The sequence below is a fragment of the Podarcis liolepis genome (genome assembly GCF_965112155.1).
Source record: "Podarcis liolepis genome assembly, chromosome: 15".
Taxonomy (NCBI): Eukaryota; Metazoa; Chordata; class Lepidosauria; order Squamata; family Lacertidae; genus Podarcis; species Podarcis liolepis.
The window spans coordinates 10,561,801-10,704,188 of record NC_139566.1 but is presented as its reverse complement, the minus strand read 5'-3'; the positions used below and the strand labels follow the sequence as shown (position 1 = coordinate 10,704,188).

General features: G+C 49.9%; 3 protein-coding genes and 1 long non-coding RNA gene across 7 annotated transcripts in view; all 4 read right to left on the bottom strand.

The window, feature by feature from the left end:
- SLC50A1 (solute carrier family 50 member 1) overlaps positions 1–7,475 on the bottom strand; it is a 10,290-nt gene extending 2,815 nt beyond the window's left edge. Inside the window, exons 1-4 of one of the 2 annotated variants that reach the window (XM_083477402.1) lie at positions 7,245–7,475; positions 6,289–6,366; positions 4,367–4,490; positions 1,911–2,072 (exon numbers count right to left, since the gene is read on the bottom strand). In XM_083477402.1, coding sequence (XP_083333528.1) covers positions 1,911–2,072; positions 4,367–4,490; positions 6,289–6,366; positions 7,245–7,318 — 438 coding nt within the window. In that variant the 5' untranslated portion in view covers positions 7,319–7,475. Of the gene's footprint in view, positions 1–1,910; positions 2,073–4,366; positions 4,491–6,288; positions 6,367–6,954; positions 7,111–7,244 lie in introns of those variants that run through there. The other variant, XM_083477403.1, reaches the window with a different exon arrangement.
- Positions 7,476–36,802: 29,327 nt separating this feature from the next.
- Positions 36,803–49,369, bottom strand: EFNA1 (ephrin A1). Of its 2 annotated transcripts, XM_083477405.1 has the most exons (5): positions 49,236–49,369; positions 40,998–41,293; positions 40,055–40,120; positions 39,219–39,269; positions 36,803–37,973 (listed from the first exon to the last, which is right to left on the bottom strand). In XM_083477405.1, the coding sequence occupies exons 1-5, from the start codon at positions 49,340–49,342 to the stop codon at positions 37,858–37,860; spliced, it is 636 nt and encodes a 211-aa protein (XP_083333531.1). In that variant the 5' UTR covers positions 49,343–49,369; the 3' UTR covers positions 36,803–37,857. The 2 variants fall into 2 exon arrangements, with proteins under 2 accessions (XP_083333531.1, XP_083333532.1); XM_083477406.1 differs by lacking the exon at positions 39,219–39,269.
- An 18,824-nt stretch (positions 49,370–68,193) lies between these two features.
- On the bottom strand, positions 68,194–132,827 carry EFNA3 (ephrin A3). Of its 2 annotated transcripts, XM_083477338.1 has the most exons (5): positions 132,368–132,827; positions 76,142–76,431; positions 72,743–72,808; positions 70,803–70,880; positions 68,194–69,621 (listed from the first exon to the last, which is right to left on the bottom strand). In XM_083477338.1, the coding sequence occupies exons 1-5, from the start codon at positions 132,787–132,789 to the stop codon at positions 69,500–69,502; spliced, it is 978 nt and encodes a 325-aa protein (XP_083333464.1). In that variant the 5' UTR covers positions 132,790–132,827; the 3' UTR covers positions 68,194–69,499. The 2 variants fall into 2 exon arrangements, with proteins under 2 accessions (XP_083333464.1, XP_083333465.1); XM_083477339.1 differs by lacking the exon at positions 70,803–70,880.
- LOC310694420 lies at positions 124,807–131,550 on the bottom strand. The gene is made up of 2 exons (XR_014519684.1): positions 128,532–131,550; positions 124,807–127,830 (listed from the first exon to the last, which is right to left on the bottom strand). It is a non-coding gene; the product is annotated as an uncharacterized lncRNA (long non-coding RNA).
- Positions 132,828–142,388: the final 9,561 nt, after the last annotated feature.

The window sequence follows — 142,388 nt, the reverse complement described above, 5'->3', positions numbered from 1 at the left end:
GGACCGAGGCTGTTTAGGGCTTTAAAGGTCAGCACCAATACTTTGAATTGTGCTCAGACCATAAGGACCGAAGCCGAGCCTGGCTGCTGGACCTGACCCCCAAGCCCACCTGGGTCCCCCATCCCAGTCTCGCAGTGGCCAACCAGATGCCCCGATGGGAAACCTGCCAGCAGGACCTGAAAGTCGCAGGTTCGATCCCTAGGTAGGGCTGGTGCGGAACCTGAAACCCTGGAAAGCTGCTGCCAGTCAGATTATTATTATTATTATTATTATTATTATTATTATTATTATTAACAACAACAACAACAACAACAACAACAACAACAACAACAACAACAATTTATTTATACCCTGCCCATCTGGCTGGGTTTCCCCAGCCACTCAGAGTAGACAATACTCAGCTATATGGACCAATAGACCGGGAAGCGAACCCGGTTCACCAGATTACAAGTCCACTGCTCTTAACCACTACACCCAGAGCCAGGTTTTCCCAAACTTGGGTCTCCAGCTTGTTTTTGTACTACAATTCCCATCATCCCTGACCACTAGCTCTGCTAAGCAAGGGGTGATGGGAGTTGTAGTCCAACAACAGCTGGAGCTCTAGTCTGGGAAAAGTCATGCAGGCCAGAAAAAGACGACGGAAACCTCTTAAAGGCTGAATTTGGCCCGCAGGCCTTAGTTCCTCTCAGATCCCTGCACCAAACCACACTTCCCAGTTCCAAGTGAACTGGGACCAGTGTGTTTGTTCAACAACCTGAGTCCTGCAACTTATCTGGTTTCTCGGGATCACGAATGATCACTCTCTCTTTCTCTCTCTCTGAACAAGGACATTTCCTTTTCACCTTAAGAAAACAATAATAATGAAGGACTTGCCACGCCGCCACCTGGCAGGTAGGCCTGGCTTCCGGAAGATTCCGGTCCTACCGTTGTCTCATCACAGGAAATGGCACCGGCCTCTCTAGACACCTGAACTGTGGTGCGCAAATGTTTTGGATGGCTAAGCAGGGTGGGGATGGGATCGGGGCCAAAGCGGAGAGTTACGCAACACAGGATGAAGCCACAGGGATGACTACGCCTGATAGGGCTATGCCATCTGAGGGCAGGCACTTATTTAGTCGTAAATTCACCTATCTTAATCATTTCTTTTTTAAAAAACCAACAATACCCTTAATCCGTTTATATCCTGGCCCTTCCAAATAACAGTTTCCAGGATGCTATATTTAATTGGTCAGCTGAATGACCAGAGGGCAGACAAACCTCAGACTAGGGGGTCAAATGCGGCCCTCTAAACCTTCCTATCTGGCCCTTGGAACTCTCGCCAGGCCATGCCTGCTTTGCAGCCTCCTGGGGTGTTTTTTTCCCTGGCAAAAATGTGCCCTTGAAACTCGGTTCATGCCTCATGGCTTGCCTGGGTGGAAAAAAAAACCCCAAAACTTGAAAATGTACGCTCAGGAAACATACAGTGTGCCAGCGGCAATCTTGAGTTTCCATTAACAATTTCAAATCAGCCCTTTTTTAAAAAAAACTTGGGGATTTTAAATGATGGTTTTGAATTGCCTCGATTAAAACTGGTTCGCCCTGAAATGCGTAGAGCAATAGAACCGCAACACCCATTGAGGCGTCTGGTCAGCCATCGTGTGAGAACTGGACTATTATGGGCCTTGGGCCTGGCCCAGCAACCAACCTCTTTCTTATATGGTCTTAGGTTCACACGGTGCCTATGGAACTCACTCCCACAAGATGTAGTGATGGACGCCCACTTAGATGGCTTGAGAAGGGGCCCGGAAGATTCCAGTAGGAAATGGGAATATCAGTAGCTACTGGCCACAATGGCTGCATCCTGTCTCCTCTGTCGAAAGGGCAATATTACTCCTATATGAGGATGGCAATCTCTCTTTTTTGTAGCATACCAGGTCAGCCAGTGGTGAGAGGTACATGGTGATGGTGAAGAGGCTGCAGAAGAGGCCCAGGCGTGTCAGGCGCACGGAAACATCCGGAACCAGCAGGTTGAAGTAACCATAGCCGAGGAGGAGCACTGCCAATAAGCCCATGGTCTTCAACAGCACAGACCGCTAGACGAGGGAAGAGAAAAGGAGGTGGTTGTTTGGAATCAACAACACTCACTATTTAAACTTCTACTCCATTTATTATTATTTAAATAATTCCTTATTTAAACTAAGGATGGGACACAGATAGCCCTTAAGATACTGCTGGCCTACAGCTCCCCTCATGCCAAACCACGGATCCTACTGGTTGGGGCTGATGAAAGCTGGAATCTAACCATTAGGCTCCCCATCCCGGACTTCTACATAAGATCGGGATCCTATTTTCTCGCTTCCATCTGCACCATGTACTTAAAATATGGATACCAGATGCAGCGGCGTAGCGTGAGTTGTCAGCACCCGGGGCAACGCAAGTAATTTGCGCCCCCTAACCCGGGGCAAGGCAAGTAATTTGCGCCCCCCCTAACCCCTAACCTGCGAGTTGCCGCTGGCGCTGCCGCCCAAACGACGCCGCTTGCCCGGAGGAGGAGGGGGGCAGAGAGGCGAGGAAAATGCAATGGCCCAGCAGCTGCAGCAGCACCGGCGGAGGCGGGGCTGTGAGGAGGGGCTGCCTGGTGCGTCCTCCGCGGCGAGCGCTGAGAGCCGCTGCCTGCCGGGCGCCTTCAGCCCGGACGCGCACACAGCTCGTCGGTTCCGCGAGACATGCGGCTCCGCTACAGCCTGCGCCCGAGGCTCTTCGGCGACTCCGGAGGCAGCGAGCGCGCCCCCCCCAGATGTTGCGCCCGGTGCGGCCGGCCCCCCTGGCACCCCCCACGCTACGCCACTGACCAGATGTCCCCATTTCCCGGGGACTGTCCCCAGATTTACAAATCTGTCCCCGGACAAAATCCATCCCCGGATTTCATTTAATGTCCCCGGACTTATATTTTAAGTGTTGTAGATTTATTAGTAGGGAATGAATGTTGCGTGATTGGTTCAACGGCACAAGACATCGTATGGGGACTTCCGGCGAGGCAAAATGGTGGGCGCCATGGCAGCGAGCAGCTCCTGAAGCCAGTCAGAGCCAACTGTGCTACCAGGCTGGCTCTGGGCTGCTGAGACTGCTGCTACCACGGGAGAACCGGGGACACCCAGCATGTCAACAGGGGGGACCGCTGACCCCCCCACGACCCAAATCGAGCCAGGAGCGAGAGCGCCTGGCCACCTGACCGACTGCCCAGGCCCGGCCCAAGCCTACGCCACGGCGGCTAGCACGCCAAGAGAGCAGGCTGGGGCCCAGAGGAAGGCCGCGCAACAGAGGAGACCACAGAAGAGAAGATATTACTTCTTTTTTGAAAAATAACTAATTTTTAAAATCATTTCCCCCCCTCTTTTTTAAAAAAAGTGTCCCCGGATTCTTTGAAAAAAATCTGGTAACCTTAACTTAAAAGCAGTAGCATAACCACCTTAAGCGCTCATGTCTCTCCCCAGGGAAGTTATGCTTGGAACCACCACCAGTTATTTTTAAGGATCGGGTAAAAAATTTTCTTTAAATTAGCAAATTTTATACAGTATATCATGGCGTATTTTAGTATTGTGTTAGACCACCTTTGATGTCTATGCACGTTGTTAGCTTTTATTATCTTTTCATAAAATTGTAAAGTTGGAAGGGACCATTTAATCCAACTTCCCCACAATGCAAGAATATTTTTGCCCAGCGCAAGGCTCGAACCCATGACCTTGAGTCTTCATGTGCTACCAGCCAAGCTATATTTTAGCTTGGTTTCAATTTTCCGTATTCTACTGGAAGCTGCTATGAGTTTATTGTTTCACCGGAAAAGTGACTTAAGAAGTGCATTGAATAATAATTATATACATTATCCACATTAAATATATACATTTAAAAAAATCATGCCAGGCACTTGGTTGTTAAAACGCCGATTTTGTGTGCGTAATACAGAAGTCTCCCTCCATCCTTCCGCCGTGCCCTGCAAGTGACCCAGGGATAGTAAGTCAGGCGTGGCTGGAGCACTATGGAAAATTTATGGCCCATCAAAAGGTGGCCTGTTGTTGATTCAAGATACCAGCCCTCTTGAGTCAACAGCCTCTGAATGTAGGCTTGAGGGTGCCAGGAAAGAGCCAATTGGAGTGCTCATTACAAAACGGCACATGGTACAGGCATCCTGGGACTGTACCACTTGAGCAGGTTCAGGGGTCTCGAGCCAGGAAAGTCCTCCCCGTATGTAAAAAGCTAGCATCTCAGGGAGATAGGGTTCAGGCCTTCCAGAAAAAAGGATGCTAGACCAGATAGGCCTTTGGCCTGATCCTGCAGGGCTCTTCCAATGTGGTTAACCTGTCTGATTTTGGCCACATTCACCACCCACCTTCTCGGAGCTGAAGTAGAAGTAGACCAGGATGTAGAGAGTCTGCAACGTCACGCCCACAGCGTTGACGAGGATGAGAGTCCAGTCTCCCTTCAGGAAGCCGTAACTCAGCCAGCTCAAATTACTGAGGGGGAAAGAGAAGGTAAAAGTTGTTGCTTTTAACGAGGACAGCCATTCCGGTAACTCCAGATCGCACAGTGTAGCCGGCACAGGACGTACCTCAGAAGGGGTCTGGGTGCCAAAAGAACTGCATCTATGCTAATAGCCATATCACAATCATGTACACCCAGAGCTCAGTTAGCCTGTAGCAGAATCATGGCCTACCAGGTGCAAGATCTCTGCGTCCCAAGAACCTCAGGCTGCATTTGTAAGATGTCAAGTCTCTAGTCCTCATGGGACAATCATGCATACTTGGTAAGAGGGAGGTGGGGTTTCTGTCTGCTGCTCTTTGAATTACAGCACAGCCCTAACCATGTCTACTCAGATGCAAGACCTGTTGAATACAATATTATTCCCAATAGTTGGGATTAGCAATACAGCCGGAGATCATTTTGAGAGCTTGTTGTTTTTAGGTGCCCTAAAATATAATGCATTTTTCAGTATTGTTATGTTGCCTCAAGACATTTTTGTAGTAGATATGCAACAAATGAAGTTAATAATGACGATGATAATAAAGATAATGTAAGAGGGGAAGAAAAATGTTCATTTCCTATCTTCTGGCAGATTGCTATTATTATTATTATTATTATTATTATTATTATTATTATTATTACTATTATTATTATTATCACCATCATCATCATCATTCAGTGTCTTGCATGAGTAGCAAATCAGAATAAAGTATTTTTTTAAAAAAATAATATTACATAAAAAAATACAAGAGACATTGCACATACTTTTGTAAATCAAGAAAATCTTTAATAAAAAAGAAGAATAAAGTATGAATCAATCAAAATAAGAAATCATGCAGCCATAGAAAAATATGCTTTATTCAGGCTGTGGAATCTGGTGCAGAACAATTGCTGCTTTTAGCAGAGCTCCCACTACAACCTTGTTTACATCGCCCAGGTTGCAGCTCCAACCCCAAAGGGTAAACCTCTGCACTTGTGCAGACTTGCCCAACGACCACCCAAAGACAGGCAGCAGCAGGAGCCCGCTCTGCGCAATCCCAACCAATCAGGGATCACCTATTAAATGCACCTACAGAGGTGTAAAGTAGGGATGGGGAACCCGCAACCCTCTAGATCATGGGTAGGCAAATTAAGGCCCAGGAGCCGGAGCCGGCCCAATCGCCTTCTAAACCCAACCTGTGGAGGTCCGGGAATCAGCGTGTTTTTACATGAGTAGGATACCGGTATGTCCTTTTATTTAAAATGCACGTCTGGGTTATTTGTAGGGCCTGCCTGGTGTTTTTACATGAGTAAAATGTGTGCTTTTATTTAAAATGCATCTCTGGGTTATTTGTGGGGTATAGGAATTCGTTCATTTTTTATTTTATTTTTCAAAATATAATCCGGCCCCCCACAAGGTCTGAGGGACAGTGGACTGGCCCCCTGCTGAAAAAGCTTGCTGACCCCTGCTTTAGATTGTGTTGGACTCCAATTCCCATCAGCCCCTGCAGCCAGCATGGCCAAAGGTCAGGGGTGATGGGAGTCCAGCAGCATTTGGAAGACCACCACGCTCCCCACCCTTGTCCTAGACACAGGTGGTCCCAACCAATCAGGGATACCTATTAAGTGCACCTATAGAGGTATAAAGCAGCAAAGGGGAACCTGCGGCCCTCTAGATCGTGTTGGACTCCAATTCCCATCAGCCCCTACAGCCAGCAGGGATGGTTGGAGGTGGAATCCATCAACGTTTGGAGGACCACGGATTCCACAATCACGTTAAGCAGAGCTCCCCCAACCAGTCCCAGGCCATACTTGACATCGGTGGTGAGGAACGGCAGAAACTGGATGTTCTCCACACTCTGGGTTGCAAACATCTGCTTCAGGTCAGACCTGGATAAGAGGCGAGAGAGGATACCTTGTCGTCATGCAGGCTGATGTAGTTCCCCATTTGATTACAACCGGGCGCCTGTGTGCCCATAGCTCCATCACCCGTCCCACCGCTCTGCCCCACATCTCTTCACCCCAACATTGGATCCATCCACGCTCGTTTCCCCCACTCACATACCCAGCTCTGTGCCAGCTGGCCCCATTTTTGTATTCATATTTAAAGCACGCCCGCTTGCACCAAAGGATTCTGGGAAACGTAGTTTCTTCTCACGGCGCTACAATTCCCAGCACCCTGAGCAAACTACAGTTCCCAGGATTATTGGGGGGGTGTCTGTGTGCTCTAACTGTGTATGTAGTCTGTGTTCCCCACACCATCCTTGGTTCTGCCTGCCCCACATCAAAACACACCCCATGCCTTAACTCACATAAACTATAAGTGTGGCACTGAACCAAAAAGTCGTTGGGAGCGGGAGAAAACACCTAGAATAATAAAGACCTGAAACAGAGCCTCTTGCCCATATATCCTGCTCCATAGCAACCCACTTCCTGGTAGGTCCGCCCCATAAAACTGTTATTGTCAGCACCTCTCACCCACAGACACGTCGCTGGAGCGCTGCCCCACCGCGATACGTGTTACACTCTAAGCCACGTCGCATTCACACGTGCACAGGGCGGTATTTCGCTGGGGGGGGGCTCTGTGAGCCCCACGTGTCTATCTCGGGGGCAGAGCCTGGCACCTGCTGGGGAAGAAGGGCAGGAGACCCACCTCCCCACCTGCTACAGCCCCACATCCCTGACCCAACCAGAACCCCCCACCCCAGGCCTTGACGTGGCTTGCCCCTTCCCCACAACCAATGCCCCCAACCCAAAAATGCGCTCACAGGCCAGTCCCGAACATGCCCAGGGAGAAGAGCAGGCAGGCCCCCGAGAGCAGCTGCAGCCCCACCGGACCCATCGCCGAGGCTCCGTGCGAGATCGATCCCCGGGGAAAGCCCTGCGGGGAAGAGCTGGCTGCCTGCCTCCCTCCCTCCCGGGCAAACCCCCCGCGATGGGGCGGCCGGCCGCCCTCCTTCCCGCCTCGGCCGGATCCTCCTCGCCCGGACCCGCCTCCCGCTCCGCCCCGCCGCCAAAGCGGCCCCGGCAGCCGCGCGGCTGCGGCTCCGCCTCGGACGGGGCGGACCCGGCGAAAGGCGCGGCGTTCAAGGCTTCCCTAAAGAGCGAGGAAGGATAGGTGCCGGGGCTCAAGCAAAGGGGCTCGTGAATGGTTTGGGAAGGGATCTCAGCCCCTGCACCTTTTTTCTTTATTTCTCCCCCCTCTTTTGGGTTTTGAAAGGGAGAGAGATAGAGGTTCTGGGGCTCACACAGGGAGAGGAATGGGCCCCAGGACTCAGCCCCTGCACCTATTTTCTCCCCCCCCCCCATTGGGTTTTGAAAGAGAGAGGAAGGTTCTGGGGCTCATACATGGAGGGAAATAGGCTCCAGGGTTTAGTCCCTGCACCTATTTTCTTTATTTCTCCCCACTCTACTGGGTTTTGAAAGGGAGAGAGATAGAGGTTCTGGGGCTCACACAGGGAGGGAAATGGGCCCCAGGACTCAGCCAGTTTGGTCAAACCCATGCTGGTAGCTTCAAGAACACTGTCCAACCATCTCGTCCTCTGTCCTCCCCTTCTCCTATTTTATTTTTATTTCCTTACTGGATATTTAGAAGGAAGAGGAAAGGTTCCGGGGCTCACACATGGAGGGGAATGGGCTCCAGGGCTCAGTCCCTGCACCTTTTTTCTTTATTTCTCCCCCCTCAATTGGGTTTTGAAAGGGAGAGGGGGTTCCAGGGCTCACACACAGAGGGAAATGGGCCCCAGGACTCGGCCCCTGCACCTATTTTATTTTTATTTCCTTACTGGATTTTTAAAAGGAAGAGGAGAGGTTAGGGGCCCAAACAAGAGGAAAGGGGGATATGTTGCAGGGTTCAACAACAGCACCTATTTCCTTTTTGTTGTTGTTGGGTTCAAATAGCAAGGGGGGAGGTTCTGGCACTCAAACATGGGGGTAATTTTAGCTTCTGGGGCTAAGAAAATACGGTGCCTATTTTCTTTTTTCTTACTGCGTGGGGAACAAAAGCGGGAGAGGTGCCAGGGCTCAAACATGTGGTAATAGGCTCTGGGGCTCAGCTCCCGTACCTATTTTCTTGTTCCTGTTGGATTATAAAGCAGCAGGGAAGAGGCAAGGCAACTCAAAGAGAAGGAATACCAAGGAGGTCCGGGGATGGAGAACAGAGCCGTGTGCAAAAGTGTGTAGAAACTCCACCCGCTTTTGCCACTGGCCCCGCCCACCAGTAGCATGTGGCCCCTGGAAGGCTGCCGAGAAAGGAATGTGGCCCTCAGGATGGAAAAGCTCCCCCACCCCCTGCTTAAGGGGCAGGGGAAAGAGGCGCTGGGGCTCAAACAAGGACGTAATGGCTTCCAAGGCCCAGCACCTATTTTTTTCTATAGGGTTAAAAGAAAGGGAGGGGAGGTCAGGATAGGCGCTGGGGTTCAAACAAGGGCATAATGGGCTCCAGGATTCAACATCTGCCCTTGTTTTCTTTTTTGAAAAGGAGGAAAGAGGTACTGGGGCTGTGACGCAGTAGTAGTGGGTGATGGAGCTTAGCCCTTGAATCTGTTTTCTTTTGTGTAAAATGGGTGGGGAGGGGTGCTGGGGCTTAAACAATGGGTTCTAGGGTTCAGCCCCAGCATCTGTTTCCTTCTTGTTGTCGTTTAGTCATGTCCGACTCTTTGTCACCCCCTGGACCAGAGCACGCCAGGCATTCCTGTCTTCCACTGCCTCCCGCAGTTTGGTCAAACCCATGCTGGTAGCTTCAAGAACACTGTCCAACCATCTCGTCCTCTGTCCTCCCCTTCTCCTTCTGCCCTCCATCTTTCCCAACATCAGGGTCTTTTCCAGGGAGTCTTCTCTTCTCGTGAGGTGGCCAAAGTCTTGGAGCCTCAGCTTCAGGATCTGTCCTTCCAGTGAGCACTCAGGGCTGATTTCCTTCAGAATGGAGAGGTTTGATCTTCTTGCAGTCCATGGGACTCTCAAGAGTCTCCTCCAGCACCATAATTCAAAAGCATCCATTCTTCGGCGATCAGCCGCCTTTATGGTCCAGCTCTCACTTCCATACATCACTGCTGGGAAAACCATAGCTTGAACTATACGGACCTTTGTCGGCAAGGTGATGTCTCTGCTTTTTAAGATGCTGTCTAGGTTTGTCGTTGCTTTTCTCCCAAGAAGCAAGCGTCTTTTAATTTCGTGGCTGCTGTCACCATCTGCAGGGATCATGGAGCCCAAGAAAGGGACAAGTGTTTCTGGGGCTTAAAGGTAGAGCTTAGCTGGTTGCAAGGCCTACCCTCAAAATCTGTTTCATTTTCCTGCCCATGGGGTTTTAAAAATGGGTGGGTGGGTGGGGGGAGAAATAGGTGGTGGGGCTTCTGGAGGAATTAATTGGTACTGGGACTTTGTCATCAAGGCTCCATCCTGCTGTTCCTTTTCTCCTGCCTCCCCTTAAACAAACACGCAGTATTAAGAGTTTTAGCAAGCGAGACAATTGGCTTGAACAAAGCGTTAAGCAGCCTAAGACAACAGATCGATACGGAACACAACCAAACACAATAACAACGGAGAAAAAGGAGAAGGAAAGTTAATTGTTCGTCTTTCTGAGTCATTATTCTTCGGCAGATGCACCCAAACAGTTAGATTGCGTGGGATGAGGGTGTGTGTATGTGAGAGAGATGTAAATAGAACATTTCCAGAGGGACCCTAAACAAGTCGCTATAATTATAACAATAAAAAAGCAGTATTTATGTTGTGTTAGTGGGTTGTTCAACATGTTCCAAGTTGCACCCAGCTAATGCCCCGTCTGTACTATGCATTTAAAGCACGACTATCACTTTAAGCAGCCGTGCCTTCTCCCAAAGTCTCCTGGGAACTGTAGCTTGCTAGCTCAGTTGGCAGAGCATGAGATTAATAATCTCAGGGTTTTGGGGGGTCGAGCCCCACCTCGGGCAAAAGATTCCTGCATTTCAGGGGGTTGGACTAAAGGACCTCTGAAGGTCCCTTCCAACTCTACATAAAATTACAATATAAAAGCTGCAAAAGACATAGTAAAAATAAGGACACCAACCAGCCAATAACCCCCCCCCCTCCTAACAACTCATTTAAAAGGGCATCGGCTGAAAAGGAATCTTTTCGCCTGGCGCCTAAAGGTGTATAATGAAGGCGGCAGGGGAACTAATGGTCATTCTGTGAGTGTTCACATTTGGAATTATAAAGCTTTACAATTACACCAACCCATTTTGCTTGTTATTGATATTTATAATTTTTATTTATGTTTTTCAGTTATATATATACATTACAATAGTTTTACAATCATTCTAACATTTCAGAACTTGACTTTCTTCCTCTTTCTGCGGTTCCTCCAATTAATTTTTTTATATTTCCTGCATATTCCAAATTAACTTAGCTTATTTATTCATTCATTTATTTATCTACTTTAAATATATACTAAATATGTATTACAATAATCCTGCCAATGTTCTTATCTGTTTGCAGTTTGTTTGTAAATATTTCAATAAACCATTTCCATTTTTTTAATAAAAAAGTTTGTTACCTTGAATTCTTATTTTTTCCGGTAAGTTTTGCCATTACGCATATTCCATACATTTTTGTATTCATTCTTCTTTCGTTGGGATGTCTTCTTTCCATTTTTGGACAAAAAACATTCTTGTAATCACACACATGAATAATTTTTTATACAGTATGGGTAGTTCTGCCTCAGTAATTCCCAAAAGGTGAGCTTCTGGTTTTGGGGGATTTTTTTACAAATGCTATTTTAAACATCTTTTCCAGTTCATTATATATCATAAAAGAGACAGATGTTAGGAAAGATGGAGGGCACAAGGAGAAGGGGATGACAGAGGATGAGATGGTGGGACAGTGTTCTCGAAGCTACCAGCATGAGTTTGACCAAACTGCGGGAGGCAGTGGAAGACAGGAGTGCCTGGCGTGCTCTGGTCCATGGGGTCACGAAGAGGCGGACACAACTAAACGACTAAACAACAACAACAACAACTGTATATACATAGGAACCTAGAAGGCTTCCTTATACAGAATCAGATTATTGGTCCATCTACCTCAATAATGCTTGTACTGACTGGCAGTGGTTCTCTAGGATTTCAAACAGGATACTTTCCCAGCCCTAACTGGATATTGAACCCGGGATCTTGAATCAGGAACCCCTGAGCTATGGCCCTTTGATTCAATGCAGCATATTCAGTGTACACAGTAACACCCAGGCCGCAGGTCCCTACCTGCAAGGAGCCTACAGTCTTTAACTGTCCAGATTATTTTGGGCATAAAGTGGTGTTCCCTGGACTAGAATTATCTTTAGGCCCGTCAATATTTCTATTACACTGTATGAAAGATGTACCAAATAATCATCAAGATCCCATTTTGAAGACGGCTGCTAGGATCGGCTACGTTAAGCAATGGAGATTGCGAATCGACTGCGCTCGATATTGGAGCTGGAAAATAAATTATGAGCACATAACAGCTGCGTCAAAAAAGTATAGAGAAAGGAAAGACAAAGAGCCAGTCAGGTGTCTGCTGTTTACCAGCAGCAAAATAAAACCCATCTGTCCACAAAAATGACTTGAAGTCACAAGTTTCCTTTATCATACGCATTTATTATGTAACCAGGATTCCTTGCGCTGTAGTCATTCTGGTAATATTTTAATACTGTAGTTTCAAAAATAAAACTTACTGTGCATAGATATTATATGCCTTAGCTCATCATCGTAATATTCCAAGGTAATCAGCAATATTAAAATGGACTTTTATTATATGATTACCCCGACTGCTGGAGCAGGTGTTAGGCCAGGCATAGGCAAACTCGGCCCTCCAGATGTTTTGGGACTACAACTCCCATCATCCCTGACCACTGGTCCTGTTAGCTAGGGATGATGGGAGTTGTAGTCCCAAAACAGCTGGAGGGCTGAGTTTGCCTATGCCTGTGTTAGGCCATAGACTTGACACAAGATCTCATCTTTCGATCCTCTTACTCAAAGTGTATGGGCGATTTGGGATGAGAAAACCACTCTCTACATCCTCAGAGGCTGCCTTAATAGATAGCACCTAGCTTTGTAAAATGGGAAGCCTTCACTGCAATATGTAAGCAACTTATATGAAATTAACACACACGAGCTTTTGAACGACACCCGGATGACAGCAAACAGCATTCCAGGCTTAGGTATGCTGTGATCCCCGTTTGACAGTTGAGAAATAGGCAGAGAGAAAGTGACTTGCCTGAGCTTAGGGCCATTGAGGTTGAGCCTGACAGGTTCTGCGTTCGAGTCACGCAGCGGCATAGTCGCAAGGTAGAGTCACTTCCAGCCAGGGCTTGTCCTCTGGTCTTTCCAGTCTGGCATCCTGTCTCTTCACACTGCTCATTACAAGATGCTTGGTGGAGAAGCCGTCAGGAATTGGGGCGACTGGGAGAGGGCAGGGGAGGCAAAATTAGCCCGCTGCCGTCCACTCCCAGTTCGTGGCAGAAATGGCTTTGATGCGATAGAAGGACAGATCGATTCTCTGTCTCGTTTTTTTGTTGACCCATTCTAAAACACTTAGGCTGTTTTATCTTTCGCTTATGGACGGTCCAATCCATCCATTCAGCCGTTCTGTTTAGTGAATGCGAGCGGGATCTGCAACCAAACGTTGCAGTGCAGGTGCCGGCCAGTCAGTCCTGCCCTTCTCTACGATACTCCATTCCGCCCTACTTTTTCCCCTCTCCACCCCAATTTCCAGCAGTCTGTGAGCATTCCTCATTCCTCACTGGGCTGTTTTGGGGTTTCTGTCCCCTCCTTAATGTTGGGGAAGGGGGAATATTTGCTGTGTTTCTGGGAACCTTCCTCCAACCTTGCCCGGACAGTGCCATTTTGGCTACATATGGAAAAGCGCTAACCATGAAACCCCAGATATAGAGGGAATGGTGAATGTAGCCCAAACCTCAGCACAGATGTTAAAAAAACCCTGTGATCCCTTAGAAACAAATAAGCTTCTTTATGGAATAAGCATTCCTGGACCCACAATGCCATGATACGTGCATTTACTCAGAAGTAAGGCCCAATGGGTTGAATGATATCCGCTCCCAAGTAGGGATGGGAAAGAAATTGGGTTCCGGACAAACTTATCTAATCTGCACTTTCTAAATCAATGCACGAACCAAAACTCAGAGTTGTCTGATGAAATCTGCAATGCTCTGAATTTTGCAAGGCCGTTTTGTAGCCTAGTAATGTGTACAGAAGTGAATCTCACAAGGTAGAGAGGGTACAATATCCATTAGCAACGCTAACATACCAAAAACGCTTTATATTTGGGGGAATGCCTTTTGCAAAAAATGTGTCTGTTAGACAGACTTGTTTCCAAAAATGTGCGCCTTTAGGAGAATCCCAAACTAAAATACTGGTGAGGACCTTTTAAAAAATAAATAAATAAATTGCAAAGTGCTTTGGAGATGTGAGGAAATGAATTGAAGCTTGGAGACATGAGAAGCTGAGAGAAAATGAAATGGACAGATTCTCCCTCCCAGGTAAGTATGAATTGGATTGCACCCTAAAGGCCACTTCATATGAAAGGGCTCTAAGAGATGTTAGGAGACCCCTTCTATTCCACTGAAGGAGCTGCAATTCGCAAATTGGGAAGGGGTTGATTGTTAGGCCATTGTGGGAATTTTAGCTCTGGGGGGCAGGGTTCTCCTAAAAATTCTCAGCTCTTTTAGAAAACTGCCATTCCCAGAATTATTGGGGTGGGGGAGAGAGAAGCCATAAGTGGTATCTTAGCTTTTTTAAAGTGGATATGGCCAAGGAAGGGAAAGAAATGGAGGCAGTGAGAGATTTCACTTTCTTTCCATGATCACTGCAGATGGTAACAGCAGTCACGAAATTAAAATACGCCTGCTTCTTGGGAGAAAAGCAATGACAAACCTAGACAGCAGCTTAAAAAGCAGAGACATCAGCTTGCCGACAAAGGTCCGTATAGTTCAAGCTATGGTTTTCCCAGTAGTGATGTATGGAAGTGAGAGCTGGACCATCAAGAAGGCTGATGGCCGAAGAATGGATGCTTTTGAATGATGCTGCTGGAGGAGACTCTGGAGAGTCCCATGGACTGCAAGAAGATCAAACCTCTCCATTCTTAAGGAAATCAGCCCTGAGTGCTCACTGGAAGGACAGATCCTGAAGCTGAGGCTCCAATACTGTGGCCACCTCATGAGAAGAGAAGACTCCCTGGAAAAGACCCTGATGCTGGGAAAGATGGAGGGCACAAGGAGAAGGGGACGACAGAGGACGAGATGGTTGGACAGTGTTCTCGAAGCTACCAGCATGAGTTTGACCAAACTGCAGGAAGCAGTGGAAGAAAGGAGTGCCTGGCGTGCTCTAGTCCAAGGGGTCACGAAGAGTCGGACACGACTAAATGACTAAACAACAACAACATGGCCAAAGAGTTGTTTTTGGAGATATACTCTTGTTCTCAGGGAGATGTAGCAGACAGGGGCTGGTTGCCTCTGGTCCACTGGATCCCTATGAAGCCTGTGGGGCTGTTTTTTTTCGGTTCGCCCCCACTTTCCCCACACCTGACATAATCTGCGATGTCAGGTGTGGAGCTGGTAAGTATGAAGGAACAATGGGAGCTTAAAGGCAGCTACTGGAGTTTCCTTTGCAAGCGGGACTCACTGTCATTGCCGACAGCGAGTCCTGCTGGGATCAGCCGCTCTAGAAAGTTCCCCATGGGGAACGCAAGTCACTAGAGCCCCCCCCCCCAAAAAAAAATTAGACGGGGCCTAAAGCTCAGGTTAATCAATCCAGACGGGCCAAAAAATGGCCCTGGTTCAAAACCAATGAAAAAGCTTCCATTGATTAATCTACAGTGGTAACTCGGTTTACGAACTTAATCCATTCTGGAAGTCCGTTCTTAAACCGAGGTGCGCTTTCCCTAATGAGGCCTCCCACTGCTGGTGCCCTTCCACAGTTTGGTTTCTGTTCGTTGTTGTTGTTGTTTAGTCATTTAGTCATGTTCGACTCTTCGTGACCCCCTGGACCAGAGCACGCCAGGCTCTCCTGTCTTCCACTGCTTCCCGCAGTTTGGTCAAACTCATGCTGCTAGCTTCGAGAACACTGTCCCACCATCTCGTCCTCTGTCGTCCCCTTCTCCTTGTGCCCTCCATCTTTCCCAGCATCAGGGTCTTTTCCAGGGAGTATTCTCTTCTCACGAGGTGGCCAAAATATTGGAGCCTCGGCTTCAGGATCTGTCCTTCCAGTGAGCACTCAGGGCTGATTTCCTTAAGAATGAATAGGTTTGATCTTCTTGCAGTCCATGGGACTCTCAAGAGTCTCCTCCAGCACCATAATTCAAAAGCATCAATTATTTGGCCATCAGCCTTCTTTATAGTCCAGCTCTCACTTCCATACATCACTACAGTGGTACCTCAGGTTACATACACTTCAGGTTACAGACTCCGCTAACCCAGAAATAGTGCTTCAGGTTAAGAACTTTGCTTCAGGATGAGAACAGAAATCGTGCTCCGGTGGCGCGGCAGCAGCAGGAGGCCCCATTACCTAAAATATTGCCTCAGGTTAAGAACAGTTTCAAGTTAAGAACGGACCTCCGGAACGAATTAAGTACTTAACCCGAGGTACAACTGTACTGGGAAAACCGTAGCTTTAACTATATGGGCCTTTGTTGGCAAGGTGTTGTCTCTGCTTTTTAAGATGCTGTCTAGGTTTGTCACTGCTGGTAAAGTTCGCAAACCGGGACTCTATTTCCGGTTTTGTGGAGTTCGTAAACCAAATAGTTCGTAAACAGGGCTATTCTTCAACCGAGGTACCACTGTATCAATCAAAGCTTGTGGCCTGAAATGACCTTGCCAGACTCTTCCATCCGTCCATCTGCTCCTCGCTGTCGCCACTTTTCCCTTCCCGTTTAAAAACAAAAACACAACCCATATGTTTTTACCCTCTGAATAACCCCGCGGCCTGGAGTACCACAAGCTAATTATATATTTGGTAAAAGCTAAACTTCCTGGGGTGTAGTTTGCATGGGCAGCGCCCTCCCGACTGCACACATCTTTATAAATATGTGTGTTTGCTTTCTCCTTCAGCCCTCATGTTGTTGCTGTTTTCTTTCTCAAAGCAAAGAGAAGGATTCCCAGAATGCCCTGGGAAGAGCGGCTGACTGTTTTGCTGCTCAGAGTAGACCCCCTTGAAGTGAAACAACATGGCTTACTTAGGTCCGTACGTTTTAATAGGTCTGTTTTTAGTAGAATCTAGCTGGAGACAAGCCAGGGTTGTTTGTTGTCAAAGAGTACAAGTGTCTGCGCTTCTCTGAGGAAACCCATTCGTAATAATGGGCAGGACCTAAGTTAGACCCATTCATTCCAATGGAGTGTGGGCTTAGGCCCTCATCTGCACTATATGTTTAAAGCAATATTGTGCTAGTTTAAAACAGTTGTGCCTCCCCCCCCCCCGGGAACTGTAGTTTCTTGAGGGAGCTGAGAACTCCCCCTCACAGAGCTACAATTCTCAGAGAGGCGTACAAATCAATCCCTTTTTCAGGGAGCTCTGGGAATTGTAGCTTTCCAAGGGGAATAGGGGGCTCTCCTAACAACTCTCAGCGCCCTCAAACTACAGTTCCCAGGCGACTTTGGGGAGAAACGATGCCTTTTTTAAAAAAGTGGTATGATGGCACTTTAAATGTGGTATGTAAAGGTAAAGGGACCCCTGACCATTAGGTCCAGTCGTGGCCGACTCTGGGGTTGCGGCGCTCATCTCGCTTTACTGGCCGAGGGAGCCGGCATACAGCTTCCGGGTCATGTGGCCACCATGACTAAGCCGCTTGTGGCGAACCAGAGCAGCGCACGGAAACGTTTACCTTCCCACCAGAGCGGTACCTATTTATCTACTTGCACTTTTGACGTGCTTTCAAACTGCTAGGTTGGCAGGAGCAGGGACCGAGCAATGAGAGCTCACCCCGTCGCGGGGATTCAAATGTGGTATGATGTTGCTTTAAATCAAGATGTGGCTGTGATCAGAGTCTGGCATGGACCCAAGCATCCTGATTTTACTTCTCTTCGCCTCTTCGCCTCAGCACACATGCAGTCGGTATCCATATCAGTTTTCTGCTCTTGCAGCTCGACAACAGAACCACCAGCCTAGCCTCAGCAGATTGCTTCCGGGCTGTGAAATGCTTTGGAGTTAATTGGGCAACGCTGGAGGAGACTGAAGCACATAATGACGCAACTATTTCTTAAGCTTTCGGCAGACGAAAGCTGTTGCAGCACTATGGAAAGAGGGGAATCTGTCCTTGCAGACAGATTAAACTGCCCTTGTTTTTGTGAGGATTAATTAATTAATTAATTAATTTTTATAATGAACTATTTTTAGATTGTGTAACTATTTTACTGTTTGATTATTTGATTGTTGTTAGCTGCCCTGAGCCCGGCTTTGGCTGGGGAGGGCGGGATATAAATAAAATTATTATTATTATTATTATTATTATTATTATTATTATTATTATTATTAAAAGCCCTTTCCCTGAGGAGGACTCCAGGATCAGGCCAGTGGACCTTTGCAGGCAAAGCTATTGGTTTCGGGAATAAAGACTTCTAGCTTTTGCCAGTTCTACTCAGAGTAAGACCATCAGAATGAATGGAAACAACTAGCTTAGGTCCGTGAATGTCAACAGGTCTACTCTGAGTAGGGCCTAGCTGGCTACCAACCCCACATGCTGCATCTCCCCCTTATATAAAAGCGCATAATACACCCTCCATAATCAAGGGCAATCGATTCTCTTTTCTACACTGTGATCTTAAACCTGCAGCCTCTCTTTAGGGATGGGTGTTCCCTGCTGTTTGTAAAATGAGGTAAGGGAAAATATTCCCACTCACTTTCTCCACCACTCATAATCTTGCTGCAGATTAATATTATCATCAAAGGTGTGTTCCCCATTGGCAGTTTTTTTTTCTTTTTCTTAATTGTCGCCACACACCGCAAAGCTAATAAGTTGTGCTAGTTAAGTAGAACCTCCATGCCCTGAGGGAGTCTACCTCCAAATGCCAGCTGCTAGGGAAAAGATGTCGCTGCCTTTGTGCCCAGTTGTGTAGTGGCAAATTCATAAAAACGGGGTCCCTTCAGCGACACCCCCTTCGAAGATTATACAGCCTTCTAAGGCTGCGCAATAACCTTATAATTATGCAATAATCGCAACTAGGGAGGCATTGCTGTGATGCAGGCAGAGCTCCATGTGTGGCCTATGAGCCAGATCTACTAATTTACCCGTGCATGTTCATGGGCAAATGATTTGGAGCGCTCCAATATCTTATTTCAGAGTGACTGAAGTTTCCTTAGGAGTTCCATTGTCTGTGAAAGAACTTTCACCCTGTTCTCTTGAAAAGGAAGCACCGTTTGATTGCAATGTTCCTAAAGGCTTAGCTTTGGAGCATAAAACTCCGTGGTGTGCGCACACACACACACACACACACACACACACCCCAGTGCTACCCTTCCCCTAACACCCCACACATCCCAGGATAAATATAATACAGACACACAACACACACATTCTGTATTCTGTATATAGAACTAGCAGCCACATACAGTGGTACCTCGAGTTACAGACTCTTCAGTTTACAGACTCCGCTAACCCAGAAATAGTGCTTCAGGTTAAGAACTTTGCTTCAGGATGAGAACAGAAATCGTGCTCTGGCGGTGCGGCAGCAACAGGAGGCCCCATTAGCTAAAGTGGTGCTTCAGGTTAAGAACAGTTTCAGGTTAAGTACGGACCTCCGGAACGAATTAAGTACTTAACCCGAGGTACCACTGTACTCACCATGGCTTGGGAATTCTAAGAAACAGGGCTGGGGGGGGGGAGGCAGGGGGGAATCAGTGCAGTTTTGAAATCAAGGGTTAAAATCAGTCCAGTTTGAAAGATTCAGTCGACCGTATTGATTCAAAACAGCGTCCGTTTGCATCAAAAGTAGACAAAAAGTTGCACCTTGATCTCAGGAAATACCATGCAAAATTTGGTGATGGTATTTTAAGAGATTCCCAGATTCACCAAGACAGACAAATTTCCCTCTAAAATGTAGGTATACCTACCTACCTACCTACCTACCTACCTACACACACTATATATTTATATTATTTATATTATTTATATTTAAAGAGAGAGAGAGAGAGAGATTAGCATCTTTAAATGTTTTGCAAATTTGTGCCCTGGTCTTGTGACCCTGAATCTTTCAAAGATCTTACTAGCAGCCCTGCCGTGTAGGTCTCATCGTGACAGTTCTACCTTCCATGGAACATGAGAATAATTCCCTGCGGTGATCCCAGCAGTGGGAAGTTAAAAGTGAAGTTTTGGCAAGGAACTCAAAGGGCCTCTGGGAACAAAGGTAGGATCAAAGGACATTCCTTTCTCTCCCACCTGCGCCTGTTTCATAGGCACACAGCGCCTTTTCGCTTCATGTTGCGTACACCCTGTGCCAAATTTGTATACTGGCGTCGCAAGCCAAGCTTTAATTTGCCTGGCACAACAGCAAACAGGTTGCCTGGATATATAGGACCAAATGTTCCACCTAACCCAGGATCCAGTTTCCAACAGTGGTCAGCTGAGGTGAGGGATAAATTAGATTCAGTTTGCATTTAGAGGTAGGCTTTTTTTGATTTGGACTTTCTGAATCAACAAACACAGCCACCCTTTGAAATTTGCGCTTTGCCACTGTCCCCTCAAATGATCGTGGGAACTGTAGTTCGCCCCCCACAAAGCTATAATTCCCTGCACCTATAACAAACTACAGTTTCCATAATTCTTTTTGAGGGTGGGTGGATTATGCTTTGAGCGTCTGGTGTGAGAGCACATTAAACCATCATGGCTTCCCCCAAAGGATTCTGGGAGCTGCAATTTGATATAGTTGCTGAGAGTTATGTACTAGGTGGTCCCTGTTCCCCTCACAGAGTTAACACTTTTCAGAGTTGCCTGAGAAGAGGGCTTGTTTGTTAAACCCCTTTGGGAACTGTATATTTTGGGGGGGGGGGGTTGAATAAGGATCTTCTAACAAGTCTCCGCACCCTTAGCAGTCATGGTTTCTCCCAAAGAATCTTGAGAACTGTAGTTTGTTGAGGGTGCAGAGACCTGTTGGAGACCCCCCTGTTCACCTCCCAAAGCTACAATTCCCAGAGTGATTTAACAATCAATGTCTCTTCCCAGGGGACTTGACCTCTTTCCGCAGGGCCTGCAAGACAGAGCTGTTCCACCAGGCCTTTGGTCAGGGCACAGCCTGACTCCCTCCTTTGGCAATCTTCACAGAACTCTAGCCCAATGGTTGCCATCAAATTGATTTGAATTAATTTTATAATGAAATGATTTTAAAATGTTGTATTACAGTGGTGCCTCGCAAGACGAAAAGAATCCGTTCTGTGATTCTCTTCGTCTAGCGGTTTTTTCGTCTTGCGAAGCAAGCCCATTGACGGATTAGCGGATTAGCGCTATTAGCGGCTTTTAGTGGCTTATCTGCTGATCGGATCAGCTGATAAGCGGCTTAGCGGCTTAGAAAAAGGGGGGGAAGGAAACCCCCCCCCGCAGGAACTCGCAAGACATTGTCGTCTTGTGAAGCAAGCCCATAGGAAATTCATTTTGCGAAGCACCTCCAAAACGGAAAACTCTTTCGTCTAGCGAGTTTTCCGTCTTGCAAGGCATTCGTCTTGCGGGGCACCACTGTATTTTATTGTTGTTAGCCGCCCTGAGCCCGGCTTCGGCTGGGGACAGGTGGGAGATAAATAAAAATATATTATTATTATTATTATTATTATTATTATTATTATTATTATTATTCCCAGGGGAATTCTGAGAATTGCATCTCCTCACAACTTGCAACACCCTTAACAAACTACAGTTTCTGGGAAACGTTGGTGAGAAACTGTTTAAAGTGGTATGATAGTGCTTTAAATATATGGAGTGAATGTGGCCTGATCTTTTTGTTGAGGATTTGTTCTGATTTGTTTGCAGGGAGGGCATAAGACCGCGAGACTTCATCCAATTTTGCTTGCGTCTCAGGTTCTTTCCTAACCTTCCCTAACCACAAAAAGTGTTGTTGTTTTTTAAAAGTGGATTTGTTGTGCTGGGCCGGCTGCAAACATTAATCCACTTTAATTGCACAAACCTAAATTTCCAGGCACGTGCTTGACATCTCTCTTGCAAAATACTGATGTTGCTGAGACGACCTTTTTAAAAGCCACATATTTTGTAAGCTTTCTTCACGGGGGGAGCTACTGCTCCCCACGATCATTCTGTTTGGCCTTTCCTTGGAAATTATCATCAGAGAGAGGAAAAACACCCCTCTCTTTCCCCCTGGAAATTATCATCAGATGGGGGGAAATGCACACACCCTCTCTCCTCACCCTGCCCTGAAATCTTACCTAATTTTAAAAACCCGAATTAGTGGCAAAGCGCCTCGTCTCTTCCCTTCCACCCACCGCAACAAGCGGCGCCTCACTTACCTGCGAACAGAATCTCGCAACCTTGTCGCTGTGCTAATGAATTTTGAAGGTCTGAATAATTTAGCGTTCGGGAACGGCTGGCTGAGGCGTCAAAAACTGTTCAAAGTTATGATAACATGCATTATGAAAAATAATGTGCATTCTGGGGTGTTTTTTTTAAATATATTAAAAAAGGTCTCATTTGAAGCAAATGCTTTTGAAAATTCTTGGGGGATGTAATTGACAGCCACCAAAGGGAACTAGCTGTGTTGATATGTTCCTTTTATTCAACACCCCCACCCACCCCAAAATACAAGGCCTGGGTGGGTGGGATTTTAGATAGCTCTGCTGATCCACGGCAGGGGGTAGGGGTTTGAAAAGTAACAAGTTCGAAGAATTGTAAGTAGAATTGTAAGTTCGTAGAATTGTAGAGAGTCATCTAGTCTAACCCTCTGCCATACAAGAATCTTTTGCCCAATGTCGAACTCGAACCCACAACCCTGAGATCAAGAGTCTCATGCTCTTCTAAATGAGCTAAAAAGGTAAAGGTAAAGGGACCCTGACCATTAGATCCAGTCGTGACCGACTCTGGGGTTGCAGCGCTCATCTCGCTTTATTGGCCGAGGGAGCCGGCGCACAGCTTCTGGGTCATGTGGCCAGCATGACTAAGCCGCTTCTGGCGAACCAGAGAAGCACAGAAACACCGTTTACCTTCCCACCGGAGTGGTACCTATTTATCTACTTGCACTTTGACGTGCTTTTGAACTGCTAGGTTAGCAGGAGCAGGAACTGAGCAACGGGAGCTCACCCCGTCGCGGGGATTCGAACTGCCAACCTTCTGATTGGCAAGTCCTGGGCTCTGTGGTTTAACCCACAGCGCCACCTGTGCTACCTACGGATAATATCCTTCTTACTAACAGCGAACACTGGCCGATGAGTGCTGAGAGGAGACCAGGCTCCTCTGGGAAAGCCCACAAAAGCAGGAGACACAATTTGCCTCTCCTGTGCATGCCCACCCCTCTCAGCAATCTGGTAGTCTGCCCCTGCACATGGAAGCTCTGCTGAGTTTTCCTAGCACCCTCCATCTCTCTCCACCTCCCTGAATTGTCTGATCCACTTTCATAAGGCATCCGAGCCTGTTTTCCATCGCCACGCCTTGTTGAAACAAATTCCACGTTAATTATGCATTGTGTGAAGAAGGCTTTCTCCCCCCCCCCCTTTCGCTTATCTTGCCTGACTCTCCTGAACTGAGTTTCATCTGGTTTGATGAGAGAGAGAGGAATTCTCACTCAGTGCCCTTCCTCCACACCAGACATCCTTTTCTTAAACCTCAATCAAGGTGTTCCCCATAGTCGGAGTTTTTCCCAGACAAAAAAGTAGTCTCAAACGCTTTCATCTTCGCTTGTAGAGAAAATAACTCCGGAGCCCCAATTTCCCACAAACTTTACACGTTCTGCGACCCACGTAGAGGCTGAGGATCGTCCTCATTTTATTTTGAAGAATAAGTACAGTGGACCTTGGTTCTCAAACTTAATCCGTTCCGGAAGTCCGTTCCAAAACCAAAGCGTTCCAAAACCAAGGCACGCTTTCCCATATAAAGTAATGCAAAACGGATCAATCTGTTCCAGACTTTTAAAAACAACCCCAAAACAGCAATTTAATGAACTTAACTATCTAACGAGACCATGGGTCCATAAAAAGAAAGCAATAAACAATGTACTGCAGTCACACACACAATCAATCAATCAGTAGCTGAAATGGGTTCCACACAGTCACAAAAACAAAAACTGGGACGTTCTGGGATCCAATCAGAAGCCGGGATGGCTTCTGTAAATCTGGGATGTCCCGTTTATAACGGGACAGCTGAGGGGCATGGACCCTTGGCCCACCCACTGCTGATCTGCGGCAGCTAGCCTGACGCCAGACTTCTGGGTGGGGTGGGAAGGTTAAGGGGGGTGGGAATTGTTGGGTCGAAGTGATTTGGTTTTTGGACTCGCAAAGGGGTTGAGGTTTTGTGGGTTGGAATATTGCTTTGTCTAGTCTTTGAGTTTCACTAATGTTATTGGTTACTGCTTATGGGGTTTTCGTTTTTCAATACGTTGCATGTTACATGAAATATTAACGTACAGTGGTACCTCAGGTTACATACGCTTCAGGTTACAGACTCCACTAACCCAGAAATAGTGCTTCAGGTTAAGAACTTTGCTTCAGGATGAGAACAGAAATTGTGCTCCGGCGGCGTGGCGGCAGCAGGAGGCCCCATTAGCTAAAGTGGTGCTTCAGGTTAAGAACAGTTTCAGCTTAAGTACGGACCTCCGGAATGAATTAAGTATTTAACCTGAGGTTGTTGTTGTTGTTGTTTAGTTGTTTAGTCGTGTCCGACTCTTCATGACCCCATGGACCAGAGCACGCCAGGCACTCCTGTCTATATTATTCTCCCAGCTCTCCCCCCCCGCCCCACATTAAAAGGTAAGGGGACCCCTGACCATTAGGTCCAGTAGTGGCCGACTCTGGGGTTGCGGCACTCATCTCGCTTTATTGGCCGAGGGAGCCGGCGTACTGCTTCCGGGTCATGTGGCCAGCATGACTAAGCCATTTCTGGCGAACCAGAGCAACGCACAGAAATGCTGTTTACTTCCCGCCGGAGCGGTACCTATTTATCTACTTGCACTTTGACGTGCTTTCGAACTGCTAGGTTGGCAGGAGCAGGGACCGAGCAACGGGAGCTCACCCTGTTGTGCGGATGCGAACCGCCGACCTTCTGATCGGCAAGTCCTAGGCTCTGTGGTTTAACCCACAGCGCCACCCGTGTCCCTTTTCCTTTGGATGTCCCTATTTTCATTGGGAAAATGTTGAAGCATATGTCATCACGGTATTATGTACAGGCCTGTATTTTTCTTTCATGTAAGCTGCATGCATACCAGACGAGTGTCTAGTAGGTTTATTCCATAAAAATACTTAGGTGTTCCGCAAACTGCCTGATCGTCCAAGTCAGCCTAACCTCCACACTCATTCCTCCGCGTCTGTCATGCTCATCTAGCTGCTACTTATGCCACGACATTATAATTGCCGTGCCGGTTAGACCAGTGTTGAGACTGACCTGGCTCAGAGCCGGCGCACTGTGGGAACCCAAAAAAGTCTACAGGCTTGAGAAGCAGCAATGACAACATTTTGTACACAAAGAACAAGTCAAACATTTTGGCTCCTTGTTTTCTTTTGGTGGTGAGGGAGGAAGGCAGCCGAGAAGGAACACGGCAGAGGTTTGTGACATCATCCGTCTGTGTGAGTGGAGTGAGATCTTGCGCTCCATCTCATAGCACTAGAACCTCAGGTTGAGCCAATTGCAGTCCCTCCAAATGTCGCTATTTTCCAGTGATTTACAGAAGCCATCCCAGTTGCTGATCTGATCCCTGAATGTCCCGCTTTCCCCTAGGACCTCCCTATTTTTCATCGGAGAAATGTTGCAGGCTATGGAGTTATGCAACCCCCCCCCCCCCGAGCAAAGGAGATCAGTAACTATACAACCATTAGAAGACATCTGAATAATAATAATAATAATAATAATAATAATAATAATAATAATAATAATTTATTTATACCCCGCCCATCTGGCTGGGCTTCCCCAGCCACTCTGGGCGGCTTCCAAAAGAATATTAAAATACTGTGATACATCAAACATTAAAAGCTTCCCGAAACAGGGCTGCCTTCAGATGTCTTCTAAAAGTCTGGTAGTTGTTGTTCTCTTTGACATCTGGTGGGAGGGCGTTCCACAGGGCGGGCGCCACTACCGAGAAGGCCCTCTGCCTGGTTCCCTGTAACTTGGCTTCTCACAGTGAGGGAACTGCCAGAAGGCCCTCGGTGCTGGACCTCAGTGTCCGGGCAGAACGATGGAGGTGGAGACGCTCCTTCAGGTATACTGGACCAAGGCCGTTTAGGGCTTTAAAGGTCAGCACCAACACTTCTGAAGACAGCCCTGTATAGGGAAGTTTTTAAAATACATATATACAGTGGTACCTCAGGTTACGGACGCTTCAGATTACAGACTCCACTAACCCAGAAGTAAGAACTTTGCTTCAGGATGAGAACAGAAATTGCACGGCAGTGGCACAGCAGCAGCAGGAGGTCCCATTAGCTAAAGTGGTACCTCAGGTTAAGAACAGTTTCAGGTTAAGAACGGACTTCCAGAACAAATTACAGTGGTACCTCGGGTTAAGTACTTAATTCGTTCTGGAGGTCTGTACTTAACCTGAAACTGTTCTTAACCTGAAGCCAATGGGGCCTCCTGCTGCTGCTGCGCAGCCGGAGCATGATTTCTGTTCTCATCCTGAAGCAAAGTTCTTAACCCGGGGTACTATTTCTGGGTTAGCGGAGTCTGTAACCTGAAGCGTATGTAACCTGAAACGTATGTAACCCGAGGTACCACTGTAAGTTCTTAACCTGAGTACCACTGTATTAATGTTTTATTATGTTTTCATATGTGTTGGAAGCTGCCCGGAGTGGCTGGGGCAATCCAATCAGATGGGTGGCGTATAAATAATAAAATTATTATCTTCATCATCATGGAATAGCATGTCCCTATTTTCATCGAAGAAATGTTGGAGGTTATGCAAATGTGGCCCCCAGACACTTCTCTCTCTGGCCCTTGGAACTCTTCCTCACCCTTTTCTAGAAAACTCTGCGCAATTCCAACCGCAACCTCTCTTGATCACCCGACTCTGCCTTGCTGTTGACGGGAGGGCAGCCATCTTGGTACAGGAGATCACTGCTTGCAACACACAGGGAGCAGTTGCCCGGGGCCTGGAAAATATAGACAGCAGGACACCTGCACAGCTGTGATTGTGGAACAGAGAGGGGGCAGGATCTTCGGTCATGTTTTCTGTGTCATATTTTCCAGCTACACCTTATTTATTGTGAGATGTGCAGGTTAAAATGACGTGGGATGCAGCCTGATACTGGGTCATGACGTTTTTTCCATCTCGTTCAGTATTCAAATGTATACTGCCTCTGAACCTGGAGGCTTTATTTAGCTAATAATGGAAAATGTTAGGCTGCCTGCTTTAAAGTGCCTTTTCCCACCCTCAAAGAATCCTGGGAAGTGTAGTTTGTTATAGGTGCCACCGATGGCAGCTCAGTGAAGGGTAAACTGCAGTTCCCAGTATTATTAGCAGAGGCTTGACAACCATATGTCAGGAGTGCTCTGATGGTGTTTCCTGCTTGGCAGGGGGTTGGACTCAATGGCCCTTGTGGTCTCTTCCAACTCTATGATTCTATGATTTGGGGAAAATAGCGTGCTTTAAATGTATATGGTGTGGATCATGCAGCCTTGGTGGGGCTCCTTAGACAAAGGGGAGCAGGGAATACAAATATAATTATTAAAAAACCTCTCCTCCATTATTTTATTTGACTGAATTCAGGGAGAGAATCCCTGAATTCTAGTTTTATGGGAGAAAGCAAAAATAAATAGATACAGGAAGAAAAGAAACAGCTACTTTCTTCAGACCTTGCATCGTATATACGTAAACTTTGCGGAAAACGGGAATTGGATGAAGCACGGTAGTAATTACAAGTACATATAAGAACTTGCCATAAGATTGGGACTGTGTTGTAGAAGAGGGTTTGATGGAGCCAGGAAGATTGTTGCGGACTTAATCACCCTAGCACAGTTGCCAAGCACATAAACGTTTTTGGTTAGGGAGATTGGCTGACTGTTCTCAGTAGCCTGCCTTTTGAATAGCTGGGAAACAAAACACTTCTCCCCACCTCCCAGCGAAGGATGATGCAATCTAGGTGTTTTTGGATGTAACAAAGGAAGAGGCTGCAGTTTGATCTTGACTGAGACCTGGAACATAGAGAGATACACTGTATTGTATTGTATTGAATTTAGCCCTTGGTTCATCTACCTCCATACTGTGTCTGCACAGACTGACCGGCAACAGCTCTCTACACAGTAGTTTGAGGCAGGAGGAGGGTTGAAGGAGACATTTTAATCCAGTATGCCTTTAAAACAGGATCTATTAAATTTGCTCCTTCCAGAAGCGAAAACACAGCAGTCCCTCGAAATTGGCACTTATCCGAATTTCACGACGCAGTTCTCCAAACAAACAACATTAAGAGAAATGCATATACTGGGGAATTTCCTAGTGAAAATAACATATACGAATGCAAATTTGGGGAAATTGCTTTCCCAAGTTAGCATAAACTACATGTGTTTATTGGGAGAAATTTGCACTAACTGCAGATGAATTTTAATGACAATTTAAAAAATAAATTGCTGTGGGATGTGGAGGACTGAATTTAAGATTTGAAGAATGAGAAACTGAGGGCTAAAATTTGGGACAAGTTGAATTTATTTGCCTTGAATGGCCATAAAAGTGCCATCTTCTTTTTTTGCTCTTCAGAATACAGCAACTCTACGACCTCAGCAGGAGGCTTTCTGAACACTACCTGGAGAAGTTGATGATTGAAATTGCAGCCTTCTGCATGCAAAGCAGACGCTCTACCCACTGAGCTATACAACCGTTTCCCAGATCCAGAAAAGTGGCTTCCAGATTACCTTCTTTCTCAAGCATTTGCCTGCACAGAGTTTGTGGGGAAGTGAGACCATGACAAACTGTTTACTGAGAATCCATGCCGATTTATTTGCAGGAGAGTCATTAGCTGCCTCAAGCAAGCATTTTCCCACCTTTCCAGTGCATTCTTCCCAGCCACTTTTGTTCTTGCCAGAAGTCCAATTGTTTTGGGAAGCAGATCTGTTGCGTAGGAGCACCAAATCGACTTTCATTAGGCCACCTGGACTTGTCAGTGTCCCACGCAGAGATAGCAACAGTTTTGGTAAAAGCTCCCAAGATAAGAGCGCTGAGATTAGCCAGACTCAGCTGGGCACCTCCGGACTGACCCTTTCCAGTAGGGGAGTCAATCACATACAGTAACTGGAAAATTCAAATTCCTCTGCCTTAGGTCACATTCACACCATACATGTAAAGGGAAGTTTTATTATGGTTGGTGCTTTATTGCGTTCTTAATATTTTGTTGGGAACCAGAGTGGCTGGGGCAACCCAGTCAGATGGCAGGCATGTAATAATAAAACAACAGCGAGAACATTTAAAGCACCGTGATAACACTTTTAACCGTCCTGGTTTCCCCTCAAAGAAGACAGCTCTGGAAGCTGTCATTTGTTAGGTTCCTGAAAATTGTACAAAGTCCACTGTATTTCCCTTCCCTGAGTTCCCCAGAGAAGAGGGATTGATTATTAAACCACTCTGGGAATTGTAGCTCTGGGAGAGGAAGTGTTGAGGTCCCTCAAGAAACTACAATTCCCAGGAACAGTTAACCCAATCAACCCCTCTTCCCAGGGAACTCTGGGAATTGTAGCTTTGGGAGGACAGCAGTCACCTCACAACTCTCGGTACCCCATGCAAACCGCAGCTCCCAGGATTCATTGGGGGAAGCCATGGCGGTTCAAAGTGGTACCATAGGACCAAAGCCTTATTTCAGGCATGTCCAACCGGTCGATCGTGATCTACTGGTCCATCATGGGGTTGTCCCTGGTCAATGGCCCCCCCCAGGTGGCCCCCCCAAAAAAGCTCAGCAATTTTAATCCCCTAAAAAAAAGGCTCAACAAGTTTAGTCAACCCCCCCCCCAAAAAAACAAATCTTGGTACTGACAATGGGTAGATCACAAGCCAGTATTTCTATACTGGGAGTTATATTTTTATACTGGGAGTTGGATGTGCCTGCCTTATTTGAAACTGGCATGCGGGGTTGTAGCTTCCATACATCGTCTCTTCTGGAGAAACTCAGCCTAAAGGCATTTCAATAAGCACGGCTTACTCTCGCCTCCAACCCATCGCCCTCTTTGCTAATTTTCTCTCCCCACCCCTCCCCGGGGTAATTTTCCTCCCTTTGTAAAGCCAGTTAATTAATTAGCTAATCAAAAGAACCCCAGCGGGCAGGGCAGCGAAGGTCAACAGCTCGAGCTCAGAGGGCCTCATCTGCGGAAGGCAGGAGGGACGTTCCAGGCAGCAGGAAAGGGAGACGGCTTTCCAAATGTTCCAGCTGTTCCTATTTGCCATTTGAATAATTTCTTTGGGGGGCGGGTATGGCGGGACAGAGGTAGAATGCTTTATTTTAAGAAGACCAGAGTGGGGAATCTTAGGCCCTGGGACCAAATGCAGCCCTCTAAGCCTCTCTTGGGGATGCAAGTGGCGCTGTGAGTTAAACCACAGAGCCTAGAACTTGCCGATCAGAAGGTCGGCAGTTCGAATCCCCACGACGGGGTGAGCTCCCGTTGTTTGGTCCCTGCTCCTGCCAACCTAGCAGTCTGAAAGCACGTCAAAGTGCAAGTAGATAAATAGGCACTGCTCCGGCGGGAAGGTAAACGGCGTTTCCGTACGCTGCTCTGGTTCGCCAGAAGCGGCTTAGTCATGCTGGCCACATGACCCGGAAGCTGTACGCTGGCTTCCTTGGCCAGTAAAGCGAGATGAGCACCGCAACCCCAGACTTGGCCACAACTGGACCTAATGGTCAGGGGTCCCTTTACCTTTAAGCCTCTCTTATCTGGCCCTCAGGACATTCACCAAGGCCACACCTCTCACAGAAACACGCCCTGCTTTTATCGAGTGCTTTTTCCTGGCCATATCATGTCCTTGAACCATTTTGTTTCTCTGGAGGGAGATGTGTGCACACATGAAATCTAGCCTACAGTAGCAAGGTAAAATTTAAATTATTTGCTCTACCCACTTTTGTTTCTGGCCACGCTCACCACAGGATGCTGAACTAGATGGGTCACTGACTGTATCCCAGCAAGCTCTCATTTTGTACTTTTCACCTTTGTTATTTCCTTTTAACCTCACGGGCTTACAATACCCCCTCTACTTTACACCCAAATATATAAAATTGCCTGCCAAAGGCGAGCATTTGACAAAGCTCTACAATCTATTTTCTTTTATGCCATCACCACCTGCTTAGGTTTCCCCCCCCCTGGTGCCACAGGACTTTTAGCTGTGCAAAGAGGTTCATCTGTGAGCTAAAGCATTCCTAAGTTTCAAAAGACTCTGAAACCCAGAGGGCCGAGCAGGAGGGCTGACACATTTCAGACATGATATATAAAAATAGAAATTGAGTGCGATCAGCTTGCTATAAGCACAAGGCAGCTTCTGAAGGCTCTGCAGGACAGATTTGCAAGCGTGGCAGAGGTGGTCTGGTTGCAGACCTGAACCCCTGCAAACAACATAGGTTTTTCAAAACCAGTTCCAATCCATTTTAAAAGGTCATGTCTTTCTTCACTCCAAAGGTGTACAGCGTGTGGTTAAGTGAACAAAAAGCTTTGAGCAACATGCAATGGGGTGTGTGTGTGTTGGTACAAAGGCAAACACTTTTGGAGTAAAAAAAGGGATTTTACAAGTACCAAGGACATTTCATCTATCCACAGAGAACAAGGCTATATATATGGCTCTTCCCCTGGCCACCATTTAAGCCTCACAACAACCCTGTGAGGTTCAGTTGAGAAAGAACATTTGGCTCAAGGTCACATGGTGAGGTACCAGACCCTCCAACATTTATCCGATGAAAATAGGGACATCCTAAGGAGAAGTGGACATTCTGGGATAAAATGAGAAACTGGGACGGCTTCTGTAAATCCAGACTGCCCCTGGAAAACAGGGAGACTTGGAGGGTCTGAAGTACATGGCAGAGCAGGGATTTGAACCCAGGTCTCGCCCCACCCAATAACGTCCTTGGCTACCTTCACACTGTACATTTAAAGCTGTAGTTTGTTAAGGGTGCTGAGAATTGTTAGGATTCCCCTCCCAGAGCAACAATTTGCAAAGTGGCTTAGCAATCAATCCCTCTTCCCCGGGAACTGGGGAATTACAGCTTGGGAAGAAGAGGGATCTCATAGCAACTCTCAGCACCCTTAAACTACAACTCCCAGAATTCATGGGGGGGACGGGACCCATGGCTGTTTAAAGTGGTATTGTAGTGCTTTAAATGTATGGTGTGAATGTGGGCTTTGTCAGACACCACATCAACTCCCAGAGATTCCTCTCTGGAATATGGGGAGGAGGCCTGAAGAGTTTTATAACAAGTCCCAGCCAATCCCGAGGCTTCATGCTGACAGGGCAGCCAATGGCCAGGACCGATATTGCTGTCTCAATACCTTTCCATCCCTATAGGGGGCTCTGTGCTCCGAGTCCATACACTCCCCACACAACTTACTACTAACAGTCCTCACCTCCTGCACTAGGCCTACAAATCCTTTCCCTCCAGGTTATTTCAACAGCCTGTCACTGCTACTGCTTCCATGAAAATCAGCACCTCCCTTCCCTTCTTCCAGCTGCAGACACAACACACATTTAAAGCGCCATCTCTTCCACAAAGAATCATGGGAACTGTAGTTTTTTTAAAAGGATGCTGGGAACTGTAGCACCGTGCAGGGAGGGGAAACTACAGTTCCCTGGATTCTTTGGGCTTAATAATGTGCTTTAAATCTATGATGTGTGTGTAGTGCTTAGAGATTGTCACACTATGGGTGCAAATCCCTACACAGGCATGAAGCTTAATGGATGGGCTTGGGCTAGTCAACATCTTTCAGCCTAACCTACCTCACAGGGATGTTGTGAGGATAAAATTGGGAGGGGAAAACTATATGTTGTCACCTTAAGCTCCTTGGACAAAGGTGGAGGTTTATAAATATTCTAGATTTATATACGTATTTATGCTTTATGCGCTTTGACCTTATCATACCACAAATATGCATGCCATCCAAATACGTTGTTAAAACCTTCTAAATCCAAAATGTCTGCGTTTTCAAGAAGCAGCCATTCTTTCAGCCAGCAAAAAGCTGCTGATTCATAGTAAAGTTTCAAGTCTGGCAGGGCAAATCCACCTCTTTCCTTTGCATCTGTTAGTATTTTAAATTTTATTCTAGGCTTCTTGCCCTGCCAGACAAATCTAGAATATTTATAATGTAATATAATATAATATAATATAATATAATATAATATAATATAATATAATATAATATAATAAACAAACAAACCCTCCATGATTAACAAACGGTGGTTTGTTAAGGGTGCTGGTGGGAATTGTAGTTCTGTGAGGGGTGAAATAGAGTTCCCAGGGTTCTTGAGGCAAGGCTGTGCTTTAAAAGTATGGTGCGTCTGCAGCCCCAGTCTGCTTTAAAGCACAGAAGATAAAAACAGAAGTCACAAGATCAGACCACAGATGGATCTGTCTCACACCCGTCTGAGCCTGCGAATCATCAGCCTCTCCCTGATGTGACGGAGATATGGGAAAGGAATTGTCTTCCAGCTAACGAAACAAAACCAAAGGAAGCGCAAGAAAACAGTGACCCTAAAACCAACTTTTGACAAAGACCACAAAAGCAGCCGCTGTGGTTCGGCTGAGTAACAGACGCCCGTCTGGGCCAGGTCACTTTCCCCGACTCCGAATGCACCACAACAACAAAACACAGACAAGTCCACAGCACCAGACAAATTGCTTCCATGACTTGCGCCTGTCGGATAAGCCCCCTGCTGCTGATGCATCATCAACAAACCAATTACATTTTCACCTTTCTACAGGTTTCCCTGAGAGGTACATGGCAGAGAATCAGCCTGTGATCATCCCTCCCAGTAACATCTATGTGATCCCTGTTCTGTCTCAAAAGCCTCCTCCAAACCCTTCTCCCCTAAACTCTTTGGGCGCAACTATCTTGGTCCGGCAATGGGAAACTGTTTTCACCCCAAGGGCCACATTCCTCTCTGGGGAAGCTTCCGGGGGCCACATGCCTGTGGAAGTGGTGGGTGGGGGAAATGACTCTTATGTTTTACCTTTCCAAAGCAGGCTAGTTTCTCACACGCCCTTCTCTATCCTCCACCCAGGCAAGGAAAAGGCATGATCCGAGCTCCAAGACACATTCCAGCTGGGCAGACGCTCAAGCAAGGTATGCAGCAGGGCTGGTAAGGGGTGTGGCTCACGAATAGGCATGACCTGGGGAGAATCTTGAGGGCCCAATATTTAGGGCTAGAGGTATATTTGGCCCCCGAGCCTGCTCCCATCTTAGTCCTTGTCCCTTACTAAAAGGCAAAACTAAGTACAGTACATTTTAACTGAATCTCTATCCTTCCCCAAATTTTCTCTCGCTTCCATCCTACCCTGGGGTAAATTTGTGATTGTAAGCTCCATGGGGCAAGGAGCTGATGCCTTCAACGATTTACTCTTTAACAATTGCCAGTACAGTGGTACCTTGGGTTACATACGCTTCAGGTTACAGACTCCACTAACCCAGAAATAGTGCTTCAGGTTAAGAACTTTGCTTCAGGATGAGGACAGAAATCGTGCTTTGGCGGCGCGGCGGCAGCAGGAGGCCCCATTAGCTAAAGTGGTGCTGCAGGTTGAGAACAGTTTCACGTTAAATACGGACCTCCGGAACGAATTAAGTACTTAACCTGAGGTACCACTGTACAGTGGGATGCGGGTGGCGCAGTGGTCTAAACCACAGAGCCTTGTAGATAAATACCGTATTTTTCGCTCTATAGGATGCACTTTTCCCCCTCCAAAAATTAAGGGGAAATGTGTGTGCATCCTATGGAGTGAATGCAGGCTCCTTGGCTTCAGCGATAGCAACGCGAAGCCTCCAAAGCGCAGAGGGAGCGCTCCCGAGGCTTTCCGTTGCTTTCGCTGAAGCCTGGAGAGCGAGAGGGGTCAGTGCACAGGTTCCTTTTGCTGAAGCCGGGAGAGCAAGACTCTCCTGACTTGAGCAGAGAGGGAGAGCTGCGCAGCGCCCCTTCAGCCAAGTGGGAGGAGAAATGGAAGGGGCTCCGTTTCTCCTGCCGCTTCGCTGAAGGGGTGCTGAGCAGAGAGGGGGAATTTTTTTTTTCTTGTTCTCCCCCTCTAAAACAAGGTGCGTCCTATGGTCGGGTGCGTCCTATAGAGCGAAAAATACGGTAGGTACCGCTCCGGCGCCAGCTCCCTCAGCCAGTAAAGCAAGATGAGCACCGCAACCCCAGAGCCGTCCGCGACTGTACTTAATGGTCAGGGGTCCCTTTACCTTTACCTAGTACGTATGTATTAAAAACGAAGTAAAGCAATGTAATTTTTGCAGAACTGTTCTGGAACTAAGCAAACTCAATGCAGGTGCCCAAATGTCACACATTTCCTTTGTTTTTTCACTCCTTTGAAAACCAAGTTAACTTGCTGCTGCTGCTCACAGCAGAAGTGCGAAACTCTCACCCTCTCTGATCACTGGAAGTGTTTATTCCGCAACTCCTCCGTCTGGGTTTTTTAGAAACATAGTCCACACACTGTCAAGTGGATTTGTGCAGCCCTTAAGGACTAGAATCTTGGCAGGGGGTTGTTTAAAATGAAAGCAGAGAGTTCTCTCATATCCACGTGCCCCCACTTGCTAGTGCAATGTAGCAGAGAGATTGGAATCAACGAATACTCTGGTTTTAAACCAGTCCCTGATTAGCATCAACTTGCGACGTTAATCATTCACCAGGTCTCTGGTCCGTAAAATGGAAACAACGCTCAGATGATTTATGGAAAAGAAAGGTTAAATGGCCTCATTGACAAAATTAATAAAAAAACCTGTAGAAATACCGAAAAGCAGCCATTGTAGCATGCCCAAGGGAAGGGGGAGGGCGTCACATGACACACACTGTCCCAAAAGTATCTACAAAAGTAGCAAGCCAATCTTAAAAGATCAGTAAAATTCCCCAAATCTCAACATTTGACATTTTGTCCTACTCCCCTGGGTTTTATAGGGAAAAAGTAAAAATTCAGGTGACAGAATATTTAACAGCAAAAGCTAGCCCAGGCTTCCTCAACCTTGGCCCTCCAGATGTTTTGAGACTACAATTCCCAGCATCCCTGACCACTGGTCCTGCTAGCTAGGAATCATGGGAGTTGTGGGCCAAAAACATCTGGAGGGCCAGAGTTGAGGAAGCCTGAGCTAGCATGACTTGTAGGTTTTTGCTATTCTTCCGTTGCTACAATTTTCCTTGTTCCAGCAGGCATGTTAAGGTGGTGCTCGTTTATATGATAATTTTTAAAAAATCTTCCTGTTTTCTGCGATATTTTTTTTTACACACTCCACTTAGAAATGCGGATATTTAAGCGGTGCATTAATGTCTCAAATAACTAACTAAATAGTAATTATTATTTCAATCTCTTAGCTGCCCCTTCACTATCAGGTTCCAGGGAGCCAGTTACAGTAATAAAAAAACGTATTAAAAATCAGTTTAAAACAGATTACAATCAAGGTAAGAGGGTGGGTCCGAAAATATGTATCTGGTCTCGAAGGCCGGAGTGCATCTTCCGCAAAGGACTGACACTTTGTAGTGTAGGTGGTGGGTACATCTCTGTGGAAACTCCACACCTTTCAGGGGTCAGCAATCTTTTTCAGCAGGGGGCCGGTCCACTGTCCCTCAGACCTTGTGGGGGGCCAGATTATATTCTGGAGGGGAAAAAATGAACAAATTCCTATGCCCCACAAATAACCCAGAGGTGCATTTTAAATAAAAGGACACATTCTACTCATGTAAAAACACGCCGATTCCTGGACCACCCACGGGCCAGATTGAGAAGGCGACTGGGCTGGATCTGGCCCCCGAGCCTTAGTTTGCCTACCCATGACTTAGGCACTGCCGTGGACAAACCATGACACCCTGAACACCTGAGAGTAGTAGATATACAAAGAGGATCTGTAGGGGGGGGAAGTGTCTCCAAAATATTCAGGGCCCAAACCGCCAATTCCACTACCAGGCCCCACCCCTCAATATTCAAATCACCTCCCATTCCCGGGCTCTGCCCCTACACCAGAGGTGACCTGCAAGTTCATACGGATCGGCACTGCAGCGGAGCACAAACACTGATGTAGCACGTTTCTTCTGGAGTTATTTATTCAGTATAAAAATAGATATATATATATATATATTACAGAGGTAAAAAGCTCTACAACATTATCTCCCCTTCCCCTCCGCACACAGAAATATATATATATATTTGCAGTCTGTTCATTTCTCTGTCCTTGTGATTGAATATCACCGTGTGCCAAACAGGGACATTGCCCTTTGCTGTCCTCAACAGGTTTGCGTACACAAGACACAAAATGTTCGCCATCCTGCCAGATGGAACCTCCCTGGGCAGAGGCAGTATACCAGAAGCTGACGGTAGCCATGGGTAAGCGGCACGGGGAGGACTGGTAGTGCTTCCTGGAGATAAAATGGCTGACCACTGCCAGAAGCAGGGTGCTGGACCAGGTGAACCCCTCAGTCTGATCTATCACATTCTCAACACGACTGGTCTCCAGTTTGATCCTTTCAGGTACAAGGCATCAGTCTTCTGAACTCTGGGCGCAGGTGGGGGAAGAGTAGTCGTCAAAGCGGGGCACACAAAACAGGGGATTCCTCCCACTCCAAAAATTCCAGGGCCTGCCTGTTTGATAGTCACATATATATTTTTTTTGCACTGTACATAGTTCGAAGGTAACTGTGTGTTTCCAGTTTCACGGTGTGCCCAAAAATCCATAAGCACCACCAACAGGGCGTGATACAAGGTGGCATTCCTGCCCGCAGGAAACTCAGCGCCACAACCTTTGTGGCAGGGCCGGATCCATCCAAGCCTTGTTTGCCGCCGGGGAGCCAAAGAGAGTCCCCCCCATCTGGTCCGTGTCTGTCTGCTGGAGGGAGATATCTGTCCACAAGAGCCCTCACCAGTCCCAGACCCCACCAGCCACATTCCTTGTAGGGCTGCCGGCGATTTGATCCCGGCGCTCAGCCTGCGAAAACTGACTGGTGCACCGCTGCATCACATGGAGGCACTGCGGGCGCATGGAGACTCGCATCCCCCACACCACACTGTGTCGTGGGGGGGTGGCGGCAACAGAACAGGTGCTGCCCCCTTAGCTGATGGCTTCAAGCTGGGGAACTGGGTGCCATCAGGGCCCCTGCGGCATCAGCAGCGGCAGCAGGAGGAGGACGAAGGTGAAGGGGCTGCAGAGACGGGGGGCCGAATTGTCCCCAACGCTGCGAAGCATCGTTGCATCAGGGTCGTCTGCCGGGGGAAAGAGAGACAAGCAGGTGAGAAAAGGGTCTGGTAAGCAGCAAAGGTGGGCACATAGGACAAGAATAATATGTGGCATGATGAGAGGCAGGACTATGAGGTGGGAAATGCTTTGGAATTCAGACCGTGGGAAGTCAAAAAAATTAAGATTACAATTTGGAAGTCCAAGATTACAATTGGACTTTTTTATTTTAGTTTTTTATTTTTATTGGATTTTATATATTAATTGGATGTTCTTATTAGAATAAATAATAATAATAATAATAATAATAATAATAATAATAATAATAATAATAATAATAATAATTTATTATTTATACTCCACCCATCTGGCTGAGTTTCCCCAGCCACTCTGGGCGGCTTCCAATCAAGTGTTAAAAACAATACAGCATTGGAAAATTGAAAAATTAATAAAAGCTTTAAAATAATAATAATAATAATATGTGGCACGCAAAATTCAACCCAAATTCAAATCCTCTCCTCCTGAACCACTCCTCCTAAACCCACTCACTTCCGTCCTTTTGGAGGTCTGACGCCCTCCATTTTCCCTCCTTGAGTCTCCTTCCTCACCACCATTTCTGCCAGCTCCTTTCTCTTCCCCGCCATACCCGCACCACCATACGTTTAAAGCACTACGATGGCACTTTAAAAAGTCACAGTTTCCCCCAATGTATTCTGGGAAATCTTATTTGCTAAGGGAGCTGAGAGCTGATATGAGACACCCCTACCCTGAAATTCAGAACTGCAGTTCCCAGGGAAGAGGAACTAATTGTTAAACCACTCTGGGAATTGTAGCTCCGGGAGGGGAACCCACGACTGTTTAAAGTAGTACTGTAATGGTATAAATGTGTGTTGGGGTGTGTGGCCACATTCTCACCCCCCCCCCATTCCGTGGGCCTGAGTGTGAGGGGGGTGGAAAAGCATGTTGATTATTAATGTTTAATAGGATATTGTATTTTAATATTCCATTGGAAGCCGCCCAGAGTGGCTGGAGAAACCCAGCCAGATGGGCGGGGTATAAATAATAAATTATTATTATTATTATTATTATTATTATTATTATTATTATTATTATTATTATTATTATTTGGTGGCAAGAGTGAGGAAGGAGGAGACAAAGGTCCAGAGGGGTCTCTTGTCAATGGGTCCCCTGCAAATGGCTGGTTGTGCCGCCCCTCTTTGTGGCACCTCCACACCCCACACCCCTACAGAACAAACTCTCTCCCATGGACCTACCTGACTGAGGTCTCCCCTTCAGGGTGGGGCTGCGGCTGGGGGGCATCCGACCTAAAAGCGAACGGAGACACATAGTGAAGGCCGGACCCCAGAACACAGCCAACCTAAATACTGAGCCCATAATTCTCAACCCCAGCTTAAATCTCAGCCTGCAGCCCCTGTTCTCTTGATGCGGGGCAATACCACTGGGGCAATACTATTTGCAACTAGGGGGCAATACCCCTCACAAGGACCATGGAGAGCAGGCTTCCTCAACCTCAGCCCTCCAGATGTTTTTGGCCTACAACTCCCATGATCCCTAGCTAGCAGGACCAGTGGTCAGGGATGCTGGGAATTGTAGTCTCAAAACATCTGGAGGGCCGAGGTTGAGGAAGCCTGGTGGAGCGGATGCAGGCAAACAGTTTTGTGTCAGGCTCAAGAGCAGTCACATAAAAAAGTGGGGGGTGAGATTAGACCAGAGCATTAGCTTCAGGTAGGAGGAGAGTATAAACCTTCTCCTCCCCTCTCTCTCACACATACAGTTATCCCAATTTATATCGCTCCCCACCAAACTGCCAAGTATCTCACCTTATGGAATAGGAAGTGGAGGGGAGACAGGGACTCATATCAGATCTGTCTTATTTCCCCAAGGCAGCCTTCCCCAAGCTGGTGCCCCCCCCCCCCCGATTTCACTGTCATCCCTGGCCCATTGGCCATGCTGGCTGGGGCTGATGGGCACCAGGTTGCCAAAGGCTGTTGCAGAACTTGGCAGATAGCATTTGCGGGGGCAGTTTGATCAGGACAATGGCATGGGTTTAACTAGAGACAGACAGACAGACAGGAACTAGAAAACTCACCATTCTTTCCAACCACTACGACTTTCAATTTAAGGCAAGATTCTCCGTGGTGATGGATAGGTTTTGCTAATAGGGAAGAATTGAGAAAGAGATTTTTATTGGCGAGAGTTGAAACAGACAGGAGGTTTTGTGTAGGCATTGGGGGACATCTAGTCTATATAAATCTGAGACCTGGTAACTTGACACGGACTAGAGAAGCTTTTGTTAATTTTTATTTACTGGTGCATCTATTTTGGGTGGGTGGGTGGAGGCTAAAATTATACAACACATAACTTATCTTCAATTCTTTAATTAAACTACACCCCACCACAGATCACCCCAAATCAACTCCGCTTTCATTCGTTACCCTCCGCCCAAATTAATTCATCAACAAATCCTGTTCCTATCAAGTTTGATTAGCCCCATTAACCGCCCCCAAATTTCCTACAGAGAAGTCATTTTAGTTTAGTTCAATCCGCAAAATTTATATCATACCCGGTAATCCTGATCTATTTCCCTCAAATTCATTACCTGGCCCAAAACAAGAGATCTGGGGGCCCTCAACTCACAAACTCAACCCAATTCCCTGCACTGCTGAAAAATTCAGCCTTGGCCTCTGGCCGAGATGGATTTAAAAGAGGGTTAAATGCCCCCTAACACAAACCTTCCTACCCCAGTGGATGTTCTTAACCAAAACCACAAATGTTAGGAAAAACCCGTGACAGATCTCTCTTATAGGTCAGCCCTTAAAGTCCCATAACCAGGGCCTGTTAGAAATAAAAACCACCATGTTACTCTTGTTCCCAGCCTCCCTTTTCCCCATCTGTAAAATGGGCTTAAATAAGTGACCTTCCACCATCTCAGAACGACACAAGATAAGAAATCTTAGGAGTGCTAAAATGGAAAAAGAAATGCGAGCCGGTAAGGGGTGTGTGTGTGTGGTTTCTCTGCCACTGACACTTACAGATATAATAGTACTCGTGGCCCTCCCGGAATTCTTTGCCCAGCGTGAAGGGAGTGTAGCGCTGGAATTTTTCCGAAAACCGCTCGGGGCCATGCAGGGCATCGGGCTTGTTGCACTCCCACCGGATCTGCTCCTTCGAGCGCGGTTTGCAGGTCTCGTACTCCTCCTGCTCCACCAGGTATAGGGTGTAGCGTTCCATCGAGTGAGGAGCCACACTGCTGTCCTCATAGTGCGGGCAGATGATGTCCAGGTAGTCGTTCAGCCGCACCTCGACGGCATAGCTATCCCACTGAAACCTGGATCAGGAGGGGGTAACGACAGCGACATTAGTGCTTGTAATCTAATGCCTGCATAAACTTCCTCTAAGAAATCCTTACAAGCACCCCTGTAAAGTAGGCACTTTCAGACAAGGTTGGTGGCGGTGGAACAGGCAGACACAATTTTGAAGCCAATGCCGTTTCATCTCCATCCTCCAATAAAGTTAACTTTGCGAGAAATGTCTAGGAAATTCTTACAAACTATCTCCTAACCCCTTTGTAGAAGGCTTGTGGGCAGGGGGGAGAGCAGACCCCGTTTGGAAATCGATGCCATTTCAATTGCCCCAGCACCCCCATGAAATAAAAGTGTCACATACAGTTCCATCGCCTCCCCGCTAATAAAACAAAAGTTACAAGAAATCCTCACAAAACAGCCTTGCAAGATAGGAATCCCTTCGTAACTCCCCCCCCCCCATAGCATCAACATCCCAAGATGGAAAAGTAAAATTTACAACAATATGGCTATGACAAGGAATCAGCCAATTCTATTCAGATGAAAAAAGGGGAGAAAACGGACTTTTAAAAAATGGAAACCCATTGATTCAGTCGCTAACAAAGTAGTGCATGTTTTTCTATGGATTCCGTGTATTTCTTTCATACGCTACTCAAAGGGAGCTTTTGTTAAGCTCTTCCTGTATATCTTTGAGGTGGATTTTTAAAGAATAGAATAAAAACAATGCATACAAACAACTTCCTCAAAGTGGGAGACTGCTGAAACACCCCTCCCTCGGGGTAATTATTTGGGGCTGGCTCTTGACCTAAATCATTGCCACTTTATCCATTACCTGAATGTTATTATTTTCTTAAGTTGACCAAATGCATTTAAACAAACCTTTATGCAACTCTCTCTTATATCTGCAAGGCAGATGCTCCATGTTATTCCCCCACCCCCCAAAAAAGAACAAACTTCAGCCTTTTTTTTACAGTGTTTATGAGCCTTGGAACTGCTGCACACACGTTAATCCAGCTGACATCTTTACAACAGCCCCAAGGTAAATCAGTTACATTATACCCATATTGCAGATGGTGGTGGGAGAAACACTGAGGCCAAAGGCTAATCAAGCGAGCCCATCACAGAGGGGAGATTTGAACGGGGGGGGGGGGTATGGATGTCACAACTTAGGTTGCAAACATGCATGTACTTAGTGTTTTTATTTAAAAAAAATAATAGTTTATATTAAGGACTTTGTGATACAAAACAAAGAAAGAAAAGTTGTGAGTAAGCCCCACTGAAGTCAGCAGGCTTACTTGTAAATTATCTGGAGATAATCTCCAGTGGCATAACCAGGTAGGATGGAGAATTTCTCCCTGCCTGAAATCTGGAAGAACTGCTGCCAGCCCGTGTGGACAATATTGAGCTAGGCGAGTGGTAGAAGGCAGCTTCCTCCATGGGCAAGTTTGCGGCGCGAAAGCTCAAGAAAGATTCCAGCCCTCACAGTTCAAAATAGTTTAAATGGGAACATAGAAAGCTCCCTTATGCGGAGTCAGAAAAGTGGCCCATCTAACTCAGTGCTGTCCGCACTGACTGGCAGCAGCTCGCCAGCAGGTGATACTCCCAGCCCTACCCGGAGATGCCATTGGGGATTGAAAGCAAATGCTCTACCCACTGAGCACACGACACAAGAGCATTGCTTCCCCCTTTCAGGGCTGGCCCTGGAAGTTTGCTGGGCTAGCCCACATTCCCAGCAGAGAGCCAAGGTGTTTATTAAAGCCTCGCCAAGCCAGCTGTGGAAAGAGGGACTCCGCCCTGAGTCACAGAAGCTTTGGAAACCGAAAGACTCCTGGGGAGAACGAACCCACAAACCGGTTTGGCCGCCCCAGGCGGGTGGCAGGAGGCAGCAACGAAGGATCCACCTTATCTTGGCCTCAGGTGCAGAGATAGCAGCAGGGTCTGGGTTGGGGGGGTGCGCCCACCCACCCTCCGTCTGTCTCCTCGCCCCGGGGCACCACCCAGAAGGCTTGACCCCCTGGAAGATCCCGAAGCAGCTGGTTGATCCTTGTCAAAACAGTGCAATCAAATGCAACGAAAACAGCCAATGGCCCTTCCTAGCCTCATCCATTTATTTCACGGCCTTTATGCACTGCTGGGTTGCCACAAGTCCTCAAATCAGTCGGCAAGACAACAACAGAAGTATCCTCTTAAAAAAAGGCAAGTGTTTTTAGACACTCCCAAAAAATAACAACATCAGCTATAAGCGAAAACCAGATTAACAACACACGGCAGTTTCTACATGTCTGGATAGGCTTGCCGAAAGAAAGAAAAAATCGCTTTTAGCAAGCACCCCAAAGGGTACGGGGAAGGCGCCTGCCTGATGTCACAAGGCAGTGGGTGCCAATCCTGACAGGTCCAGGGTGCTGTTCTGCAGGGGCACACCAGATGGTTATGGGGAGCCTCAACAGACCCTGAGCACCACAGCAACTCTCCCCTCCAGCTGTTTCCAGCAACTTAAGATTCAGAAAGGCTGCTTGGTGCAATAGGGGTAGCTGGCGGCAGACGAGTTTTAGATGCGGCTGGCGCCCCCAAATTCATGATCCAAGAGACGGCAAAGTGTAAAAATGAGTGATACACTCAGGGACAAGTGGTGCCTGATGACATCAGGTCCTGTGGTGGTGGTTTTCGAAGGGTTTTTGCTTTTTTCTGTTTTTGGCAGGAGGGGGTTTATTGGCATGCAAAGGCTGGGCATTTAATTCTACACAGCAAAGATCTGGCTAAGGTGATCGTTATCATTATTATTTCGCTTTTCTTAGTTGCTGTCCCTATTGCAACAGTGACCCAAAGCCACTTGCCGAGATAGCATAGCACTGATGTGTTGTAGTCAATTGCTTTTTACTTAAAGACAGGCGTGCTGAAATTAATGGAACCAAGTTAGTCCAGGTCGTGAATGGGTCTGCTCTGAATAAAAGTGGAGTACAACACGGAATGAGGAACTGTAGATCGGGGTGGTGAACACAGTGTTACAAACTCAGGTATATAAGCTAAGCGCCATATGGCACCATAAACCCTGGTTACCAGTGGCCACAATGGAATGTCTATCCGCCTGGGGGTCGGACTAGATGCCCCATGCTGTCCTTCCAAAGCTACGATTCTGTGATTTCAACTGCAGCGCTTGGCTGTAGCTTGCTCTTACAGCAATTTGCTTGTCCCAGTACCCAAGAAGGAGAAACACGCAGGGGAAATGATACTAACTACGCAGAAGTTTCTAAACTGTGGTCGCCAAACCTGGCGCCCAGAAATCTCCACGTAGTCGCGATTGGACCCGCACCAGAAGCAAACACACCTGGCTAGTTTAGAACACTGGTCCTCCAGATGTTTCAGGCTACAGATCTTATCATCCCTGACCACTGGGCATGCTGGCTATTTGGGGCTCAGCAGGGCTGGCGTTCAGCAGCTTTCAAACTCCATAATCTGCAGCCAGCATGGGCTAGCGGCTGCTCCAGAGAGTGATGAAGTTGACCGTGAAAGGCAAAGCCATGGTAAGTCCAATAGTTCTTTAAGGAGTCACAGCTGGGGAGCCTGCGTCCCCCCCAGATATTCAACTCCAATTTCCATTGCTCCCAGCCTGGGAACTGTAGTTTAAGGGTGCTGGGAAATGTAGCTCCACGAGGGCTAAGATCCTTTTGGAAAGAAAGCAATGTGCTTCGAAAGTATGGCATGGATGTGATCATTGCTGTTTCTGACAACCAACAGGCCAACACAAAGCGATTAAGGCTGCCCTTCCTGGAAGGAAACTGCCCAGACACAGCTGCCTCAGGGTTTTCCACCCTGCCAGAGGTGGCCACATCTGGGCCCTGCAATCTCCTCTGCCTGGACTCTCACCCGCCACAGCAACTGCCTCCTCCCTGCAGGGGCAGGAGCTGTACACAAAACACCCCCCCCCCGCTGCACGCTCCATCCCGCCCCTCCAGCCAGGTTGGCATCGGACTCGGCCATCTCTTAAGCCTCCATGCCAAAAAGACGGTTTCGCCTCCAGCGTCCTGGGCGGAAAAAACACACGTTAAAATATATATCTTAACAACATGTTGGTTTTTTAAAAAAGGAGAAAGATTTCCTGCCCCGCGTGCCCTTGGCGCCTTCCCTTGGGCTCTCGCCAGCGCCGGGCGGGAAGGAAGAGGCCCACGGCTAGTAAGGAAGGGGGGAGATGGACCCTGGGAAAGGAAGGAGCGGCTGGCCAGCTGCGGCTTTGCTCTCTTCCAACTTTCTCCAAGCTGATTCAGCCTTGCTGGCCAAGACCCACCACCTGCTGCCTGCACCGCTTGAGAACTTTGCCCTCTTGGCAGTGCCAGCCGGCGGGTTTAAGGCACCAGTGAAAGGCAGAGAAGAGGCCAGTAATATCTGCAGGGGGCAGACAGGCACAACTTTGAAATCACCACTCGATTCATCTTCTGCAATGAAGTAAAACTCTGCAGATCATCCTCAAGGTGCCTTTGCCAACCTAGCACCCGCCAGAGGCCAACTCACAACCAGCCAACATGTCCAATGGTCAGTGGCAATGGGAGGTTTTTTTTGAATCCTGGAAGCTCCTTGATATTGAGTCGGATCCTTGGTGCATCTAGCCCTACCCCTAAAAATACACTAAGATTCTAGTCCCCATGGTTCTGACTCCAATAGGAGCACAGAAAACAGAGCCAGCGTATTCACGCACCTAGTCTGCACAGATTGGCAGCAACTCTCCAGCAGTTTCAGGCCAAAGTTTTCCCCAGCCCCACCAAAAGATCAGTTGGGGTTGAACCCAGTATCTTCTCCATGCAACGAAGATGCTCTACCTGAGCTATAATTGTAGTCCAGGGACGCATTTTTTCTAAATCCCCAAAGGATCTCACCACAGGCACGCCCCTCCCAAGGGCTTACAAGGTTGAAGAGTCCTAGCATCTATTTTCAGTGCCAAGCTGGGAACATCCAGTTACAAACAGAGTCAAGGAACCTCTGTGCATTTGCAAAGTGCAATTCCTGCACCACTTATACTACTGCAGAGAATCTGCCATGCGATGGGATCATCCCCCCCCCCTCAGTTTACTCCTATAATGACCCTGTGAGGTAGGCTAAGAGTCTGCGACTGACTCCAGTAAGCTACAAGTGGGGATTTGAACCCTGATCTCCCAGGTCCTAGCTTGACACTCTAACCCAGGCTTCCTCAACTTCGGCCCTCCAGATGTTTTGAGACTACAATTCCCATCATCCCTGACCGCTGGTCCTGCTAGCTAGGATCATGGGAGGTGTAGGCCAAAAACATCTGGAGGGTGAGGTTGAGGAAGCCTGCTCTAACCACTGCACCACACTGCCTTCCTAGAGTAGTTCTGCTATGGGGCAGCTATACAAATTAAGCAAGTAGATAAATACTGTATGGGGAAAGCCAAATGTCACTTAGAGAAGGATCTGAAATATTTCCCTTGAAGCCTGAATTTGTTTTATTCTGCATTTTTTAATGATGTTTTAATGTGTGTTGTAAACCACTCTGAGATTTTTTTCTTTAGGACATAAAGCAGTATAGAAATGAATAATAATAATAATAATGAATTTCATTGCAAAATAAAAATGCTGCCTAGACTTTCCCTTCTGGCGACCGTAGCCGAGGTTTAAGGTGCCATTTGGCAATCAGATTATATATCTGAATTTCGAACACTGATGCAGAGCTCTGCTGGATCACAGTGCCCAACCAGATGCCTCTTCCAGGAATCCCCAAAGCAAGACCAGAGCTCAACCGAAAATCTCCCCGTATGCGATTCCCAGCAGATAGCCTTAACAAACTTGCCCAAAAAAGTCCAGCGTTCTGCTTTCAGAAATGGCTAGCCCAACACCTCTGCTGTGTGCTCCCCAAGCAGGGCAACAGCCCTCCCTCCCTGCTGGCTGCCCCCACCTCCCTGCCAGCAACTGTTATTCAGAGGTACACTGCCCCTAGGCGTGGAGGGTTTACTTCTCCAATCACTCAGCCTATTACAAAGACTCCGTGCCAGCATTTACAAAAGCTCTGATTAAAGCAAGATCAGACCCACCCAAGGCAACAGCACAGAGCTGACCTGACCCGAGGCCAGGGGGACGGGCAAATCTCACAAGCTAGCTGCCATGGGGAGGGGGGGGGGAGGAAGGCCACCTGGAAAGGGCCAGCCAGATCCCTGGCCTTGAGGTTTGCACAACAGGACACAGATGTCTGTGCTTCTCACACACAGGCTGAATGAACAAAGGCACCAGAGCTCGCTCTCCCTCCCTCCCTCCCCTCACCTTACCTTCCAGCATAAAAACAATGGCTTAATGCGATTAACTCTTCAGTCCCCGGGAACTGGCTGGAAACCCTTTGCCCACCAATCTCTGGGCCTTTTAACAAATGGGGAAAACTGTGCCACTATTCAACAGGTGAGCCCTCCCAGAGATGCCAGGGGGTGCACCTGTTGGATTTCAGTCCAAGCCCCCCCCCCCGCAGCTCAAAAAACATCTCTTTAGGAGTATTTTGAGGGGGGCATTGTCATTCAAATGGTGAGCCAAGTCATGTGATCGATTATGTGGGATGAGGCTTACTCTCCCGCCCCCCAATATTTTATTCAAGTTGGCACCCCTGGCTGTGGGCCACTTTTAATGCCCCACCCCACCCTCCAATTCCCAGCACGCAAACAAAAGCCCGATGTCTCCTACAGGCGCCATCAGAAGTACAGATCTGTAAGCTCCTTGGGGCAGAGAACCTGTCTTTTTCCTTTTCGGTCCTTTGCGAGTCATACATAAATTACAGCCGGCGTGACATAACTCATTAAAAACCACAAGCTCCTCAAAAATGATATAAACCGGACTCGGGAACCCCAAGGGGCAAAGGGGGTGAAGGCGGCGTCCCTCTCCCCACCTCGGCAAGCAAAGGGTCCTTTCCGTCCGCACTGCCCTATCTTTCCCAGCAAAGACCTGATTCATGCCTCTGTCACGGTGCCTAGGTACGGGCTGGGTGCCAAGCGCAGGCCTACCGTGTGGATGTTTACGAATTCCAGCTTTTATGCCCAACCAGCTCCTCCTCCTTCCAAAGGTCCAGGAACCCACCCCTCACCCCCATTTTGCAAAGCTAAACCTGCCTTCTTCAAAGAAAGAGTAGCAGCAGAGGCAACCTGAAACATGAGGCTCTGGGGCTGGCAAGGGAAATCTGTGCCAGGCTGCCAGAGGTGCGCTGCCCTGCGTGGCCCTCGCCCAAAATGCAGGCGCAGGAACAGAAGAAGAGTTTCTTAAGGCAAAGAGGCGGAGTGGGGGGGGGGGGAAACAAGGGAGAAAAGAAAGGGAAAAACTTTCATCTGCAGAGCATTCACGCCAGATTTAAAGGGCCAGCTGCCCCTTTTCCCTTAACAGGGGCAACGACCGAGGCTGGAAGGTAGGAGAGTGCCCAAAACCACCAAGGGGATGGAAGCAGAGTCCTATTTCCCTCCAACTTATCTCCACCCCTCAGAATCTCCACGGCCCTTCCCCAGATATATTCCAACTTCTAGGGAAACGACCCCTCCATGGCTAACTTCTAACCGAAGGGGGTTTCTAGGCGAAACTCATTCTTTCCCTGAACGTCCGCACCCTCCTTCAAGAAGCCTCTGCCCGCCCCCTCTGCAAAAAAGACACGCACACCTATTCAATACACGGCAGATTTTTCAACAGCGGGGCGATCATTGGCCATGGCTGGCCGCGCTCCCCGCCTGCAAGGCGCCTCCAGTGGAACACCCCCTGAAACCGGACCCCTAAGCGTCCCCTGGGTGCCTGGTTAGAAGGCGGGGATCTCCAAATGCCATCCCTCCAAACACAACCCCATTATCACAGGGTGGGGCGGGAGCGACGCCAAAATAAAGGGTCATGCCTTTTATACACACGCAAAAAGTAAAGTCTGGCTGGGCATTGGTGACGACGGTAACTCTCCAGCCCCTGGCTACGAGGGCTCGGTTCTCCCCTCCACGCTCCCCCAAAACTCACTTGGGGTTGGTGCTGTTCCAAAAGACGGTGTGCCGCTCTCCGGACGCCACGCACAGCCCGCACCAGAGGCCCACCAGCGGGGCCCACAGCAAAAGCAGCAGCTCCATTGGAGAGGGACGCCTGGGGTTCTCTCGTAAAAGAGTAGAAAACCCAAAGTGTGCTTGATGCGCCTTTACGCACAGCCGCGGCTGAGTGGCGCCTGCTCGACGGCGCGGACAAGCGCTCTCTCCAAACTGCTCCGCCCTCGCTTCGCGATCTCGCTCTCTCTACAAGCTGGGCAGCTTGCCCAGAGCCGAGCTTTATACACCAGGGAGGCCCCCGCCCCGGGCTGGGCTGGGTGGGGCTGGTTAGGACGGGGAGGGAAGGCGGAGTAAGAGCAACACTCGCTGCTGAGACTTTTGCGCGCAGAGAGAGATAGACGGGGAAAGATTGTACGGGAGAGACCCGCTGGGAGTCAGCTCTCACACACCCCACCGCTAACAACAACAGCCGCTGCCACGCCCTGGGTCTTTGCACGTGGGTCAGAAAGCAAAACACAACAGCAAAGCTGTCTGCTTTTTCTTGGCGCCATCTGCGCTACAGTTTTTAAAAGGTATAAAGTCGCTTTTAAAACAGTCTGGTTCCCCCTCCCCCTCGAAAGTCCTGGGAACTGTAGTCTGCTGAGGGGGCTAAGAGGAGCTCAGAGCTACAGATCCCAGAGTTCCCCGTGAAGTGGGCTTGGTTGTTAAACTACTCTGGGAATTGTAGTTCTGTGACAACACAGTTCTCCTATCCACTCTCAGTACCCTTCACAACCTGCAGCTCCCATAATTCTTTTGGGGAAGCCGTGACAGTTGAAAGTGCTATCATAGTGATTTAAATGCCCAGCTTTGCATCCTTCTTGAGTGTTTCTGGCTGGCTGGGATGTGCCTTGAACCCAGATCAAGCACCTCTTGCTTCCCTGGGTGAGTCTGTATGTAGAAAGTAGCCTAATGATAGAAACGTATTACAGTATTTGCATTTGTGGCTCCACCCACTTTATACTCTGGCACTGCCCACCACTGTGCCCCTGGAAGGCTGCCCAGGAAGGAATATGGGCCTTGGGCTGAAAAAGATTCCCCAGAACAAGGGTCATAGCTTGTATAACGCAACTTCCCCACAGTGATGGGGATCTCGCGGCCCTCAAATGTTGTTGGACTCCAGTTCCCATCATCCATGACTGTTGGGCCAATGCTGGCTGGGGCTGATGGGAGTTGGAGTCCATCAACCTCTGGAGGGCCACGGGCTCCCCATTCCAGCTTTACACCAGGGTTTCCCAAACTCAGGTCTCCAGCTGTTTTAAAACAACAATTCCCATCCAGTGGCGTAGCGTGGGGGGTGCAGGGGGGCCGGGCGCACCGGGCGCAACATCTGGGGGTTAGGGTTAGGGGGCGCAAATCCACAGGTTAGGGGGCGCAAATCCACGGGTAAGGGGGCGCAAATTACTTGCCTTGCCCCGGGTGCTGACAACCCACGCTACTCCACTGTTCCCATCATCTCTGCCCACTGGTCTTGCTAGCTAGCGATGATGGGACAGTGGCGTAGCGTGGGGGGTGCAGGGGGGGCCGGCCGCACCGGGCGCAACATCTGGGGGTTAGGGTTAGGGGGCGCAAATTCACGGGTTGGGGGCGCAAATTACTTGCCTTGCCCCGGGTGCTGACAACCCACGCTACGCCACTGTGATGGGAGTTGTAGTCAGCTGGAGACCCAAGTTTGGGGAGCACTGCTTTACACCGTCGTAGGGGAATTCAGTACGTGATCGCTGAATGGTTAGGACGGGGAAGGGGCAACCTGTGCCTCTCCAGATGTAATGTTGAACTCCAGCTCCCATCATCCCTGACCATTGGCTGTGCTGCCAGGGGCTGATGGGAGTTGGAGTCCAGCAAATATCTAGGGCTCCCCAGACTCCCTTATCCCTATGCTCAGATCAGTCCTTTGTTCAGAACCATGAGCACAGGAATTTTTAAAAAGAGATTCCTGGAAAAGATTCAGAAGAGGGTAATCCAAACTGATCAAGGCAATGGAAAAACTCCCTTACGAGGAAAGGTTGCAACATTTGGGGCTTATGGAGTTCCGCAAAATGATGAGTAAGATGTGGACGTGATTGAGGAATAGAAGATCATGCATAGCGTGGCTGGTGGGAGTTGTAGTGCAAAACATTTGGACTACATATTTTGGGCAAGGCTGTTCCAGTAAGTACGTTTTAGAATTGCAGCACCAGCCACTATTTATCTACTTTGGGCTTTTAATCTTTCATGAATGATTGCATTAAATAATTATTTTATTAGACAATGATTGTATTTCAGCTTTGTGCTTTATTGCTGCGGACCTATTTGGACAGAAAGCAAAATATTGATATTTTTTAATAAAGGGAAATAAGTAAATATAGCAGCAGTTATAAATCAAACACATGCAATCTTAGAAAATGACACACAGCAAGACAACATAGTCCTTCATATGGCTGGGCCGCTGTTCACAGCTTTACATTTCTATTTTTAAAAAACATTTTTATTGATACTCATCAAAAGATATACAAAATTTTATACTCAATGCAAAGTATCTTTTTATAATGTACAAGGATAAAAGAAATAGTTTTAAAGTCTAATGTTCCTGTTGTGAACCTCCCTGAGACCTCCATGGATAGGGCGGTGTATGTTGAATAAATAATAATAATAAATAATAATCTAAAAAGAAACAGGAACAAAGAGAAGCTTTACATTATTACACACAAAAGCACTCTTCTCTTGTGCAGGAATGGAAGAACAGCCAATACACACCTTTTTAAAGGTGAAAATAACAAACGCAAGAGACTTGCACCTACAAAAACAATTTAAAAACACCTCAAACATTTTCAATATCTTATATTTCATTCACTTATTTCCAGCGACCTCCTCACACCTCCCTTTTTGTATTCCACTTCTATTAATTGTTTCAGCAATTCCTTTCCATCTTACTCTGTTTTCTATCCTATAATTATCTTAACACATTCTTGCCTTATTTTTCCTTTAATGTTCTATTAATCTATTTATACTTAATTCCTTATGACATTTCTACTAAAGCCATATAACTTCATTCCAACATTTTTCTAACATTCCTTAATTCTCTTTTCTTTTTTGTTTGTAGTGTTGTGTTGAAAATGTTGAAAAAGTAATAAATATCATTTAAAAAGAGAGAGAGAGAGAGACTTGCACCTACACCCACCAGCAACAGCAAATGAAATTCTCTAAAACGAAAAGGAAAATCGAAGAGGGCAGTAGGGCAGTGCATGCGCATAAACACACTGCCCCACATGGGCCTCTTGGCACATGGAAGAAACTTAGGGGTCGCGCCAGAGAAGCAGGGCATGGAGTCAGGCGTAGCTTTTGCAGCGGCCTCCTTAAACACCAGCAGGCTTGTAAACTCGAGGGACCCAGACACTCATGTGCTGGAAGGGAACGGCAGCAGGAGGTGAGTGGGCAAGCCCAGGCTCGCACTATGCCTACATGAGGCCTCCCATGTGCCACAACAACTTGTTGCACAAGGGCTGATCCAAGCAGTCACACCAGAAAACATGACACGGCAACACCAGCGCAGTCCGACAGGCCCTTTTTTGACCCAGAACAGTTAGGTCCCAGGGAACTCACACCATACATTTAAAGCGCGGTGATACCGCTTTAAACAGTCAAGGCTTCCTCCAAAGAATTCTGGGAGCTGTAGTTTTTGACGGATGCTGAGAGTTGTTAGGGAAGTTTTAAACGGTTGATGTTTTATTGCGCTTTTAATGTTTTGTTGGGAGCCGCCCAGGGCAAAATCAGTCAGATGGGCGGCACATAAATAATAAAATTGTTGTTGTTGGGATACCTCCCTCTTCCACTCACAGAGCCAAGATTTCCACAGTGGTTCAACAATCGGTTTCCTCTTCCCAGGGAACTCTGAAAACTAGCTCCGTGAGAGGAAGAGAGGAGGGTATCTTAGGGTCAGTTAAACTAGAGAATCCGCTTCCACAAGGCAGTAATGGCCACCAACTGGGACGGCTTTAAAAGTGGGTTAGACCAGGGGTCAGCAACCTAAGGCCCATGGGCCAGAAGTGGCCCACGGAGGCCATTTAACCGGCCAACGAGCCACCCGCTTGGCGAGTCCCTGTGCGCTGCACTAAACCAGCACAGCTTGGCGTGGGGACTCTCTTCCGCGGCTCCGGAAATTGCTTCTGCGCATGCCCAGATGCCAGAAATTGCATCTGCACATGTCTGTGGCACCAGAAAATGCTTCTGCGCATGTCTGTGGCACCGGAAATTGTTTCTGCCCATGCCCAGACACCCAAAATCACTTCTGTGCAGGCGCAATTTTCAGCGTCTGGGCATGCACAGAAGCGATTTCCAGCACTGTGGACATGCGCAGACGAGATTTCTGGCGTCGTGCTGTGCTGGTCCGGCCCATGGAGGATCTCCACAGGAGTGATCTGGCCCATGCCCAGTAAGCCTTGCCAACCCCTGGGTTAGACAAATCCATGGAGAAGAAGTCTGTTCTCCCTCACAGAGCTACATTTCCCAGAGCTCCCTGGGTAGAGGAATAAAACCACTCTGGGAATTGTAGCGCTGTGAGGGGAATGAGGTCAGTGATGTCCCTAGCAACCCTCAGTGCTCTGAGGATCGATTGTTAAACCACTCTGCAGGTTGTGGCTCTGTGAGAGGAATAGCCGGGTCTCCTAGCAATGCTCTGCACAAACTACAGCTCCCATAATCCTTTTGGGGGGTGCCATGACTATTTAAAGTGGTATCATAGCACTTTAAATGTAGGCTGTGGATGTGGCCAAAGAGGCACTCACACTGAATAATCCCACAAGGACGTCCTCCAACTCTGTCCTTTTTAGCTCAGTGGGGGGATTCAGTTTGGGCCCCTGTGGCTTTAAGTCTTAGGGCACAGTTGGGGAACCTGTGGCCCTCCAGATGTTGCTGGACTACAACGCCCATGAGCCCTGTCCATTGGCTGTGCTGCTGACTGGAGCTGATGGGAGTTGGAGTCTATCAGCATGGGGGGGGCTCTATAGATGTTGTCGGACTCCTGCTCTCATCCCCTAGCCATGGCTAGTTGTCATGGATGATGGGAGTTGTAGTTCCGCAACGGAAGACACCATGCCAGCTAGCTCTAACCTCAATTAAGTTCTTAGATTTGGTGCTTCCATGCTTGAGGTGGTTGCCTTAAATTTCACAGTGACCTGTGTGTTTTCCTCCAAGCTTGACTCCCCCATATAAAACCCTTCAAAGCTGGGGTCAAAATCCTTATGTTTCTGTTTCCCAATTTTGAACGGGAATTATGAGTTTCCAGCACTCCCGTCTCCTTTCATCTCCTTCTACTTAATCCGAGAACAAATAACCCATGTGAACAGGGCAAGATCAGACCTTGGTCTGAACGTATGGGGAGCCAGTAACTAATCTGAGCAGCCCAATAATAAGCCAGCCCCCCCCCCCAATAGAGCATCAGGCCTGCCCAGTAAACACAGCAGTTCTGGACTGGCATCACTTGGAAAAACAAACCGCCAACCCAGCAAAGCAAATTTATCATAGTTCAAGGCTGTGGCATTGATCATATATATATATATATCACTAAACAGTGTCAGAAATAGAAAATAGAAAATAAAATTAAAGCAAAAATATAATACAAAGCCAGTAAAATAGTAGTATAAAAGCATATGAAAATAGGAATTCATATGTGTCTGTGTGTTTATATATGCATATACATATGAATGTGTGTATAAATGTACACAATATATGTATATGCATTTATAGATAATATCTGTATTTCAAAAAGTTCTTCTTGTTAATATTTTATTTAAAGGATTTCAGTTATACAAAATAAAGTGACGAAAGGAAAGGAAAGATAAAAAGTGAAAAAACACATTAAGAAAGAAGGACATAAATATAACCAGCTACATTTCCATAAATTGTTATATAGATATATAAATAATATGATTGTCCGGATGGATATGATTATTAAAAACTTACTATATTCTGAATAATCTTGTCTCAAATGTCAAGGTATTTGTCAAAACAATGCCTGTGCTTATATGTGTCGCGAGTGTCGTCATGTCGTCAATCCATTGATTAAAGGGGATCCTATTCTTTCAGTTCATCCAGGGTTTCCCAGACTTGGGCCTCCAGCTGTTGTTTTTGGACTACAACTCCCATCATCCCTGAGCACTGGCCTTGCTAGCTAGGGATGATGGGAGTTGTAGTCCCAAAAAACAGCTGGAGACCCAAGTTTGGGAAACACTGCCGGTCCTTTGCCTGTTTGCATGTGGGCACCTCTCAAGACATCGCAACCAAATTTTGTGCGAAGGTTTCCTGAGACCGAGCTTGTTCTTTCTTGCTTGGCTGGACGCCATTTTGAATCAAGATGGCGGGTGGACCCTTCCAAACCTATGCTGAAAAGAACCGCTGTTTGGAAAAACTGCTCTTATTTTGGGAGGTTTTTTTGTAGAATTCCCAAGCCCACAAGGATGCTGATATATGTATGTGTGTATGCATGTATAAAACACGAGTTTCATTGATATATTGGGGAAGAAGCTGCTAAATTTTGTGGCTTACTCAAGGCAGCCCCACCAGCCATCAGCCAAGATAGGCTGCAGCTGAGTCGGGGTGGAAGCGCAGCTGGACTGAGGCAGCAAATCTGATGGGCTCTGATGGCTTCTATGCAGAGGAGATGGCAGGGGAGAAGGAGAAGACGGAAGCTGCTTCTAGAAAGAGGTAGGAAAAATGCTGTGAAGCGCTGGGTAGCTTCAGGGCCAGATTTAGGTCTGATGAGGCCCTGAGCTACTGAAGGTAATGGGGCCCTTTATACGTCCAGCTGACCTTTGTCAACAACAAATTGTTGCTGTTTTTTGTGTTGAATATATGCTACATGGTAATTTATGGACCTAACAGGTATCTAAAGCCATTGGCACATAACAAAATATGTATTTTATCAAAGTAATTGTTGAACTGAAATGCAGTTAAGAAGAAGTATATTAATAGTGAAATAATTATTAAGCTTTAACTTATGGGTAGGCAAACTAAGGCCCGGGGGTCGGATCCGGCCCAATCGCCTTCTAAATCTGACCCGTGGATGGTCCAGGAATCAGCATGTTTTTACGAGAGTAGAATGTGTCCTTTTATTGAAAATGCATCTCTGGGTTATTTGTGGGGCACAGGAATTCGTTCATTTCCCCCCCAAAATATAGTCTGGCCCCCCACAAGGTCTGAGGGACCGGCCCCCTGCTGAAAAAGTTTGCTGACCCCTGCTCTAACTTAACATGACTGGAGACCCATTACTTACATCATAGGAGCCTACACAACACAAAACAAAACACTGTTGCTGTATGTAGGTTTTATTTTATGTTTTTTATCTTATATTTTGGAAATGTACATCCAGTTTCCCCCCCTTTACATTTTTATGGGGGGCCCAAGAGAGTGGGGCCCTAAGCTACAGTTTGTTTAGTTTATACGTAAATCTGGCACTGGGTATGTTTGCTTACTCCCCACCCCTCCCTCAAATGCTAAGCAGGGCTTCTCAAGTCTGACAAGAAGACAAAGGAGAGCAGATAATGGCCCAACTTCTGAGGGGGCTTGGACCTCGACATTGTGACATCCCTAATAGCCTGTTATCTGGATAAGCAAAGGTGTTTCGATGAGATAGGAGCCCCATGATCAGAGGGCTCCAACTGCCCTGTTTCTTAACTGGACGGTTTGTGTTGCTCTTAATTATTGCCATTGCTCTATGGACAAGCAAGCAAGCAAGCAGAATTTGAACCGGGCACCCGTAACTGGGGTTTGAACCGTACTGCGGCTGCTTCAGCAAAAGTGCTGCGCAGTGCACGCTGCTGGCCTAGAGAGCCCTCTAGTGCCCACTTGGGGTAAGTCTGGCCTAGAGTGGTATGTGTTTCCTTCTGCCTGGCTCCCCAACTCTTGACAACAGCAGCTGTGTGTTAATTGACAGCATTGACGTAGCTCATGCAGTGCCCTTCAGATGTCCCTGAACTACAATTTCCATCATCCCTGACGTCCGGAGGGCACTGTGTTGGCTGTCTCTGGCAAAGCACCATTCATGAACTTGCACATCCATTCAGGAGAGTACCAGTTTCCTCAGGCCTGCTGTTTTTAATTAGCAACCCATGACATATTTTGGAAAGGTATTTGCTAGCGGTGCATTCAGACACCTTTTCAGATTGGCACAATGGCTCCTGAGATCCTCTATTTCTGGATATGACTGGATGCCATTTTGAATCAAGATGGAGGACAGAAATGTTTGAAGCCGCACTGATTTTAACCATAATTTCGCACAATGGTTCCTGAGATCAACAAGTGGGTTTTTGTTTACGTTTTGATACAATCAGATGCTATTCGAATCAAGGTGGCTGACTGAGCCTCTGAAATCTGCACTGATTTTAGCTGCTGTTTTCAAAACTTTACTGGGTTTATTGTTGTTGTTCCTTAAAATTCCCAAGCCGTTCTAGGTACAAGGCTGCCATTCTGCAATACAGTGGTACCTCGGGTTAAGTACTTAATTTGTTCCGGGGGTCCGTACTTAACCTGAAACTGTTCTTAACCTGAAGCACCACTTTAGCTAAAGGGACCTCCTGCTGCTCCCACGCCGCTGGAGCACGATTTCTGTTCTCATCCTGAAGCAAAGTTCTTAACCTGAAGCACTATTTCTGGGTTAGCAGAGTCTGTAACCTGAAGCATATGTAACCTGAAGCGTATGTAACCTGAGGTACCACTGTAATTCACTTCTTTCAGAATGTGCTAACGTTTGCGGGACTCTTCTGCTTATTCTGTTGAGTCAGGGCAAAGTTTTATCCTGAGCGCGCCATTTTGGTCGACTTGATCTGATAGTTCAGTTGCAACTTGGGAAAAGTCAATGTTTTTGAGTAATTCCCTCCATACAACAAAAGCTGGAACAGCTCCCTGGCAGTAGAAACATAACCCCTCACAGAGAAAGGTTTGCTGTGCTAGCTTTCTGCTTGCTGGGAGTTCGCTTTGTTTCGCTTTGTTGTTTTAAGGACATAGAGGAGCACTTATTCCGAGCCAAACAATCCATCCCGGACTCTACCACTCCGTTCCGCTGCCTCTGTCGATAGGACCAATAAGTAAGAGCCTCCGGCGGATTCCCCAGAGCACCTAAACATGGCCGTCCGTCAAGCTCTCCTTACCGACACGGCGGCGCTTGTCGGTCCCGAACGCCGATCCATTCTCGTTTAAACAGCTGCCGGAGAGAGCGAGAGGCAGAGAAAGCGATAACTCCTTGACGTGTCTGCAAAACAACTTTCCTCTTGTTTATCGCATAATGATGCATTGATTGCGGGTAATGTTCCATGCCCAACACGGAGCAGGCAGCGAGCGAGCGAGAGAGAGAGGGAGCAGGAGCTGGCGGCAATCCTGACATGCCAGACAGCAGGCCGCAGTAAGCCGATTCCCCCTTGGCGACACGCTGGAGAGGAGGCTCCCTTCGCAAACCTCCCTCTCCTCCTGCCCTTGCAAGTTTCGAACCGCCACAGGGAGCGGCGGCCAGAGCACATGCTTTGCGTCTCAGGTGGTAGGACTGAGGAAAGAGGACAGGTCCTGGGTTCGAGGGCCTTCCCGGCAAAGTATGCTCTGGGAGGGTCCTCCGCTACGGTCTTGAGAAGAGGTCTGGTGGATCAGGCCAGAGGCCTGTCTGGTCTTAGCATCTGTTCCCACAATAGCCAACACATTAGGAGTCTGCAAGCAGGACCTGAAACTCCCCCTGCTTGCAGTTCCCAGCCACTGGCTTCCAGAAGCACATCGCTGCCTCCAAACAGGGGCGTTAGAAATCTAGCCGTCTACGAGCCATTAATCTAGTCCAGCATCTTCGCCAGGGGAGGACATGGGGAAGGCTTTCTCAAAATTTGTGAGCTGGAGGCAGCATTGCTACATCAAGCAATAACATCTTATGAACATAAGAACATTGAAGATGGAGCAAGCTTCTTTTTTTTCTCCTGCTCCGGAGGGCAGGACTTGAACCCGTGGCTTCAAGTCGCAAGAAAAGAGATTCTGGCTAAACATCGGGAAGAGCTTTCCGACAGCAAGAGCTGTTCAACAGGGGAACAGTCTCCCTTGGGAGGTGGCGGACTCTCCTTTCTTGGAGGTTATTAAGCAGAGGTTGGATGGCCCTCTGTCACGGATGCCTTAGCTGAGACGCCTGCATTGCAGGGGGCTGGCCTAGATGAAACATGGGGTCCCTTCCAACTCTACCGTTCTACGATTCTACGGCAGTGGAGGGAGGACATAGCTATTGTTGCTAGTAGCCATTAGCAGCCTGATCCTCAGTGGATTTGTCTAGTACAGTGGTACCTCGGGTTAAGAACTTAATTCGTTCCAGAGGTCCGTTCTTAACCTGAAACTGTTCTTAACCTGAAGCACCACTTTAGCTAATGGGGCCTCCCGCTGCACCACGGCTGTGCAATTCCTGTTCTCATCCTGAAGCAAAGCTCTTAACCCGAGGTACTATTTCTGGATTAGCGGTGTCTGTAACCTGAAGCGTCTGTAACCTGAAGTGTCTGTAACCCGAGGTACCACCGTAGTCCTTTTTCTATTTCCATGCCTTATTCCGAGGCACAAACCTTTCCAGACTTTGCAAATCCCAAGCACGTGGTGACACTCCTTTCCCTTACTTCCTTCTCTCGTCCAGAAACACACCAGCTCCATCCGGTAGGCCATGGGTAGGCAAACTAAGGCCTGGGGGCTGGATCCGGCCCAATCGCCTTCTAAATCCTTCCTGTGGATGGTCCAGGAATCAGTGTGTTTTTACATGAGTTGAATGTGTCCTTTAATTAAAATGAATCTCTGGGTTATTTGTGGGGCATAGGAATTCGTGCATTTTTTATTTTATTTTTCAAAATATAAACCGGGCTCCCCCCCAACATGGTCTGAGGGACAGTGGACCAGCCCCCTGCTGAAAAAGTTTGCTGACCCCTGCGCTAGGCATTACAGTCCCAGTTTTGAAAGCAAACAAATGTTTTCTCTTTCTGGTGCCTGAACCCGGGCGTGTCAATGCCCCCCCTCCCGCTGGACCCCGCAGCCTCCCCCCCCCTTCCCTCGAGCTGCCAAAAGGCATTCGTGCAACCTCTCTAGAGTTTTCTTCACACAGTGACCTTCTATAAAAGCAAACAGATAACAAGAGTTTATGGCCGGGGTTTTCACTCCCAAGGTTTTTTCCGCACGTCCCGCATGTAAGAAGAAGAAAACACGTAAGGCGGAAGGGGATCACTTTATTCCGGCTAAGTTCCCAGAAATTAAGAGACATAGTTTCCCCCTTTGCAGGGCAGAAAGGATTTAACCAGTAGGTCATCATCTAGGGGGTAGGGCGGTGGAGGAGGGTAGCCTTGGAAACCCCCTTCTGTCTCCCCCCCCCCAGCCCCTAGAACTGTTTTAAATCCCTACACCAGGGATCTGCTGAACCCAGGGCTCACTTGTGTTCTCTGTCCAGGGGCAGGTGAGGGAATAATAGTGCCCTGGAGCATGCACAGAGTGCTCCCTTCCCAATAAAAACATAGATGTTCTGCGGGGGGGGGGGACTATTTCCCCCATGTCTATGGGCAGTCAGTGTGGCTTTCTTCAGTCCCAATACCTCTTACTTTTATGCCCCCTCGCCTGTCTGTTGCACCAGGTTCAAGGTTTCCGCGCTCAGGACCAAAGTTTGACATTGAGTCCTCTTTCCCCATCTTCAGGGCGTCCAATAAAAGAGATCCAAACTGAGTTTCGATTGGTTAGCTGATGAAATATACTGACTCTCAACTCTCACAATTCCTGACCATTGGCCAAGCTGGCTGAGGCTGATGGGAGTTGCAGGGTCCGGCCACATTTGCCCTTTGCTGGACTAAAAAAAAGAAATGGGGGCAGGGGGAATTATTTCATTAGACTTTGGTGTGTGGCAGCAGGCGCCATCTTGGGAGAGCCATTCGTCTTTAAAAAGGGCAGAACCAGCTGCAAAATTGGTGGTTCAAGGGACAAAGCCACTGACCTGCTGGAGCCACACGCTGCGGTGACCCACATATATCAAATCAAAAGCTACCTTTTGAGTAGGTCCCAAGGACCAAGGGATCCATGACAAATAGCTAAAACCTGCCATTGGAGCTGCTCAGTGGTCTCCAAGTAATGTGCCCATTTTACACATGAGGAATGCTGAGGCTGAGAGATGCACAGCCCCAGTTTTTAACCCGTAAAAGGCACCAGTCTTTTCTGTCTATCAGCTCTCCAGCTATTTGTCTCCCAGGCGTAGAACAGCCTCTCTTTGCTCACAGTGCTGCCACGAAGGTGCTTTCCGCAGACGAATTGGGATCTGACCGTGTCTGATCTCTCCTGTTTCCTGGCGCTTGTAAACCAAGCAAGATTTAGCACTTTAAAATGCATACAGTTTTAAAGTACTTCTTCCGGTATTGGGAAAGGCATAATAGGATTGGATCTTGTTGCTGGAGTGAGAAAAATGATTTATGGAGAGGTTTGGATCGATGGAGGGTCAGTTGATGAAAATAATCTGGGCTCCTGTAATTTTTCTCTCCTGTTAACACCTGTGCTTGGCTTCTTTGCGTATCACACAGCAAACCCAGTTTTCCAAATGCTAATTTGGAGAAGTGGGGGAAGGGCAATGGGGAGAGGAACCCCAGCCAGCATAGCCAGTAGTCGGGGATGATGGGAGTTGTAGTTCTGCAACATCTGGAGGGCAACAGAGTCCCCACCCATCTCCTACACCCATCATGTCCTAACCAATCAGGGATCACATCTTAAATGCATGGAAAGCAGGCATGGGGGAGTTGGTAGCCCTTCCAGATGTTCCTGGACGCCCACCTCCCATCAGCCCCAGCCAGCATAGCCAACGTCAGGGGAGGATGGGAGTCATTGCACAGCAATGGTCAGAGGGCTGCAAGTGTCTCACTCCTGTCCTAGACCAACCATGTCCCAACCAATCAGGGATCACATATTAAACACACCTACAGAGGTGCAAAGCAGGAATGAGGAGCACATGGCTCTCGTGATATTGCTGGGCTCCCACTTCCCACCAGCCCTACTCAGGCAGTGTGGCTAATGGTCAAGGATGATGGGAGTTGATCTGTGGCTTGAAGGTCCGGGCAGGTTCCTCCATCCCTGTGCGCAGACCACAGCAGGCCGGCACACACGTACCCTAGAGAACAAGGGAGCAGTGCCAGCTTGGAGGCAGAGCAAGGGTGAGGCGAGACTTTACTCTATCATAGCATTGTCAACAGTGTCACCAGGGGAGGAGTGAGATTTCTGCGTACGTGCACCTGCCCAGAGCAAGTACACAAATAGCCAAGGAGTAGTAAGGAGCATGTTTGCGTTGAGCTTGTAGTCGCAAGGGCAAGGATCTCGTGATCAACTTACTTTATAGCTCACAGGGAGTGAGGGCAGTGCCCGGGTGAGTTGGCGGGCACAGGGGTTGTCACGCGGGCAGGTGGCTGGGCAAAGGGCACAGCAGCCCAACAAGAGCCCTGGCATGAAGCCACGGCGCTTTGCAATTGGGTTCAAGTAGCTCTCAGGCTCAGAACATGAGCAAGAGCACCGCTGAGCATGTGCAGAGGGTCTCTCCCTTCTCTTGGGGAGAACACAGCCTCCCATTTCCCTAGAGCCTGAAGGGGGCTCCTGAGTCCCACGGAACAAACCAGCCTGGACTCACCTTAATGGCTCTCCCCGAATCTCTCCACAATCCAGTGCCTGGTCCTGGCTGGAGGTGGAAGGACCTGTCCATTCCATATTTTCTCAGCTTCTCAGATTTTCCCATTTTAAAGTTAGCTCTGCGTATTTCTGCAGAAATTAGCGGGTTAAGAAAAAATCCTTATGAAAACTCATCAGCGTTTTAATGTGAATTCCTCCTGATCAGCACATATGTGGTCGTTGGTTTGAGTTCCACACTGGGTGAAAGATTCTTGCATTGCAGAGTTGGATTAATTACCGTTATGGTCCCTTCCAACTCAACAAATCTAGGATTCTATTATTTCTATGTGTAGATGCAGTTTTGAATTGGGTACCCATTTTTTTTGCAAGCGGTCTTCCGTAATATAATTCAGTTCTGATGTATTATTTTCACAAATAGATTCCTTTTATGTACAATTTTCCCTAATACGATGCATTTGTATGTGTGTGTGTTTGGGGTGGGAATGTTGGTTGGAAACCTGTGTCACAAAATCTGGAGAAGTGCGAATCCCAATGGATGCCCGAATTCCGTTTTGCATATTGTTTTGGGAGGTCTAGATTTGGTAGCGTCGCCTTTCATAGAATTAGGTAATTGTAGATGTGGAAGAGACCCCAAGGGTCATCTAGTCCAACCCCAGGCTGCAGTGCAGGAATCACAGCTTCCACCTTCCCTTAAATGCAGGCCGAACCGATTCACTCCCTGATCCCTTTCCCTAATGACCATTTTTTGGCCCAGGATGGAGACTCTCTGGGGCAGAGACTGTTTGCATCACCTTACACCTTAATGTTCGCCCCTGCGCAAATGAAAGAACTCTTTGCAGCTGAACCCTAGAGAGCTAAAAGCAGTCCTTTAAGGCCTCTCACATCCACTCCTGACGGCTGCATGCAGCAGACGCAGCCAAGTTGGCGGACACAGACTTTGCCCCATGCCAAGGCTAGGCATTTCCCCCTCTTTTCCAGGTGGGGGATTCTGGGGGAGCCAGGAGAAGATTGGGGGCGGTCCCCTTCCTCTCTTCAAGAGGCTTTCCTTCCCCCTGGCCCCTATCCCCTGCCACCAGGTCTGTGGGAAGGAAGCAGCCAGCCTCCTCACCACCACCACCCCCCTCTGCTGACAAGACCCGTCCAGCCAGTTTGCCAGCTTCTCCCTCCCAGGGCAGGATCTGACTTGGCAGCGCCCTGTGCATAAACCCAACAGTGTCACCTGGCGAGGCAGAAAGAGAACACAATGGCGCAGCTTTGCAGCTTAAGTGCATGTGCGGGAAAGTCCCGGGTTCGAATCTCGGTGCTCCTGCAACCTCAAGGTGGGATAAAGCATTTCGTGGAGCATCCTGCAGTCACAGTGGTCAGCAGGGCGAACAAGCAGAAACTTGCACTCAAGAGGCATCCTGCCTCCAGCAGTGAAGGGATAACTTAGCCATCATGGCTGGCAGCCCTTTCCTCCATGAATTTGTCTAATCCTCAGCAATGCTTCTGAATACCAGTTGCAGGAGGAGGAGAAGAAGAAGAGTTTGGATTTGATATCCCGCCTTTCACTCCCTTTAAGGAGTCTCAAAGCGGCTCACATTCTCCTTTCCCTTCCTCCCCCACAACAAACACTCTGTGAGGTGAGTGGGGCTGAGAGACTTCAAAGAAGTGTGACTGGCCCAAGGTCACCCAGCAGCTGCAAGTGGAGGAGCGGAGATGCGAACCCAGTTCTCCAGATTACGAGACTACCACTCTGAACCACTACACCACACTGGCTCTTGTGCTCTCATTCTGCTTGCGAGTTTCCCATAGGTATCTGGGTGACCACTGTGAGAACAGGATGCTTGACCAAATGGGCTGTTGGCCTGATCCAGCCGGCTCTGATGTTCGCACATGTTGTTGTGTGTGCAGTCAAACCAGCACCACACACACAGATAAAGGTAAAGGGACCCCTGACCGTTAGGTCCAGTCGTGGCCGACTCTTCTGGGTCCTGTGGCCAGCATGACTAAGCCGCTTCTGGGGAACCAAAGCAGCGCATGGAAACGCAGTTTACCTTCCCGCCAGAGCGGTATCTATTTATCTACTTGTAGTGGTGTGCTTTCAAATTGCTAGGTTGGCAGGAGCAGGGACTGAGCAACAGGAGCTCACCCCGTCGCGGGGATTCGAACCGCCGACCTTCTGATCGGCAAGTCCTAGGCTCTGTGGTTTAACCCACAGGGCCACCCACGTCCCTTACCCCACACACAGAGGTAGGGATTTAAGGAGCCAGACATTTCCATCATAGCCAGTACTGCTTCTCTTCTACCTTGGCCAAACCCTACGCTGTCCGTCTTGCTGCCTGTTGGGGCCAAAGCTGATGCAGTTAATTTTGTAGTGAGTTAATAAATTGACTTTGGTGGTGCCTGGAAGGGAAACATCAAAAGCAACGCAGGCGGTAACACGATTATTTACGTACGGTTTGTGTTGTAAAGAAGCAGCAGCAGCAATGGTAGTGAATATTGGCTTATGCAGTTTGTGCTCTTGACCTCGGACGAATGTGTGGGTCACAGCAGTTTCAATTCCTGTTTCTGATGGAGCTTTCCAACACCCCTGCTTGCAAGGGACCCAAAAGGTGGCAGAAATAGGAAGCCTTTATGTGGGGCGGGGGGGGGGACAGGACAAAAAGTGTGTGGGATTGGGAATACACCCCAAATTTTCTATGAGGAATAAGAGTGTTCAGGAAAAAAAACATGGGTGCATGTGGATAACGGTTGGAGAGGGGGAACAGAAAAAAGTGTCTGGAATCCTGAACACTGCAACATTTTGTTACAGCTCCGCTTCTAAGGTTCTTTATTATACAGTGGTACCTCGGGTTACAGACGCTTCAGGTTACAGACTCCGCTAACCCAGAAATAGTACCTTGGGTTAAGAACTTTGCTTCAAGATGAGAACAGGAGGCCCCATTAGCTAAAGTGGTACCTCAGGTTAAGAACAGTTTCAGGTTAAGAACGGACCTCCAGAACGAATTAAGTTCTTAACCCGAGGCACTACTGTATTTGCGAACAACGAGGACAGGTCTCTGCCACAAGGAACTTACAATCTAGAAACTGCTTCAGAACATGGGAGTCAAACAGAATAGCTGGGGAGCGTGTGTGTGTGTGTGTGTGTGTGTGTGTGTGTGTGTGTGTGTGTAAAGATCAGAGACTGCCTTTAGGGGTGATTAGTGTATGCCTGCAGATGAACAGTTGCCATTGTTTGTGGGGGGGGGGGGAGGAGAGCAGCTTCACCCCCTAAAGTCTGAGCGAGGATCGTGCAATTAGGTGATTCAAGATGGGCACCTGAGGACTTTCTAGGTCTCCCCGGCTGTCTGGGCAGCCAGAAGCCTTCCAGACTGTGACTCACTCAAGGGGAGGCGGGCGGATGAGGTGTCACTCTGCCCTTTGTGTCTAAGCCTTGGAGGAGCACCCTGACCTCTGGCTGAGCCCCAGAAGGAAAGAACTCAGTCCCCTCGTGGGAGCAGCAGGGAGCTGTTGGAAGGAGAGAGCGCTGGGGTTCTCTGCAGCTGGCACAGGAGGCTTAGGGCAAGGAAAGGGGACCCCTTTTCTCTTCTGCGCCTCCTGTAGGGTGAAAATCACGCAGGGTCCGCGGAAAACTGGGAAAGTGGGCAGAGCTTGTCCAATCTCTGTGCCCCACCTCTGCAGGCCGCATGAAATCGAGGTGTATGGAATTATTCCAAGCAAAGAACATTTCAGCCTGATTTGGGGGGCATAATTTCTTGGGGTCAGAAGGGTACCGCATCATTACAAAGAAGCCTTTCTGTCTTCTTCTCTCCCGCCCTTCCCTGCCTTCCCTCCCAAACTTGGATGGCTTTAAGAGGATTATACAAATTTGTGGGAAAGACTAATGATGGCTACTAGACACGGTGGCCAGGCTCCCCACTCTCAGGCATTGCACACCTCCGAATACCAGCTGCCGAGAATCAAAGGTGGGGCGAGTTGCAGGGGCGCTCAGGACTTGCCTAATGGAAGCCAGTGGGCTTTCTCGTTGCCCATTTCAAGAAACTGCAGTGGATTGATGGCTACTAGCTAAAATAGCTATGCTTTACCTCTGCTACTAGTGATGTATGGAAGTGAGAGCTGGACCATAAAGAAGGCTGATCGCCGAAGAATTGATGCTTTTGAATTATGGTGCTGGAGGAGACTCTGGAGAGTCCCATGGACTGCAAGAAGATCAAACCTCTCCATTCTGAAGGAAATCAGCCCTGAGGGCTCACTGGAAGGACAGATCCTGAAGCTGAGGCTCCAATACTTTGGCCACCTCATGAGAAGAGAAGACTCCCTGGAAAAGACCCTGATGTTGGGAAAGAAGGGGGGCACAAGGAGAAGGGGACGACAGAGGACGAGATGGTTGGACAGTGTTCTCAAAGCTACCAGCATGAATTTGACTAAATTGCAGGAGGCAGTGGAAGACAGGAGTGCCTGGCGTGCTCTGGTCCAGGGGGTCACGAAGCGTCGGACACCACTAAACGACTAAACAACAACAACCTCTGCTACCAATCATCTCTCTCGCTTGCTGACAATCAAAAGAGAAGAGAGCCACTGTGGTGCTCAGGTCCTGCTTTCGGGTTTCCTGGAGGCACCTGGCTGGGCGCTGTGAAAACATGATTTTGGACTAGCCAGGCTGTTCTTACAGGATCAGACAAATTCATGGGAGGACAGAGTTATGTTCTGCCTTCTTTGTCAGAGGCAGTGACGGTTCTGAATACAGTGGTGCCTCGCAAGACGAAAAGAATCCGTTCTGTGATTCTCTTCGTCTAGCGTTTTTTTGTCTTGCGAAGCAAGCCCATTGACGGATTAGCGCTATTAGCGGCTTTTAGCGGCTTATCAGCTTATTGGATCAGCTGATAAGCGGCTTAGAAAAAGGGGGGGAGGGAAAAAAACCCGCAGGAACTTGCAAGACATTTTCGTCTTGCGAAGCAAGCCCATAGGAGATTTGTTTTGTGAAGCACCTCCAAAACGGAAAACCCTTTCGTCTAGCGAGTTTTCCGTCTTGCGAGGCATTCGTCTTGCGGGGCACCACTGTACTCGTTGCTGGAAGCCACAGGAGGGGAGAGCGCTCTTGCGTTTGAATTCCGCTTGCAGGTTCCCCACAATCGTCTGTTTGGGAGAACAAGATGCTGGATCTAGAGGGGCCACTGGCCTGATCCAGCTGGGCTTTTCTGTTCAATGGGTCTCCTCTGAGTAGGAGCAGGAGTAACAGCCCTTGCGAAACCACCGCAAGGTGACGGCGCAGGGAAAAGACAACTATCTTTATATGTATGGTTTTTTTCTCCACCTTTTATTTCATTTTTTTTAATAGACTAAGAGCAAGTATATGAAAATCACCAGCCAAAGCTCTCGTGGGGTGGGGGAGGAAGGGGGCACCAAAAAAAAAAAAAAAAAAAAGGAGAACCCTACCCCCACCTCGCCACCCCCAAAGTTCCTTTGCTTGTTTTTTTGTCCGTGTAGTTTGTTGGTTGTTTTTTTGCCCCCAGGAACGAAAAAAAAGTGTCCGTGCATTTTGCATAGGTTCGGTCTTCACAGAAGACAAAGGGAAGAATCGCGCCCCCACCCCACCCAAAAAAACCTAAAAAACAAAACCCCAAAAGACTCTGGCTTAGACAGGCGGGCCGGTGCCCGCCCCGTGCCCACCCCACTACATGATCAGTTGTTTTTTTTATATATAATCTATAGACACGGATAATAGAGCCTCTCTCTCTGTACAGGACACATAAAGAGATATGTACAGGTAACTGCCCCCCCCCTCGGATTGAGGGCTAGGAGATCACACACCCACACCACCCTACACGCACCCTCCAGCTTGAGAGTCACCAGGAAGACAGTGTATTTTGCTGCCGCCACCACCTATCTCTGGGGTGGGCGTTCCTGGGGCACGGTGCCCGCACCCCCTACGCAGGGCGCATAACTCTCCTTTGCAAAAGTTTTCTCAGGCCGTGCAAAACACTCCCCGTGTCCTGACCTGAGCCATTTTTTAAAAGTTCCTGAAGGTGGTTCTGTCTCTCCAGGTGCCCTTTTCTTTTTTTGCAGTGGGGGCATTGGAAAAGGCGGGCAGGTTGCCTATTGCTGCGGTCCTCAAAAGAGACTGGGAGCCCGGCAGGAGGAGGGAAATGCCATATTCTGGTTTTTTTCTTCTCCGGGACACCAGAACAAAACCTCGGCCGCCCCTCCGAAAGTCCGCAGGAGAGGGAGGGCCTGCACAGAAATACCCGCCATTCCCCTCACACACATATGAACAGCCCCAGCGAGCGGCAGAAGGGGGTGGGTGGGGAGAAAAATCGGAAGCGGAGGACCCCCCCCCCAACTGGTGGGGAGGAGCAGGAGGAGGAAGAAGAAGGAGCAGCACAGCCAGAAAGGTCAGTTGTCCTCCATCTTGGGGCCTTTCCTCCTCTGCATCACCTCAAGCTTTCTCCCTCTGGAATTGTATTTCTTTTGATATATAGATTAAAAAAAGGTCTGGTGTTTTCTCTCTTTTTCTTGTCCTCAGAAACAAACCGGGGAGGGCCGCTGGCACAGGCTGGGTCTGTGAGCTTGAGTTGGGGCCCCTCTCCTGCGGCGACTCGCGGGCGGCTAGGAGGCCAGCAGGGTCATGAGGAAGAGGGCAGCAGCCACCGCCAAGGGTAAGTGTTCCCGCTTCGGACTCGTCCCGCTGATGCTTTTCTCCAGCTTAGGCATCTCGGGGTTAAAATTATCTGCAAGGGGGGAGAAAGAGAGAGAGAAAGAGAGAGAAAAGGGGAAGATTGGACTCTAGCAAGGAGTTGGGCACCCTCTCCCCTCCCCTGGCAAGTGCCTCCTGCTCAAAGCGCCTTCAAGATGGCGGGCAGCAAAGGATTCTGGGTATAAGGGAGGAAGACGGCTGCTACCCCACAGCTCAAAGGTCAGGGACCCTTGTCCTGCGGTGAGTGCCTCCTGCTCAAAGCACCTTCAGGATGGCGGGCAGCAAAGGATTTTGGGTATAAGGGAGGAAGACGGCTGCTACCCCACAGCTCAAAGGTCAGGGACCCTTGTCCTGCGGTGAGTGCCTCCTGCTCAAAGCACCTTCAGGATGGCGGGCAGCAAAGGATTTTGGGTATAAGGGAGGAAGACGGCTGCTACCCCACAGCTCAAAGGTCAGGGACCCTTGTCCTGCGGTGAGTGCCTCCTGCTCAAAGCACCTTCAGGATGGCGGGCAGCAAAGGATTTTGGGTATAAGGGAGGAAGACGGCTGCTACCCCACAGCTCAAAGGTCAGGGACCCTTTTCCTGCGGTGAGTGCCTCCTGCTCAAAGCGCCTTCAAGATGGCGGGCAGCAAAGGATTCTGGGTATAAGGGAGGAAGACGGCTGCTACCCCACAGCTCAAAGGTCAGGGACCCTTGTCCTGCGGTGAGTGCCTCCTGCTCAAAGCACCTTCAGGATGGCGGGCAGCAAAGGATTTTGGGTATAAGGGAGGAAGACGGCTGCTACCCCACAGCTCAAAGGTCAGGGACCCTTGTCCTGCGGTGAGTGCCTCCTGCTCAAAGCGCCTTCAAGATGGCGGGCAGCAAAGGATTCTGGGTATAAGGGAGGAAGACGGCTGCTACCCCACAGCTCAAAGGTCAGGGACCCTTTTCCTGCGGTGAGTGCCTCCTGCTCAAAGCACCTTCAGGATGGCGGGCAGCAAAGGATTCTGGGTATAAGGGAGGAAGACAGCTGCTACGCCACAACTAGAGGGCTTTATTACCCAGTCCAGGACAGACAGAATTCTGGAGCAGTTCTTGCCCTCTTTCCAGCAAGTGGAGGGGGGCACTGCCAGCACGGAGGGGCTGGTGTTTTGCTGAGTCTCCGGGAGAAAAACCAGTGCCCCCTGCCGCCCCCCACCCCAGCAGAGAGAGAGAGCACTGTGGGCATCACTCACCCAAGTCCTCGATCTTCACCTCGGGCCCTATAGTGAACTGCGGGAGGGTCGGAACCGCTTTCTCCCCAGAATGCGACGCTGTGGGCAGGAGAGGGTGGGGGGGAAGAGGGTTATGCCCAGGGGGGAGAGAGGACGGCAACCAGGCCCCAAACCCCACCGCCCCTATGTTGTGGTTTTCACCCACCCCACCCCAATGAAGCTTGCTGCCCCCCAACCCTGGCACCCTGGAACTCCCAAACAAGCCGGGTGCCCCTTGTATGTGTTTGGGGGGGGGGAGATGTCAATTGAGGCCACTGGGTCACGTGACACACAACAAAGGTTTTTTTTTGGGAGAAAATGGAGCATGCACCAGGAGCGCTGTGGGTGTGTCAGAAATGATGAACAGCACCTTATAGGGGGCGGAGTATTATGGGGTGCGCACAGAGCACAAATCTGTCACTGAGTTTCTTTTTGCTAAGCCTTAGTGTGGATTATCATTAGCGGGCTGTTAAGCCTTAGTGTCCTTTTCAAATCGATGCCATCAGTACATAGGCAGCGGCCCTATTGAGAGTCAGACCAATTGGTCCACCTGGCTCAGTGCTGTCTACACTGGCTGGCAGCAGCTCTGCAGCATTTCAGACGGGACATTCCCAGCCCTTCTTGGAGATGCTGAGGACTGAGCCTAGGATCTTCTGCATGCAAAGCAGGCGCTCTACTGCTGACCTCCTTTTAAATATAATAGTATTGTTCTAGTCCTCATGGTTTTGACCAAACAGCTGCTGCAGGACTGTAAGGCACGGCCTTATTCTGATTCTTGGTCCATCTAGCTCAGGGATCTCTGCGCTGACTGGGGCTGATGGGAGCTGCAGTCCAAAAATAGCTGGAAGGCCCCAGATTATGGGATGGAGACACAGAGGCATGGCTGGCGCTGAGTGCCCTCTGGTGCTCACTGCACCCCCCCCCCCAAAAAAATTATTCATGCTGTTCTGTGTTGGAAACGCTTTGGGTATTTTGATAGATAAGCCAGTGTGTAAATACGTAATACAGCAACCGTATCATTGCATGGAAGTGTTGGGTAAATGGCATGGGCTGTGTAGAACGCGATTAATAAATTAACGGCGACGATAAATGTTATGAAATATTCAACGGATTTATGCAGTTATTTAAACAGCCGGAGGTCAGTCTCACAGGCCACAGACGAGGCGGGGCTGTTTGTCACTGGAAAGTGAGGAGAAACAACTGCCGGCGGGGTTTGTCTGCTCTCTCCGAACGCGCCCCGTGCGCCAAATGAGAGAAACGTAAACATTACGAAATCCCCTTTTCATCTGGGCATGCCGGCGACCTTTCCTTCTGTTGCACCTCCATTTCACCACATGGGGGCGCGTTAGCAAGAGAGAGAGAGTGCGCAACCATGAGGACTAGCGGCTTGCTTTTGAAGCGGGGGGGGGGAGCAGCAGGTAAAATTTCTAAGACGTATCTACACAGCGCTCGCAATTCGCTTTGGAAAATAAAAACAGCGCAATGATAATGAAGATTCTCAGCATGCTTTGCTCAGCACCAGGTTCTGTGGTGCAATTGCAGAAAGCATGGAAACACAGAGTGAGAAAAAGTCGGCTGCTTAGGACCTCTGCAGGCTTTTGCACCCCAGATAATCCTTGCTCCCTTTGGTCAGGCACAGATATCTAGAGCAGCACAGAAGAAGAAAAATGAGGGGCTTGTCTCCACCTCTCAGAGTAGACCCATTAACTTGAATGAGCGTGCCCATTTTTCCTAACAGGTCTACACTGAGTCGAACTTGGCTGGATGCAACGCAGTTGTGTGTTTGCATGGGATGAACGTGCTCAGAGCGCTTGGGACAAGGGATGTGTCTCGCGCACACCGGGGGGGGGGTGACGGGGGTGCCCCGGGGAGGTGGGGGTGCCAGGTGGGGGTTCAAAAGAGAAAAGGAGTCAGGCACTCACGGGAGGCGCAGCAGACAAAGACCTTCATTCGGAGGCAGGCCCGGCGGTGGTTGTGCGTTGGAGTCGCTGGAAAGGAACAGAAATCAACGTCAGAAGAGGCCGCTGGATCAGGCCAAAGGTCCATCCAGTCCAGGATCCTGTTCCCCCATTGGCCAGCTGGATGCCCCAATGGGAAGCCTGCAATCTACTGTTCAGTGGTAGACTGCTGTAGGACATGGAGGTTCTGCTCTGAACTGCTGTGACAACAGAAGAGCCCTGCTGGATCAGGCCCAGTGGCCCAGCATCCTATTCCCCCGGTGGCCAGCCAGGTTGGGGGGGGGCATTTTTTCTACCTGCTTTCTTAAGAAAGAAAGGAAGAGGTATATTTGCAGAATAGGCACCCACACACCCAACAAATTCATAGGGCCGGAGTTCTCATTAGATAGGTCAAAAGGAACCTCCTTGGGCAAAGGCAGTCTACCTGAGCCATATGCTAAGTTCCTCCCCACTACCTGAGATCCTCTGAGATGCAAATGCCAATGATTGTACCTGGGGGCCCTTTTGCACTGAAGGTGCTATGTTTCAGCAGCAGGAGACCAACTCTGCAGGCAGAAATCTCCCTGCCCCTGTCCAGGGCAGACGGGCCAACAGTCCAACTGCTTGGTTTATAAGGCAGCTTCCTGTTTAAACCAGCCCTTCGTACAGAATCTTGAGGACTAGCATCTCGCTTTTATTTCGAGGGGAAGGGCACAGCTCAGCGACAGAGCACTTGCTTTGCATCCAGAAGGTGGAATCTCCAATGGCATCCCCAGTAGGGCTGGAGAGGCACTGCAAGACAACGACTGGACTCAGATGGAGCAATGTTTTGACTCTGCGTCAGCCAGCAGCTCCATGCTGCCCCCACCCCTTGAGGGGGGGGCGCCTTGGCTGTTGCCCAACAGCCCGGATTTCTGGCACTGGTCCCAGAAACGTACCTTCCACCTGCTGACATCCTGCAGATGAGAATCAGGGCAGCCAGCCTTGTTTACTTGATCCGTATCTGTTTGCACCCCGGAAGGATCACGGCCTGAACTAACCAACCCCCACCTTTGCCCGTTCCTCAAGGCTCCCCCACCCCCCAAGCTCCTTGGCTGCCTTCGGGATCCGGCCCCTTGGCAAGGGACTCCCCCGCCTTTCAACGCAAGGAGGAAGCATTAGCAAATTGATCAACACGGTCCTCCATCTCTCCTTCCCTTTAAAGAAGGCGAGGAGCGTAATCTCTAGTAAAAGGTTTAATCTCGCGCTCGGATCTGGTTGTACTCATTATAGACGTGCTCGGCAACATTTGCTGGCTGGATAGGCAGGGGGATTTGGGGGGGGGGTGGGAGGAGAAGGGAAAGAGTCCACTGGCAAACTTGGGTCTTCTAGTTGGCCCGCTGGCTACAGCTCCAAAAGCCAGTGTGTTGTAGAGGATGAGAAAATGAGAGGGGGAAACAACCTATTTCATTATTCCATTTGCATTCCACTTTTTCTCTTATTTACACACATAAACTGGGATAGCTCTGCTGGTAGAGCACGAGACTCAATTTCAGGGTTGCAGGATCGAGCCCCATGGTGGGCAAACGATTCCTGCATTGCAGGCGGTTGAATCCTTGTGGTCCCTCCCACCTCTACAATTCTAATGATTCTTGCCCTTTTCCATTTCATCCTCATTTCCATTTCAACCCTCTGAGGTAGGTTAGCCAGAGAGAGAGAGGGGGAGTGAGTGACTGGCCCCAAGTCACCCAGTGGGCTTCATAGCCGAGTGGAGATTTGAACCCTTGGTCTCCCAGGTCCTAGTCAGTCCAGCACTCTAACCGGTACTGTTGGCTTCCCAGCAGCCAGCCCAACCAATCGGGGATAATGGGAGTTATAGTCCAAGACTGGACCTGGAGGGCCACAGCGTTCCCATCTCTGTACCAGACACACATCCCAACCAATCAGGGATCACATATTTAATGAACTTAAAGAGAGGTGTAAAACAGGGATGGAGTACCTTTGGCCCTCCAGATGCGGCTGGTCTCCAATGCCCATCAGCCCCAGCCAATGTGGCCAGTGGTCAGGGACGATGGGAGCTGTAACTCAACAATGTTCTTGGGCTCCAGCTCCCATTAGCCAGCTAACAGATCCTTCCCTCCACCCATTCACGCTGGAGCCACCCTGTCCCGTATCATGTGATTCTTCTCAAGGTGTAGATTGGGCCTGAGCAAAGCTGTGCCAGAGTTTAGCCAGGGCTGCCACCTGGTGGACCCTAGAAATACATGCAACCACTTAGCCCTGCCAGGTAACACAAGGAGTAGAGGTGTGGAGGGCAGAGGAAATGTCTGCGCACGCATCTGAAAGGAAGAATTTCCTTTCAAAAATTGATCGGGTGGGGCAGAATCAGCTTGTCTTTAACTATCTGGCCCGTTCAGCAGCCTTAATGGGAGATAGAGGCCTCATCTGCCCACACATTTATAGCACTATGATACCAATTTAGATAGTCATGGCTTCCCTCAAGGACTCCTGGGAACCAAATCTTATTCAAGGTGCTAAGAGTCCTTAGGAGTGCTTTAATTTTAAGGTACAGATGCGGCCAAAGCATTTAAGATTGTTGGATTAGGACTGGGGAGACCCTGGTTTAAATCTCCACTCAGCCACAGAGTTCACTGGGTAACCAGCCACTCTCTCTCAGTTTCAACCCTAACATCCCTTGCTGGGTTGTCGTGAGGATGGGGGGAAAGCAGGGTTGGAAAACTGTGTGCATCCTCAAGCTCCTCAGAGGAATGGTGAGATATAAACACAAATCAATCGATCAGAACTCTACTGCCTACTCAGATCAGGAGCGGGAGATTGGACCCAAGACCTTCTGCATGCAAAGCAGTTGCTCCGCTACCAAAGTAAGATTCTAGTCCTCATCGTTCTGGATAAAAGGTTCACTTAAACAGGGACACAGGAAGCTGCCTTATCCTGAGTCGGACCACTGGTGCATCTAGCTCAGAAGACGAAGGGGATTGAACCCAAATCCTTTAGCATTGAGTTTATGGGCCTTTTCCCAAAGACCTCCCCCGAGTTCACAAGATGTTTCCCTCTACTGAATAAGCCCGCTGCACCATCAATCTCATCCCTGTCTAGTCTTCCTGAACCTTGGGCCCCTGGCCAATGTGTTGGACCTCAGCTGGCACTGATGGGACTTGCAACCCAGAACCTCAGCCAGGTCCCAGTGCAAGAAGACTACTTCGGTTTTGGCTAGCTGGGAGCTCTCCAAATCCTTCAACCCTCAGAAACAGGTCCTTCCGATCACTTGCTAACAGAGACCCCTTTCTCCCTCAACGGATGGTGTCAGAGATGGAACTCAGCCCCACCCCTGCACCCCACCCATTGCATTTAAGGACTATGGGATGGTGCATCTCAAAGACTCACAGATGTAGTAATACTCGTGTCCGGCGTGGAACTCGTAGCCCAGCGAGAAGGCGCTGTAGCGCTGGAACTTCTCCGAGAACTTGATGGGGCTGTGGGGAGCGTGGGGCCGGTTGCACTCCCAGCGCTTGAAGCCCTGGCTGATGTTGCACGTCCGGTAGCCCTCGTGGTTCACCATGTAGAGGATGTACTGCTCCATGCGCCCCTCGGGCACAGAGGCGTTGTAGTGCGGGCAGTAGATGTCCAGGTAGTCGTTGACGTTCACCTGGACCGTGTAGCCCTCACGGCGCAAGCTGGGAAGGAGAAGGAGAAAGGGTGGGGGGGAGAGTCAGGATTGGTCCCAAACAAACAAACAAACCGCAACTCCCCAGTTTGTGGAAGGAGCATTCACGCACGTGTGTCATTTTCAGAACTTACACACAGACGGAAATATTATTATTAAAATAACAGGAATCCAAAATAGGATATCCAAAATTCTCCGAATCAGCAAAACGCAGCCAATATTAGAATTATAGAATTGTGGAGTTGGGAGGGGGGACCACAAAGGTCTAGTCCAACTCCCTGCAATGCAGGAATCTTTCACCCCAACATGGGGCTCAAACCCAAAACCCTGAGATGAAGAGTCTCATAGTGCTACCTACTGAACTGTCTTGAATAGATGTGGCTAATTTAGATTCATTCATTTCGACAGGTCTGTGCTGAGTAGCTGCATACAACCCATGGTTGTTGTTATTATTATTGGCAATAATAATCTATGAATTATTAATAGTTAATAATGTCACTTTTCCATTGCCTCTCGAATGCCAACAACACAGTGACTAATTATTTATTCAATTTATCTCCTCCTTCCACCCAAAGGAGCCCAGCCCTTGGATAGCTCAGTTGCTACAGTATGAGACTCTTAATCTCAGGGTTGCAGGTTCAAACCCCACATTTGGCGAAAGATTCCTGCATTTGCAGGGGGTTGGACTAGATGACCCTCGTGCTCCCTTCCAACTCTGCAATTCTATGATACAGCAAACGACAAAGCAGCAAATAAATCCAATTTAAAACAAGCACACCTTACAAAATCATGTAAAAATGATTAGGGGTGATGAAGAACATCAGATTTGGTATGCACTTTTTTGGGGCGGGGGGGAGGCGGAGAGGAGAGAGAAAACGCAAGGCTGCTACATGCAAGTTGTGGCTCCCTCCTGAAAGGGTCCTGCTGTCTTAGATAACAAAGCACAGTCACAGCCCAAGTTTAAATTAACATAAAAACTGATCATTATGAAAATGATATACAGGTGGTACATGACACCAGTCAAGCTTACAAAAATCTATCATTTGCCCGATAATAAATGTTGGAAATGTAAGGAAACTGAAGGTACATTCTTTCACCTTTGGTGGACGTGCCCAAGGATTAAGGCTTTCTGGGAGATGATTTATAATGAACTGAAAAGGGTATTTAAATATACCTTTCTGAAGAAACCAGAGGCCTTTCTCCTGGGCATGGTCGACCAAATGGTGCCAAAGAAGGACAGAACTTTCTTTACGTATGCCACAACAGCAGCAAGAATACTTATTGCAAAGTATTGGATGACGCAAGATTTACCCACTCTGGAAGAATGACAGATGAAGGTGATGGACTACATGGAATTGGCGGAAATGACTGGCAGAATCCGAGACCAGGGTGAAGAGTCGGTGGAAGAAGATTGGAAGAAATTTAAAGACTATTTACAGAAATATTGCAAAATTAATGAATGTTAGAATGATGTCAGAATGAAGTTAAGTGGTTTAAGCAGCAATGTTATAAAGGTGTATGAAAAATGGATTATTAACAGGTGAGAACTCAAAGTTATATTATATTAAGTTAAAGGATTAAGATAAAAACAAAGAGGGAAATAAATTGCTGAATTAACTAACTGAATTGGAATACAAAAAAGGGAGGTGTGAGGAGGTCAGGGAAGCAAGGATATGAATATATGACATGGAAAGATTGATGTGTTTTCTTTTTAAATGTTTTTTATCTTTTTTCTGTATTTTGTATTTTTCTTTTTTTGTCTTTTCTTCTATTCTTTTTATTTATGTAATTTTTTTCCTTTGAAAACTTAATAAATATCATTTAAAAAAAATAACATAAAAACTGATCAATGTATTAAAAGTGTTAATACATTTGCACAGAGTCTACAGTCTGCTTCAATACCTTTGTATGCAAAAGCAAGGAAATGGGTATAAATGCCAGTACATGACACCTGCACCCCCAGCCCAAAGGACCCCCCCATCAACAGCAAGGAGTTTGGGGTTCTCCCAACGCCCAAGATTGGGATGAGGTTCGAAGAGGCGACCACTAGAGGCCGCAGGACGCAACCTGGCACCTTTTCCACCAGTTCGGGATGAGCTTGCCATTCATTTCAACGAAACGGGTCTGCTGGGCCCTCCCAATACAAACAGCACCCCCAGAATCAGGGCTTGCAGGAGCAGAGAATACAGTACTGGGGGCGGAGCACTCTGAAACCCCTCACCATGTTTGAGGTTGGAAGGGACCCCCCAGCCCACATCTAGTCCAGCCCTCTGCGCTGCAGGAATCACAGCTAAGAAATCCCTGACACACAGCCACCAAGCTCTGGCTATGAAGGAGCACTTTCCGAGCGAGTCTGCTCCAATGTCATATAGTTCCACTCAGAGCAGGGCTGGAATGTGGCCCCCAGGCCTCTCTCTGTGTGTCCCTTGAATGATGGCGGTAGAGACGCTCCTTCAGGTATACAGTGGTACCTCGGGTTACAGGTGCTTCAGGTTAGAGACACTTCAGGTTACAGACTCCGCTAACCCAGAAATAGTACCTCGGGTTAAGAACTTTGCTTCAGGATGAGAACAGAAATCGTGCTCCAGCGGCGCGGCGGCAGCAGGAGGCTCCATTAGCTAAAGTGGTACCTCAGGTTAAGAACAGTTTCAGGTTAAGAACGGACCTCTGGAACGAATTAAGTTCTTAACCCGAGGTACCACTGTACTGGGCAGAGGCTGTTTACGGCAGGCATAGGCAAACTCTGTCCCTCCAGATGTTTGGGACTACAATTCCCATCATCCCTAGCTAACAGGACCAGTGGTCAGGGATGATGGGAACTGTACTTCCAAACATCTGGAGGGCCGGTGTTTGCCTATGCCTGGTTTAGGGCTTGAAAGGTCAGCACCAACACTTTGAATTGTGCTCGGAAACATACTGGGAGCCAATGTAGGTCTCTCAGGACCAATGTTATGTGATCCCGGCGGCCACTCCCAGCCAGCAGTCTAGCTGCCGCATTCTGGATTAGTTGTAGTTTCCAGGTCACCTTCAAAGGTAGCCCCACATAGAGCGCATTGCAGTAGTCCAAGTGGGAGATAACCAGAGCATGTACCACTCTGGCAAGACAGTCCACAGGCAGGTGGGGTCTCAGCCTGCGTACCAGATGGAGCTGTTAGACAGCTGCCCTCGACACAGAATTGACCTCCATGGACGGCTGTGAGTCCAAAATGAACCCTAGACTGCACACTTGGGAGGTAACAACAACAAGAAGGAGCCTTTGAAGGTAAAATTGAAATCTGTTGCTCCACGCGCTTTTCCCTCTGTCTCCACCTACCACCGGCATGAGGCCCTCAGGAAGGAAAAGGCCTCCTTTGCTTTCAGACCCTCAGGACTAAAGAGTGTGGGGACGTCATCTGACGAGACAGCAGAGGCCTGATGGGTGGCTGAACAAGCTTCCTGGTGGCTGAGGTTGTGTTTGTGTGCGCGCATGCAGGGTGGAGATTCCGTCTCCCATACAGCTGGCAAAGCCAGAATAAAAAATAATGCAATGGCAGGAGTTATGTAAATTCACTCTCATTTGCACGACTGATACAGGCAAAAGAATTCAGTGCTGTTCTGCTAGGGAAGGGGGGGGGCAAGGAAAGACCCGGGTTCAAATCACCACTCAGGTGGGTTTCCCTCCAAGCAACTGCTCTCTCTCTCTCCTGCCACCTCTCCTACCTTGGAGGGTTGTTAGAAAGCCAAAAAGGGAGAAGGGTTGGGAGACAGAATCCTAGAACCATAGAGATGGAAGGGACCCAGGGGTCATCTAGTCCAACCCTCTGCACTGCAGGAATGAAGTACGTCGCCCTAGCTTCTCATTTCAAACAGTTACAGTGCTAGAATAAAAATAAAACGGTGCACTGTTTTCACACCCATACCATACAATGCAAAGCGTCATTTATACACTTTAACAGTCACAGCTCCCCCCCCCCATGAATCATGGGAACTGTAGTTTGCACCCTCATGGAGCTCCTGCGTCCTTAACAAACGATGCTTCCCACGATTCCTTGGGGAAAGCCTTGTGTGCTTTAAATGAGTGGTGTAAACACCAGAGTAGCATCAGGAATGCTTTCCGCTGCGAATTCTGCATTTCAGGGGGTTGGACTGGATGAACCTAGGGGGGAGGTCCTTTCCAACTCTTAAAACTCTTGTTGTTGTTGTTTAGTCGTGTCCGACTCTTTGTGACCCCCTGGACCAGAGCACGCCAGGCACTCCTGTCTTCCACTGCCTCCCACAGTTTGGTCAAACTCATGCTGGTAGCTTCGAGAACACTGTCCCACCATCTCGTCCTCTGTTGTCCCCTTCTCCTTGCGCCCTCCATCTTTCCCAACATCAGGGTCTTTTCCAGGGAGTCTTCTCTTCTCACGAGGTGGCCAAAGTACTGGAGCCTCAGCTTCAGGATCTGTCCTTCCAGTGAGCACTCAGGGCTGATTTCCTTTAGAATGGATAGGGTTGATCTTCTTGCAGTCCATGGGACTCTCAAGAGTCTCCTCCAGCACCATAATTCAAAAGCATCAATTATTCGGCGATCAGCCTTCTTGATGGTCCAGCTCTCACTTCCATAAAGCTCTAGGATGCTACAAATGTGGCCTTAGTTGGATGCCAGCTGAACTGAAAGTTTTCCAAATTTTGCTTGAGGCCAGGGGACAAGCAGTGCTGGGCAGTCATGTTGCAGGATGGCTTTGTATCCATTTTATAATGGATATATTTTTTAATCAAGCCAGACCTTGCACCCACCATCCAACCCCCCTCCCCGTCCCCCACTCAGCCCGCTCCCAGCTCTGCAGGTTGCCCGTGTATAAATGACAGGAGTCAGCCTAACGCCATCGGGCGTCTAGGGCCGCGTTGATTGACACCTCGCGAGATCGGTCTGGACAGCAACAGTCATCTCGATGCGCCTGGAACGGAGGCGACCTGCGGATGCCGGGCTGGGAAGACTCTGGTGCCCCTTCCTGAGCCACGAGGTCGTCTGTGTCGTCCCCCCACCCCTCTGCCTCCCCCAGACCCTTCCAATCCTCTCGCTCGAACCCGCGCAAGGCACCCTCCCCATGTTCTCCTTTTCCAAGCTTGTGTCAAACGGAGGGCGCCGAACATCGATTGGCCACAGACACACATGCTCTGCAAATTATTTATGTATTTCTAATTTGCAAAACGCAACTTATGTTAAGACTCCTGGGCGGTGCTGGAGGCGGCGAGGGACTGAGGGCAAGAGCCTGTAAGCTGTTGGAATAGGACCTGGGAGAGAGCAGGGTTCGAATCCCCACGCAAAAGTGAAGCGTGCTGAGTGACAGCTGCTTGGGCTGGAAGTCCAGATTTTGGGGCAGGAGTCAGTAAACTGTGAGTTGCAGCTTTCGTTTAGAAAGAAAGCAAACTTCTAATCTATATAATCGGCATGTTTGTGGCCTCGGGCCAGTCACTGTCTCTTAGCCTAGCCCACCTGTCAAGGTTGTTGTTGGGAGGAGAGAACCATTTATGCCACCTTGAGTTCATTAGGGTGGGGTAGGGGGAAGGGGGTATGTAAAATGCAAGAAAAATAAAAATGGAGAGCAATGCATTTTTCTTGGCCCACCAAACACATTGGGGGAAAAGCTTCCTGCAATGTAGGGGGTTGGACTAGATGACCCTTGTGGTCCCTTCCAACTCTATGATTCGATATGTGCAAAGACGCGTGCATATAACAACAACAACATTTATACCCTTCACATCTGGCTGGGTTTCCCCAGCCACTCTGGGAACGGCATCCAGGAAAATGCACACATTGGTGAAAATAAGATATAAAGTTTCCTTGTACAGTATTAGAGAAAGGTGCTTGCAAAAAGGTATTAGCCAAAACTGCATGCATAAATGTGTTTATCAGGAGAAAGTTGCGCAAATGAAATGAATTGCCAAAAAGAAAAAAAATCATTTATTTTGCACAAAAATAAATGAATTGCCAATCGCTGTGGAAATGTGGAGAACTGCATTTAAGATTGGAAAAATTAAGAAAACAAAGCTAAACTGAAATGGACAGATTCATCCATCCAGGCGGGGGAGGGACTCTCTTTATTCCACCACCAGTAAAAATGGTGCCAACATATCCACATACAGTCAGTCAATGTGGACTACAACTCCCATTATCCCTGCCCATTGGTCATGCCGGCTGAGGCTGATGGGAGTTGTAGTCCGAGAACGATGTTGTTGTTGTTGTTGATTCAATTTATATACTGCCCTTTATCCAAAAATCTCAGGGCGGTGTACACAGCGTTAGAAACTCCCATTGTTCTAGGCGCATTTTGCAACAGGGAATTTCATTGGCGTGATCTGTTTCTGAGCACTGGGCGCAGTACTGCGCCTAAGATTTCCGATTAAAACTGCAGAGTGGAAGGAAAGGACCACCTTTTTCTGCCTCCCCACTTCCAGCCACTCTCTGAAGACTGGTGAAAAAGACCCTCTTAAGAACATTAGGGTTGGGGGTGGGCAGAGGAAGGACTAGATCATGTGAAAGTTCATTCATTTTCAGCTTCGTATTCTTGTTATGAAAAAAAGGGTGCTTAGTTCCGTTGTTGCGCCCATAACCCTGGTTTGTGGTGTCATCTAACACTGGGTGTACACCATTAAGAACATTGTTTTTCACTGCATTGTTGAACTACAACTCCCATCATCCCTGCTTTACACCTCTGCAGGTGCATTTAATATGTGTTCCCTGATTGGTTGGGACACGTGTCAAGGACAGGGGTGAGGAACCTGCGGACCGCTGGATGTTGCTGGACTACAGCTGCCATCACCCGTGGACACAGGCCACATGGCTGCGGCTGATGGTAGCAGGAACCCAACAACATCCTGTCTTTCAGGGTTATCATAGAATCATAGAGTTGGAAGAGACCACAAGGGCCATCGAGTCCAACCCCCTGCCAAGCAGGAAACACCATCAGAGCACTCCTGACATATGGTTGTCAAGCCTCTGCTTAAAGACCTCCAAAGAAGGAGACTCCACCACACTCCTTGGCAGCAAATTCCACTGTGGAACAGCTCTTACTGTCAGGCTGGTTTCTTGGGGCCACTGCGTGAAGATATCAGTCCTAAGCACGGGGAGAACAGCATGTTCAGGACCACCTTTTGTGTTGTGACGGTGCACAAAACCAGACTGAAGTATGAACCAGGCCAGCCACTAAAAATCAGATCCTTCTCTGTGTCCCATCCCTCCTTCAGGAGGTGGGTGGCAATCGATTACGGGGCCTTTGTGGTGGTGACCCCCCAAAAAACCCCTCTGCTGCACCTCCTCCAGAAAGAGCATCTCCTACTCATTTCCCCCTTTCCAATCCCCATGTGCTATTTAAATGCTGCCGAGTGTTCTGTTTATAGCCCTATGTGTGAGATTTTAAAGATGGATTTCATTTTTAGTTTTTTTTAATCCCGTATCTAAATTTTACCACAAATTCTATAAGTTGTGCAGCCGCCCGAAAGTGGGATGTGGGGTGGTAGCTGGTGGATCCATTATTTACATAAAACGCACTGCCGAACTCTTGTGATTTGAAGGCAATCCCAGGAATTATTTTTTCAAGGGGGGAAAAACACACCCACACACTTTCTGCCGAAAGGGAGAAAATTCCAGCAGCCAGAAGGAAGATGCGCCAAAGAGAAAGAAGTGTGTGTGTGTAGGGGGGGTATGAAGAACTTGAAAAGGGATGCTGAGGAGCGGGGAGGGGGGAAAGCCCTTTAAGCAGCTCTCCAAGCTGTTGAAAGACACAGAAGGAACAGTTGCAGTCTAGCTCTAAGATAGCTTCCTTGCAATGATAATGGCCCTACCCACCCAGAGGGCTAGGCTGCTGATGGGGACAGGCTAACCGCAAGCAGCTCACTCTGTTGCAGGATGAATCCCAAGCTCAGGTTGGTAGAGCATGAGTCTCTTAATCTCAGGCTTGTGGGTGCGAGCCCCACGTTGGGTAAAATATTCCTGCACCGCAGGGGGTTGGATTAGATGACCCTTGTGGTCCCTTCCAACTCCAGGATTCTGTGAAGCTTAGATCAAGCACTCTAAAATGTGGTTAAGGGCTCTTTCCAGGGAGAAGAAAGGCCATCTCTCCCAGCTCCACTTAAGGTAGCCCCAGAAAGGCTGGAAGGAGAACCTTAATACAGTGGTACCTCGGGTTAAGAACTTGATTCGTTCTGGTGGTCCGTTCTTAACCTGAAACTGTTCTTAACCTGAGGTACCTCTTTGGCTAATGGGGCCTCCCGCTGCCGCCGCACCACCGGAGCAAGATTTCTGTTCTCATCCTGAAGCAAAGTTCTTAACCCGAGGTACTATTTCTGGGTTAGCGGAGTCTGCAACCTGAAGCGTCCGTAACCCGAGGTACCACTGCACGTTTGTGTGGAAAGAGGAATTATTATACTCAAGACAATCCGTCTTCTACACAATTATTAAGCTTAATAGATAATTTCATTTATTAGATTGAGGATTCCACCAAAGGAAGGAAGCGTATCCATGCTAACACAATTAAAACATATCCATCCTGATTCAATTAAAATGTCCACAAGGCAGTTTAGAACAACGTTCAAAACTTCTAAGAGCAATCACCCAGGCCGCATTCGTGCCATACATTTAAAGCGCTGCGATACCACTTTAAATAGCCATTGCTTCCCCCAAAGAATCCTGGGAGCTGTAGTTTGTGCAAAGAGTTGCTAGGAGCTCCCCCCCCCCATCCTTCTCCCAGAGATACAACCAGCAGAGTGGTTTAACAATTGATCCCTCCTCCCAGGGGGAACCTGGGAATTATGGCACTGTTGTGCTATAGGGGCCTCCTAACAACTCCAGCAGCACCCATAGCAAACTACAGTTCCCAGAATTCTTTGGTAGGGGAAGCCATGATGGTTTAAAGCAGTATCGTGGTGCTTTTGAAGTACAATGTGAATGTGGCCTCGCTCTCCAGCAAAGAATTTCAGGACTGGCAGGGACAGGATGTTCAGTCATCAAACGCCTTGGCAAACAGGAATGTTTTTACATTTCTCCTCAAAGAAAACAGCGAGGGAGACTGACGCACCTCACCAGGGCAGGTGTTCGTTCCACAAACGGGGCACGGCCACCGAGGAGGGAGGAAGGGGGGAGGGAGGTCCCATCATGTTTAGGGGGTCCCCAAGATTTGCAGAATCATAAATTGTAGAGATGGAAGGGGCCACGGGGCTCGAACCTGGAACCTCGGCGTGACCAGCACCAGGCTCTAACTCACTGAGCTATCCAGGCTGACCAAGTACAACTTTTCTTTTAAAAAAATCCAAGGGGGAAATCCTCCCCTAGGGAAGAAAAAAAAAAAACACACTATGAGAAATGACAGCTGCGGGGCTGTTGCAAAATTTGCCCATTTGCAAAACTGGGGTAGGGATGGAATGGAGTACCCTGGCGGAAGGGCATGGCTGGCACCCTTAGGAGACAGGAAACAGACCCGCTTAATTGCATGTGTGTTTATTTTAGTGATGCATCTGTTCTTAAAAGGAATCGGGCCTCCCCTCTGCTTGATCTCGTTTATTTTCCAGGGCAGGAGTTGCAACTCCCAGCCTGGTGAAAACCCAGCCGTTTGCTCAATTTGTAAAGTTGACCAGGGGAAGGCACAGGAATTCCGGCTGCGGCCCATCGTCTGCGCCCCCCCCCCCGAAATAAATAAATAAATAAATCCCGGCAGCTTGTTTTGCCAGAGCTGGCTGGCAAGGGGGCAGCCGAGTCTCCCCACACGAGCCTCCTCCTGCCAGTGCCCAAATCTCAGGGGATCGTGTCGGAGAACGCTGCGCTTCACACACCCCTCCCTGTCTGTTTTGCCCCTCCTGGGTGCCAGCTCCTAACAGGGCAAGAGGGATTTCGGCCTTTGGGCGGGCGCCAGGGAGTGCCCAAGGGGGTTGTGCTGTGCCAACGCTTCCCCATCAGGGGCTGCTGCTGCTGTTGCTGCTGCCACCCAGCAAGGGGTGAGTGTGTGAAAAGAGAAAAAAAAGCTCACACAAGGGCCGCTGACGCTAATTGCATCCCACTGAGCAATTAAGATAACTTTGCTGACGAGCAAGGGCAGGCAAGAGCAGAGGTGGAGGTGAAGGGTGGGGTCCCTTGCAAAGAGAGGAGCAGGAAAAGTGCTCCTCTACCCTCCTCCTCTCGTTTTCCTCTATTGAGGTATGCTCTGAGAGAGAGGGGGGGAAACATACACATCTGTGCAGAGGTCTGGGCTGAATGGCCACGTTAACGCACACACCATATCTTGAAAGCATGTTTTCCCCTCCAAAGAATCCCGGGAGCTACAATTCCCAGCATTACCTGTGAAGAGGGACTGACTGCTAAACCAACTCTGGAAATTGCAGCCCTGTGAGGTTCTCTACCTCCAATAGCCAAGGCATCAAAGCAGAGCAATATTTCCCCCACCCTCCCACCGCTAAGATGGTATTACCCAGAGACATTTGGGACAGAGAAGGATAGAGAAGGCTATTATTTGCATGACAGCTAAAACCAAACCATTGTGTTCAGGGGCAGCATAAGACTAAGTAACAGTGCAAGAAACTCAGATATATAAGCTGATCACCAAATGGCACCTTAAAACTCGGTTACCATGACCACCACAACAGAATGTTTTTCTCAGTAAGTTGTATTATTATTATTATTGTTATTATTATTTGCATTTCTATACCGCTTTACATTTTAAAGAAAACATCTCAAGGCAGTTTAAAACATCAGATAAAACAATCCGGAATAAAACAAATGCAAACTTCCAGGAAAATATTTCAGATCTAAGGGACATCTTGCTTTCCCCATTTACCTCCTTAATTTATAGAGCTGCCCAATAGCAGAAGTACTCTAGGAAGGAAGTGTGGTGTAGTGGCTAGAGCGCCAAGCAGGGGGTGTGGCTGGGGGGACAAGGGGCTGCCTGCAGCGAGTTCAAATCTCCTCCGGTTTTTATGCATTTGGGGAGGCACAAACGGACTCTGGCCATTGCCTTCACTGCCTCAAGGAAGCTGCCCAAAGCTGCGAGAGAGGTGCGAAAGAGAGCCTTAGAAAAAGGAGAAAATCTTGTTTTCCGTGTGTGGAGTGCGGAGGAACGGCAGCCAACCCGCCCGTGACGCCCAGCCCTTCTTCCCCACTTTCTCCACCACTGCTGGCACTAATCCTGTTACCCGTTAATGCTCTAAAAGGGCGCCCCTGGGGAGCTTCCATTACGCTGATCCTGCGCCGCAAGGCCCCTCTGATGTGCTCAGGGGAGGCCCCGGCACTGCCTAATCCTGCCTGATTGGGAGCCCGGGCTTTGATAATCCTGACAGGCTGACAGGCCGCACACCAGCACGCATGCACGGCTCCGCCAATTAATTAGCCACGGTCTCCGCGCAGCACTGAACCGGCGGCACGGAGGGACGTAACCCTTTGCGCCGCTGATGGGGGGGGGGAGTGAGAAGCAAGGCGCCAAAACGCCTCCAAAGACCAGGCGCTGGGGACAGATTCCAGGGGGCGGCTGGGCATGAGACACACGCACCCCAATGTGTGCATATGTGTGTCTCGTGCCATGGGGGAACTGGCTACGGGCTGCAATGGGGAAGCGGAAGCTCCACATCCAGTGGCAGTGTATCTTTGACGGTCAGGGGAAATGCAACATGGGAAAGGCCTTTGGATGAAAAAAGAGGCTGGATTAAAAGAAGCTTGTCTGGCCAACCCAGCAGAGCAGTCCTTATAAGGAGGGCCGAGATTCTAATTCATAAGCTGCTGAAAAGAGGTGTCTGCTATGGGTGCTGAGAATGGAGCTTCCTCGTGCAGTGGCAGTCTACCTCCAAATGCCAGCTGCCAGGGCTTGGCTGCCGTCGGTGTACCTGTTTTGTGACGTTCTCCAGCGCTGGAGGCCTGGGACCGGGAATCCAAAAGAGAACGAGGCTCTTATATCCTTTGGCATGTCTCCTATTCCCCAGTCTCAGATCCCAAATCTGATGCTCTTATCATGCAATGTAGTTCTGCTCTTGAGAACTTGCACACTGTAGCGGTGGAGACAGTAAGCGGTGAACCTGAAACTCAAGCGATCCCATCTCTGCTCTGCTACTGTCTCAGGCCCCGAGGCCAGGCCTCCTTACTAGAAAGCCTTGGTATTGATAGCACTCAGAAAGGAGGAAAAGCACTCATAACATGCTCAGGGGGCTCCCCCCTCTTATTACTGAAGTAGCCGTGTTTGTCCACTGCCCTGCACCCCAGGAACTGAGACTGATGTAGAAGGCTGCTAATACCAACTGACCTCACAGCGTCATTGTAAGGATTATCAAAATCAAGAACACGAAGCACAGTGGAAGCTCAAAACGACTGCAAACTAAGTCTGGTGGAATATTCTGCACTGCTGAACTACAACTCCCAACACCCCTGACCATTGGCCCTGCTGGCTGGGACTGATGGGATTTAGAGTCACACCTCTGTGAGTTCATTTAATATGTGATCCCTGATAGGTTGGGACGTGTGTCCAGTATGCAGTGGGGAGCCTTTGGCCCTCCAGGTTTTGCTGGACCCCCATCACCTCTAACCATTGACCATGCTGGCTGGGGGCTGATGGGAGTTGCAGTCCAGCAACATCTGGAGGCCCACAGGCTCCCCGCTGCTGTCCGACAACAATTCTTCCGCATGACGTTCGTACATGGACAGTTCACCACGTCCCCGTTCTGTACCCATGCTAGGAAGCCAGGGGCAGGTTCACACACAAACACACACACAAACAAACACCCTTCAGCAACTCCCTGCCGGCCCATCGCTTTGCCACTGTCATCTCCTCCAGATTTCCAGCCCAACAAGCAAAAGCGCCTTGTGTGCACATCTTGAAATCGGAGGCCTTGACGAGAGTGACAGGCAGCCTCTCTCTCCACCTTCCTTTGATGCGCGAGGAGGGACCGCCACACTGTGGCTGGAGGTGCTGCCATTGTCGCCTCTCCAACAAGTCCCGTGCCCAGGGGCAGGACAGCAAAGGACCCTCTTCTGCTGTTTAGAGGAAGAGGAGTTTGCAGCTGATGCAAACTGCATCTCTTTTCAGCTGCTCAAAAACGGTCCTCCACAAGCATCGAAAGCAGCATCTTTGGCCAGGGATGTGAGGTCTCTGGGGCCCTTCAGATGTGCTCAGACTCCATCTCCCATCAGCCCCCAGCCAGCATGGCCCATAGTCAGGGATGATGGGAGCTGGAGTCCAGCAACAACAGCTGGCGAGCTATCCCTGACCTGAGGAGCCTGAAAAGTCCTGGGTTCAAATTTTGCCTCTGTCACAACCTCTCTGGCTGAGTAAGCCACTGTCTGACACACACAGTCTCACACACACTATTAACAGCTGGAGAACTGCAGGTTCCTCAGCCCTGCTCTAAGAAGCAGCATGGCTCAGTGGGTAGAGCATGAGACTCTTGATCTCAGGGTCATGGGTTCGAGCCCCATGTTGCGCAAAAGATTTCTGCATTGCACTGGGGGTTGGACCAGATGCCCCATTCTGTGATTCTGTGCTGCACGGGAGAGATGCAAGAATGCCTTTCTTTGGAAGAGGCATATTCGCTCTCAAGAGACCGCATTTTTCGCTCTATAAGACGCACCAGACCATAAGGCACACCTAGTTTTTGTAGAAGGAAAACAAGAAAGAAATTATTCTGAATCTCAGAAGCCAGAACAGCAAGAGGGATCGCTGTGCAGCGAAAGCAGCAATCCCTCTTGCTGTTCTGGCTTCTGGGATAACTGCGCAGCCTGCATTCGCTCCATAAGACGCACACACCCCCCCCTTACTTTTTAGGAGGGAAAAAGTGAGTCTCATAGAGCAAAAAATACGGTAGGTAGATACCTCTTAAGGGCTGAGAAGGGAGACTTGCAGCTCTCCGGACAGTGCTGGACTCAAGCTTCCAGCAGGGCTAATGGTCAGCGGTGCTGGGAACTGTAGTCCAGCAACATCTGGAGGGCTGCAGGTTTCCCCACACCTGTCCTTGGCACACCTCCCAACCAGTCAGGGATCACACATTCAGCTGCACCTACAGAGCTGTAAAGCAACCGTGTCTTAAGGCTGCCAGGGTACTTGTATAGAATTCTTTTAAAAGCACACAGTTCCAGCACATTTTCAACAGGCCCCCGATTCAGGAGGCACCTAATGTTTTCGCCAGGGTACAGGAATCCGCAGCAATAATATACATGTTCCATATGCATCTCCCCCTCTTTCCTGGTCCCCCCTAGGAACCGGCAACGCGGCTTCCATGTTAAGATCTGTTTAAATAATACAGAACGGTGCCCACACAGCTCCCTCTTAAAATTTGGCAACGGGAGCTTTTTGCAATCAATGGCCTATTCTGTAGGCGTTTAAAAATCGATGAACGCTTACCCCCCAAACCCAAGAGGTAGAAGAGGATGAAGGGGAGGCAGAAGAGGGTTTGCAGCTGGAAGAAATCCAGCCTCGCAAGTCCATTTGCACAGGCTGGAGAAACACCGGCGATCGGGGTGCAAGTGGCGCTGCTTAGAGCAGCAGGTCTTCAACCTTTACAGATCCAGGACCTGCCTTCAGCCCAGATACGCATAGAATCACAGAACTCTAGAGTCGGAAGGGACCCCCGGGGGCCATCTATCCCAACCCCCGGCAATGCAGGAATCTCAACTAGGTCATCCCTGACAGATGGCCATCCAACCCCTGCTTAAAAACCTCCAGGGAAGTTCTCTCGCACACTGTGCTTCTCCCCCGTCAGTTTCAGCTCCTAGATTTCCCCTGCATTAACGCAGGCCTGATCGGTTGCAGAAGACCAGGCCCCATGCCATGCACAGCCCACAGCTTTCACCACCCCAGGCTCCCAGCCTAGGGGAAAGGCACTCTGCTGGTGTTCAGAGGCACCATCCCTGGTTGCTAGGCCTGAGGTGGGGCAGCAAAGACACAGCTTCCTTGGTCTGCCTGCCCTTTCTCAGGGTTGTGCCAGCTAGGCCCCTTGGAAGTGCGGGCAGCACCACAAAGCAGGCAACGCATTCTCCCTCCCCCCAAAACCCCACACACATCAAGGTGCAATGATCCGCCCCAGAGCGAAACGGCTGCCTTTGAAGTGGTGTGAAAACGGCGTCTTGTGAAAAGGGAAGAGGCCAAGGTGGGTCGAGGGAGGGGTCAGCCCTCATTGCGCCAGAGGAGCAGAAAGCAGCTGGCAGAAGGCCGCAAATAAAGTCAGGCGATCCCGCCCCGGACTAGCCCCTCACCGCCACTGCCGCACCCTGCCAAGCGAAATTCCTAAGCCAGCACCTCAAAGGGCAGTGCCCGGATTTCTGCAAGAAGCCTTGGCCGGGCTTCCAGACCTGCCTGGGGCGCACGACCAGGAATAATCCCAGGCATTCAAGATCCCTGACAGGTTGGGACCTGCCTGTGTTCGTCAGAGAAGCGTACGAAGGTGCTGTCTGTTGGGTCCGGCGGCTCACCCTGTCCAGGCCAGCGTTGTCTTGTCTGGGCTGGCAGGGACTCCCCAGCTTCTCCAGCAGAGGGCAGGCTTTCCCTTTGCCTCCTACCCAAGTTCCCACATCAGGGGCAGGGACACTCTGGTCCACAGGCCTCGCTCTCTTGCCCGCAGATTTTTTTCCACCAGGCCCCGCCCCCTGCTTAGAACCATAGGAAGCTGCCTTTTGCCCCCAATGGTCATTGAGCTCAGTGCTGTTTGCACTGGCTGGCAGCACCCAGTGAGGCAGGTTAGACTGAGAGGCCCAGTGAGCTTCATGGCTGACGGGGGAATTTGCACCTGGGTCTCCTCAAAGACCCGTGTGGGTCATGGGTGGCACTGTGGTCTAAACCACAGAGCCTAGGACTTGCCGATCAGAAGGTCGGCGGTTTGAATCCCCGCGACGGGATGAGCTCCAGTTGCTTGGTCCCTGCTCCTGCCAACCTAGCAGTTCGAAAGCACGTCAAAGTGCAAGTAGATAACTAGGTACCTCTCCAGCGGGAAGGTAAACAGCATTTCCGTGCACTGCTCTGGTTCTCCAGAAGCGGCTTAGTCATGCTGGCCACATGACCCGGAAGCTGTACACCGGCTCCCTCATCCAATAAAGCAAGATGAGCACTGCAACCCCAGAGTCGTCCATGACTGGACCTAATGGTTAGGGGTCCCTTTACCTTTTACCTCCTCAAAGTACCAGGCATATGATGCAAAAGGCCCAGCTTGGCTGCAGTCAGTGTGGGAAAAGGACCCAGGCACTTCCTCGAAGCTTGAACTTGTTTTATAATGGATTGCTTTATTTGATCTTTTTAATGTGTTGTAAACTGCTTGGAGTCTTTTCCTTTAGGCTATAAAGCGGTATAGAAATGAAATCAACAACAACAACAGATTTCATGGGGGTTGGGGAATGACACCTAGACATTCTGTTGTGGCAAACATAACCTAGGCTACAGGTGCCATTTGGCAACCAGCTTATATATCTGAGTTTCTAACGCTGCTTGGGCTATGCACCCTTTGCTGGGAATAAAGTCTCACTGAGCTCCCTTCTGGATAGGTATGCATAGGATTGCACTTTGTAGCTGATCCAAAGCTGAATGTAAGACTGTTTGGGGAGGGGGGACAGTGTCCCTTGTGCTCAATGGAAATTATATAGTGAGCTCAGATCACCGCTCTCTATCCTCTTGCTGGGGAAAGCTCCTGTGCATTTTTGCGCAGGGAAGACGTCGCAGGCAGTAATTCAGCTCAAACACCGCCTCCCTTTTTTGTAAGTGAAGCTGCAGGCAAAATTCAACAGGGACAGCAACCTTTCCCCTCTACCCTAAATGACAGGGAACATCCCCTGTTGAACCTCTGCCTGCATTCTTACCCCAGTAAGCAAGCGGGTTCCGACCCAGCCGCAAACTTCTACTTAGATGCAAAACAACAGCCAGAGTCCCAACCCTCGCCTCTCCCCATGGCTCAGGAGAGAGAGAGAGAGAGCGCTGCTGAGGGTGCAAAGCACCCCCCACAGGGATTGCTTCCTGCAGTGGGACCTATTAGAACTATCAGCAGCCTGGTAAACAGTCTCAGGAATAAACTGAAGGGCTGGAGAGGAGAATAATTTTTTCTCAGGGCTAAAAATCGGAGGCTGAGCAGCGATTTGTCTAAACCAGGGGCGGAGGGGAAACCTGTGGCCCTCTGGATGTTGTTGGGACTCCAAATCCCATCCTGCATGGCTGGTGGTCAGGGATGATGGGAGTTGTAGTCCAGCAAAAAAAAAAAAAAATTAAATGGCAGGTCCCACATCACGCTTCACCTCATTTCCAGAATTTAAAGGAATCCAACTAGTGCCAACGGGGGGTTGGGGTGGGATCTAATGGTGTGTGTAAATGAATCCATCCACATCCATGTGGACTAGAAACTGCCCTTTTCTGTTTTAATTGAAAGCTGCAGTTTGCCTGCACTTCCTGTTGGGGCAACTGCAGAGTAGGGAAATTGAACCCTGGGCTCCAAGGTCCTCAAGTCCACTACTCTGAATATCCGTCTGTTGCCCAGGGAGGCTCACCTGACATCAACTTTCTCGTCACTTCCAGACCACGCAATGGCATTTTTATTTTCCCAACCATTCTGATAGCACAGATCGGTTGATGTTATAGTCTTAAGTTTTGGAGACGCTAATGCACGTCAGGGGGAAGGGCTCAGGGGCAGAACGCCCAGGTTCAATCCCCCAGCATTGCCAGGGAGGGCTGCCTGAAACCCTGGAGAGCTGCTGCCAGTCAGTGCAAACCAGCAGTTCCCAAAAGGGGGTGGCCAGTGGCTACTAGCCACAACGTCTATGTTCTCCCTCCACGCTCGGGGTCAGTGATGTGCCTCCGTTGCCGGGAACAGCGAGTGGGGAGAGTTGCTCAGGTCCTCTTGCAGGATGATGGAGGAGACGGGACTCCTGATCCGGCAGGCCTCTTAAGTTATTATGACTCCTCTACACACACACACACACACACACACACACACACACACACACACACTGCAGTGTGGTTCCTTGCGCTTCCGAAAGGACCTTGAGGATGCTGGAGCCACACCTCGACTTCTCCAAAAGAGAGCACAGCTGCAAACCGCCAACAACTACCCCAGCGCTCCCCTCGGGCCAAATCCCCGCCCAGGATGACGCTCGGCTCCTGCCCAGGCGAGTACAACGTGCTGCTGTGCCCAGCCACTTGGCTGCTGTGCTGAAAAGGACACCCCTTCCTGCCATAACTCACTTGCGCCCGTGGCATCCCTTGGCTCTCTTCCCCAATGGAGGGATCTTCTCTCCCCCCCCCCATACCTCTCCCAACTTTGCAGCAGAGCTGGGGAAGGGAAGAGCTCTGTGGGTAGGCAAGGGAGAGGCTCAAGGCTTGGGACCTTCTCTGCACCATCCCACGGGGTAGGGGGAAAAGCCTTTTAAAAAGACAGAGAGAAAGGAGCCCAGGGCTGGCTACTATGCACCACACATGCCTATCCGTTGCTGGGTGCTATATAGAGGAGGAGCTGATGACAGGCAGAGCCTCCATGTTCAGACGCAGTCTACCCCCAAAAGCCGGTTCTCCCCAGATGCAGCTGCTGGGGCCTGCAACTTCCCTCGTCCCTGATTACTGGGTGACACTGCCCAGGTTGAGGGAGGCTGTGGTCGCAGGAGGGCGGTTTCTTCTGTGCCCTTCTTGGGGCAGATGGTTGGCTCCTTTTGGAAAGAAAATACTAGCGACTAGGGGGGACTCCTGCAAGAGGGCGGTCCTAATAAGGCACAGAAATGCCTCTTAAGCTCAATGCAGTGACGGTCAAGCATCCATGTCCAGAGATAGTCTACCATGGAATAAAGGTAAAGGTAAAGAGACCCCTGACCATTAGGTCCAGTCATGGATGACTCTGGGCTTGCGGCGCTCATCTCGCTTTATCAGTCAAGAGAGCTGGCATTTGTCCACAGACAGCTTCCGGGTCATGTGGCAAGCACGACTAAGCTGCTTTTGGCGAACCAGAGCAACGCACGGAAACACCGTTTACCTTCCTGCCAGAGTGGTACCGATTTATCTACTTGCACTTTGACGTGCTTTCGAACTGCTAGGTTGGCAGGAGCAGGGACCGAGCAACAGGAGCTCACCCCGTCGCGGGAATTCGAACCGCTGACCTTCTGATCGGCAAGTCCTAGGCTCTGTGGTTTAACCCACAGCGCCACCCGCGTCCCTCTACCCTGGAATACCGGAGGACAAACAGCTGGGGAGGGCACAACATCTGCTTTGTACACAGAAGGTCCAAACCCCAACGGCCCTCCAGGTGGGAGAGAGACCCACTTGGGAACCCTGGAGAGTGGCTGCCAGTCAGAGCAGGCAGTACTGAGCTAGATCGACCAATGGTCTGACTTAGTATATAGCAACCACCTATGTAACTCCTGCAATTTCACGCCCTGCCTGTGAGTTTCCTGGGAGGGGTCTGGAGAGCCCCACCTGGACCCAAGATGCTGGAACCAGGACCCCCTCCCCAATTGAACTACTCAGCAGCAGTTTTCTGTTAGCTTCGGCAGCATCTGGAGGTCTCCCTGCCCCTTCTGCCGGCGCGTGGAGGGTTAAGGCACCGCGGCGGAACAGGAGCGACATCGCTTCTGCACGGCTGGGTTTTTAGAACAGGCGCTTTCAGGGCAGAGGCACCTTCCATCATCCTGTCGGAGCCGGGCAGATGGATTTCCCCTGGCAGAACCGCCAGCGACGAGCGCTGCCCGGGCACGGCGTCCGGCAGCCCAGGAACCCGCCAGTGCCTCCCGAGATCGCTGGCAAGTGGCAGAGGACAGAGGGTGGGGGATGGAAGGAGAGGTGCCAGGGGTTGCCCATCTGCCAGGCTAAAAGGGGGGCTGGTGGGGCAGTGCAGTGGGGACGGCCTGGTGCCTGCTGCGGCGATGGCAGAGGGTGGCCACGTGGCAACAGAGAAACAGGCAGGGCTAGGGGAAGCAGTGGGTGGGCGGGAGAGAGAGGATGTTGTACCCAGAATGACACATCGAGGAGAACTGGGCTCTTGGAACAGGCCAAGAAACCTCCTTCCTTGATGCGTTCCTGCTCAATGCTACAGCGGCCAATGAAAACGCCTCAGGGAGGGTTACCAGCAGGGCATGATGGGAATATCCTTCCCTTGTTATTAGGCCTCAGCATCTGGCAAGACATGGGGACTTGTGCTCTCCGGCAGCTCGTGGCTTAGTGGCAGAGCATCCACTTTGCACACAGAAGGTCACAGGTTTGATCTCAGGTGTAGGACTAGGAAAGGCTGCTGCCGGGACCCTTGGCGAGCCCCTGCCAGTCAGTGTAGGCAGCACTGGGCTAGATGAGTCCATGGTGTGACTCGGTACGAGGGAGTTTTGGGGAAAGGAACATCTGCTTCACATGCAGAAGGTGCCAAATTCAAACCCCGGAAGTATCTCCGTATAGGACAAGGAGAGACCCTCTCTCTCTCTGAAACCAAGGAGAGCTGTTGCCAGTCAGTGGCGATAGTACTGGGCAACGCAGACCAATGTTGCAAATAGATAAACAAACCCAGTGGCGGTAAGTTCCATAGGCTAAGTGTGCATGCAGAAGAACCTCAGAGTTCCATTTGCCCCTTGAGCTTTGGCAGATGGCTCAAACGCAGGTGAATGCCAAGCAGGCAAGGACAGCGCTGGCGTTTAGGCCCTTGCTTAATATTCTGCTCATCCCAGACCTTCCCTGAGGCGTGATCCAGCTATGCTGCTGTATTAAATCTGGCCTACTGATTTTGTGAAGTTGTTTTGTACTGGTTTTATGAATGTAATTCTATGGTTGATTTTATGCTGTTTATCACCGTGCTATATATATATATATTCTCACCAGGTCTGTGACCGCACAATAAAATTTGCTCTTGGGTCTGTGACTGGAGAATAAAATTTGTTGATGTTGCTAGATTTGTTGTTGTTGTGTGGGGTGGGTAGGTGTGTGCGTGCGTGCGTATATATACACACACACACCAAAGGGGCTATGCCCTTGCTTGCTCCACTCACCGACCCCCTGCCATTCCGCCCCCCACTAAACCCCTATACAACCTGCCACCCTAACATCCTGCAAATCTAGGATTGTTAGGTGCTGCTACAAATCCTCCCAAGAGGGCTGCGTGATGACCGCCTTACATTTTTATGTATATAGGAAGATATACTTAGGTATTCTTAATGTCACTGAAAATTTTGCAGAATAAACAAGCACACCATCTGAAGCCTTTCCGAGTACAGATCCCTCCCACATCCAGCCTTTTACCTCTTTTGAAAAACTTTCAGGCCATTTGTGCCTTTTAAGCTTTGCGGGTGGGGGGACGGGACACAAACAAACCCCCCCCCTCTGTTGGCCTTCTAGCAGCAAGACATCGCAAAGAGCCAGTCTACATGTGGTTATGCCAGGGACTGTATGACACTGGCTCAGAGGAGACCTCCACCCCGCGGTGCAGGCGGCCACTCGGGCCTCCGCTCCAGCTTTGCCTTTGTGCGTCGGGAGGTGGGGGGGGGTTGGGGAAGAGGGTATTGATCGGCTAAGAGCAACACAGCTCATTGATTTTACACTTTCTTTCCCCAACAGAGTACACAGCAGCACAGACTTTGCCGTGGGGGGAGGCGGGAGTGGGCAGGAGAGAAGAGGGGAACCTAGTTATTGGAGATGGGTGAAGGGTGGGCCCACTTTCATGCCCCCAAAAAGCTGGGGGGGGGCACAGGTTGGCCTGCTGAGCTCAACTAGCCAACAGAAACATTGAACTGGAGAAGAGGGACTTCAAGCCTGGAGACTAATTGTGACCCCCCAGGCATCTCCATCAGGCCCTTGGGACCCACTGTAAGGCCCCCAGAACACATCCTTCAATAGGCTGTGCTCTGTACTTTCCTTGATGTTTTTTGCCCTGCTGGAATATGTCCATGAACTCTCATAATGTTTCTTGCCTGCCTGGATGGAGGAGAAGACAGAGGGTGGGTGGGAGAGAAATAGTATTTTGTATAAAGGTGAAATTTACATTTGCTGCTCCACCCACCCTCTGGCCCCGTCCACCACCTGCATGTGGCCCCTGGAAGGGAATGCGGCCCTCGGGCAGGAAAAAATACCCCCACCCCAGCATTAAAACCTAGGCTACAAAAGGACATTAGGAGAGAGCCCTGCTGGATTAGGCCTCATAAACCACCCCCTAGTTCCGCATGTGCAGGGGGTATTCGGGGAGGGATAGTACTTTTGGGGACCCACACATCGTGCACCTTCTGGGGTGCTTTGTTCACCCCACCCTGAGCTCAGCTCTCACTTGTAGCTCTTAGAAGCTGGCAGCATGCGACAGAGGCCACACCTGGGGAACTGCTTTGACTGGCTGACTAAACCAAGTCACGGGTCTCAAACCCTTGGTGACTTAGAGACTTTGGTGCTGCTAGCACAGCGGTGTGACTTCACCCCGGAGGCACACTCCATTGTCCAGCATCCTGTTCTCCCAGTGGCGCCCCAAGTTGCCTCAATGGGAAGCCTGCAAGCCACACCTGAGAGTACACAGCTACCCTCCCCACTTGCAATTCCCACCCATTAGCCTTCAGAAGAGCCTCTGCCAGCGAAGCCTGCCTGCCCCCCCCATCCCATTTATTGGGGAAGAGCCGATTAAAAGCTTCCTTGCCTGCCCTACCAATTTGAACAGGCGACCAAGCGCGCTATTTACTACAAGCCGAAGTCGGATTTATTGCAAATAAATTAATTGATCTGGTTGATTTCTATTTAGCGAGGAAGAAAGCAGAGGCCTGCAGGGCGCAGGGAGAGGGCCTGACTTCTCATTTGTCTGCTCAGGCCTTTGTGTCTCCCGTAGGAACGCATGAAGGTACCCTATACAGAGTCAGGCCACTGGGTCCCTCTAGCTCAAAAGTGTCTACACTGACTGGCAGCAGCCCTTCAGGGGTTCAGAAAGGGGGTGTTTCCAGTCCCTCTGGTGATGTCGGGAGATTGAGCCTAGGACATTCTGCATGCAAAGGTGCTACCTTAATCTTTTGTTGGAAGCCGCCCAGAGTGGCTGGGGAAACCCAGCCAGATGGGCGAGATATGTATGTATGTATGTATGTATGTATGTATGTATGTATGTATAAATAAATAAAATTATTATTATTACTACTACTACTACTACTACCATTGAGAGAAAAGCAGTGACAAACCTAGACAGCATCTTAAAAAGTAGAGACATCACTTTGCTAACAAAGGTCCATATAGTTAAAGCTATGGTTTTCCCAGTAGTGATGTATGGAAGTGAGAGCTGGACCACAAAGAAGGCTGATGGCCGAAGAATGGATGCTTTTGAATTATGGTGCTGGAGGAGACTCTTGAGAGTCCCATGGACTGCAATAAGATCAAACCTCTCCATTCTTATGGAAATCAGCCCTGAGTGCTCACTGGAAGGACAGATCCTGAAGCTGAGGCTCCAAGACTTTGGCCACCTCATGAGAAGAGAAGACTCCCTGGAAAAGACCCTGATGTTGGGAAAGATGGAGGGCACAAGAAGAAGGGGACGACAGAGGACGAGATGGTTGGATGGTGTTCTTGAAGCTACCAGCATGAGTTTGATCAAACTGCGGGAGGCAGTGGAGGACAGGAGTGCCTGGCGTGCTCTGGTCCATGGGGTCACAAAGAGTCGGACACGACTAAACGACTAAACAACAACTACCACTGAGCTACAGCTAGATGACTCAAGTATACAACACAGGTATGGTGCTAACACAGGAATAGCCAATGCACAGTCCTCCAGATGGACTACAATTCCTATCATTCCCAGCTTGCGTTGTCAATGGTTAGGGATGATGGGAGTTGCAGTCCAGGAGGGCACCAACCCTTGGTGTAGCACAAAGGTGATGAACATCTGTGGCCCTCCAGATGTTGTCAGGATCAGATTTCCATCAGCCCCAGCCGGCAGGGCCGATCACCAGGGATGATGGGAACTGCAGTCCATCGTCATGTGGGGGGGGGGTGCCCTACAGGTTCTCCATCCCTGGAGAGTGTCAAGATCAGGGGCCGGGGGAGACCCAGGCTCTGCCATACAGCCTTGGGCACTGAGTCATTCCTCCTAGGCCACCTCACAGGCTTCTTGTGGAAGCAAACAAATCTGTTGGGAGGAAAATGTAAGGGGCAGAATGTTTGAAGAGCCAGAGGCAAAGGTTGAGATGTTTGCACCAGGAATCACTTCACTCCTCGAGTAAATACACCTCAAGTTTTGTGCTATGGGGAGAGGGAAACAGAAAGCAACATCACCCTGGCAAGAGAAGCAAACTAAAAACACTTTCTTTTATTTCCTCCCTCTTGCCATCGTCAGCCCGACAACAGCCACGCGGGTAAATCCCCAGTAAATCTAGAGGCTGCCCGCTTTGGCTAACAAGATCAATGGGATTTTTAATTGAGTTTTAATTAAGCGATCAATCTGCAGCTGGCAACTCAATTAAGGGGTCCGTGTGGCACCAGGGAGAGCGCGGCCCACCCCCAGCGGTACTCAGGTTGTCTGCCACAGGTCAGGAACGCCCGTCTGGACACCCTGGCCACCTGGGCTCAGGGACCCCAACACCCCAGTACTGCCCCCCCCCCCGTTAAGCACTGCAGTCCCATCTCTCCCCCCGCACACATGTCGCCTTTGCAGGAACAGCTATTCACACTCGGCAAGGCACAAGGCGCCCAGTGCCACACTGGAAGGCATTTGCACAATCGCAAACTTAAAAGCAGCCTTGCTGGATCACGCCAAAGGACCCAGCTACTTCAGCAAACTCCCAGAAGCCAAGCTGGTTCTTCCCCAAGTAGGGGAACGGGAAGTTGCTTTTTACAGAGGTCAGACGACTATGTTAGAAATGTAGATATATATAAGCTAGGTGCCAAATGGCTCCTTAAGCCAAGGTTGCAGTCGCCAAAACAAAACATTTACAGTGGACGCTCAGGTTGCGAATGTGATCCATGCGGGAAGCACGCTCGCAACCCACAGTGTCCGCAATCCGCAACGCTGCGTCTGCGCACGTGCAGGTTGTGATTCGGCGCTTCTGCGCATGTGCAAAGCGCAATTTAGCACTTCTGTGCATGTGCTGAAACGCAGAAGTAACCCGTTCCAGTACTTCCGGGTTCGGTGTGGTGCACAACCTGAAATCATGCAACCCGAAGCCTCTCTAACCCGAGGTATGACTGTAGTTGCCATTTTGGGGCAAGACGGCTCTCAAGTCTTACTTTTCAAATGTCGGACTGACTGTGATTGATTCTGGGTTAAACATCTGGCTAGTTCAGATGACAACCTGAACATTTATCTTGGCTTGTTCTTACCTCTTTGATTGTGCGGATAAAATATAACTGATCGAATTCTACAGGATGTGTCGCTAGTATGTGAAAGCAGTCCAGATCCAATGATCCCCAGGCACACACCTCCATCCTGGAGGTGATCTTCACTTGATCACAAGTGGTCAAAAGCCAGGTGCAAAATGTGCCTGGGGCCTGGCTAATTTCAAACACTGGTCCACCTTAGTTCAGTGTTGTCTACACTGACTGGCAGCTCTCTAGGATTTCAGACCAGTTCTCTCCCAGCCCTGGCAGGAGATGTCAGGTATGGCGGAAACGTTTCTCAGCCCAAATTCTGGCACTCTTGACAGGCCCTGGGGCTCTGCCCTCGTTCACACAGGCATAAGCACACCTCCTAACTCCCTTCGTTGACATTTTTTCCACCTTGCTCTGCAGAGACACCCAGTTACCAGCAGCCAAGACCTGCTTGCTTGACACCCATGAGTCACGAGCTCAGTTTTGGGGAGCTGCCTTGTCCTCGGGGACCTAGTTCCACCTTTACCTGCTGAGAAAAGGAAGAAAGCACCACAAAACTGGGCGCAACAACCGGTCGACACCTTTGCTGATGAAAGGCATTTCGTTTTGAAGGACGGGGAAAACACTGGGGAACAAAACCCTGTCCAAAGTTAACACCCTCCTGTGCTTCTGAAATTCCCCTCCCTCCTCCCATGTGCAGGAGCTGGGGAGCAGAAAGGAAAAGCATTTTGCACATGCTCAGGAAGCACACGGTTAACTGTAACCTTGTTCATTGCTCCTGCTCAGGCCGCACAGAAAAAGCATTTTGGTTCCAGAAATTCTTTCCGATTGTGCAGATAAAATATAATCAATACAATTCTATAGGGTAGGGTCTTGGTGTGTGAAAACAGTCCAGATCCAAGGATCCTCAGATGATGGAGATGTCAGGTCTTCACTTGGTCACAAGTGGTAGAAAGCCAGGTGTAAAATGCTCCTGGCGCCTGGCTAATTTCAAACACTGGCAGCGGCTCTCCAGGGTTTCAGGCAGGGGACATTCCCAACCATACTTGAAGATGCCAGGGACTGAACGTGGACCCTCTGTTTGCAAGGCAGATGCTTACCAACCCTTCCTTGGCTTCACCTTTCCCCCCCAGAGACACAGATCCAAGCCTGGAGGCTTCACTTTCTCCTGCAATCCCCTTCATCCCTGGCCCCTGCCTGCCTCCCCCCTCCATAGATGGGGATTAAGGCCCCGGGCTTTTGACCTCTCTCTGCCCAGCATCAGTGGCAGCTGCGAGGCCCCAGCTCTCACCTGCCCAGAGAGCGAGTAGCCAGCCAGCGAGCCATTCAGGGCGCACAAAGGAGGCTGAGGCAGCGGCCCCCGCAGGAGCTGAGAGGCTGCCGCTTTGAAGGGTTCTCCATCTCAACAGCTTGCGGCCTCCGAACACACGGCTGCTGTGGAGCTCAAGCAGATAAGAGGCGCCTTGAAGTGGAAACGCCGGGCGCTGCTGCAGGCGGACGGGTCTCCAGTCACCAAGCGCGGCAGCAGAAGGGACCACGGGGCGGGCGCTTAAACGCTCTGGCGCAGGGGCATCTCAAGAGGGAAGATGCTGGGCCGGAGGGGCAAGGTGGGAAAAGAGGGTGTTGTCTCACCCTCTTTCAAAGCCATCCAAGCTGGCCACTTCTTTCCCTTGCGTGAGCAAATTCCACAGTTTAACTGTGCAAAGAAGCGCTTCTTTTCGTGGGTCCTGGTCAAAATGTAATAAATCCTGCTAAGTCCCCCAAATAGGTTATGAAAATTCTAAACTTTTTTCTGTTTTGTTTGTTGATGTTCTGTGTTCTTTTCTTTTATTCTGTTAAATGTTTTTTTTATTCTGTGTTTTTATTAATTGCTCAATAAATATTATTTTTAAAAAAACAACATATAGCGATCACGCAGGCTGAGCACCAATAAAATCCACCCACCACAAAAAGGATTCACCTTTTCCCCCCAGAACACAACACCAGGACGCCATCGCCCCATTCAAGATTCCTATTCTGCTGTGAGTTCTGGGGCTCCCGAAGGTAAAAGTTCCCCACACATGAGTGGGATAAAGAAACCCAGCAACGTTAAGAAGAGAAGAACCTGTTGGATCAGTGTAACCAACCAGACACCTCTAGAAAGCCCACAATTCCAGGACCTGAGTGCAACAGCAACCCTCCTTACTGGAGACCTCGGATAGTCAGAGGTCTTCTGTCTCCAATGCTGCAGCCATCATGATTAGCAGCCACTGATAGGCTCTGAGTGTAGCCCCGTGGTCAGCAAGGTTTACCTCGCCTGGGCCAGTTCACTCCAGTGGCGATCCCTCTGTGGGCCTGATTGTGCGCACACATTAGCACATGCAATTTCCGGCATCTGCGCAGGCGTGATTTCCGGCACCGCGGAAGCGAGTCCCCATGCTGTGCTGCTTTAGCGCAGGGCGCAGGGACTCGCTGAACGGGTAGCTCAGTTCGGGGGCTGCTCGTGGGCCGGTTAAACGACCCCCGTGGGCCGCTTGTGGCCCATGGGCCTTATGTTGCCTACGCCTGGTCTAGCACATCAAAGGACAAACAGCTTCCGGTGGCTCAAGTAAGCTAAGCTATTCACTCAAGAACATAAAAACCAGACCAGTGGGCATATAAACTCGGGTATATAAGCTGATTCCCAAATGGTACCTTAAACCTGGGTTGCAGTCACCACAGCAGACTGTCTAGGTGCCATCCCTATCCCCCAATGGCATTATTATTATTATTATTATTATTATTATTATTATTATTATTATTATTTCCAATTTCTATACCGCTTTATATTTTAAATAAAAAAAACTCAAAGCAGTTGACAACACCTTGAAACATCAAATAAAACAATCCAGAATAAAACAAATGCAAGCTTCAAGGAAACTATTTCAGATCCTTCGCTAAAGGACATTTGCCCTTTTCTCCATATTGATTTACCTACTTAATTTGTAGTACTGCCCCATAGCAGAAGTACTCTAGGCGGCCAGGGTGCTGTAGTGGTTAGAGTTTAGGACTAGGGCCTGGGAGCTCAGGGTTCAAATCCCCACTCAGGAAGCCTGGCCTTCAGCTTCTTGAGTCCTTGGAGAAAAAGGTGGGATATACGGTAAATGCAATAAAGAGGCTCTTCTACTCACTGGCTTAAGAAAGCTGGAGGGGTCAGCCTGGTGGAGGTGTCAGTCACAAACCTGGCTTTCAGAGATCTCCAAGGGGTTGCAATTGGACCCCCACGCCAGTCGCAAAATGAGCCTGGCACCTGGCTAATTTCTAACACTGCACAGTAGTGGCCTGTCCAGTCCTGAATCTTGTTCTCGCAGTTGCCAAGCAGATGCCTCATTGTGAACCCCACATGCAGGATTCGGCCACAGGAACACTCGCCCTTCCTGCAGTTTCCCGCAACTGGCGTTCAGACGTATTACAGTGGTACCTCAGGTTACATACGCTTCAGGTTACAGACTCCACTAACCCAGAAATAGTACCTCAGGTTAAGAACTTTACCTCAGGATGAGAACAGAAATCGTGCAGCGGCAGCGGGAGGCCCCATTAGCTAAAGTGGTACCTCAGGTTAAGAACAGTTTCAGGTTAAGAACGGACCTCTGGAACGAATTAAGTACTTAACCCGAGGTACCACTGTACTGTCTTCGACAGAGCCTAGCCGTTGCAGCTACCAGGTCCAGGAAGCTCCGTGAATTTTCTTCAGAGACGCGGCCATCCCAGCTGAGCAGGAAAACCTCCCATTACCAGTCCCGCCTGTTGGTAACCCTGGTTCTAGTGCCACAGGTTTTACCCAGAACCCTCCTCTTCTTCCCAGTCGCACCGCCAGCCTTCACTACCACCAGAAGCTGTTCCCTCTTACTGGACGGGGACCAATTCCTCTCAAAGACGCTTCATCTGCCTGACAAGGTAGATTTGAGTGTTGCTGACATAAACGCAAAGAGGCAAGGCTCTCTCCACGGACGAGGCTGGCGCGCTCTCTGACCGCAGTGAGCCAATGTCGTTTCGCTGCAAACGCTCACGGCGGGGCTGAACTCGCTCTCAACTGGAAGGGAAAGGCTCCACCGCCTGACCCATCCCAGAAAAGAATCTCCTAAAAGGCTTGCAATTTCCACCCTCCCCACAATTAACTTACATTGGGGGGCGTGGGCGTTGGGGCTTTGGTATCTGAAGCTGACAGGGTTGTCTCTCAGCCTAGCCTACCACACAGGGTTGTTGTGAGGAGGATACTGGGAGAACCACATGCAACCGCCTTCAGCTCCTTGCTTGGGGTTAGGTAAGGTAAAGGTAAAGGGACCCCTGACCATTAGGTCCAGTCGTGACCGACTCTGGGGTTGCGGCGCTCATCTCGCTTTATTGGCCAAGGGAGCTGGCGTACAGCTTCCAGGTCATGTGGCCAGCATGACTAAGCTGCTTCTGGCGAACCAGAGCAGCGCACAGAAACGCCATTTACCTTCCCGCCGGAGTGGTACCTATTTATCTACTTGCACTTTTTTATGTGCTTTCAAACTGCTAGGTTGGCAGGAGCAGGGACCAAGCAACGGGAGCTAAGGGAGCTGGGCATGTTTAGCCTGGAGAAGAGGAGGTTAAGGGGTGATATGATAGCCATGTTCAAATATATAAAAGGATGTCACATAGAGGAGGGAGAAAGGTTGTTTTCTGCTGCTCCAGAGAAGCGGACACGGAGCAATGGATCCAAACTACAAGAAAGAAGATTCCACCTAAACATTAGGAAGAACTTCCTGACAGTAAGAGCTGTTCGACAGTGGAATTTGCTGCCAAGGAGTGTGGTGGAGTCTCCTACTTTGGAGGTCTTTAAGCAGAGGCTTGACAACCATATGTCAGGAGTGCTCTGATGGTGTTTCCTGCTTGGCAGGGGGTTGGACTCGATGGCCCTTGTGGTCTCTTCCAACTCTATGATTCTATGATTTGGCTGTCTGAGCTGCCTGGGGTCAATTCACCTTGGGCCATAAGGAGCCTTCCTGTGTGGAAGTACTGTGCCCAGAGCTCAAAAATCACGCTAATAAAATTCCCTGTTGCAAAATGCGCCTAGAACAATGGGAGTTTCTAATGCTGTGTACACCACCCTGAGATTTTTGGATAAAGGGCAGTGACTGTTATGTAGTGTAGTTTCACCCTGGGCCAACAGGGGGATACTGTATATAGTTTTCACTCAGGTCTGTAGATAGTTTTCACTCAGGTCCGCGGCAGTTATTTTAGGCGGGAACTCTGGGCTGTTGTGGTTACAATGTTGACAGCCGGCTGCCTATAAATACAGGCCGGCTGAGCTGTTCACAGTCAGTTCTATTCCAGCTTACCATAATAAAGAGCTACTTGAAGAAATCGCTGTGCCGGCTGCTATGTCAACCCACGACTTAACACTGGCGACGAGGGTGGGATGGATGGACATCAGAGCACAGCCAGATGCGGCCAGCCTCTGAACTGAGCTGAATCACTGAGCTGAATCACAGAGCGAAATCACTGAGCGAAATCACTGGGCAGAACCAATTCAGAGCTGACTGTTCTGGCTAGAGCACTGTGTTCCATCCATCGCCCTTCACGCCGGCATCGGAATCATGGCTTCACTTGTGCCTCTACCACCGTTTGCGCCAGCCTCTGAATCATGGGACTCCTACCTCGCTCGGTTCGACTGCTACCTCCAAGCCAACGAGCTGACAGCAGTATCAAAGGATCGGAAGCGGGGCCTATTCCTCAGCCTCTGTGGGCCTGAGGTGTTTGAGACGGCCCGAGCGTTGGTTGCGCCTGAAGCAGTCCAGGCAACACCATGGGACACGATCCAAGAGAAGCTCCGCAACCACTACGCACCAAAGCCGTCCAAGATTGCTGCCCGCCATGCGTTCTACCACCGGAACCAGGCAGAGGGGGAGTCAATCAACAACTACACCACCGCCCTGCGACAGGCTGCAATGCACTGTGAGTTCCGAGACTTAGACGATGCCCTGATGGATTGAATCGTCTGCGGGGTCCGGGACATCCATCTGCAACGGCGCCTCCTAGCCAAGCCAGACCTCACGCTACAGAAAGCCATTGAGGAGGCTGTGGCCTCAGAAGCTGCTGAACGCTCCGCCCAGGAGATCCGCAAGTCCAGCAGCCCGCGTCTTGCTAGGGAGCCAGTTCCGGTGCATCATGAAGAGGCCAGCAGTGAGGAGGCATCCTCCAGTGAAGACGATGACGTGCACCAGACAAAGCGGGAGCGCAGGAAGTTCCAACAGAAGTCCAAGGGCCAACCGGAATGTGCTGGCTGCGGAGGCAACCATTCCCGTGCCAAGTGTCGATTCAGAGACGCCATCTGTAGGAAGTGTTCCAGAAGGGGCCACATCGCTAAGGTCTGCCGATCGGCTCCGTCTGACACCCCCCCCTTCATCGACTCGCAAGTCCAAGTCTTCACTCCAGTCTGCCAAGGAAAGTTGTTTCGCTCTCACCAACTGCAGCTGCCCGTCTGGAACCACGATTGGCCAAACCGACTCGCCTACGCGACGCAAGCTGAACGTCACGGTGCTCATTGAAGGAGCTCCATGTGACATGGAGATCGACACCGGGTCTGCACTGTCCATCGTGTCATGGAGCACCATCAAAAGACTGGTACCCAGAGTGTCCAAAAGGCAACTCGACTCTCACCGCGTACACCTGCGAGACTACCAGGGAAACGACATTCCCGTGGTAGGCGTTGGCCGGTTCCGGATCGCCTTCAAGGATTTTTCGGGCCTGCTCCGGTTGGTGGTGGTCGAAGGTCAGCGGCCAAGCCTCCTAGGGCTAGACTGGTTTGATGCCCTCGGCCTGGAAGTCACCGGCATCAACTGCATCTCTAACGCAGAGACTGAGGGTCTGGTCAAAGACTTTGCCGAGGTTTTTGACGGCACCTTGGGCCAATATACAGGTACGCCCATCTCCTTTAGCCTTGATCCACAAGTCGCCCCCATCAAGCTAAAGCCACGCCGGGTTCCCTTTGCTCTCAAGGCTAAGGTGGACGAACAACTGGACAAACTGATCGCCCAAGGAGTTTTGGAGCCAGTTGACCACGCAAAGTGGGAAACCCCCATCGTCACGCCTGTCAAGCCAGATGGGTCGGTGAGAATCTGCGCTGACTACAAGTGCACGATCAACAAGGCACTTCAGCAGCACGCTTATCCGGTTCCTGTTGTCCAACACCTGCTGCATTCCCTGGGTGAGGGTAAGGTCTTCGCTAAGCTGGACCTTGCCCAAGCCTATCAACAACTGCCAGTCGATGATACCACTGCTGAAGCCCAGACGATCGTCACCCACCGGGGGGCATTCCGTTGCCGCCGGTTGCAGTTCGGGGTGAGTGTGGCTCCTGGCATCTTCCAAAGCCTTATGGAGCGTCTCCTGCAAGGGCTTCCGGGCGTGGTACCTTATTTTGATGACGTCTTGGTGTCTGCAAACTCACACCAGCAGCTGTTCGAGCGCCTCCGTGCCGTGCTGACCAGGTTCCAGGAGGCCGGGCTCAAGGTAAGAGGGAGAAGTGCCAGATCGCCGTTCCACAGGTAGAGTTCCTGGGCTATCTTATCGATGCCTCCGGTCTTCATCCAACCACATCCAAGATCCGCGCTATCCAGCAGGCCCCCACCCCAAAGAACAAAACGGAGCTGCTGAACTTTTAAAAGCCACAGTGGCTGAGCCTCTTCACCGACTCCTTAGCACTAAGACGCCTTGGGCCTGGGGTCATCGGGAGACGGCGGCCTTCAACGCGGTCAAGGCTCTCCTTTCTTCAGACAGTGTGCTGGTACAGTACAGTGAATCCAGGCCGCTGGTCCTTGCCTGCGACGCCTCACCTTTTGGCATCGGTGCTGTCCTTAGTCACCGTTTTCCAGATGGAAGAGAAGCACCACTCGCCTACTTTTCCAGGACACTATCTCCGACGGAACGGAATTACAGCCAGCTCGACAAGGAGGCATTGGCACTTGTGGCTGGAGTGAAGAGGTTCCATGAATACCTCTATGGCAGGACTTTTGACCTCATCACTGACCACAAGCCACTCCTGGGCCTCCTCGCCGGTGATCGTCCAACTCCACCGGTCCTCTCACCACGCATGCTGCGATGGACTGTTTTCCTGGCTGCCTACCACTACCGGCTCATCCATCGCCCGGGGAAATCGATGGGCCATGCCGACGCCCTCAGCCGTTGCCCTCTTCCAGCATTTGTGGAAGACCCGGCTCCAGCTTCATCGCTCCTTCTGATTGAGGATCTTCCGGCAGCGCCTGTATCGGCTGCCACTGTGGCCTCCGCATCTGCCCAGGATCGCACCATCAGCCGGGTGCTCAACTGGGTGTGGAGGGGGTGGCCACAAGGGCCTTTTGCATCGGAGTTCCAGCCCTTCGCAACCAGACAACATGAACTCTCAGCTCATCGCGGCTGCCTGCTGTGGGGAGACCGCGTCGTGATTCCCCAGGGACTCCGTCAGTGCGTCCTGGAGGCTCTGCACGTTGGCCACCCGGGAATTGTCAAAATGAAGGCGTTGGCTCGGTGTTACGTCTGGTGGCCTAATATGGACGATGCCATCACTGCCTGGGTGTCCGCCTGTCAAGCGTGCCAGGAGTCGAGGCCTGCACCACCGGCAGCTAAGGGACACACCTGGGAGACGCCAAAGACACCCTGGTCGAGGGTGCACATCGATCTGGCTGGCCCCTTTCACGGCCGGACCTTTATGGTAGTGGTGGACGCCTATTCCAAATGGCTGGAGGTCGCCCTGATGCCCTCCACCACTACCGAAGCTGTCATCCGGGTGCTGCGAGGCCTGTTTGCAACGCATGGGTGTCCTGATGTCCTTGTCTCTGACAACGGACCGCAGTTCACGTCAGGCACGTTTGAGCGGTATCTTTTGGGACTGGGCATCCGCCATGCCCTAACGGCACCCTTTCATCCATCCAGCAACGGGCAAGCGGAAAGAATGGTGCGCTCGACAAAAGAGGCACTGGCGCGCCTGGACCGGGGAGACTGGCATGAGCGGGTCGCCGAATACTTGTTCGTGCAACACATCACCCCTCATGCGGCCACAGGGAGGAGTCCTGCTGAACTGCTTATGGGCCGCCGCCTCAGGTCACCGCTCGACCGGCTACACCCAGACTTTGCCGTGGCTGAACCCCCAGGCTGTGCCAACGCACCACGGTCATTTGTCCCAGGAAACCAGGTCTTTGCCCGGAACTATGTGGGGGACATCCCTTGGGTGCCAGCCACAGTAGTGGGAGTCACTGGACCTCGCTCGTACCAGGTGGCACTCGAAGACGGACGCTTGTGGCGACGGCACATAGACCAGCTTAGGCGCAGGGTTGGGGACTTGGACACTACCGAGGTGCCCCCAACTGCGCTTGGGGCTCCAGAAGAGACACGTACAGATGGTGAGGCCCCACCTACACCTCCCTCGCAAACTGCCAGCGTGGAGCCGAACCAAGCCGTTTCAGAACAGACTCAGACCACTCCACTTGCGGAGGCTCCACCCACAGCAGCGGATCCAGGGGAGTTGGTTCCAACGCCACCTAGGGTCGCACCACAGCCTCAGCGAGAACTGTGTGGCCCTCCGGACTTGGCTACCAGTCCCCGGCGGTCTGGCAGAGTTTCCAAGCGCCCAACTTATTTAAAGGACTATGTTGTTGGACAGGTATCACTGTTGGTCTAAGTATGGGAAATGTAACCGATATGCTTTAGTGCTTAATTGAACCATTACGCGTAGTGCTGTATATAAGGAAACCATTATGATTGTAACTAACGCCTTATCTCGGTGGGGAGGGGTGTTATGTAGTGTAGTTTCACCCTGGGCCAACAGGGGGATACTGTATATAGTTTTCACTCAAGTCTGTAGATAGTTTTCACTCAGGTCCGCGGCAGTTATTTTAGGCGGGAACTCTGGGGTGTTGTGGTTACAATGTTGACAGCCGGCTGCCTATAAATACAGGCCGGCTGAGCTGTTCGCAGTCAGTTCTATTCCAGCTTACCATAATAAAGAGCTACTTGAAGAAATCGCTGTGCCGGCTGCTATGTCAACCCACGACTTAACAGTGACAACAACAACAACAACAACAACAACAAAAACAACAACAACAACAACAATGTCGTTCTTGGACTACAACTCCCATCAGCCTCAGCCGGCATGGCCAATGGGCAGGGATGATGGGAGTTGTGGTCCACATTGACTGACTATCTTTGGATTATGTTGGCATCATTTTTACAGGTGGAAGAATAAGGCCCACCCCACCCTGGGCGGATGGATGAATCTGTCCATTTCAGCTCAGCTTTGTTTTCTTAATTCTTCCAATCTTAAATGCAGTTCTCCACATTTCCACAGCAATTTGCAATTTATTTATTTTTAAATCTTCCCCCCATGATCTCATGATGGCAGCTGGAGGGCCCCAGGTTACAGGACAGGGTCAAGAGACTGTGGGGACTTTTGTGGGCTACAGAGGGGACTTGCTGTCAAAGGAACTGGAGATGAGCCAAACTACAGGTGGCATCGGAGTGTGTGTGGAATCATAGAGCCATAGAGCTGGAAGGGACCCTGAGGATCATCTAGTCTAACCCTCCTTCAATGCAGGAATATGCAGCTGTCCCATACGGGGGTCGAACCTGCAACCTTGCCGTTATCAGCACCGTGCTCTCACCAGCTGAGCTATCCAGGCAGACCAGAACTCGGTTCTCCCGCTACTCCTCACAACTTGGTCCAAAAGAAACAACTGTTTTCAAGGCATTATACAGAAAAGCAGACAGACAGACAGCTATAAATAAGAAAAATTATAGAAATCCCAGTTCCCAGAGATTTCTCTCCAAAACAATGCTAAGTTGGTAGTCCTCACTAATCACCCCTGTCAGTAATTGCAACTCAATGGAAAACAGCCTGAAATCTTACACCCAACGCTTGTTATCACTCATTCTGGAACATAGCTATAATGGAGGAAATTGCACAGAATTTGAGATTTCAGCAAGGACTGGAACCTCCAGGCACTTTTCATACGATCTGACATCCCTTTATTACATACACAGCTGAACCATCATTTTCAAGGCACCCGTCGTCACAAGCCCGGCAAATCTGGAACTAAACTTGACAATCAAATAACACTAATATTCTTTCTTTCTTTCTTTGAGGACAACTTTTGTTCTTGTTTCTTCTTTTTCCGTGACTGGGTCTTTGTGCCTCAGCCCGTGTGGAACAGTACTCATTCCGCGTTAGTATTTTATGGTTGTTTTTCATGTTTAAGTTTTCAGCCGCTGTTATAATTGTTCTACAGTAGTTCTACAGTACTTAATTCGTTCTGGAGGTCCGTTCTTAACCTGAAACTGTTCTTAACCTGAAGCACCACTTTAGCTAATGGGGCCTCTTGCTGGTGCCGCGCCACTGGAGCACGATTTCTGTTCTCATCCTGAAGCAAAGTTCTTAACCTGAAGCACTATTTCTGAGTTAGCGGAGTCTGTAACCTGAAGCGTATGTAACCTGAAGCGTATGTAACCTGAAGCGTATGTAACCTGAAGTACCACTGTATATTCATTATAAAATGAAGGGGTGGGATCTGCCCCAGAAGGGCAGGGAGCAGCAATTGATTTAGGCCAGGGTCCCCCAGGAATTGCTAGATATCAGCTCCTGTCATCACTCTTGACAACTGGCCAGGCTGGCTGATGGAGTCTAGCCCAAACACATGCCAAGTTGCTAGTCCTCACTACTCAAACCTGGGCCAGAAGCGCATAGAGCTGTTATTGATCTAGGCAGTGCTTGAAATTAGACAGCCTCCAGGTGTGTTTTGCGACTGGCACAGGTCCAGTTGCGACCATGTGGAGATATCTGGATGCCAGCTTGGCAAATAACATCTCCATCAGGCTGGCCCCTCCAGATTTCTTAAGCAGGTAAGCAGAACAGCCTGTTTATTGCATTTATGTTGTTGTTGTTTAGTCGTGTCCGACTCTTCATGACCCCCTGGACCAGAGCACGCCAGGCACTCCTGTCTTCCACTGCCTCCCGCAGTTTGGTCAAACTCATGCTGGTAGCTTCAAGAAAACTGTCCAACCACCTCGTCCTCTGTCGTCCCCTTCTCCTTGTGCCCTCCATCTTTCCCAACATCAGGGTCTTTTCCAGAGAGTCTTCTCTTCTCATGAGGTGGCCAAAATATTGGAGCCTCAGCTTCAGGATCTGTCCTTCCAGTGAGCACTCAGGGCTGATTTCCTTCAGAATGGAGAGGTTTGATCTTCTTGCAGTCCATGGGACTCTCAAGAGTCTCCTCCAGCACCATAATTCAAAAGCATCAATACTTCGGCAATCAGCCTTCTTTATGGTCCAGCTCTCACTTCCATGCATCACTACTGGGAAAACCATGGCTTTAACTATATGGACCTTTGTTGGCAAGGTGATGTCTCTGCTTTTTAAGATGCTGTCTAGGTTTGCCATTGCCTTTCTCCCAAGGAGCAGGCGTCTTTTAATTTCGTGGCTGCTGTCACCATCTGCAGTGATCATGGAGCCCAAGAAAGTAAAATCTCTCACTGCCACCATTTCTTCCCCTTCTATTTGCCAGGAGGTGATGGGCCCAGTGGCCATGATCTTCGTTTTTTTGATGTTGAGCTTCAGACCATATTTTGCATTTATAGCACACCTTTTTCTCCAAGGTATACATGGTTCCCCCCCTCAGTTAATCTCCACAACGACCCTGTGAGGTAGGTTAAGAGTCTGTGTCTGACTCCAAGGTCCCCCAGTGAGCTTCCTGATGGAGTGGGCACCCAGCCATTGTCCTGTGGCAACCATAACCTAGGTTTAAGGTGCCATTTGGTGATCAGCTTATATATCTGAGTTTCTGGATCTAGGTCTAGATGCAGAACCCCAGTCCCTCCCGTTCCAAGGCTGATGGGAGTCCAATGTGCCTCCCCTGTCCCTGAAGTGAGTTAACCGGTTAGGTACGTGCCAAACTAGCTGCCTGAAATCAATTTGAATCACCCACAAGGGGCTGCGAGAAAGGGCGGCTGTTATTTCAAGCTCCTTTCTCGCCGATCAAACACAGGTAGCTGTGTCAGAACATTAAGGGGCATGGGGGAAGCAGGGAAATGTTCACAAGGGCTGGCAGGGTAAGGTGTTTGAGAAGAAAACAGTTCCTTTGGTCACATCCACGACATGCACTAAAAGCACTCTTACACCCCTTTAAGGGCCGTGGCACATTCCCCCGGAAGACTGAGGGGAACTGTAGTCTGTTAGGGGTGCTGGGAATTGTAGCTGAGAGTGGAATTCCCTCCCCCCCCAAAAAAATATTCAGCCTACAGTTCCCAGGATTATTTTGGGGGGGGGGAGCAGTAGGAGGCAGGAAGGGAAGGATCCTGGCACTTGGGTTCCGCTTGCTGGGTTCCCACTGGGACATCTATCTGGCCACTGTGAGAACAGGATACAGGGACTAGATGGACCACTGGCCTGATCCAGCGGGGCTCTTATGTTCTCAACCCAGGAGTTTCTGCACATAATGATGCACCTACTCTATGCATTGAGCAACGACCTCTCCCCTTCAATGTTAGACATGAGTAGGGATAGGCATGGAAATGCTTTTGAATTCTGGTGCTGGAGGAGACTCTTGAGAGTCCCATGGACTGCAAGAAGATCAAACCTCTCCATTCTTAAGGAAATCAGCCCTGGGTGCTCACTGGAAGGACAGATCCTGAAGCTGAGGCTCCAATACTTTGGCCACCTCATGAGATGAGAAGACTCCCTGGAAAAGACCCTGATGTTGGGAAAGATGGAGGGCCCAAGTAGAAGGGGACGACAGAGGACAAGATGGTTGGACAGTGTTCTCGAAGCTACCAGCATGAGTTTGACCAAACTGCGGGAGGCAGTGGAAAAAAGGAGTGCCTGGTGTGCTCTGGTCCATGGGGTCACGAAGAGGCGGACACGACTAAACAACAACAGCAACAACAGGCATGGAAAGGGGCAATTCCCGGGGCAATTCAGAAAGAAAACAGGTTGAAAATATCCCTTTATATTGCACCCTGTTCAGCAAAGAACATTAGTCACATTGGAAATATATCGTGGAATCTGATGACAGCCCTAACAAAAGACTTTGATTTATTGTTCCGGGGCAAAAAAACAACAACCCAAAATAATAATAATAATAATAACCAAAACAACTTCCAGGGCTTACTCCTACGTTGTGGCATCAAATTCCCAGCCAGCATGGAGGCAGTCCTATGATACTTTAACAGCGCTGCCTCTAACACACTCCTGGGAGAAGCTTATTTATTGTCCTTCTAAGAAAACTGTGCAATTCTTCTCGATCCTGGCTCAAGACTTCAGAGCCTGGCTGGGTCGGCTGTATGAAGAGAGAAAGAAAGAGAAAAAGAAAGAAAGAGAAAGAGTGCGCAAAAGGAGAATTTGAAAAAAGGAGGAGGAGGAGGAGAAGAGGGGCTTTGCTTAACAGGATTAAGATGACTGTAAAAAAAATACCCTTTAATCTCCACCCTGGGGTTAATCTGGATTAAGGTTCCGCGCATCTCCCCCCCCCCAACTTGCCGATCCGGATGGAGTGCTGCTCTCTTCCCTGCTCCTTGCTGCAACTCGCACTCGCCTGGCGTGTCAAAACCGCACCTCTCTGATCTCCCGCCAGCCACCACCATCTCCCCCCACAAAATAATACTGATGATGAGAGCCCCACCTTGGCTGCCCTCAAGTTGATTCTTCCCTGTTGTTAAAAAAGGCCCGGCTCCTTGAACTGGTATTAAAATCGGGGATTTTCTGCTTCAGATGCGTAATCCCTCTTTAAACAGGTACAAATGGGTGGGATGGTGCTGTTTACACAGCGCCGGAGCTCTCAACCTCTCCTCCGTCTTCTGTGTCCGGACACAGGGAAGGATGCGGCTGCTGCTTCCAGGTGACTCGGAGAGAGAAACGACCTGTCGCTTGGCGGGAGCAGCTGCTTTGTATGCAGAAGGACCCCGGTTCAATCCTGGCATCTCCAGGTAGGGCTGGGAATGAAGTCATAAATCAGCTCCCAATTAAAACCAGCCCATTCGTCAGAAACAGGAGGACCAGAACTTGAACTTTATTCCATGGCGACGCATCTGCCTTGAATGCCGAAAGTTCCAGGTTCAGACCCTGGTGGCAGGGAAACCATGGAGAGCTGCCGCCAGTCAGTTTGTAGGTGACACCGATGGATCAGTTGGACTAACTCTGTAGAAGGCAACCTTTTTCCTGCTGTCTGGAAGGGTCAGAGATCATCAGTGGAGCAAACTGGGTTTAGCAATGCGACGTCAGAAAACATTGGAGGGGAAGGGCTGCAGCTCAGCGGAAAAGAGTGCAGGTTTGATCCCTGGTGATGCCAAGTAAGGCTGGGGGTGCCCCCTGGCCTGAAATCCTGGCGGGTTAGATTCTGGCTCATTATAAGCCTGGTTCCCACGTTCCCCTGGCTTCTCACAACGATGGGGCAGCCCTTCCTCCAAATTTAACTGATGAGCATTTGGATATACAGTGGTGCCTCTGGTTGTGAACAGGATCCGTTCCGGAGCCCTGTTCGCAACCTGAAAGGAACGCAACCCGCGTCTGCGCACGCACGGGTCGCAATTCGCCACTTCTGCACATGCGCGTGACGTCATTTTGCGTCTCTGCGCATGTGCGAGCGGCGAAACCTGGAAGTAACCCTTTCCGGTACTTCCGGGTCGCCGCGGGACGCAACCTGAAAACGAGCAACCTGAAGCAAAGGTAACATGAGATATGACTGTACAAACAGACTGGCTGTTGGATCAGGCCAGGCCTTCATCCTGCTCTCACAGTGGCCAACAGTGGGTGCCCCAATAGGAACCCCGTAAGCAGGACCCGAGCTCAGAAGCAACTCTCCTCACTTGTGATTCCCAGCAAACTGGTATTCAGATGCACGTCACTGCGAGGGAGAACAAAGCCATAGGGGCCAGCAACTATCAATTCGGCTTTATCCTCCAAGAAGTTGTCTAACTGGGTGCAAAAGCAGTAAGAGGGGCCGATCCTGTGCCATGACAATTCCCTGCAAAGTAAGGGTGTGTGTATGTGTTGGAGGGATGATTTTAAGGATAAAACCGATCTGCCTATTTCAAGGGGAGCCAAAATGGTGCCCTCCGAACTCCCATTAATCGCAGCTAGCATGGCCAGTGGTCAGGGGCGATGGGAACTGGGAGTTCAACCATATCTGGAGAACAGAATGTTGGGTGACCCTGGTTTATTTCCTTTCCATGTCCATTTCAGAATTGTTCATTCATAAGTCTGTTCTGTGCCAGGCCTGCACAAAACATATACTATCTTTATTTTTCAATTTTTAAAAATCCACAAAAAGATTAGCATTCGAATCCAGCTTTTGGGCTGGAGTCAACGTTAGTCATACTCAAGAGTAAATACATTGAAACTGATGGGTGTGACTAAGGTCCATTCATTTCAGTGGGTCAGCTCTTAAATATGACTAACCTCAGATAAAACCCGAATCCTTTTTGCGTGCATTTCTAAACATAACTTAGAACACCACTTTCTTAAACACATTTCTCTCCGTATGCACCTACCCGGACCCTGGGATCACCTTTTGAGGCCCTTCTCTGTGTGCCTCCTCCATGAGAGGGCCAGAGGGTGGAAACAAGAGAACAGGGCCTTCTCTGCAGTGGCTCCCCATTTGTGGATTGATTTCCCCAGGGAGGTTCGCCTGGCGCCTTCATATACACCTTTAGGTGCCAGACAAAAAAGTTCCTCTTAAACCAGGCCTTTGGCCAGTTGACATCCAAGGCCCTTTTTATTATATATTTTGTGTTTTATATCTTGTGATTTTATATTGTGAACTGACCTGAGATCTATGGGTACATAACCTCCAACATTTCTCTGCTGAAAATAGGGATACTCTATTCCCTAACAACAACAATAATATTTTTTTATTTATACTGCATCCATCTGACCGGGTTGCTACAGCCACTCTGGGCGGCTTGCAACATATATAAAACCATAATAAAACATTAAACATTCTCTATACAGGGCTGCCTTCAGATGTCTTCTAAAAGTTGTATAGTTACTTATCTCCTTGGCCGGGGGGGGGGGGTGTCGCATAACTACATACCCGCCAACATTTCTCAGACAAAAATAGGGACGTCCTAAGGAAAAGCGGGATATTCAGGGATCAAATCAGAAACTGGGGCAGCTTCTGTAAATCCAGGACTGTCCCTGGAAAATAGGGGTACTTGGAGGGTCTGCAGGTATGGGGTGGTATACAAATTTAATAAACAATAAATGGGGAATGAGGCAGTCCAGAACAGGGAATCATACAGAAACACAACAGGCAGGAGGGGTGCTCGGGCTCAGGAAAGCCACAATTTCTCTCCAGACCGCTCAGCATTGGGGCACAGGCTGCTTGCGAGTTATTGAAGCAGAAGGCAGGTTGACAGGTTGGGACTTTGCACAGATTCCCATCAACTCACTTTCAATCATTTCTATGGCATGCGCCTTAGCAGAGAGAAAGCCAGGCAACTCGAAAAGATCCAAGCGGCTGGTTTTTGCTCGGCATTCCGCGGCAGAGACGCCACTGCACAAAACAAAGGAACAAGATTGAATTTAAGATCGGTCACGAGCAGTTAGGTTACCGTAGCGGAACAGAGAGCGGAAACGCGGCGTGTTTGGGAAGGGTCAAGGGGGCACGAAACCCCTTCCACACAAACGGAGGGTAGCCGTGGACACCACAAGATTGCGCACCACAATAAAATGTGTTTATCTTTTTAAGACGGCGCCACACTCTCAGCGATTGCTTTTGCTACAGCCCAAAGCAATGATTTCCAAAGTGTGCGTTTGGGGCACATTAGCGCACTGCAAGCAACACACCAAAAAATTATTTAAAGGCTCCCATGAGCGCCAACGGACCCACCCCCAGAATAAGAGGCAGCTGCCTCTGTAGGATTTGCTTCCTTCCAACTAGACTCCACTTGGTCTGTAAACGGGATGGCAAGCAGAAGGAAACGTCCTCTGGCGAGGCTGCCTGTTGCACCTCTGGAACAAGCCAGGCCAGGGCAGAGCCTCTTGCAGAGACACAAAAGGAGGGTAATTCTTCCCCATCTTTTTGCACTGGGTGGAATTAGGATCCAGTGGAGAATTACAAGCCCTGTAAGGAAGCTGAGCCTGTCGCTTCCAGAATGCTGTCTACAGCACTCCAAAGAGGGTGTTGACGAAGGGGAGCGTGTTCGGAAAAGGAAGACCGGTTGACGGAGAGGATCTGGAAAACAAATCCTATGAGGAATAGTTGGGAACAGCTAGGATACTGTGGGAAAGGATCAGAGAAGGGCAACCGAAATGAACCAGTGGATGGAACGACTCTTGACTGAGGAAAGGCTGATGCATTTGGGGATAATTTTTTTTAAAAAGTTTAGAGAAAAGGGGAGCAATAGATTGTGGGTGTCGGGAGTTGTGTGTTATGAGAGAGTGGGAGAAAAAAAATCCAATCCCGCTTGCAGAATTCTGGACAAGGTGGGCCTCTGGACTTCACCACCTGTCATGGTCCTGCCGTGACGCGGGTCAGGGTGGGTGGGAAGGCAGAAGAAAGAAGCATCTCTCCATTCAGGAATGCTACCCACGCAGCCGCTGACAGATCAGCACACGCCCAACCAGCCAGCTCTTCTTCACTCCCCACCCTGCTCTTGTGAAAGGCTCAGGAAGAGTCAGGCGCACCCAGAGAAGAATCACAGGAGACGTTAAATAGGATGGTGAAAGCAGACCAGTGGTGTGCCAACAGAAAGGAAGTGTGTGTGTGTGTGTGTGTGTGTGTGTGTGTGTGTGTGAACAGAGACAGGCAGGGTTGTAATTAAGATCCCTGAAACACAGTGGTGTGAATTTTATGGGGAGGAAATTAGCCACAGACATTTTTCTGGAGAATTTTCTCATCCACATTAGGCTAATTCCCATAAGGTCACTTCCACCAGAAGGTTTCACATTGGGAAATTCATCGATGCCCTTGTGATCTAATTTTGCAGATTTATTTTATTTGTATTTAGCAAAGGAAAGCTGAAAACTTTTGAACCTGCCAGCTGCTGTGTAACAGGGCATTGGCAATGAGCATTTGTTACTAATGATGTTATGAAAAAGGGAAAAAATTCTGCAGAAAAAATTAGTACAGGAAATATATACCGTATTTTTCGCTCCATAACACGCACCAGACCATAACACGCACGTAATTTTTAGAGGAGGAAAATCCGTAGGCATGCCACCCGTAGGCATTCCCTCCATAACACGCACAGACATTTCCCCTTACTTTCTAGGAGGAAAAAAGTGAGTGTTATGGTGCAAAAAATACGGTGTATATATATATGGCAGTGGAATGAAATCCCATTCAGGAAAGTTTTCTACCAGTCAGAGATTCCCATGGGATAAACCCTTGACCACATTTTAATCCATGGTGTCTGGATTGAGCCCAGAGCCAAAACATCACAGAAACCAATTAAACCTACACAGTTTTTCCAGAGGGTGAACCGTGTTATGAGGCAAACTCTGGCCCATGAAAACCGATGCCATAATAAATTTGCCTGGGTTTAAAGTGCCACAAGACTTCTTGTCAATGGTTTTTACACAACGTTTCAGTTCTTAAACTCGGGGTGTGTGCGTTAAGCCTCATAGCGAATGGGCCAGGAGGAAATTTATCAAAAGACCACTCTCCTTGGCGACTTCTAGCCGCCATTGCTCCACACAACTGATGTCTTACAAAAATGTCATGCTTGTAGACCAAATGTCACAAGTCGAGCTCCAAGCGATCCCATTCTAATAATCTGCCTACCCTCTAACACTTTGAAGCCAAACTCGGGGACCCCATCTTTGTATTTTTTTTTATTGCGGGAACACGGCAACCATTTTGGTTGCTGTGATCTTGCGCGATTTGACATCACAGTTCCCCCCCAAAAAAGAGCGCTTTTGGGGGCACGGTGCCCCCAAAAGTACCATAGGGGGTACAGTGTGCCCCCCAATCATGTTTGAGGGGAATCATGCTCTGAAATTGCGCAAGAGAACAGCAACCAAAATGGCCGCTCTTGTGATGAAAAACGGGATGGGGTAAGGGGTAGCAGAAACTTCTAGATTCTGGAAGTTGGCTGTCAGTTGGAGGAGGGCAGGGATGGAGGGACCTGGTCGTCTTCCAGGTGTTGCAGGACTCCAATTCCCATCATCCCTGAACATTGGACATTGCAGGGGCTGATGGGAGTTGGAGTCCAACAACGTCTGGGTGGCCACAGGTCTCCCCCCCCCCCTTACTGAAGGCCCTTCTCTGGCTTTAAGCCTGATTAAATAAGCACAAATTGGACTCAAAGCACCCACAACCAGCCAGGCAAGGCACAACACAAGCCCAGAGCTGGGCCTCAGAACTGACACATGGGCCTCAGAAACTAAGGCAGGCTGCAAACAGTTCCTCTTGACTCTTAGGCTTTTAGCAGAGGGCAGCTGGTGCCTTTTGACCATTAAAAAAACCAACAATTTTACTACCAATAATGCTCTGCTGCTCTGTTACAGATTCATTGCACTTAAAAAATATATATTCTAGTAGACTTATATTTTAAGTAGCATTTTGCATTACTAGACAAACACACATATACGTTTTCGCTGCCAGGTTTTATTTCACTAAGCCAGAGTATAAAAATACCGTAGTATCTAGATATTAGGAGCTGTGCCCCTGCTTGCTCCATTCCCTGGCTATCCCTCCCAAATATTAACCCACTACAGCAGTGTTTCCCAAACTTGGGTCTCCAGCTGTTTGGGGACTACAATTCCCATCATCCCTGACCACTGGTCCTGCTAGCTAGGGGAGGGGCAACAGCTTGGCTTCATCCCCTGCTTGGTTCCCTGGCTTCATCCTCAGCAAAAACAGGCGTGAGGCAACCAGTGCCACCCTGATGTTGCTGAACTACAACTCCCAGCCGCCTCTGCATGGTCAACAGCCAGGGATGGTGGGAGTTGTAGCGTAGCAGCACCCAGAGGACCAAAGGTCCCTCACCGCCCAAGTTGAAAGGATCAGGCAGATCCTTCACTGCTTGGGATCCAGCAGAGCAGCATTCAGTCAGAGCTCACCAAACCAGGCTGGAGGAGTCAAAATCACTCAGCCCAGGACAGCTTCCTATTTCTCCTGTTTCATTACGGCACCCTCCTGCACATCAGCCCCCTGCCAATAATTCATGCACTGATGCTTGATATCGCTGATTCCACATGGAGCATTGACACGGTGAAAGCTTTTTAACAGCGCTGGAGAGAAGGCAATCATGTTTGAGAGTGGCCCTAAGAGCGATCTGGGCGGGTGGAAGGGGGGGAGCAAGGAGCAAACCTCTCCTGGGTGTGGAACATCTTAGAAGGCGCAGCAGAAACAGATTTTCCGAAAGCTCCTTCATGGCAACACCTCCCCCCCACCCAAAAAAACCCCCACCATCCTGGCCTGCAGTAGCCTGACACGTCATGTGAGGGTGAAAACCTTTCCTACCTCTGCCCCTAATCAGCTCATCTGTTGAATCATCACAAAATCGGGAGACCGCATTCACAAGAAGCACGGTGGGTTGGCTGGTTTTTTTAAAAAGAAGCTTTTGCATTATACAGTGGTACCTTGGGTTACAGGCGCTTCAGGTTACAGACTCCGCTAACCCAGAAATAGTACCTCGGGTTAAGAACTTTGCTTCAAGATGAGAACAGAAATCGTGCTCCAGCGGCGCAGCTAAAGTGGTGCTTCAGGTTAAGAACAGTTTCAGGTTAAGAACAGACCTCCGGAACGAATAAACCCATAATACAAGTGGAGATTTACCCGATGGAAATTATCCTCCACCAGAAACCATTCCCTTCACAGAGAAAGCTAGCTTCTCAGGGAGAAGCAAGGCTACAACCTGTCTCCCTAGTTTTCTACCTGCAGGGAATGTTTGTTTGTTGCCACTGGCACAGAGCAGCATCCAGTCACGTCTGGAAGCAGTGCAGACAAGGCACATGCTCATCACCTCAAATGAGAACTAGACCTTAAAAAGAAAAGAAAAAAAACAGAAAGTGTGTCCCTAGCAACAGGGATAAGGATCATCTACACAAAATAAATAACCGCAATCCCATGGGACCAGCAGTCTGATTAAGACTGGCTTCTTCTGGCATTCTGTGTGTTACATCGCTGGATGCGCCGGTACATAAAAGAAGATGCTCTTAGGAGCAAATGTGCTTTAGCATTTAGGGAAGAGAGCTGTGCTGGGTTGGGCCGCTGGCCTGCTAAGCCAAGCACCGCATTTCCCAGGATCCTGAGAAGCGATGCTGTCAGGGAAGGACTTGGGGCAGAAGCCACACACACACCCCTCAATGCAGCAGGGATGCAGGCTTAGTTCCTAGAGGAGAGGGTTATCCATGGCTATGTTCCTACATCGACTGCCAGAGACAGTGCGCCGCTGAATGCCAAATGCTAGGAATCGCAGGTGGGGAGAATTGATGCTGCTGTGGTCAGGTTCAGCTGGGGGCTTCCTACTGGTGCGTCTGGCTGGGGGTCGTAAGAACAGGAGTCTGGACTGGATTAAGGGCTACGAGATACAAAGGCTGTGTCTGCTGTAGGCCGGGGCGATATATCAATATATCACCCAGGACCGGTATGAGGAGCAGACCGTGATGTCGGCTTCACTCAGCAGTATATCGCTGGTGAAATGCTCACCGCTCCGTTGCTAGCAGAGGGACTCAGGAGTGGTGGCGGTTTTACCAGCGATACACGGCTGAGTGAAGCTGACATCCCACTCTGACCTCACAACTGTGCACAGGGAGAAAAAAGCTACATTGGCGAGGCACCCATACAGCTCGTTCCTCCTTCTGGATCTTTTAACTGCTCATTTGAGGAGTGTGCGGTTGCCACTCCCCTCCAAACAATCAAAGGACACCCCCCCAGCCCGGCACTGGCACCCGCCACAAGCAAGGAACCTGACACGGGGATGGTGAAAGCTGTGGCAATTTCACCCGGCACCTTGCAGGCTGAGGCCAGTGCAGCTTATGTTTCCAACACCACGGTATATCGCCAAATGTTTGGCTGGTGATATACTGCGATGTTGAAAAACTGTTATCGTCCAGCCCTAGTCCGCTGTTGGAGAGAGCACTGTGGCGCTCAAAGTCCTGCTTGTAGGTTTCCCATAAGCATCTGGTTGGCAGTGTTAGAAATTCAGGTATATAAACTAATCGCCAAATGGCACCTTAAACCTAGGTCATAGTTGCCACAACAAATGTCTAGATGCCGGGGTTTTTGTGGTTTTGTTTTTTTTTGCAATTGGACTTATTATTCTTATTCATTTCATTTCTATGCAGCTCTACATTTTAGAGAACAACTCTCAAAGTGGTTTACGACACATTATAACATCAATTAAAACAATCCAGAATAAAACAAATTTAGGCTTCAAGGAAAACATTCCAGAGCCTTCTTTTCTAAATGGCATTTGGTTTTTCCTAGTCGCCAGCCTGGCATCCAAAGATCTCCACGTGGTTGCAATTGGACCCACGCCAGCGGCAAAATGCGCCTGGCTCCTGGCTAATTTCTAACACAGCAGCGATCGTCTGCTATGGAAAAAGGATGTTGGGCATGATAGGCCCTGATCTAAGCCAAAAGGCCGAGAAGCAATCAGGACAAAGCTCTCAGGGTAGTTCACAACATAAGAATACAGGATAAAACCCACAAACTATATAGTTAAAACAAAAACAAAACAATAACCCCACCCCACAAACACATTTAAAAGGCCACAGAATCAACCAAAGGCCTGGTAAAGAAGAACGTTTTCGCCTGGCACCTAAAGGTGTATAATGGAAGCACCAGACAAACCTCTCTGGGGAGAACATTCCACAAACGGGGGGCCACCACAGGAAAGGCCCGTTCTCGTGTTGCCACCCTCCTGACCTCTTGAGGAGGCACATGAAGAAGGGCCTCAAAGGATGATCTCTAAGTCTGGGCTGGTTTATATGAGGAGAGGTGTTCCTTGTGGTCCTGAGCCATTTTACAGAATCATAGAATTGTAGAGTGGGAAGCGACCCTGGGGGTCATCTGGTCCAAACCCCTGCAATGAGGGAATCTTCTGCCCAAGATTAAGAGTCTCATGCTCTACTGACTGAGCTATCCCAGGGATGAGAAACCACATTGCTGGACTCCAGCCCCCATTGTCCCTGGCTCCTGGCCATCTTCCTTGAGCATCGACCAGGCTAGCCGGGCCACAGCTTGCCCAACCTTGTGGCAGGGTGTTGAGCGCCATGATCGTATACACAGACTTTGTGGGTTTGAGATATGCATCACATCTGAATCCCGCCTTTCCTCCGGGGAGCTCCTCCTCACGGTGTGCACATGGGGTTAGGAGCCCAGCCTCACCAGCACGTCCACACAAGTTCCTAGTCCACAACATCTCCTTTCCTAGCTGTTCTGGCTGCCCAACTTTATGTATAAATAATTGCGGGTCTGAAAGGAAGACAACCGGCTTTTGTGTAGCTTCTCTGCATCATCGCCTGGAAGGGATTCCAAGTTGCCACCAGGAAAATGGCCTTGTATGAGGCTGTAGCTCAGAGAAGGGGAACATGTTGCTGAACTGCAACTCCCATCACCACTGGGCAAGGGCAATGTTTGGTGGGGCGGATGGAAGTTGAAGTCCAGCAACATACAGAGGGCCAAAGAGTCCCTACCCTGCTGTAGTCAGTCCATGACTACATGAGATAGGCAAGGCTACCTGGAGACGTCACAGATTGAATTTGGGAGTAGGTACTCTGCCACTGAGCTATACAGCCCTTCTCCACACAGCGCTACAGTTCCCAGAGTGGTATAACAGCCCATCCTTCTTCCCAGGGACCTGTGGGAATTGTAGCTCTGTGAGGGAGTGCCTCCTGACAACTCTCAGAGCCTTGAAACTACAGTTCCCATGATTCTCTGGGGGACACAGTGGTATCAGAGTGCATTAAACAGATGGTGAGGATGGGGTCTGAAATGCTCAGCACACATTCGCAAGCCCTGTGAACCCACATGCGAGAATACAGCTTGCAATGATCTTTCCGCGGTTTGTGTGTTAATTTCCTGCGTAGAAATTCCTCCACAGGAGGAAGCTGTGAATGTGACCTAGCGATATCCCTACCCGCCAAAAAATCCCTCTGTGCCAAAGATGGAGAATCACTGGCTCTCAAACTCCCATCAGTTATGGATGATGGGAGTTGTAGTCTCAACACTTCTGGTGGGGCACAGATTCCTCATGCTTGGCTCAACAGGGCTGCGAAACACAGATTTGATAGTCCCATAAGGAATCCTGGGAGTATTTCCACACACACACAATCTTACTCAGATGTCTACCCACTAAAATGTGGCAAAATTTAAGCTGGTATTCTTCTCCCTCCTGTTAAGATAATGCCAGTGTTCCACACACCCCCATACTATTGATCTTTCTAACACTGTTCCCTGCTTGCAGAGCATGAGGACTAGAAACCTTCCACAAATAACATGCCAGTCTTTTTAAAAGAAAATGGTAAGAAGTTTAAAGGTTTCCCAATTCAAGCTATTCCACAACCGACCCCAGTTGGCTCTCTGTTTTGAAAAGGGCAGGGAGTGTTTGATCCTCGTCTGAAGACTGAGAAATAAGACTGAGAGATGTGTGGAGCTTTTGTATGCAGGACCCTCTAAAGAAGACCACCTCCCAACCTTTCCTCCGCCCATCCTGGACCAATCAGCAGCTCTGCAGCTCATCAGCACACCAGTCACATCTGCCCTTGTCCGGAAAAACACACAGATACACACCAGTGTGACACAGGGACCTGCTTAAAAAGCAAGAGGGACGTGAACCCCAGAGATTTTTGGGGAGCGGAGGACACCTTTTCTGCAGGGAGTCTGAGGACAACAACAACCACCACCATAATCTCGGAGCAGGCATGAAAGACCTAAAAATAAAAGGGATGGAGACCAAACTCAGGCAGGTGGCACCAGTTTCATCTCTAATACAATATTTGGAGGAGAGGATCAGGTTGCGTTGATGTCCAATCTGGGAAAATCCCAGGCTGCAGTTCACCCAAGTGCCTAGAAAAATGGAATAACCATAGCTCTTTAGGAACTCTGCAGCCATTTTTTTTTTTTAACCTATCAAACATCCTGAAATGCAAAGCTTTTCTCCGGCCTAAGGGTAATCCACTAAGGCCATGCCGGTTACTGAAAGGTGATGGGACGGGTGATGGAGCGAAGACCTAGCGATGAAGCCATCTTGGAGCCCCCAAAACCAATGGCAAACCTCTATCTCATTGTGGGTTTGCAGGAAATGTGGTCCTGAGGAGAGTGGCACACATAAGTCAAAGCAGGCAGAAAAAGACCAGTGGGGCACGTTCTCGTTCTCTCTCTCTCTCTGTGTGTGTGTGTGTAAGACGCCGCATTGATGAAACGGGTTTGGGGGCGGGGGACAGGGCAGACGTCAAAAAACTCATTCCCTCCCCGATCCTGGATAATAAGAGCAACCTGCTTCAGCAGTAGTTGGAATGAGAGGAAAACTGGATATTCATAAACACAAACAAGCTTTGTACGGAGGGGAAGAAATGCTCCCTAATGTCTCTCCAGGGGAACGGGGGAAAAGCAAGCAGCTTCCCAGAGGTGGAAGAATTGGGGCATCGTCTCGTCTCCATCCCAAGAAGGGCTACTGCGCTCGTTCTCAAAGCCTAGCACCCTAAGGCCGCAGGAACAGCTTTCAACGCTGTCAGGTCAAAATGTCTCCAGAGCAACCTCATCCCCATGACAGGTGTCTCGCGGGGGTTTGTTTATGGCTTGTCTAAACACCCGGTGACCGGGGCCCCACAAGGACCAATTCCGCCGATAATTTATCCCCAAAATCCCGGCGCGCAAGGCTATGTACAGCGCGTGCGGCTGCAGTGAAACCAACACTGCCGCACTGCTCCGCCATAAATATCCCCGACGCGCCGGCAACTCGGCTCTGCGGCAGGGACCCCCCGCCCCCCCAACAACACGCCTCGGCTCACCACAAAAGGCGGGGGCCCAGCACCCACGGCGCGGTTGGCGGGGACGTAAAAACCGAAGGGGAAAGGGAGCCGAACCGAAGCCTTTCCCCGACACCCCAGCAAAGACAACCATCAAATGGCTAGGCCCCAAAAAGGAGTCCGCGGCACCGAGCGGGGAAAGGTTTGGGGTGCCGAGGTCTCGTGGGAAATAAGCCAAGCCAGGTGAGCTAGGCCCGTTGTGACCACTGCCATCACTGCCGCCAAGGCAGCCCCAGTGCATTGTGGGTCAGGCTCTGCAGAGCAGATCTACCTGAGCCCTTGATACGGCTCCTTAGCAACCATCCTCTCTCTTCAACTGCCACCCCCACCCCTGCGCCGCACACACACACACACATGCACGCACACACAACCACTAAAAGTCAGGCCAGGTTAGAAAGCTTTTTAGCTGGAGGAAGGGGGCTGGGTGTGTGGGGAGGTCCCCCCCAGCAAAGGGCCCCGCGTCCGCTGCTCCGCCATTGTGTGGCGCCCGCCAGCGCCCAATTCAGAGGCGCAATTTATGGGGCCTGGGCTTCCGCCTCAGGAGACATTCTCAAAGGAGACGGTCCTCCCTCGAGGCACACAGAAAAGAGGCGCGGGAGAGGGAACGGACGGAGGGCGTGAGACCCAGACGCACCAAGGACGGACGGACAGATAGACACTGGGGAAGAGGAGGGAGAGAAATTTGCAGACAGCCGGGCACACGTGGACTCCAGGCTCGACCCGTCCTTCCCAGCGTCGGTTAACGGCCAAGTCCCAGAGAAAATGGAAGCCACAGACGCAAAGCGGCACGGATATGCCACCGGGGAGTAGGAAACAGGCGCTGGCAGAGGGTCAGACCCCAGAGGGTCACCCTGTTCCCAAGCCACGCCAGCACCCATTTTTAGGGTCCTGTGCCTGGTGCCGCCCACTTACGCTGCCGCCCTGGTCTCCCCACGCCGGCCGTGTCCCTTCCTTCGCTTCACCCCATGGGCAGAGCATTAGAGATGCAAGACACAGGCGCTGTTAACTCCCCCATTGATCTGGCTCCCTGTGGCTCTGTTCGGCGGCCATTACAATTTCCAGATTATTACTTAAAGCCCCCATTGATTTATTTTATATTTTTTTTACAAAAAGCGAAGGGGTGGAATCACGCAGAGAAACGGCGACTCGGCAAGGTGTCCCACCTTGCAAAGCAACACTTTTCTGTTCAAGTCTCTAGATCTGGGCCACTCGTGGCACCAGCAGCCGCCGGTCAAGCCAAATGCACTTGGGAATCAACGCCGCGGCTCGTTGGAGGTTCGATCCCGGAGCTACACACCTAAATAAAAGGGGGGTAGGCGTCCTACACAAGCCGAGAACCACGTCTTCCTCAGCCAAGGATTGCTGCCACACAGCAGGCCCTGCCTGGGCCCTCTAAAGAAATCAGGTGGCTTTGTTGGTTAATCAGCCTCCCGCCACATGAGAGAGAGAGGGGGGGGGGGAAACATTGCTGGCCACCAGGACTCCACCAGGAATTCGAGTGGACCACACATGAATGAATAAAGAGGGATAGGCCAAATTATATACCGCCCCCCCCATCACACTTCAAAATACAAGCGGCAGGCCCGTGGAAGCAGCTCTAACTGGCTCATATTAAGCAAACTGGGGGGTGGGGGGAGGTGTGTACAACCCCCCCTCTCACTTGCTATCTATCGCCAGCGTGTAAACAGAGCCCAGCAGTCAATAGAGCCGGCTAAATGACGCTCCTTCTGAAACAAAAGAGAATCAAGAGATGGTGTGTGCGATAAATATCTTTCAGATCCCTCCCACTTGGGAAAACAAAAAAATATGGAGCAGGAATGCCCTTAATGCCTCCAGCTTTCAAACCGTGCGGCTCCCCACTGTCAGCCCCCCTGGTTAACCCCCCTCCCACACACACACACTAAACACCTTCTCTCTGTGTGTGTGTTCCCAAACACTCACATACAGGCAGCCTGTTTCCTTTGTGGTGTCCTGGCAAATTTACAAAGGAAGGGTCAGGCAGGTGAGCCCCTTCGGAAAGGGTGAAAAGGTGATGCTGAAAGGCCTCAGCTGAGCAGGAGGACCCTCTGTCCTTGCATGCAGGTGGTCCTAAGTTGGATCCCTGGCATCTCCCTGCCTGAAAGAGCTGCTGCCGGTCAGTGTAGACTGCACTGAGTTAGAAGCACCAAGTCTCTCTCTAGACTCCAGATAAGGCTATGCTAGGATGAACACCGGCCTTGCCTGTCTCGGATGGTTTTAAAAGAGGCATTTTAAAAAAATACGGGGGGGGGGGTGAGAAATGATTAGGCATCAATCAGGCAGCTTCCGTCCTTGCAAACACACACACTCTCCAAATCCCTGTATGAATGTTCAAGAGAGACAGATTCTCCCTTGGCACTTTGCCTTTCTCTTTGCAATAAACACCCCACAGCCTTCCCTCTCTCTCGCTAAGCAGCAGCCAGTTAGGAGGAGGAGGAGGAAGAAGAAGGGGGAAAAACCTCGCCCAGTTCCCAGAGGAGCCCCGGCACTGCCTGGGCACGTGCCACGGGGTGCTCCGGGGATGCAAGGCGGGCAGGGCGCTCGACGTCCCCCCGCATCTGCCGTGCCTACAGATCGGTAGGCGTGCGTCTTCTCCGCCAGTCTCGCGGCTCAGCCCCACAAACAGCCGGGGAACCCGTGCCAGGGCTGGCGAGGGTTTGGCACACGGAGTCACACCTAGGCTCGGATATATAGGTCACGCCACACACACATGATCAAGGCTGGGCATTCTGTGTGGCGAAGAGTCCTGGGGGTAGCAGCAGGCATGGGGAGATCTCGATCGGGACGGTTATATATAAAAAAGGGCAGAGCGTGCCCCCCCAAATAGTGTGTGCCACCCAAGTTTTGGGTGCTGGTAGTGCCCACGGGGGTGCAAAGGTCACGTTGTCTCTCTCTCTCACACACACAGAGGGCTCTGTTGCCCTTCAACCGCGGTGTGATCGAGCCCCCCCCACCAAAACCCCTGAACTAAGGAGAAATTGTCCTTTAAAAAAAACCCGACGGTCAAGGAAATAAACAAATAAACTCGCTCGGAAAGCGCAGACAGCCCCGCTCCCCCTCTCTAAACACACCTCGCTATGGAGGCCACGGTGCCTGGATTTAGGGGAATTTGGCGGCGGCGGGGGGGGTGTTTAAGAAGCGGAGCAGAGCTGAAATTGCAAAAACTAGAGGGGGGAAACAGACGGTGGGGGGACGGAGACGGGCAAGGAGAGTCGGGGGTGCCGGCGAGTTGTGGGGTGGAGAGAGGGAGAGAGAAGAGAGACTGGGGTCCCAGTCCAGACAGCCGCCAGACTGGGGGAGGGGGCGATTAGGAAGGAAAGAGGGTGGAGAGAAGGGGGGGCAGAGGAAGCTTCATTTTCTGCAGGATCTCTCCCAACGCACAGACAAAAAGCAGACAACCCCGCTCCCTCCCCCCCATGAAATCTCTGCTCCCCCATCCCCAGGTTCCGGCGACGCGCGGACCCCGATCCCCACCGCGCACGTGCCCTCGCCCCGTCCACGTGCACGCGCACCCCCTCCTCCCAGACACCCCTCCCCCCCTTATGCAGTGCACGCGCGCCCTCTCCCACCTCACCCGCCGACCCCTCTTTGCCTAACACCCACCTTCGCCTCCCGCTCCGGGGCAAATTCCGGGGGTCCAGGGATATACAGGCGCAAACGGACAAACGGAGCCCGATCTCTTTTCTCCTTGAGCAACCCCCCTTTTAAAAAAAGCAAAAACACTGCCCCCCCATCCCTCTCTCTCTCTCCCGCCACCCCACTTCCACCCCACCCCCCAAACCACCGGGTCCGGTACTCACTGCGGGTTGGAGCTGTTCCAATGCACCGCGTGCCGGTTGCCGAGGCTGCCGGCGGGGCCGTGGCACAGCAAGCAGAGCAGCGGGAGGAGCAGCAGGAGCGGCGGGGCAGGCGGCGGCGGCAGCAGCAGGAGCGCGGCCATCCCGCCGGCCGGGGCAGCGCAGCGCCAGGCGCGACCGTGCACGAGAGGCGAAGCCGCCGGAACGGAGAGCGAGGGCGAGAAAGAGATCCAAAGGCGATCGGAGCCGCCGCCGTCCTCCTCCTCTTCGCCGCCGGAGCCCCCAGCGCCGCCGAGGCTCCTCCTTCCCTCCTCCTTGCGCGCCTCCGGCCCCGGGACCGCCCCCCTCGCGCGCTCCCTGCACGCCGCGCGCGCCCGATCTTTCCCACGGGCTCCCCACGCTGCGCGCCCGACGCGTCTCTCCATCTATTGGGGGTCCCTTTCCTGGCGCGCCCTTTGCTTTCGATTACAGGCGGGGGAGGCGTGTCCGTGTCCGGCCACTACGCCCCGCCCCCTTTTAAAGAAAGCCCCCCCCTCTCGCAGAACATCTGGAGAACCCCCCCTCCCTTTCAAACACACACCTTTCCTTCCTCCTTCTCCCCCATATAAAATATTACATTTGTGCCAAGCCTGTTTTGAATTCTGTGCGGAGTCAAAAATCACAGGGACAGGCCCGTGGGCATGGGCAGAGTGCCTTCGTCTCAGCATTTCCCCGGGGCTTTGTCCTTGGGACTCACTTGTGAACGAGAGAGGGGCTGATGTTAAAAACATCAATAATATTTTTAATTCTGTGGAAACAAGGGAAGTTGGCCACCGGAGGGAAAGGGCCTCTGAGTACACCTTATCTGCAAAGTTTTAAACGCTGCCTTTGAATGCCACAACTTTGCAGCGCTCAGGATGTGGGGAAATCCAGCGGGGACGCAGCCTCTGAGCATGGGCAGAGGGCCTTGCCATCAGCAGCCACTGGACATCTGGGAAGTGGAAGGAAAGTCAGGTTTATAGGGCAACAATTTCCAGGCTGGAGCGAGAAGGCCCCCCTCGGCCCCTGGCAAACTCTACAGTTTAGGAAATAATTGTTGCCAGGTGGCGAACATCTGGAAGAAAGCTAGAGGTTGTCTTTTATCTCCCCACTCTCCATCCATCCATCCCCCAAACAGAACTAGGAGCAGGCTTCATCCTGAGAGGTGGGGGGGGGACAGCCCACCATACTCAGCCGCAGAACTACGTAGTTTCTATGCCGGGGGGAGGGATAATGAGAAGAGAAAAGTGCCTCTGAGGTGGTGCAGAGCGCTGTTTCCTCTCCTTCCTCGTGGAATGGTAGCCAGCCTCCCTGCGTTCTGAGATCAGGAACCACAGCTTCCAGGGGAAAGGGTGTGGTTTGCTTGGCACCTATCCTGTTAAGCAACCAGCAAAGAATGTCCTGGAATGGACTCCGGAGTATGGAGTTGGCCGGGTCCTCAATGGCAGAGAATCTGCAGGTTTGAAACTCTCCACTACCACCACCTCCTCCCTGGCTACTGCGGTCTCATGCGGAAAAATGGGGAGGCCTCCCTGTGATCCCAAAAAAAGCTGATCCAGAAAACCTGGGAGGCAGACAACACCTTCCCGCCCACCAGGGAGAAAATCAACGCCAGCCGGCAGGGCCCAGCCCTTGCCTGAACATGTCTGGGGCTGTGGCCATGGCTGCGGCTCAGGCGCGTCAGGAATGTCGCCCCAGGTCCTGGGCCAAGGTGCGAATGCTGGCCTGGGACTGAGAAAGGAACACTGTGCCAGGGTGACTCCATCCTTCCCTTCTGCTTGGCAAAGCAACAAAGCGCAGGCCACTTCCCTGAAGCAGGGGAAATCTGTGGCCCTCTGGATGTCGCAGGACTACAATGCCCATCGTCCCTGACCAGCGGCCGTGCTGCCTGGGGGTTGATGGTGTCAGGAGTGTGTGTGGGAGCCAGGCCCTGTGACCAGCAGGGCTTCACAGGACTGGGGCCTTTCTAAGTTTGTTCTGGAGAGTCAAGTTGAGGCCGCACAGGTGAGGCCGCTTGGTAACTGACTGCACCTGGTAGCAAGAGCCGGGAAGGGATATAATGGTCAGCCTTTGCCTTCGGCTCTTTGCCACAGCAACACGTTTCCTGCCTTGCTGTGTTTGGCTTCTTGCTTCCTGATCCTCGGACCTTGCCTTCATGACTCCCTGCTTCCTGACCCTCAAACCCCTGGCTGCTGGACTCTCGTTCCTGCTCCCACCCCGCCATCTTGCCCCCTCTCCCAACGTCCTCATCCGGGACTTCGGTTGCCTGTAGATCGGACCGTGACAGATGGTAGCTGCAGTCTAATGATATCTAGAGTAGCCTCTAGGCAGAAGAACAGGGAGGGGGCCCTGTTGCCCTCTAGATGCTGTTAAGACAACAACTGCCATCAGCCTTGACCATTGGTTGTGCTGGTTGGCGGCTGATGAGAGCTGGAATCCAAGAACATTGCTGGATTACAACTGCCATCATCCATGACCAGTGGCCGTGCTGTCCAGGGGCTGATGGGAACTGTAACCCAACAATATCCGGAGAGCCACCAGAGTAGCTTCCGGGCAGGAGGCCCAGGATGAGGGCTCCATTCCCCTCTGAATGCTGTGAAGTCTATGGCTGCTATCTTCCAGTATACCTGAAGGAGCATCTCCACCTCCATCGTTCTACCCGGACACTGAGATCCAGTGCTGAGGGCCTTCTGGCTGTTCCCTCACTGCGAGAAGCCAAGTTACAGGGAACCAGGCAGAGGGCCTTCTTGGTAGTGGCACCCGCCCTGTGGAACACCCTCCCACCAGATGTCAAAGAGAACAACAACTACCAGACTTTTAGAAGACATCTGAAGGCAGCCGTGTTTAGGGAAGCTTTTAATGTTTGATGTATCATAGTATTTTAATATTCTTTTGGAAGCTGCCCAGAGTGGCTGGGGAAACCCAGCCAGATGGGTGGGGTATAAATAATAAATTATTATTATTATTATTATTATTATTATTATTATTATTATTATTCCCTGACTATTGGCCATGCCGGCTGCTGGGAGATGGAATCCAGCAACATGTTCCCTTCTGGGCAGCCTTCCGGGGGGCCACATGTCTGTGGTGGGAGGAGCCAGGGGCAAAAGTGGGCGGAGCAACAAAGGCCAATGCTACCATCATTCAGCAGGCTGGTTTCTACGCATATGCTCAACCCCCCCACTTCTCTAACCACCATCCTTAGAAGCAAGAGGCATGCTCAGAAGCCAGCCAGGCAAAATCACAGGGGGCAGCTTGTGGGCTAGGATGGCCAAGCCAGGAGTACCCCAGACCCTGAGATTTCAGAGCCCAAACCTGAGAGCTAGGGGTGGCCCCTGGTGATGCACTGTGGGGGGACTCTGATTATTCGTCCTCTGTGCTTCCTCTCTCCACTGAGTCCTGGAGACGGAGGTTAATTGGGAGAGGGGAAGAAGGAACAGAATAGAGCAGGACCCCCCCCCCAAGTCTATGCAACCCATCCTGCCAAGCATAAGCTGGCCAGCTCCACACATAGTCTTCTTGATAATAAATAATCATGAAAGGCCTCTCGCCCACCTGGAGGTTCAAGCCCTCTCCCTGCCACCTGGAGAGGCAAACCTGGAGACTTCAGGTCAGCCCAGGAGTGTGTTGGCAGTTTGCTACTGTGGACAGTTTCAAGGGCAAAACGGAGTTGCCTGGAGGGTCCCTACCCCACATCCAAAAGGTGCCTTCTCTTCCTGGCTTAAACAAACTTCTATTCTCCTTCTGTTCTCCCTCTCCTGCCAGGCTGGTGCCTTGCCCGAGAAACGCCAAGGCCATGTCTGCTGAGATGAGTAGCAACCTTTGGAATGAATTTCCTCTCTATTCGCGGAATTATCACTGCCTGGCACGCCCCTTTAGAAAAACCACCTCATTATCACACTCCTTAGGAAGGGTTGTATGAAAGGGAGGAGGGAGTTTTCCTTTTTCACAGTGCAAGGACTCAAGGGGGCTCCCACCCTTGTATTTGAGGATCCGGTCACTCAGCAGGAAAGAGGGCAGAGGGCAGGTTCTTAAAGTAAAATCTTAGTCCTCCCTGTTCAAAATAGAGAGCTGGTTTAAAGGGGAACACAGGAAGCTGCCTGATACAGAGTCAGAGCCATTGGTTTGTCTAGCTCAGTAGTGTCAACACTGACTGGCAGCAGCTCTCTTGGGTTTGAATTCTCAGCCTGGAAAACGCTGGGATCTGGGACGGTCTGCACACAGAGCAGGTGCTCCACCACTGAGCTGTGGCCCTTCCTCTAAATCAGTGTTTCTGAAACTTGGGTCCCCAGCTGTTGTTGGACTACAATTCCCATCCTTCCTGACCACTGGTCCTGCTAGCTAGAGATGATGGGAGTTGTAGTCCAACAACACCTGGTGACCCTAGTTTGAGAAACACTGCTCTAAATGTATGTGATCTCTGACTGGTTGGGACAAGTGTCAAGAAGATGCTACTGAACTACAACTCCCGACAGCATGATGATGGGAGCTGTATTTCCGCAACATCTGGGATGGCCAAAGGTTCCCCCACTTGCCTTACACAGTGCTTTACTTCTCCCTCTGTGGATGAGTGACAACCGTGCGATAAGTTGAGGCAGACATTTAGAGGCTCAGAAAGCAGAGAGGTGGAATCTGCAATCCGCCTTCGGCAACCGTCAGCTGTGGAGAGCCGACTTTGTACTTGTCTGCCTCCATAGCCCCTGCCATTTATTAGAACATAAAAATCCATTCTTGGTTCTCATAGAATCATAGAATCATAGAGTTGGAAGAGACCACAAGGGCCATCGAGTCCAACCCCCTGCCAAGCAGGAAACACCATCAGAGCACCTCCATCTTTATTTCAGACATCGGGACATATCTGTATACAGTGGTACCTCGGGTTACATACACTTCAGGTTACATACGCTTCAGGTTACAGACTCTGCTAACCCAGAAATATTACCTCGGATTAAGAACTTTGCTTCAGGATGAGAACGGAAATTGTGCTCCAGCAGTGCAGCAAAAGCAGGAGGCCACATTAGCTGAAGTGGTGCTTCAGGTTAAGAACAGTTTCAGGTTAAGTACGGACCTCCAGAACGAATTATGTACTTAACCTGAGGTACCTCTGTATCGTGATGTTTAGCTGGTGATACATCATGATGTTGAAAACCAGGTATTGCCCGGCCCTTGAATCCAGCTGTACCCGCATGTCTGAAAAAGCTGGCAACCCCCTGCCCTGGACCTTGTTCACTATGGAAAGAAATCAACCCTCAGAACAGAAATCGTTGCAGATTCATTTCCCCCTTGCTCTGTTGTCTCCCCGTTGTGAGGTTTTCTAGACTGTAAGTACCTCAGGACAGAGAACTGTCTCTCACTTCTTTACTTATTTATTTGGTATAGCGCCATGTATATAGATGGTGCAACAAAAGCCACAATAACAATCTGTATTTTTGGAACACTGTTCGTTCTGCATTTACGATATCTTACAATATCGCCGCCTGATTTTGCGTGATGGTTCCTGAGATCAAGCAGCAGGTTTTTGTCTTTCTTTGGATACAACTGGGCACCATTTTGAATTAGGATGGTGGACTGAGCCTTGCACGGATTTTAAGCGCTGATTTCAAAATTGCAATAATTCTTGGTTTGAATTGGGTGTGCTGGCTGATGGTAGTCCCCTGAACATCTGGAGGGCTGCAGGCTCCCCATCCCTGCTTTACACCTCTGTAAGTGCATTTCATTTTTGAATTATGGTGCTGGAGGAGACTCTTGAGAGCCCCATGGACTGCAAGATGATCAAACCAATCTATTCTTAAAGAAATCAGCCCTGAGTGCTCACTGGAAGGACAGATCCTGAAGCTGAGGCTCCAAGACTTTGGCCACCTCGTGAGAAGAGAAGACTCCCTGGAAAAGACCCTGATGTTGGGAAAGATGGAGGGCACAAGAAGAAGGGGATGACAGAGGACAAGATGGTTGGACAGTGTTCTTGAAGCTAGCAGCATGAGTTTGACCAAACTGCAGGAGGCAGTGGAAGACAGGAGTGCCTGGCGCGCTCTGGTCCAGGGGGTCACGAAGAGTCGGACACAACTAAAGGACTAAACAACAACAAAGTGCATTTCAGATGGGATCCCTGATTGGTTGGGACATGTGTCAAGGACAGGGGTGGGGAACCTGGGCCCCTCCTGATGTTGATGGGCTCCAGCGCCCATAAGAGCATCCCTGCTGGATCAAGCAAAGGCCATCTACCCCAACATCCTGTCCTCACTGTGGCCAAGCAGATGCTTGTGGGAAACCTGCATCTACTCCAACCACTGGCCATGCTGGCTGATGGGAGTTGGGAGTTCAAGCACACCTTGGAGGGCCACAGGTTCCCCACAGGCCTGGGCTTAGAGCTACTGAGCAGCAAAATGTGCATGCATGCTCACACACCAACGCATGCGTAGGCGTGCACCAGGCATGGTTGGGGAAGGGCTGATCACCTCTGCCCGCCTGCAGAAAGGTGGGTCGTGTGTTTGTGTCTGTGCATGGATGGCTGGAAGTGAGTGGGGGGGGGGGGAGAGGCTGTTTAGATGCCTGTCAGTAGCCCCAGCTGGGAAGGGTGGGGGGTGGGGAGTTGTGGGAAGGGAGGAGGCTGGCGAAACAAACGCGGAAAGACCAAAAAAAGCTTCAATTAATTATTCATCTGAGGAAGTGAAGTGTAGAAAATACAACATGGAAAAAAACAAGCTCTGAACGACTGGGCTGATGGTTGGAGCGGGCAGGGTGGCTGCAGGGGGGTGGGTAGAGAAAGAGGAGGGGTGGAAGGTACAAGGGGAGGGGGCAAGGAGAGAACAGCAGTCCCAGAGGCTCTGTGTGAGTGAGTGAGAGAGAGTGTGTGTGTGTGTGATGGAAGCAGCTGGCCATTAACCCTTCCGGTGCTGACACTGCAAGCAGGGCTGTCAAATCCTTCAGGTGCTCCTGGATTCCCACCTCCTGCGACCCCTGACCATTGAGCCACACTGGCTTCTCAGCCTGATGCATGTTTGGAAGTTCAGCAACAGCTGGGAGGGCTGCACGGTTCCCCTCCCACCACACCCTTGTCCTAGACACATATCCCAACCAATTAGGGATCCCATATTAAATGCACTTGCAGAGGTGCAAAGCAAGGGTGGGGAGGAGGGCTGGGCGATATCTGGTTTTCAACATCACAATATATCACCAGCTAAACGTCATGATAAGGGACACGGGTGGTGCTGTGGGTTAAACCACAGAGCCTAGGGCTTGACGATCAGAAGGTCGGCAGTTCGAATCCCCACAATGGGGTGAGCTCCCGTTGCTCAGTCCCTGTTCCTGCCAACCTAGCAGTTCAAAAGCACGTCAAAGTGCAAGTAGATAAATAGGTACCACTCTGGCGGGAAGGTAAACGGCATTTCCGTGCGCTGCTCTGGTTCGCCAGAAGTGGCTTAGTCATGCTGGCCACATGACCCGGAAGCTGTACACCGGCTCCCTTGGCCAATAAAGCGAGATGAGCGCCGCAACCCCAGAGTCGGCCACGACTGGACCTAATGTCAGGGGTCCCTTTACCTTTAAACATCATGATATGCCAACATATCACAATGTCTGGAATAAGGATGAAACTATGTAGAGGCAAACAGTAGGGCTGGGAGATAACTGGTTTTCAACATCTCAGTATATCACCAGCTAAACATTGTGATATACTGATATATCACGATGTCTGAAATAAGAACAGAGCTATGTAGAGGCATTGGCTGGCTTCTCACATCAAAATTATGAAACCAATATCCTGATATGGACTTCAAACTGGTTTTGGACAATATATCACCCAGCCCTAATGGGGAGACCATGGACCTCCAGATATTCTTAGACTCCAACCCCTGTCAGCCCCAGCCAGCATGGCCAATAGTCCCAGGGAGGATGGGAGTTGTAGTTCAGCAACATTGAACAGGATCCCCACCCCTGTCCTAGGCACATGTCCCAACCAATCAGGGATCACATATGAAATGAACTTACCCAGCCAGTATAGCCAACAGTCAGGGAAAATGGGTGTTGGAAGTCCAATATCTGGAAGGCCATGAGCTTCCCAACTCGTGCTTTACACTTCCATAAGCTCATTGAACCTGTGAACCCTGGTTGGTTGGGACACGGGTAAAGGACAGGGGTGGGGAACACTGTGGCCCTCCAGATGTTGCTGGACTCCAGCTCCCATCATCCTTGGCCAGGCTGGCTCAGAGGAGTCAGGAGTCCAGCAACATTTGGAGTTAAGCTCCAGTTGGAGGCCATGGAACACCCTGCGCATGCTCAGAGGCGCTGCACTTTTAACCTCACTTTTTCTGGATCTGAAAGAGGTATTCCGACCGAGTTTCTACAGCCACATGCCATGGCAAATAAAGCAGAGTGTTTTTAATGCCATTGCCGTTAGGGGAATCTGTATTTTGTTCTGTAAATCTTATTACTACAAGTGTAATTATACAAATGTTCTGATCTTTATGCTGTATTGATATTCTGCTGTGTAGCGACATTTGCGCTGTACGTGGTGAAGCACCCTGGGAACTTCTGCCGAAAGGCGGTATATAAATTAAATTAATAATACTAACAGTCTGGGGCTTACGAACCTTTGAGACAGTTACAGAGGGAAGACTGAGAAGAGGCTTCCCCCTTAATCCAGTCCCACAGAGATTCAGCTCTTTTGAGTCTCACCTCTGCCACAGGCACTGTTGCAGTAGCCAAAATAATTCTTTACACAGCCTCCACCCGCCCCCCTCCAGCACCAGGCAACTCATGGTTCTGGCCGACACTGCAAGGTTGTCATTTGCAAGATTGTTGCAAGGATTGCCAATCACTGATCTGCGCATGTCTTGGGGGCAGTGGCGTAGCGTGGGTTCTCAGCACCCGGGGCAATTTGCGCCCCCTAACCCGGGGCAAGTCAAGTAATTTGCGCCCCCTAACCCGTGGATTTTAGCACTCGAGTCTCTTCCGCGCGCCCCCAGATGTTGTGCCAGGTGCAGCAGGCCCCCCTGCACCCCCCACGCTACGCCACTGCTCCCACCACAAGTCTTCAGGACAGCCTTCCGAAGGCTGGTGCGGGGAGAAGGTCTCTCCGCCCCACCGCCAGGCTTCGGAGCAGCCTTCCGAAGCCTGGCGGCGGGAGGAGGTCTCTCCGCCCCACCACCAGGCTTCGGAGCAGCCTTCCAAAGGCTGGTGCGGGGAGATGGTCTCTCTGCCCCACCGCCAGGCTTCGGAGGAGGTCCGAGGACAGTGGGGTTCCTGCTTCCTCAAGGAGGGCCGACCAAACGCGCCCCCCCAAATATTGCGCCCGGTGCGGCCGGCACCCCTGGCACACCCCACGCTACGCCACTGCTTGGGGGGGGGCTGCACCATATTTCTACCCACAGAACAACCCAAGTGGAATAAATTTGGGTGAGAGATAGCGAATGGCCCAAGCCCACTCCATGAGCTTCGTGGCTGATTCGAACTCGGATCTTCCCAGTCTTTGCCTTGCACTCTAACCACTGCCCCACACTGGAAGGTCAGGAACTGGCTTATATAACAGATCTGAAGTAGGGAGAATAGACAGCTGGGACATCATGCAGACACCAGGATTATCAAGGAGCTTCGAACATCACCTGGTAAATTGAATCTTGGCAGACAGATAGTCTGGGACACCCCAATTATTACAAAACAGTCTGAAAGCAGGATTATCTGTATATAGCTCCCTCAAAATGCTGGGGCTTGCATTTAAAGGACATTTCAGTTAAGTTGTGGGTGAACATATCAGACGACACAGTGATTCTTCAAACAGCTCTTGTTTATTCAGAGGCCAGAACAGAACTGAACTGAACTGAAGGGCTCAGTCAGCCTGTTTATATAGAGCTCCCGTACAACATTACTGTAGCAACTTTCTAAAACTATCCAATCACTGAACGTCACTTTCGAGCCTTCATTTGCATGAAAACTATCCAATCACTGAACGTCACTTTCGAGCCTTCATTTGCATGAAAACTATCCAATCACTGAACGTCACTTTCGAGCC

Excerpts from the sequence above, each read along its gene's own strand:
- EFNA3 (XM_083477338.1), bottom strand. The coding sequence starts at position 132,789 with ATGGAGAGACGCGTCGGGCGCGCAGCGTGGGGAGCCCGTGGGAAAGAT. Across the intron at positions 76,432-132,367 it reads TGGAACAGCTCCAACCCGCA|CTTGCGCCGTGAGGGCTACA; the intron begins GTGAGTACCGGA and ends TCTCCTTCCCAG. Across the intron at positions 70,881-72,742 it reads CTTTGTCTGCTGCGCCTCCC|CGTCGCATTCTGGGGAGAAA; the intron begins GTGAGTGCCTGA and ends TCCTGCCCACAG.
- EFNA1 (XM_083477405.1), bottom strand. The coding sequence starts at position 49,342 with ATGGAGCTGCTGCTTTTGCTGTGGGCCCCGCTGGTGGGCCTCTGGTGC. Across the intron at positions 41,294-49,235 it reads TGGAACAGCACCAACCCCAA|GTTTCAGTGGGATAGCTATG; the intron begins GTGAGTTTTGGG and ends CTCCTGATCCAG. Across the intron at positions 39,270-40,054 it reads CGTAGTGGTTGGAAAGAATG|GTCGGATGCCCCCCAGCCGC; the intron begins GTGAGTTTTCTA and ends GTTCGCTTTTAG.